The sequence below is a fragment of the Coregonus clupeaformis genome, chromosome 7, assembly GCF_020615455.1.
Source record: "Coregonus clupeaformis isolate EN_2021a chromosome 7, ASM2061545v1, whole genome shotgun sequence".
NCBI classification, from domain to species: domain Eukaryota; kingdom Metazoa; phylum Chordata; class Actinopteri; order Salmoniformes; family Salmonidae; genus Coregonus; species Coregonus clupeaformis.
In genome coordinates, this window is record NC_059198.1 from 26,974,804 (window position 1) to 27,118,982 (window position 144,179).

General features: G+C 43.0%; 6 protein-coding genes and 1 pseudogene across 8 annotated transcripts in view; all 7 read left to right on the plus strand.

The window, feature by feature from the left end:
- Window positions 1–10,499, plus strand: part of LOC121569120 (interleukin-21 receptor-like) — a 14,566-nt gene extending 4,067 nt beyond the window's left edge. The window contains exon 9 of the mRNA XM_041879773.1: window positions 9,317–10,499. Coding sequence (XP_041735707.1) covers window positions 9,317–10,018 — 702 coding nt within the window. The 3' untranslated portion in view covers window positions 10,019–10,499. The remainder of the gene's footprint in view (window positions 1–9,316) is intronic.
- Window positions 10,500–11,762: 1,263 nt separating this feature from the next.
- LOC121568664 lies at window positions 11,763–12,713 on the plus strand (annotated as a pseudogene).
- Window positions 12,714–17,090: 4,377 nt separating this feature from the next.
- LOC121570431 (interleukin-21 receptor-like) lies at window positions 17,091–19,841 on the plus strand. The gene is made up of 9 exons (XM_041881892.1): window positions 17,091–17,149; window positions 17,259–17,348; window positions 17,467–17,599; window positions 17,783–17,976; window positions 18,104–18,252; window positions 18,342–18,510; window positions 18,796–18,892; window positions 19,006–19,090; window positions 19,195–19,841. The coding sequence occupies exons 2-9, from the start codon at window positions 17,279–17,281 to the stop codon at window positions 19,723–19,725; spliced, it is 1,428 nt and encodes a 475-aa protein (XP_041737826.1). The 5' UTR covers window positions 17,091–17,149; window positions 17,259–17,278; the 3' UTR covers window positions 19,726–19,841.
- A 1,876-nt stretch (window positions 19,842–21,717) lies between these two features.
- LOC121569118 (3-phosphoinositide-dependent protein kinase 1-like) lies at window positions 21,718–39,949 on the plus strand. The gene is made up of 14 exons (XM_045221277.1): window positions 21,718–21,982; window positions 32,788–32,979; window positions 33,129–33,171; window positions 33,367–33,504; window positions 33,623–33,767; window positions 36,582–36,679; window positions 37,006–37,081; window positions 37,299–37,367; window positions 37,821–37,917; window positions 38,030–38,203; window positions 38,355–38,590; window positions 38,887–38,944; window positions 39,200–39,352; window positions 39,451–39,949. The coding sequence occupies exons 2-14, from the start codon at window positions 32,890–32,892 to the stop codon at window positions 39,562–39,564; spliced, it is 1,491 nt and encodes a 496-aa protein (XP_045077212.1). The 5' UTR covers window positions 21,718–21,982; window positions 32,788–32,889; the 3' UTR covers window positions 39,565–39,949.
- A 609-nt stretch (window positions 39,950–40,558) lies between these two features.
- On the plus strand, window positions 40,559–47,265 carry LOC121569119 (BTB/POZ domain-containing protein KCTD5-like). The gene is made up of 6 exons (XM_041879772.2): window positions 40,559–41,005; window positions 42,277–42,385; window positions 42,615–42,706; window positions 43,155–43,250; window positions 44,186–44,311; window positions 44,943–47,265. Exons 1-6 carry the CDS (start codon window positions 40,787–40,789, stop codon window positions 44,970–44,972), a joined length of 672 nt encoding a protein of 223 aa, XP_041735706.1. The 5' UTR covers window positions 40,559–40,786; the 3' UTR covers window positions 44,973–47,265.
- A 3,088-nt stretch (window positions 47,266–50,353) lies between these two features.
- LOC121569117 (SUMO-conjugating enzyme UBC9-B) lies at window positions 50,354–64,747 on the plus strand. The gene is made up of 7 exons (XM_041879771.2): window positions 50,354–50,487; window positions 53,346–53,427; window positions 53,926–54,009; window positions 54,382–54,454; window positions 55,738–55,847; window positions 63,615–63,694; window positions 63,928–64,747. The coding sequence occupies exons 2-7, from the start codon at window positions 53,362–53,364 to the stop codon at window positions 63,986–63,988; spliced, it is 474 nt and encodes a 157-aa protein (XP_041735705.1). The 5' UTR covers window positions 50,354–50,487; window positions 53,346–53,361; the 3' UTR covers window positions 63,989–64,747.
- An 8,152-nt stretch (window positions 64,748–72,899) lies between these two features.
- Window positions 72,900–109,863, plus strand: LOC121569116 (BAI1-associated protein 3). Of its 3 annotated transcripts, XM_041879769.2 has the most exons (36): window positions 72,900–73,137; window positions 75,332–75,370; window positions 79,143–79,218; window positions 80,684–80,836; window positions 90,355–90,442; window positions 94,158–94,241; window positions 94,554–94,661; window positions 96,856–96,915; window positions 98,474–98,540; window positions 99,003–99,216; window positions 99,354–99,398; window positions 99,523–99,600; window positions 99,755–99,863; window positions 100,735–100,842; window positions 100,922–101,014; window positions 101,122–101,225; window positions 101,483–101,600; window positions 101,879–102,003; window positions 102,821–102,911; window positions 102,997–103,053; window positions 103,158–103,255; window positions 103,377–103,428; window positions 103,608–103,759; window positions 103,967–104,090; window positions 104,395–104,535; window positions 104,742–104,837; window positions 105,152–105,367; window positions 105,753–105,821; window positions 105,972–106,051; window positions 106,334–106,442; window positions 106,989–107,063; window positions 107,161–107,244; window positions 107,509–107,629; window positions 108,166–108,289; window positions 108,455–108,660; window positions 109,043–109,863. In XM_041879769.2, the coding sequence occupies exons 4-36, from the start codon at window positions 80,691–80,693 to the stop codon at window positions 109,144–109,146; spliced, it is 3,546 nt and encodes a 1,181-aa protein (XP_041735703.1). In that variant the 5' UTR covers window positions 72,900–73,137; window positions 75,332–75,370; window positions 79,143–79,218; window positions 80,684–80,690; the 3' UTR covers window positions 109,147–109,863. The 3 variants fall into 3 exon arrangements, with proteins under 3 accessions (XP_041735703.1, XP_041735704.1, XP_041735702.1); XM_041879770.2 differs by lacking the exon at window positions 79,143–79,218; XM_041879768.2 differs by lacking the exons at window positions 75,332–75,370; window positions 79,143–79,218.
- Window positions 109,864–144,179: the final 34,316 nt, after the last annotated feature.

A 144,179-nucleotide genomic window follows, 5' to 3' on the forward strand; every position in this document is an offset into this window, starting at 1 on the left:
ATTCAGGTGACATGATAGTCGATGCTTGGCTGCCGTTTGAAAAATGTTAATAATCTCGCTCTTGTCCATATAATCGCACCATGTAGGGTATAAATGCGCTCTAGCCAACAGCGCGCAGATAGCGCTGTTGGCTAGAGCAGTGAGTGGTTCCCAAACTGTGGGGGAACGCAGTCGGGCTTTTAATGTACTCTTGAAAGCTGTAATTCCATCCTGTAGCTCAGTTGGTAGAGCATGGCGCTTGCAACGCCAGGGAAGTGGGTTCGATTCCCACGGGTGGCCAGTATGAAAAATGTATGCACTCACTAACTGTAAGTCGCTCTGGATAAGAGCGTCTGCTAAATAATGTAATAGTAGGTCTAATTCCGAAAATGGGTAGTGCATCATCAATTTTCCTCTTGTCATTGCATACCTTAGAGAGTTATTTATAACTTGTTATAAATGTCCATATCAACTAGCCCATGTCAGCTAATGTTTTTTTGCTAGATTTTTTAGCCCATAGATTTTGTAGTAATGTTCGAGTCACTCAAATATCACATGCATACACATTAGACATGGCAAAATGTATAGAATTACAAGAAAATTAGCTTTAAAACTGCTAAATGCTCTCTGCAACCCATGACAAAATGTGTAGAATAAAGAGGGGTTTGTGTGATGAACAGTGCTTGTGCACACATAAATAGACGTGGGATGTTCCCCAATGCTGGGGAACACCTGAGTGAAAAAGTTTAGGAACCCCTGGGCTAGAGCACACGTGTCAATACCAGAGAGGGCACACTATATTTACATTTAGCAGACACTTATCCAGAGTGATTTACAGGAGCAATTAGGGTTAAGCGCGTTGCTCACATGTACATTACCGATTTTTCACGTGGTCGATTTGGGGATTTGAATCAGCGACCTTTCGGTTATAGGCCCAACGCTCTTAACCGCTAGGCTACCTGCCACAAGTTATCATGGAAATTATTTTGTGAAAAAAACATGAGTTGAAAATGCGATGGAAACCCATTTAACTTGTATTTTTTATTGGGTACATGGGAATTTAAACGCAAAATGTTTTTTTATGTGCACTACATCATCATGCACAGCCTTTTATCTGCAACAAGTCAATTTGATGGAAACACATCTCTGGTGGGAAAATGCGCATATTTGTTTTATGCAGATTTCTTAATATTCGCATGAAGATCTGTAGCCAATTTCTTCAAAAAGTAGGCTACCTGCGCACGTTTGTCCACAAAATAATCCCAGCATCCAAACAGTGCACTGTGCCATTTGAAGAATGGAAAGAGACATCTGTTAGGCTACAAAACACCAAAAAGTGCAATGACATTTAGTGATTGTCATAATAGGTCTACTCTTGTAGCCTGATGCGTCTTGCTGCCCACTCGCGTCTCGGTCTCGGCCTCGGCCAGTCATCTCTGCCTTGGCAAAATGTCATTGTTCACATCTAACCTCACAGCGTTTTGGAGCGTAGGCCTATACCACACGTTTTTAAGTAAATTCGCTCATTTCTATTGCGACTGACAGGCGGTAATGATACATTATGGTGTAATAGCCTACAGTTTTCTTGCTATCTTTGTTTAAATTGTTGTGATGGGCTAATGTTTTACCGGTATGGCTTACTGCCACTATTTACCATACCGGCTTACGTTCACGCCTGACTATAATTATATCCTGATGAAGGAAACAAATGTGTTGATAAAAAAAATAGCAAGATCAACAGCCTCTGCCACCTAGATCTAAAGTGTAATCCCATTACCGTGTATCATCAGGGGCCTCATTTATCAACTCTACTTACATTTCTTACTAAATTATTGCATTCGTGGAGGTTCTAGGATTTGTGTATGCAACAAAATATATAAATCAGAGCCATACTATATTTGTGAACTCGGGAACGAGCGCTACAATCCCACCTGGAAAACGCCCTCCATTCACTTTTTATGGTAACAAAAATACCATAATTTGCTGTATGGTTTGGAAATGTTGGAACTAGGCCATGTCCGTTTCTAATTTACAAGAAAGTGCAATAGCAAATTTGATCACATTTCTGTAGAGGTGTGGGCAGAATGTTTTAACCGATCTGTTCCAAAAAATCCCAGACATGCAAATGCAAATCTAATGTCATTAGTAACCCTTAGTGTAATCCATATTGCTTTTTTATTATTATTGTATTGAGAAAAGTACAGTGCCTTCAGAAAGTATTCACACCCCTTGACTTTTTCCATATTATGTTGTGTAACAGCCAGATCTTTTAATGGATTAAATTGAGATTTTTATTTTGTCACTGGCCTACACATATCAATGTGGAATTATGTTTTTCGAAATGTATTAACAAATCAATTCAAAATGAAAAGCTGAAATGTCTTGAGTCAATAAGTATTCAACCTCTTTGTTATGGCAAGCCTAAATAATTTCAGGAGTAAAAATGTGCTTAACAAGTCACATAATAACTTGCATGGACTCAATGATTTTCGATTTACTACCTCATCTCTGTACCCCACACATATAAACAATGATCTGTAAGGTCCCTCAGTCAAGCAGTGAATTTCAAACACAGATATAACCACAAAGACCAGGGAGGTTTTCCAATGCCTCACAAAGGGCACCTATTGGTAGATGGGTAAAACAAAAAGCAGACATTGACTATCCCTTTGAGCATGGTGAAGTTATTAATTACACTTTGGATGGTGTATCAATACACCCAGTCACTACAAAGATACAGGCATCCTTCCTAACTCAGTTGCCAGAGAGGAAGGATACCTCTCAGGGATTTCATCATGAGGCCAATGGTGACTTTAAAACAGTTACAGCGTTTAATGGCTGTGATAGGACAAAACTGAGAATGGATCAACAACATTGTAGTTACTCCACAATACTAACCTAATTGACAGAGTGAAAAGAAGGACGCCTGTACAGAATATAAATATTCCAAAACATGCATCCTGTTTGCAACAAGGCACTAAATTAATACTGCAAAAATGTGGCAAAGCGATTAACTTTTTGTCCTTAATACAAAGTGTTATGTTTGGGGCAAATCCAATACAACACATTACCACTCAATTTTTGTGGCGGCTACATCATGTTATAGGTATGCTTGTAATCGTTAAGGACTGGGGAGTGTTTCATGATAAAAAATAAACGGAATGGAGCTAAGCAAAGGCAAAATCTTAGAGGAAAACCTGGTTCAGTCTGCTTTCCACCAGACACTGGGAGATTAATTCACTGTTCAGCAGGACAATAACCTAAAACACAAGGCCAAATCTACACTGGAGTTGCTTACCAATAAGACAGTGAATGTTCCCGAGTGGCCGAGTTACAGTTTTGACTTAAATCTACTTGAACATCTATGGCAAGACCTGAAAATGGTTGTCTAGCAATTATCAATAACCAATTTGACAGAGCTTGAAGAATATTGAAAATAATAATGGGCAAATGTTGCACAATCCAGGTGTGGAAAGCTCTTAGAGACTTACCCAGAAAGACTCACAGCTGTAATCGCACAGTTGATAATGTACGCACAGTTGATAAATGAGGCCCCTGATGATAGAATTGCCTTTGGCAGCGATTACAGTATTGACTCAGGAGTGTGAATACTTGTGTAAATTAGCTATTTATGTATTTCATTTTTAATTATTTCACTTTTTCATTATGAGGCATTGTGTGTAGATGGGTGAGTAAAACATACATGTAATCCATTTTGAATTCAGGCTGTAACAACAAAATATGGAATGTCAAGGGGTATGAATACTTTCTGAAGGCACTGTATGTGAAAAAGGTATGTGTTATTGGGAACATACAGTGCTATGCCTATAATAAAATTAACAGACATGAACCCCTATTCCTCAGCCCCAATATCTATGTACCTCAACCCAGTAACCCCACACACACCTAAACCCAATTACCCACACACCCCAACCCTGTTACCCCAATGCCCTTACCCTAAGACCCTCATGCCAATACCTTAATATTGATACAATCAAGTCCCGATACACCTGTATCCTAGCCCTATAAGTCCTATTTCTTACCCATAGACCCCAGTTCCTTTGCCAAAATACCTCATCCCTGTTACTTGCTTATCTCAGCCCTGTTCCCCACTTTGCCTAGGTCTGTATTCCCCCAAGTATTCCGCTAATCATGTCATAGATAAATGCATAATACAGTGGTATAACACATATGCCCCAGCCCCATTCACTTTTTTTCCTACCACAAACTTGCTGCCAGAAAGTATTTGAATAGGCAAATCGACATCCATCCAGACCCATTGCCTTTATGAGCCTTGTGTATCCCTACACCCCATTACCCATATAAACCAAGTAAATCCATGGGCACACTCATATAGAACAGGTCTACCCCAGTGCCCAAGCCTTAACATTCATACAAACCAGGTCTACACTTGTACTTTAGTACCGGAGTTAGTTTTTTGACCACTTTTCTTTATTTGTTGTATTTTTTATGTTCATATAATTTAATATTCTGTTCATATCATGTTTTCCATTCATTATTTCACACATATATTTGTGTTGTACCTGTGGGCTGCCACTCAGAAAAATATAATATTAGAGTTTAAGTAATAATACATTCAGAATGTAAAGAAAAAAAGAAACAAAAAGGAAGTGGGCCTCCAAAAACCACCCCCACCCTCCCATCCCATTCCCCCGACCCCACCCAGCTAACATGTCTCCATCACACCACCAAATATGATCACGATTCAGGCCCATATAATAAAAGTCAAAGAAACATAGTCTACATGTTGCTAAGCTATCTCCTTGCCAATGGCAAATGCATCTGTTTTATCACTAGGCTATGTTTTAAAGATTTTATTAGCCTACCATTATTTTAATTCCCTTGTGTCATACGCAATAGTCTTTTTTGTGCATATGCACCTTTGATAAATGAGGCCCCTGCTGGTTTCTCAACTGCAGTTACATTAACATCCAGTAGGGGGAAGTGATGTCCATGGGAAAGAATATGTGTAGAGAGAGACATAGATTTTGTGTCTGAAGTCAGTGAACAACCCATGGTGTCAAAACAAACACAATTGCCTATTCAGAATATCAGTCCAAAAGATCCCTTTTCATATCATCCAGAGTAGAACTATTGCACACACACACATGCACACGCACACACATTACACAAAACAAATAGATTTTCATGAATCATTTATGGATAGATGTAGATAATCTTTTCATAAAAAATTATGAAAATGCAAGTATTTCAAAAGAGCGCTGAAATATTTTACTTCCTCTGTGGCTGCAGAGAGTCTGGCATGAGGTTATAGGCAGAACTCTCTTTAGAAAAATCTCAGAAAAAGACTCCAAGAAGTGTCCATGACCAGGGCCGTAACTAGGTTTGAGTTATAGTGAGGTCCTGATAAAAAAAAAAAAGTTTGCATTACTGCATTTCTATACAATTAAAAAACTTTCAAATGCTATTCGGAGAACAGCAAAAATAAGCAAAAATGACCCCAGCCATTATCACCTTGGCTGCTGTAGGTTCATTCACCTCAATTGATCTACAAACACATAGCCTATTAGCAATACAACTGTAATGTTATACCCCTGAAAGGGGGGAAATATGAGAAATGATTCTCATTGACACGTAGCATCAGCTATTGTTCAGTCAGTTGTAATGATAAAATGATAAAATCATCAACTCTTTACATACTCAAATTTCCTCAAATTACATACACTAAGTTTACAAAACATTAGGAACACCTTCCTAATATTGAGTTGCACCCTCTTTTGCCCTCAGAACAGCCCCAATTCGTCGGGACATGGACTACAAGGTGTCGAAAGCATTCCTCAGGGATGCTGGCCCATGTTGACTCCAATGCTTCCCAGAGTTGTGTCAAATTGGCTGGATGTTCTTTGGGTGGTGGACCATTCTTGATACACATGGGAAACTGTTGACTGTAAAAAACCCAGCAACGTTGCAGTTCTTGACATACTCAAACCGGTGCGCCTGGCATCTACTACCATACCCCGCTCAAAGGCACTTAAATCTTTTGTCTTGCCCATTCACCCTCTGAATGGCACACATACACAATCCATGTCTCAATTGTCACGACGCTTAAAAATATTTATTTAACCTGTCTCCTCCCTTTGATCTACACTGGTTGAAGTGGATTTAACAGGTGACATCAATAAGGGATAATTTCACCTGGATTCACCTGGTCAGTCTATGTCATGGAAAGGGCAGGTGTTCATAATGCTTTGCCCACTCAGTGGATAGTGTTCACATTTGTATTCCTAGGCATTACTAATCAAGTTTCACACAAACATACATCCAAATGGAGCACACAGACAGTGGTGTAAAGTCCTTAAGTAAAAATACTTTGAAGTACTCCATAAGTCGTTTGGGGGGGTATCTGTAATTTACTATTTATATTTTTGACAACTTTTATTTTTACTCCACTACATTCCAAAATAAAATTATGTACTTTTTACCCCAGACATTTTCCCTGACAACCAAAAGTACTCGTTACATTTTGTAAGCTTAGCAGGACAGAAAATGTGTCAAATTCACGCACTTATCAAGAGAACATCCCTGGTTATCCCTACTGCCTCTGATCTGGTGGACTCACTAAACACACAATAATAATTATTATTTATTATTATTATTATTATGCTTCGTTTGTAAATTATGTCTGAGTGTTGGGAGTGTGCCCCTGGCTATCCATAAATACATTTTAAAAAAACAAGAAATGGTGCTGTCTTGTTTGTTTAATATAAGGAATTTGAAATTATTTAAACTTTTACTTTTGATACTTTTATTTGAGCAATTACTGTATTTTAGATACTTAAGTATATTTAAAACCAAATACTTTTAGACTTTTACTCAAGTAGTATTTTACTGGGTGACTTTCACTTTTACTTGAGTCATTTGCTATTAAGGTATCTTTACTTTTACTTGAGTATGACAATTGGGTACTTTTTCCAACACTGCACAAAGATGATCGTATTATCACATTCACATGAATTATTAGAATATTACTTATGATTCTGTATTAATATCAGTGATGTTCTAAAAAAAATGTGAGTAATGGATAAGATGAACATTCACCAATATAAACTAAAACGTATTACATTTTTATAACTGTATTGTTTGCATTTTGATTGCATTTTAATGTAGGCATATAGGGATGATAGGCCATGTGGAGATGTTCATATTGAAACATATCTTATTTTTTAAAGTTCCTAACTTGTTTGAAAAGATTAGTACAGATATGGGGCCCAGACCCCACGTTTGGGAACCACTGTACTAACCTCTCTCTCTTCTTGCTTCCCCACTCTCTCTCATCTGCTTCCTCCTGCATGCATTGGAGCCTGCCTCAGCCTCGATCACCACTGATCGCCACACCAATGTCTCAGTCGCATGCTCGCTGTAAAGCAAAGTTATTATGATAACTTAGTAGCCTATGTTTTGCTCCTGCTGAGGTAGGCTCCGTTTAACGTTAGCTTCTTACTTCATCCTTCTGGTTGGCTAAGTAAAACTAGCCAGAGCTCTTCAACGTTGGTTAGTGCTATCCGGGGTCCTTGGGACGTCCCTCCCCTAACCCTAACCATAACCATAACCCTTACCTAATCCTTACCTTAACTATTTTACACTTCAACTATAATGCTTTAGGGACGTCCCAAGGATGCCGAATAGCTTGATCCCTTCAACGTTACTGCGATATAAGTCTCTGCCCGCAGCTAGCCACCTGACTGACTGACATATCTAGAAGCGACTATTTACCAGTTGTGCGCTCATTCTCAGAGTCGGTTTTTGTTTGTTTGAGGGATGTCTGTAGACACGGCAGGAGTCGCGGGACGGTTTTAAAATCGGCTTTTGTCCGGCATCTCGCAAAGACTGTCAGCAGCCGAGCAGCATCTCTAGTTTTGCCTACTCAACTGAGCCGACTCCGAGCTTGGGTAGTTCGCTTCACGTCTCAGGCCCCGGCCTGTACCCCGAGAGGGCAGAGTTATCCGTTTGAGAGACTGGTGAATGTGCTACGAAAAAGGCAAATCTGGGGGACGAAGGTGAACATAACGAACACACCACTTTTCACAAAGAAGCAGGCGCGATTGGAACTCGGACAGATCAAGAATAATTGTCGGTGTCCTCATATGTAGTTAATGCCATGTCACATGACAGTCACATCATTTCAAAAGATTTAGCAGGCAATAGTTTCAAAAGATTTAGCAGGCAGGAAAAAGCTAATGAAAGATAAACCAGAGTTACTGGAACCTGTGAAACATCCTGTTGCAGCAGCCCACAGATATGAGACACTGATCTTGCAAGCACTACAAGAACTGTAGATTGGTATCTTCACTTCTCTGCCATACATGAGACACATTAGATCGTATTTCTGCTCAACCTAATGTAAACCTAAACAAATCTGTTTTTTTTTAAATAAAGGATGTACTTTAGGTTTCCCTTTCACTCAGCAGTATACATTTTTCTGAACTGCACAGATGTTCTGTGAGAAGTTCATAGTTATAAGGATGTCCACAGGGTTTGGTTATAGTTGAGGAGCATGACATTGCTGTACTAACTATGCTGTTTTATAGCATAAGCTCAATGTCAGTGATGAACACACATAAAGCAAGTCCCTGATCATATAGTATAAAAATGACCTCACAGCTAATTACATTATATAAAGAAAGCATTTTGTAAATATATGATAAGCACAGTCAGGTAGATGTTTTTAAATGCCCTCTCTCTTTAGCTCTCTGACAGCTGTTAGCGGTGCAGTATGGCCACTTACTGCTGTCTTTTCAGATGAAAAACAGTGATTGGATTCTGCTGAATTGCTCTTCACCCAGATAAGGTATTCTCATGCAAAAGCTTGCCCATGCATATCTGTGGACAACATCTTGCTCTAGAAGGGTTCAGAGTTGTGCAAAATAACTGCCATCAGTTTCATAACCATTTCTAAATGTTCACTAAATGTAAACAAAAAAAATATATATATAAATATAAGGTCATTCTTTCTGTGATCGATTTTCATATTGACAACTGAGGTTACCATGACCTGCTACCAATAATAGTGATAAGCTCTCATTCAACCTTTTACATTCAAGTGTAGCTCAGTTGGTGGAGTATGGCGCTTGCAACGTCAGAATAGTGGGTTCGATTCCCGGGACCACCAATACGTGAAAAATGTAAGCATGCATGACTAAGTCACTTTGGATAAAAGCGTCTGCTAAATGGCATACAGTATATACTGTATGAGCCTATAGGGGCAAGGGTTTGTTTCTGGACAGTGCGGGCCTACCTTTCACCTCAAGTGTACCTATTCCACCTTAATCATCCATTTTATCATTATATTTTGCAGAAATGGGTTGGACCTGTCTTCATCTTCAGTGAGCTGGATCCTTTGGGGGAAAAAACACCTACACAGATGATGACTGAGAAGCAGCTAGACATCCTCGGGCTGTCCAGGCTGAGTGTGGAGGAAGACAGCAGCAGCAGCAGTGGGGACCAGGGCGCCTGTCACTCCGCTGGACACATCTCCATCGAAACTGTGATGGTGTCTGGGGAGGAAGGAGCTTTGTCAGGGAGTTCTTGGGAGACCTACAAGTGCAGCCAAGGTGGGGGAAGCTTCTCCCAATATACTGGAGGCAGCAGAGGAGGTATGGACAGTGAGGTGGAGGGCCCTCTTGGTGCTGGGGCAGAAGAGGAAGGAGGGTTATGTGGGCAGAGTGGAAGACGGGCATCAACGGGCCTGCCTGCTATGGAGTGGCAGCTCCAGCTACAGGCCCGGAACAATCAACCAGAGCAGATTTCATTGGTCTCAGAGGACGGCTACCCTCCCATGATGCTGGATCTGGACAGTGTGGACACCATTGACAGTGGAGTCTTTGTTGAGTCTGACTGTAGCAGTCCTGTGAACACTAACTTTGATTCTGAGGAGCAGATAGACTCTGCTTTACTGAGTGGGGTAGGCAGTTCCCCTTCCGAATATGTCAAACAGTGGATGACAGGTAAAACTATGCAAGAGGACCCAACCAACTCAGGACAGAACAGAACAATGTGAATTCTCCCTCATATCCTCTGTCACTGACAGTGCTTCAGCATATTTGTAAAATGCCTTACTCTCCCTGGCATAGGTATATTGTTCATAATATTTTTTTAAAAAGTGGAGTATGAATGATTTCTTCCCAACATAAAGATTATTTATCATGGTAATACAATAATATTGTTTTACAATAGTTGTCAAAATGTGTTATGTAAATAGATGTAGATAAGTCATTTTGGCCTTCCCAGGCCTAGATTTTGGCCTTCATGTAATTAATTATTTTCTACGGCTTCATTTCTCATGCAATTTCCATGTAGATAGGATTTTGTTTTTATATCATGTTTGTTGTGCATTTAATGTTTCTTATGTATGTGACAATGGATCCAATTGAGGAGTTTGCATTCATTTTCAATCGCTTGTTAAATCTTTAAAGGGACAATCCGCAGATGCTACATCCATTTTTTGACTTATAAATTAATTATATTAACTCATTTATTCTTGAAGAATATCACTTGCAATGCCTCATGAGCTTAGTTCAACTGTCGTACCCCATCAGAACCCAAAATGTAAGCTTGTTTTATTCCAATGTTTGTAAACATAGAAACAAAAACTGTATAGCCTCAAAATATGCTTAAAACTATAATTTTTAGTTATTGGATTCCTTGCATCTATAGTGCTGTCTATGAATTTATGAGTGGTTACATTTCTCCAGGCCCATCCCTCAGCTTTTAACAAAACAGAGGCTGGGACCGCTTTGTTATTGTTTCAACTGAGAATTGCCCACTATTTATTCTCATATGCATGATGAAGTCCCATAGTGGTCAAATAATTCTTATTAGGTTATGGGAGCATTCCAACATTCAGATATTAGTCTCCTTTTTCTGTACGATACATAAATGCATCAGAATACAGATTTAGGTCTGCTTTAATGCAGTATTGTCATTGTATGCAAACTAAATAGATCATTTATCTTTGCCATTCTCATTTGCTGATAAGAAATTATAGCTACGCGTGACTGTAAACTAAAAGCTTGGCAGCGGTAGGCTACATCTGATAAATTGACTCGCCACTCTAGGTATCGGATTCTGTCATTTGGATATTGCAATTGCACTGTTATCACAATGAGTTAAACCACTGTTTAGTTTCCGTTAACAATCTCTGAGAAGGGTGAGACAGATTGATTTGACTGCACTGAAGAGTATGATAAATAATTTTTTATATGAATTTCAGGAATATTATAATAAACTATAGCTTAGTTCATTATATTCATGATGCTTGAATATGACTTATACACCAACACAAATCACCTTTTTTTATTGCAAGAGTGTAGTGTGAAATAGAAAATATTAGACATACAGTACCAGTCAAAAGTTTGGACACACCTACAGTTGAAGTTTACATGCACCTTAGCCAAATACATTTAAACTCAGTTTTTCACAATTCCTGACATTTAATCCTAGTAAAAATTCCCTGTTTTAGGTCAGTTAGGATCACCACTTTATTTTAAGAATGTGAAATGTCAGAATAATAGTAGAGAGAATGATTTATTTCAGCTTTTATTTCTTTCATCACATTCCCAGTGGGTCAGAAGTTTACATACACTCAATTAGTATTTGGTAGCATTGCCTTTAAATTGTTTAACTTGGGTCAAACGTTTCGGGTAGCCTTCCACAAGCTTCCCACAATAAATTGGGTGAATTTTGGCCCATTCCTCCAGACAGAGCTGGTGTAACTGAGTCAGGTTTGTTGGGTTGGACCTGTCTTCATCTTCAGTGAGCTGGATCCTTTGGGGGAAAAAACACCTACACAGATGATGACTGAGAAGCAGCTAGACATCCTCGGGCTGTCCAGGCTGAGTGTGGAGGAAGACAGCAGCAGCAGCAGTGGGGACCAGGGCGCCTGTCACTCCGCTGGACACATCTCCATCGAAACTGTGATGGTGTCTGGGGAGGAAGGAGCTTTGTCAGGGAGTTCTTGGGAGACCTACAAGTGCAGCCAAGGTGGGGGAAGCTTCTCCCAATATACTGGAGGCAGCAGAGGAGGTATGGACAGTGAGGTGGAGGGCCCTCTTGGTGCTGGGGCAGAAGAGGAAGGAGGGTTATGTGGGCAGAGTGGAAGACGGGCATCAACGGGCCTGCCTGCTATGGAGTGGCAGCTCCAGCTACAGGCCCGGAACAATCAACCAGAGCAGATTTCATTGGTCTCAGAGGACGGCTACCCTCCCATGATGCTGGATCTGGACAGTGTGGACACCATTGACAGTGGAGTCTTTGTTGAGTCTGACTGTAGCAGTCCTGTGAACACTAACTTTGATTCTGAGGAGCAGATAGACTCTGCTTTACTGAGTGGGGGTAGGCAGTTCCCCTTCCGAATATGTCAAACAGTGGATGACAGGTAAAACTATGCAAGAGGACCCAACCAACTCAGGACAGAACAGAACAATGTGAATTCTCCCTCATATCCTCTGTCACTGACAGTGCTTCAGCATATTTGTAAAATGCCTTACTCTCCCTGGCATAGGTATATTGTTCATAATATTTTTTTAAAAAGTGGAGTATGAATGATTTCTTCCCAACATAAAGATTATTTATCATGGTAATACAATAATATTGTTTTACAATAGTTGTCAAAATGTGTTATGTAAATAGATGTAGATAAGTCATTTTGGCCTTCCCAGGCCTAGATTTTGGCCTTCATGTAATTAATTATTTTCTACGGCTTCATTTCTCATGCAATTTCCATGTAGATAGGATTTTGTTTTTTATATCATGTTTGTTGTGCATTTAATGTTTCTTATGTATGTGACAATGGATCCAATTGAGGAGTTTGCATTCATTTTCAATCGCTTGTTAAATCTTTAAAGGGACAATCCGCAGATGCTACATCCATTTTTTGACTTATAAATTAATTATATTAACTCATTTATTCTTGAAGAATATCACTTGCAATGCCTCATGAGCTTAGTTCAACTGTCGTACCCCATCAGAACCCAAAATGTAAGCTTGTTTTATTCCAATGTTTGTAAACATAGAAACAAAAACTTTATAGCCTCAAACTATGCTTAAAACTATAATTTTTAGTTATTGGATTCCTTGCATCTATAGTGCTGTCTATGAATTTATGAGTGGTTACATTTCTCCAGGCCCATCCCTCAGCTTTTAACAAAACAGAGGCTGGGACCGCTTTGTTATTGTTTCAACTGAGAATTGCCCACTATTTATTCTCATATGCATGATGAAGTCCCATAGTGGTCAAATAATTCTTATTAGGTTATGGGAGCATTCCAACATTCAGATATTAGTCTCCTTTTTCTGTACGATACATAAATGCATCAGAATACAGATTTAGGTCTGCTTTAATGCAGTATTGTCATTGTATGCAAACTAAATAGATCATTTATCTTTGCCATTCTCATTTGCTGATAAGAAATTATAGCTACGCGTGACTGTAAACTAAAAGCTTGGCAGCGGTAGGCTACATCTGATAAATTGACTCGCCACTCTAGGTATCGGATTCTGTCATTTGGATATTGCAATTGCACTGTTATCACAATGAGTTAAACCACTGTTTAGTTTCCGTTAACAATCTCTGAGAAGGGTGAGACAGATTGATTTGACTGCACTGAAGAGTATGATAAATAATTTTTTATATGAATTTCAGGAATATTATAATAAACTATAGCTTAGTTCATTATATTCATGATGCTTGAATATGACTTATACACCAACACAAATCACCTTTTTTTTATTGCAAGAGTGTAGTGTGAAATAGAAAATATTAGACATACAGTACCAGTGAAAAGTTTGGACACACCTACAGTTGAAGTTTACATGCACCTTAGCCAAATACATTTAAACTCAGTTTTTCACAATTCCTGACATTTAATCCTAGTAAAAATTCCCTGTTTTAGGTCAGTTAGGATCATCACTTTATTTTAAGAATGTGAAATGTCAGAATAATAGTAGAGAGAATGATTTATTTCAGCTTTTATTTCTTTCATCACATTCCCAGTGGGTCAGAAGTTTACATACACTCAATTAGTATTTGGTAGCATTGCCTTTAAATTGTTTAACTTGGGTCAAACGTTTCGGGTAGCCTTCCACAAGCTTCCCACAATAAATTGGGTGAATTTTGGCCCATTCCTCCAGACAGAGCTGGTGTAACTGAGTCAGGTTTGTAGGCCTCCTTGCTCACACACACTTTTTCAGTTCTGCCCACAAATGTTCTATAGGATTGAGGTCAGGGCTTTGTGATGGCCACTTTGTTGTCCATTTTGCCACAACTTTGGAAGTATGCTTGTGGTCATTGTCCATTTGGAAGACCCATTTGCGACCAAGCTTTAACTTCCTGACTGATGTCTTGAGATGTTGCTTCAATATATCCACCTAATTTTCCTTCCTCATGATGCCATCTATTTTGTGAAGTGCACCAGTCCCTCCTGCAGCAAAGCACACCCACAGCATGATGCTGCCACCCCAGTGCTTCACGGTTGGGATGGTGTTCTTCGGTTTGCAAGCCTTCTCCTTTTTCCTCCAAACATAACGATGGCCAAACAGTTCTATTTTTGTTTCATCAGACCAGAGGACTGCTCCAAAAAGTACGATCTTTGTCCCCATGTGCAGTTGCAAACCGTAGTCTGGCTTTTTTATGGCGGTTTTGGAGCAGTGGCTTCTTCCTTGCTGAGCGGCCTTTCAGGTTATGTCGATATAGGACTTGTTTTACTGTAGATATAGATACTTTTGTACCTGTTTCCACCAGCATCTTCACAAGGTCCTTTGCTGTTGTTCTGGGATTTATTTGCACTTTTCGCACCAAAGTACGTTCATCTCTAGGAGACAGAACGCGTCTCCTTCCTGAGCGGTATGACGGCTGCGTGGTCCCATGGTGTTTATACTTGCATACTATTGTTTGTACAGATGAACGTGGTACGTTCAGGCGTTTGGAAATTGCTCCCAAGGATGAACCAGACTTGTGGAGGTGTACAAATTTTTTATGAGGTCTTGGCTGATTTCATTTGATTTTCCCATGATGTCAAGCAAAGAAGGTAGGCCTTGAAATACATCCACAGGTACACCTCCAATTGACTCAAATAATGTCAATTAGCTTTTCAGAAGCTTCTAAAGCCATGACATCATTTTCTGGAATTTTCCAAGCTGTTTAAAAGGCACAGTCAACTTAGTGTATGTAAACTTCTGACCCACTGGAATTGTGATACAGTGAATTATAAGTGAAATAATCTGTCTGTAAACAATTGTTGGAAAAATTACTTGTGTCATGCACAATTACTTGTGTCATTGCCAAAACTATAGTTTGTTAATAAGACATTTATGGAGTGGTTGAAAAACGAGTTTTAATGACTCCAACCTAAGTGTATGTAAACTTCCGACTTCAACAGTATTCATTCAAGGGTTTCTCTTTATTTTGACTATTTTCTACATTGTAGAATAATAGTGAAGACATCAAAACTATGAAATAACACATATGGAATCATGTAGTAACCAAAAAAGTGTTAAACAAATCAAAATATATTTTAGATTTTAAATTCTTCGTGGTAGCCACCCTTTCTTTGCCTTGATGACAGCTTTGCACACTCTTGGTATTCTCTCAACCAGCTTCACCTGGAATGCTTTTCCTACAGTCTTGAAGGAGTTCTCACATATAATGAGCACTTGTTGGCTGCTTTTCCTTAACTCTGCGGTCCAACTCATCCCAAACCATCTAAATTGGGTTGAGGTTGGGTGATTGTGGCCAGGTCATCTGATGCAGCACTCCATCACTCTCCTCCTTGGTCAAATAGCCCTTACACAGCCTGGAGGTGTGTTGGGTCATTGTCCTGTTGAAAAACAAATGATAGTCCCACTAAGCCCAAACCAGATGGGATGGCGTATCGCTGTAGAATGCTGTGGTAGCCATGCTGGTTAAGTATGCCTTGAATTCTAAATAAATCACTGACAGTGTCACCAGCAAAGCACCCCCACACCATCACACCTTCTCCTCCATGCTTCACGGTGGAAACCACACATGCATAGATAATCCATTCACCTACTCTCACAAAGACACAGCGGTTGGAACCAAAAATCTCAAATTTGGACTCATCAGACCAAAGGACAGATTTCCACCGGTCTAATATCCATTGCTCGTGTTTCTTGGCCCAAGCAAGTCTCTTCTTATTATTGGTGTCCTTTAGTAGTGGTTTCTTTGCAGAAATTCGACCATGAAGGCCTGATTCACACAGTCTGCTCTGAACAGTTGATGTTGAGATGTGTCTGTTACTTGAACTCTGTGAATCATTTATTTGGGCTGCAATTTCTGATGTTGGTAACTCTAATGAACTTATCCTCTGCAGCAGAGGTAACTCTGGGTCTTCCTTTCCTGTGGCGGTCCTCATGAGAGCCAGTTTCTTCATAGCGCTTCATAGTTTTTGCGATTGCACTTGACACTTTCCGGATTGACTGACCTTCATGTCTTAAAGTAATGATGGACTGTAATTTCTCTTTGCTTATTTGAGCTGTTCTTGCCATAATATGGACTTGGTCTTTTACCAAATAGGGCAATCTTCTGTATACCTCCCATACAATGTCACAACACAACTGATTGGCTCAAACGCATTAAGAAGGAAAGAAATTCCACAAATTAACTTTTAACAAGGCACATCTGTTAATTGAAATGCATTCCAGGTGACTACCTCATGAAGGTGGTTGAGAGAATGCCAAGAGTGTACAAAGCTGGTATCAAGGGAAAGGGTGGCTACTTTGAAGAATCTCAAATATAAAATATATTTTGATTTGTTTAACACTTTTTTGGTTACTACATGATTCCATATGTGTTATTCTTGATATCTTCACTATTATTCTACAATGTAGAATATAGTAAAAATAAAGAAAAACCCTTGAATGAGTAGGTTTATCCAAAATGTTTGACTGGTACTGTATGTTCATTAAAATGTTATGATGGGTTAATTTGATAAATTAGATAGTAATCAACTCTGTCACAGAGAGGCATGCAGAAGGCGTGGAGAAGCAAACATCTTTGATATGATAAGAGGATCTGACTTCCTCTCGTCACGTTATTATAGTGTCATGATGCTTGACTTCACTCACTCATTCATTCTCTCTGAGAGATGCCCTATCCACAAGACCCACGCACAAGGTAGTATGGACCTTTCTCAGAAATGTTTTCCATTGTGTACTTTCCACATGACGTTAAAATGCATAATTTTGCACATTATACATGACTTCTACATGTTTTCCTGGTTTAGCCCTACAGACTCATGCTAAAATGAAGCTTCTGCTGGCACTTTGTGCCGTTTGGAACATCATCCAACTATCAGAGGGCTGTTCTTCTGGAGGTACAGTACAATAGTCCATTCTACTATCCATTTTGTTCATGTTCAGATTCATGTCCAGGAGTAAAATATCATAACGTAGTGGACATAGGTTGTGATAAAAGGGTGTGTTTCTTTCCAGAAATGACAGACCGACTCACCTGTGTATCTGATTATTGGTTTACAATTACCTGTACTTTGAGCATCACTGACGAGCCTGCAGGTGTCAACTACACCCACTACTGGTTGTATTTCACCTGGTCTGATGAAGATGGGTGAGCCTTCTTGTGTGATGATGATGCATTCTTATGTTATGAATCTCCTGGTTCTGTCCATTACATGGAGTGGAGAGATGAAGACGCAACATTAAATAAAAAAATTGATAATGTGCACATGCTGAGGATAAATAATTTCCCATATAATTTGAATCACAAAAATCATATTTTTTCCCCCCACAGGATTACATTCAAATGTCCACTGGTGGAGATGGTGGACAGTTATGGTTGCACATTTGTGGCACATTTTGATAATAATTTAATGTATCACGGCTCTTCATTTAATACCATGGATTGTTTCCATGTACATCTTTGTTATAACATTGACTGCCAAATCAACTATGACAACTTGACAGACTTTGAACCATCAAAAAATAGTAAGTTCCCTGTGAAGATTATGTTGATTTGCAATGCATAGAAAATTGCATGAAATAAATATGATTGTGTAAAATATGATTTTCTATAGCTGACAAATATGGACAATGACTAACTCTATGTCATCAGTTCAACCAACAGCTCCAAGTCATCTCGCTGTCCAGTGGACTCCAGAGGGCTACAGATGCACTTGGCAGAGTGGATATGAACACCATGCATACATGACAGATTTCCATTACCAACTCTCCTTCTACAAATACCATGGTGATAAGGGCGAGGTAAAGTGCATTGTAATAAAAGTCATGCTTCAATGTCTTATTAAAGTCAATGGTTGTTTGCTAAATTATTTTCTGGATTTCTTTCTCAGGTTTTTCATGTGTCCTCTCGAAACAACTCTCTTTTAATTGATGGATCTGGACTTGAGCCAGATACCACATATGTTCTGAAAGTGAGATCCGATCCAAATTCCTCTGAATATAAAGGACAGTGGAGTCCGTGGAGTGCATTGGTGCAATTGAGGACTGATGCAAAGGAAGGTGAGAGAGATCTGCTTTGGAGACAGACTAGTTAAATCATATACCACTCTTACCTATCTCCTTTTTGTTATTGTTCCGAAATATGCTATAGAGAAAGGACAGGCAGCCCAGTTCTGATATTTTTTCCACTAATTGGTCTGTTGACCAATCACATCAGTTCTTTTCACATCAGATATTTTTCAGAGTTTATCTGATTGGTCAAAGAACAATTAGTGAAAAAAATATCAGAATTGGGCTACTTGTCTAAACACAGCCATTGATGCATATACTATTTTTCTCCTTCAGCAGAACCAACTATAGTCCTTGTCCTCAGCCAGTTTGTATTTCCAGTTTGTGTGATTGCTGGAGTTCTGTTGTTTGTATTTTACAACCCCACCACAAGGTAACTGGTCTTCTTCAGAAACCCATAAAAATACTTACAAATTGTGTCATGAGAGAGCGAGTCTGATTTGGAAGCCCACAAACACAAATCATTTATAATCATTTGTGCCATAGAATGAAGATAAAAGCTTTCTATGATGTGCCAAGCCCAGCCCCCTTTTTCCAGCCTCTGTACAAAGATTATAATGAAAGTTTCCAGGTAATGTCTACTCATTTATTTATTATTTTCCCAAAGTGGTCCTCATAACATCTTCAAATGGTCCCTGGGTTACAGTTCATATCTGAATAATTTTTTCTCTATAGGACTGGCTTGCGTCAGAGTGCAATCTGATACAAACCTGCAAGACACAAGAGTTCCTGACCATCGATACTTTGATTATTGAGGCCAAACCTATAGCAGAGGACCAGGACTGTTCAACTACAACACCATATCCCCTTGCACAAGGTCAAACTCCCTATGTTGGTCCCTCAGTGATGGACTGGGTCTGCAGTCACAGTCCAAATGGAAATGGTCCAGGGGACATCCCTTACACCCAGCTCCCCTGCTCTAGGGAGCTCCAGTTTGGAGATGTAGTCACCTCTTTCTCTCAGGACCCTTCGGTCACCTGCGAGGGTGACTCTGGATGTGAGGACTTAACACTCAGCCGTGATAGCAGCTTGCCTAATAGTCCTGTATCTAGTGAGCCAGAATGCATCTGTACTGATTACTGTATCCTACACGAAACCTCTAAAGGTTTTATCCCCACCGTTGTGCCCAAAGAGGTCTTTACTCATCCCTTGAAGAGTTATTGCATAGAGGGACCAGGTAAGGAGGAAACCTGTGCCACTGAGTGAAGTTACCAATTGTTACATCATATGCCAATAGGACACAGACTGCCTACCTCTTGGGTTGTGAAAATGTACTGAGCAAGGGGTGTCATAGTCTTTATAATTGACTAAATTACATAAGGTTTGTCTTATGATCATTTGCAGTTTCTAATTAGTAATTTTGATGTATAATTGTGTATATAATACTGTAATTAAATGTGTTTTGTCTGTTTGAAATAATGTACATTTTTAAATGACTGTATCAATTGTGTTATAGTTTAAATAGCTATTTTGGACCAGTTCATTTCATAATTGTGGTCCTCTGTAGCTCAGCTGGTAGAGCACGGCGCTTGTAACGCCAAGGTAGTGGGTTCGATCCCCGGGACCACCCATACACAAAAATGTATGCACGCATGACTGTAAGTCGCTTTGGATAAAAGCGTCTGCTAAATGGCTTATTATTATATAATTTGTCTGCACTGATGGCACCACTAGAGCCATTGATCCTTCAGTATGTGAGTTAAACACCAGAGGATGCTGCGACTCAACACTTGCTACTGTCTAGAAGGGGAAATTGGCGAAGTGCAGTTTCTTGGATGACAATTTCAGCTATATGTAATATTTTTGAAGTATCTCAATAATCCTGTAATTACTATGTCCTTTAATTTGTATTGTATTACATACTTGTTTGCTATTGCAAATAAAATGATACATTGGGTTTATATCTATTGTTTCCTATTTAGCAAAACAGTGGATGAGTAGCTATAGTTATCAGTAGAGGCAATTGCAACAATATCTATTTATAGCCCACCAATGGTCTTCAACTTGCTCAAAACAAACGCGCGTGCTACAAATGAACGAGAGTAAAATGTGCCGTTGTGATATGACGTCACGTTTCGGAAAAACGAACCAAGTACGTAGCTAGCTTGCTTGAGGACTTCCATCCATGGCAGCAAGCAACCACTGGCCAGATTGTGAGTATCTGCCGGTGTTGCATTACCTGTCAGTTGGTTGTGGGAATGGGGAAAGTCCGGAAATTGTGACCTTATACTACTGACGTTAGCTAGGCAGCTTAGCGTGTGCTGGTAAGATTCATTTTCGGGGTTGGGTCTCACAGCAGCTACTAGTACTACTAGCTAGTTAGATTGCTACCTTAGCACATCCGTGTGTGCAGTTGTCTTCTCAAATTTGGATTGCAAAGATGTCTAATTTAAATTGATTGACAGACCAACACGTTTCAATGAACAGCCTTTCAGTGTCTGCTACCAATTGATCAGTAAACTGTGGCAGCACTAGCCAAGTAAACTCAACGATGATAGAGTTCAGACGTCAAGTTTTGTTTGTTTTTTACTAGGGATTTCAGCACCCAAAGAATAGCCCGCACTTGGGTGCTGAAATCCGTCGTTTTTGATAAAAAACTTTATTTTATGTGACGTCGGAGCTATAGTCTGCCCACACTAGTCGTTGCTCAAATACATCGTAAATCGTTGAGTTTAGTCGGCTATATCTGGCTAGGCCTATGCTTCTGCAGCCATCTCTTTACATTACTTTAACATACACAAATGTGAATCTAGAAGGATGGTTCATTTAACATAGCTATGATGTTGGTTTTGGTTATCTGCTATGGTATTACCACCGACCTGTGCCATAAAGGTCAGACCTCTTGGCAAAGGATGTAGGCCAGGGTTCCCCAACTGGCGGCCAGCTGACCGAATTTGGCCTGCATTTGATTTTATTTGGCCCCCCAAGTTTTCTGAGCAACAAAAAAACGTATTTTTAAAATAACTTTTAAAATGTTTGACCACATAAGACATAAGCAAATCAGCTCCAAGTGATTTTAATTTTGTTCCAAAGTATTCCCACGCATAATAGCGAGATATACTGTACGTGATCTTATACAAATGTAAGCAAGGTTTGAAATGATTATGTTTTAGTCAAATATATCTGTTTGGGCTTGTTGCTGTACATTTTTAGTCAACAAATTATTTGTAATTATGTTCCAGCCCCCTGACCATCTGCTCAAGAAAAGAAAACGTCCCACGACTGAATCTAGTTGATGATCCCTGATGGAGGCCAATTACCCACACACATACAGAAGGCTACAGTCCTCCTGAGAGCTGTAATATTATAGGGTCATAGAGTACCACAGTCATAATACCCATAAAACCTAGCGGTCAATTGCTTTTCCAACATTCACCATATTTTCCCATTCACCAAATGTGGCAATCATAAAGAACTACAAATGCCATGACGATATGGACAAGACTGCCGAATCGAAGCAAAGGTAAGAATCTCTGGATTAACTATCTAATGTTAGTTAAATGTAGTAATTAATAAATTGGCTACATTTCTTTAAACGGACAATTCTGTGAACTGTCTTGTGCAAGTTTTAAATGGACACAATACCTGTTAGCAAAGGCGTCAGCTAGAGATGCTGTGCAGGAGCTTGCAGGGATTTGTAGTTTTGCATGATGTGTACTTTGCTGCTACTTAGCATTTTTGAATCTGAGAGTAAATAGAGCCGAATATATATTGATAAAAGTCACCTTTTACAGTAAGAGCTGTTTTATTCTAAATTGTAAATTTCTATGTGCAAAGGGACATACCCTTCTGGTTTCTGTGGTTTATAGTTTTGTCATGGTGTTGGAGCACTGCCTTCCGTGGCAGGTGTCTGGAGTGGAAAGTACCCTACACCAGGGATCATCAACTAGATTCAGTCGCAGGCTGTTTTTTTCTTTTTTTCTTGAGCGGATGGTCAGGGGGCCGGTACATAATTACAAATAATTTATGCACTAGATTCTACTCTGCTGAAATAGTATGTGCATTACAGTATTTGCATTCTAAAGGTAAAATTCACAGGTAAGTGTCACGATTCAGACAGACGACCAGAGGACCACAATTGCGTCACACCAGAAAGTTTATTAAACTTAAGGGAAAAGGGAAGTAGGGAGTGAATGAAGGCTCCAGGGGTAACAGGGATCCCGTCCCAATGCGCTGGGTCTGTGCCCCCCAGTGGCAGCGATCGTCCTATGAAGCCGGTGGTGGTGGTCCAGAAGTCCTGGGGGAGACACAGACACAACAGGGCGGAATGAAACCAGGCAGCAGTACAGTTCAAGGGAATCCAAAATACGTAGTAGCAAGGCAGAAGGCTGGTCAGAGTTACCGGGATTGAAGAGTAGTCAGGAGTCGTAATGGCAGAAGCAGGTCTGGATCTCCTAAGGCAGAAGAGTATCCAATAAACAGGCAGGTCCGGGGTCACAAAACCAGGGTGAGCCAGAAGCGCGAGCAAACAGGTTCCGGGTGTGAGCTTTGCAGACGATCTGACACCGGAGAGCTGAAAGACAGGGCCTTAAATACTGGGAGAGGTTAGTGGGTAATGCAGCGCAGCTGGCAGAGTAATTAGAGCCGAGCAGAGCAGGGACAGGTGGAGCTAGTTAGGCTGAGTAGAGAGAGGGAGGTGAGCAGAGTGGAAGATAGTGGAAACCAATTAAGGTGGTAACCCGGTGGAGTGAGAGGGCTCATGACAGAACCCCCCAAGGGACGGCCCCAGAAGTCCCAAGAGCAACACCACGCCGGGCGGGAGGAGGGGAGCCGGAGGAGGGCTAGAACTCCTCCGAACGGTCCGAGTGAACGTCCTCATCCTCGGAGGAAGCCGGAGGGCCGTGGTCGGGAGATGGGACAGGTCCCGAGACAGGATCAGGCACAGGACAGGAAGCCGAGCGGGCCGGACGGTTAGGGACCCTCTGGGGCGGCCCCTCACGGATTGCAGGTTGATCAGGATGCCGTTGGTGGAAGCGGTGATGAGAGTCCTATCCACAATCCGACTAGCTGGCACCCAGGTCCTTTCCTCAGGTCCATAGCCCTCCCAGTCAATGAGGTACTGGAGACCCCTACCCCCTCCGTCTGGACCGAAGCAGGCGGCGGACGGTGTAAACCAGACCACCATCGACGAGCCGTGGAGGAGGAGGACCAGGCGCAGCAGGGACCAGCGGACTCTCATGGATGGGCTTAATCTTAGACACATGGAAAGTGGGGTGCACCCTCAGGGAATTAGGCAGTTGGAGCCGGACAGCAGTTGGGCTAATCACTCTTATGATAGGGAATGGGCCAATGAACCGAGGTGCCAGCTTCTGCGACTCCACCCTGAGTGGCAGGTTCTTCGATGACAACCACACCCTTTGACCAACATGGTAGGTGGGAGCAGGAATTCTCCGACGGTTGGCCCCGGTAGTGTAGCTGGCAACGGACCTGAGGAGTGTGGCTCGGGCTTGTGACCAGGTGCGGCGACATCGACGGGCAAAAGCAAGTGCAGATGGGCAAGTAACCTCCTCCTCCTGGCTGGCAAAATAGAGGAGGCTGGTATCCATAAACACATTGGAAAGGGGACATACCGATGGCAGAGCAGGTCAGAGAATTGTGTGCGTACTCCACCCATGTCAATTGCTGCGACCAGGAGTGGGGGTTGCGTGAAGTCATGCATCGCAGTGCCTTCTCGAGCTCCTGATTAGCCCGCTCTGACTGCCCATTGGATTGGGGATGGAATCCGGAAGTCAGACTGACTGTGGCTCCCAGCAGGTGACAGAACTCCTTCCAAAAAGCGGAGGAGAATTGTGGACCACGGTCAGAAACAACATCCCTTGGCAGTCCGTGGATCCGGAAGACGTGTTCCAGGACCACCTGGGCGGTCTCCCTTGGCGGTTGGGAGCTTGGGGAGGGGAATGAAGTGTGCCATCTTGCTGAAACGGTCAACGATGGTGAGAATGACGGTCATGCCACTTGAAGGGGCAGCCCGTGACAAAGTCAAGGGCGATGTGAGACCAGGGACGTCTGGGCACAGGCAGGCTGCAGCAATCCGGCTGGGGGCTGGCAGGACGACTTGTGTTGGTTGCAGATGGGGCAGGCTTGGACGAATTCCCCGTACATCCTTCCTCAGAGAGGGCCACCAGAACCTCTGGGCGAGCAGGTTGTAAGTGCGGGTGGAGCCAGGGTGACAAGCTAGGCGGGAGTCATGTCCCCACTGAATGACCTGGGACCTCAGGTCTTCGGGGACAAAAAGGCGGTCAGCTGGGCAAGTGCTGGGACCTGGCTGGTTACGGAGAGCCTCCAGCACCTGTTCCTCAACAGCCCAGGTCAGAGCTGCAACGATGCAGGGACTTGGCAGAATCGACACAGGGTCCTTGGAGGGGGTGTCATCCTTCTGGAATTGGACGGGAGAGGGCGTCTGGCTTGGTGTTGCGTGATCCAGGCCGGTATGACAGAGTGAAATTAAACCTGGTGAAGAACAGGGCCCAGCGGGACTGCCTGGAGTTCAACCGTTTGGCCGTGCGGATGTACTCCAAGTTCTTATGATCGGTCCAAACGAGAAATGGAATGGTGGACCCCTCCAGCCAGTGACGCCACTCCTCCAAGGCAAGCTTCACAGCCAGCAGCTCCCGGTTCCCTATGTCGTAATTGCACTCAGAGGGGGACAACCGACGTGAGAAAAAGGCACAGGGATGGAGCTTCCTATCCTCCGCAGCCCACTGAGAAATCACAGCACCAACTCCCACATCCGAGGCGTCCACCTCCACAATGAATTGCCGGTCCACATCAGGCATCTGGAGGATGGGAGCGGAGGTGAACCTCACCTTGAGGGTACTGAAGGCCTTGTCGGCTGCTGGGGTCCAGGTGAAGGGGTTGCTTGGTGCTGGTTAGAGCAGTGAGAGGGGCAGCAACGGTACTGTAGTTCCGGATAAACTTCCTATAGAAGTTAGCAAACCCCAGAAACTGTTGCAGCTTCTTTCTGTTCTCCGGAACTGGCCACGAGTGACTGCTGATACTTTGGCAGGATCCATTTGGATACTTCCTTCTGCCACTATGTACCCCAGGAAGGCCACTGTCTTGACGTGAAACTCACATTTCTCTGCCTTGGCGTGAGGAATTCTCCAGAAGACGATGAAGGACTTGCTGGACATGGCGGGTGTGTTCAGACAGGTTTCTGGAGTAAATTAAGATGTCATCCAGGTAAACGAAGACAAACTTGTTTAACATGTCCCGCAGTACATCATTCACTAGAGCCTGGAACACAGCAGGAGCATTGGTGAGGCCAAAAGGCATAACCAGATACTCGTAGTGGCCTGTTGGTGTATTGAATGCGGTTTTCCATTCATCTCCTCCCGGATCCGCACTAGGTGGTAAGCGTTTCTGAGATCCAACTTGGCAAAAACAGTGGCTCCCTGGAGCAACTCAAAAGCAGAGGTGAGCAGAGGCAGAGGGTAACGGTTTTCACTGTGATGTCGTTGAGTCCCCTGTAGTCGATGCAGGGGCGAAGAGATCCGTCCTTCTTCCCCCACAAAGAAGAAGCCAGCACCAGCAGGAGATGAAGATGAACGGATTAATCCCTGCGGACAGAGAGCCATTGATGTAGTCCTCCATGGACTTTCTTTCAGGAGCAGACAACGAATAAAGACGACCCCTTGGAGGAGCTGTTCCAGGGAGGAGGTCGATGGCACAGGTCGTACGGTCGGTGAGGGGGCAGAGATGTGGCTCTTGCTTTGTTAAACACCTCTCTGAGACCATGGTAGCATTCTGGGACATTGGAGAGGTCCGGAGCGGAGTTAGTAGGTACTGGCCGAGGGGGTAGTGCGGCAGCAAGCAGGCAGGTTCGGTGGCAGTCCTCTCCCACTCCCTGATCACCCCGGTCACCCAGTCGAGCTGAGGGTTGTGCCGGCGGAGCCATGGGTAACCCAGGATGAGGGGTTGGCCTGGAGAGGGAGCAGGTGAAACTGGATAGTTTCTTGATGGTTTCCGGACAGACCCATCGAGACCGGGCCGTGACATGAGTGACCGATCCGAGTAAGTGTCCGTCCAGTGCCCGGGCAGGAATAGGAGGTGTCAAACGGAGGTTCTCCAGTCCCAGTTGGCGTGCCAGCTTGACGTCCATTATGTTGGCTTCGGCGCCAGAATCCACCAGAGCAGCCAGGGGTGTGAGTTGAGTCAGAGAGGCGGAGGTGAACTTGCAGCAGGGTTTGCGGTCGGAGGACTGGATGGTCATTGAACTCGACCGGACTCCCCCTACGCCCGGTGAGCTTCGGCCCTTTAAAGGGCAGGTTACCACACGATGTCCATCACCTCCACAATAGAGGCAGAGGTTTGAGGTGAAGCGGCGCTGGCGCTCTGCAGGAGTGAGGGAGGCTCGCCCAATCTCCATAGGCTCAGACTGATCAAGCTGACCTGGGTGAGTGGCAGTAGATGACAGGAGCCCAGTCGGATCTCTCCGAATGCCGGTAGTAGGTGGACCTTGGCGCCCCCTCTCACGACGACGGGTCTGTATCCTTCTGTCGATCCTGACAGTCAGTGCGATGGCTTCATCAGGCGCGGAAGGCAGTTCATGGGAGACCAACTGCGTCCTTGATATAGTCAGCCAAACTATGGAAGAACGCGTCCACCAACGGTGGTGTGTTCCAAGAACTTCGTCTAGCCAGGGTTCGGAAGTCGATGGAATGGTCTGCGACTGTACGTCTGCCTTGTCGAATACTGGAACAGTTCACGCAGACGCCTCTGCGGTGGGTGAATCCAGGTCAAACACCTTCAGCATCTCCTCAGCAAACAGGTCGAAGGTTGCACATGCGGGGGTTTGACGTTCGAACTCTGCTGTTCCCAGAGTCGAGCTCGGCCCGTCAGGTGAGTGATGGCATACCCAACTTTAGCCCCCTCCGTGGCGAAGGTCCTTGGCTGCAAGGAGAACTGAAGTCGGCAGCTAGTCAGGAATGGCCGGACCTGGGTTGAATCGCCGTTGAACCGCTCGGGGTTCCCAATCTTGGGTTCCGGAGCAGCGGCTGCAATGACCGGGCAGGTAACTCGGGGCTGGGCTGGTGGGCCGACTGGCTGGGGTAAGGTTGGTGAGGAGTTGAATGAGCATGGCGAGTTGTTGTTGCTGCTGCTGGAACTGCTGCTCATGCTCATCGGTTTCCATGTCGGGGAAAGTGTGCGCTGAGTCCATAATGGTCGGATCGTACTGTCACCGATTCAGACAGACGACCAGAGGACCACAATTGCGTCACACCAGAAAGTTTATTAAACTTAAGGGAAAAGGGAAGTAGGGAGTGAATGAAGGCTCCAGGGTAACAGGGATCCCGTCCAATGCGCTGGGTCTGTGCCCCCCAGTGGCAGCGATGCGTCCTATGAAGCCGGTGGTGGGTGGTCCAGAAGTCCTGGGGGGAGACACAGACACAACAGGGCGGAATGAAACCAGGCAGCAGTACAGTTCAAGGGAATCCAAAATACGTAGTAGCAAGGCAGAAGGCTGGTCAGAGTTACCGGGATTGAAGAGTAGATCAGGAGTCGTAATGGCAGAAGCAGGTCTGGATCTCCTAAGGCAGAAGAGTATCCAATAAACAGGCAGGTCCGGGGTCACAAAACCAGGGTGAGCCAGAAGCGCGAGCAAACAGGTTCCGGGTGTGAGCTTTGCAGACGATCTGACACCGGAGAGCTGAAAGACAGGGCCTTAAATACTGGGAGAGGTTAGTGGGTAATGCAGCGCAGCTGGCAGAGTAATTAGAGCCGAGCAGAGCAGGGACAGGTGGAGCTAGTTAGGCTGAGTAGAGAGAGGGAGGTGAGCAGAGTGGAAGATAGTGGAAACCAATTAAGGTGGTAACCCGGTGGAGTGAGAGGGCTCATGACAGGTAAGACCAATTTCACAATGTATTATTAAGTTTTACATTAATTTATTTGATATTTTTGTATCTTTGAATAACTTTTAATGGAAGTTTTATAATGTTCCTTGTTTAGAAATTGTGGGCTCTATTTTCGGCTGGCGCTAAGGATGCGCAGTAACTGTCAAACGCACCTTAGTTTGCAAAGTCGTCATGTAAAACTGTTGCACAATTTATTTATTTATCCAGTAAGTCAATAAATAATATAATAACACTCGTAGGAAAGGTTTTCATATTTGGCTCACAATCTGTGGATACTATACGATTAGTAAGGTTCAAAATGTATGTAAAACATCACAGCACAATTGAAAAATATATGGCACATGGAAACCAAACGAGGGTGGTCTATGGTGATAGGTGGGATGGGCTGAGAGTGGCTGAGGCGTGGGATTAAAGAGCTTATGTTCAAAAATATTTACCGCAATAAGCCCTAACATATACAGTGAGGGAAAAAAGTATTTGATCCCCTGCTGATTTTGTAAGTTTGCCCACTGACAAAGAAATGATCAGTCTATAATTTTAATGGTAGGTTTATTTGAACAATGAGAGACAGAATAACAACAAAAAAATGCATGTCAAAAATGTTATAAATTGATTAGCATTTTTTATATTTGACCCCCTCTCAATCAGAAAGATTTCAGGCTCCCAGGTGTCTTTTATACAGGTAACGAGCTGAGATTAGGAGCACACTCTTAAAGGGAGTGCTCCTAATCTCAGCTTGTTACCTGTATAAAAGACACCTATCCACAGAAGCAATCAATCAATCAGATTCCAAACTCTCCACCATGGCCAAGACCAAAGAGCTCTCCAAGGATGTCAGGGACAAGATTGTAGACCTACACAAGGCTGGAATGGGCTACAAGACCATTGCCAAGCAGCTTGGTGAGAAGGTGACAACAGTTGGTACGATTATTCGCAAATGGAAGAAACACAAAATAACTGTCAATCTCGCTTGGCCTGGGGCTCCATGCAAGATCTCACCTCGTGGAGTTGCAATGATCATGAGAACGGTGAGGAATCAGCCCAGAACTACACGGGAGGATCTTGTCAATGATCTCAAGGCAGCTGGGACCATAGTCACCAAGAAAACAATTGGTAACACACTACGCCGTGAAGGACTGAAATCCTGCAGCGCCCGCAAGGTCCCCCTGCTCAAGAAAGCACATATACAAGGCCGTCTGAAGTTTGCCAATGAACATCTGAATGATTCAGAGGAGAACTGGGTGAAAGTGTTGTGGTCAGATGAGACCAAAATCAAGCTCTTTGGCATCAACTCAACTCGCCGTGTTTGGAGGAGGAGGAATGCTGCCTATGACCCCAAGAACACCATCCCCACCGTCAAACATGGAGGTGGAAACATTATGCTTTGGGGGTGTTTTTCTGCTAAGGGGACAGGACAACTTCACCACATCAAAGGGACGATGGACGGGGCCATGTACCGTCAACTCTTGGGTGAGAACCTCCTTCCCTCAGCCAGGGCATTGAAAATGGGTCGTGGATGGGTATTCCAGCATGACAATGACCCAAAACACACGGCCAAGTCAACAAAGGAGTGGCTCAAGAAGAAGCACATTAAGGTCCTGGAGTGGCCTAGCCAGTCTCCAGACCTTAATCCCATAGAAAATCTGTGGAGGGAGCTGAAGGTTCGAGTTGCCAAACGTCAGCCTCGAAACCTTAATGACTTGGAGAAGATCTGCAAAGAGGAGTGGAACAAAATCCCTCCTGAGATGTGTGCAAACCTGGTGGCCAACTACAAGAAACGTCTGACCTCTGTGATTGCCAACAAAGGTTTTGCCACCAAGTACTAAGTCATGTTTTGCAGAGGGGTCAAATACTTATTTCCCTAATTTAAAATGCAAATCAATTTTAACATTTTTTACATGCGTTTTTCTGGATTTTGATGTTGTTATTCTGTCTCTCACTGTTCAAATAAACCTACCATTAAACTTATAGACTGATCATGTCTTTGTCAGTGGGCAAACGTGCAAAATCAGCAGGGGATCAAATACTTATTTCCCTCACTGTATATTTGAATAAAACATAATCATTTCAAACCTTGCTTACATTTTGTATACGATCACAAGTACAGTATCTCTCTATTATGCATGTGAATACTTTGTAACATATTTCCAAAATTAAAGTCACTTGGTGCTGATGTGCTGTTGTTATTACACTGTCCAACAATTACATATATACAGTACCTGTCAAAAGTTTGGACACACCTACTCATTCCAGGGTTTTTCTTAATTTTTTACTATTTTCTACATTGTAGAATAATAGTGAAGACATCAAAACTATGAAATAACACATATGGAATCATGTAGTAACCAAAAAAGTGTTAAACAAATCAAAATATATTTTATATTTTAAATAGCCACCCTTTGCCTTGATGACAGCTTTGCACACTCTTGGCATTCTCTCAACCAGCTTCACCTGGAATGCTTTTCCAACAGTCTTGAAGGAGTTCCAACATATGCTGAGCACTTGTTGGCTTCTTTTCCTTCACTCTGCGGTCCAACTCATCCCAATCCATCTCAATTGGGTTGAGGCCGGGGGATTGTGGAGGCCAGGTCATCTGATTTAGCACTCCATCACTCTCCTTCTTGGTAAAATATCCCTTACACAGCCTGGAGGTGTGTTGGGTCATTGTCCTGTTGAAAAACAAATGATAGTCCCACTAAGCCCAAAGCAGATGGGATGGCGTATCACTGCAGAATGCTGTGGTAGCCATGCTGGTTAAGTGTGCCTTGATTTCTAAATAAATCACAGACAGTGTCACCAGCAAAGCACCATAACACCTCCTCCTCCATGCTTTACGGTGGGAACCACACATGCAGAGATCATCCGATCACCCACACCGCGTCTCACAAAGCCACGGCGGTTGGAACCAATAATCTCCAATTTGGACTCATCAGACCAAAGGACAGATTTCCACCGGTCTAATGTCCATTGCTCATGTTTCTTGGCCCAAGCAAGTCTCTTCTTTTTATTGGTGTCCTTTAGTTGTGGTTTCTTTGCAGCAATTTGACCATGAAGGCCTGATTCACACAGTCTGCTCTGAACAGTTGATGTTGAGATGTGTCTGTTACTTGAACTCTGTGAATCATTTATTTGGGCTGCAATTTCTGATGTTGGTAACTCTAATGAACTTATCCTCTGCAGCAGAGGTAACTCTGGGTCTTCTATTGCTGTGGCGATCCTCATGAGAGCCAGTTTCATCATAGCGCTTGATGGTTTTTGCGACTGCACTTGAAGAAACTTTAAAAGTTCTTAATGTTCCGTATTGACAGACCTTCATGTCTTAAAGTAATGATGGACTGTTGTTTCTTTTTGCTTATTTGAGCTGTTCTTGCCATAATATGGACTTGGTCTTTTACCAAATAGGGCTATCTTCTCTATATCCCCCCTACCTTGTCACAACACAACTGATTGGCTCAAATGCATTAAGAAGGATGGCATTTCCACAAATTAACTTTTAAAAAGGCACACCTGTTAATTTTAATGCATTCCAGGTGACTATCTCATGAAGCTGGTTGAGAGAATGCCAAGAGTGTGCAAAGCTGTCATCAAGGCAAAGGGTGGCTACTTTGAAGAATATCAAATATATTTTGATTTGTTTAACACTTTTGTTGGTTACTACATGATTCCATATGTGTTATTTCATAGTTTTGATGTCTTCACTATTATTCTAAAAATTGTAAAAAATAAAGAAAAACCCTGGAATTAGTAGGTGTGTCCAAACTTTTGACTGGTAGTTTGTGAATATGTTTTTGGTTTTTTTGCTCAGAGAACTTGGGAGGCCAAATAAAATCAAATGCGGGCCAAATTCGGCCCGTGGGACACCAGTTGGGGAGCCCTGCCCTACACAAAAAAAACTGCAAGGGCTGGGCGCCATGCTGCTTGTTTCTATTGTTTTGATGATTGCTTCTCTCAATGGACTCATTCACCAGTGTCTCTAAACCTTGTGTTTTCTGTTGTAGCCTAAGTCGAGGTCTATCCCTATGCTCTGACAATCACTTAGCCTAATAAAATTAATTAATGAAAGTAACTTGGTACCGTAATTTCATGATTGTCCCAGGACAATATTCTATAAGATAAACAACAGCTATTAAAGACCCTTTCTCTCTTTGAGTCTTACTTGAATAATGAAATGGTAATTATAAGGAATTGGAACAGCATCTGTAGTCATGCATAAAAAATATTTTAAAAGACCCCTCCCTGTGCGGAAGCAGCATGCTAGTTTATCAGCTGTGGTTAACTCGCTGTATGGTGGTTTTCTTGTGTGTGTGTGTGCTTGTGTGTGAGAGAGAGAGTGAGAGAGGGGAGGGAAAGTGGGGTGTAGCTTAGTATTTTTGTGTTGTGACTGTTGTTTTTCTGTCTCCGTTCTTTCTTTAAGGTATGATGCCATTCCTATTCTGCACAGCGTCATCCTGTGTTCCTCCCCTCCTCCTTCTATGGTAAGAATCACCTGAACTCCAGTTTGTCCCTCCACCTAAGAATGGAGGGCCCTCAAGCCTCCCCAAAGCCTGGAAAGCAGCCAGAGGACTTCAAATTTGGTCGAATTCTAGGAGAAGGCTCCTATTCAACAGTAAATCCTCATTCGTTTTCTATGGTGTTGTATTTTGTGTGTGGGGATTACAGTTGCAGTCATATTAATTACTTTTTATTTTCTATTGTTGGTAATGGGTTGATGGATTGTTAAAAAATATATATTTGCTGATTGCGAACTTGTTTCAGGTTGTGCTGGCAAGAGAACAGGCCACAGGGAAGGAATATGCTAGTAAGACACTACAAATGTTTTCTCTTGTTGCATGATGTTGATGATCCTCAAGTGGCGTTCAAGTGACTGTCCTAGATTCTGCTTATAACTTAAATGCATTTGTCCTAAACAATAATACTCTTTGAAGTGAGGAAACTGGAATTTGATTCAGTCATAAATCCTGAGTGAAGTGTATCGATTTGAATTGTGTTTCAGTGAAGATTTTGGAGAAGATGCACATCCGGAAGGAGAACAAGGCACATTGCGTGACGCGAGAGAGGGATATCATGTCAAGCTTAGACCATCCATTTATTGTCAAGCTCTACTTCACATTTCAAGATGTGAAAAGGTTGTGTATCCTTTGAAATAATCAGAACATGGGCTACTTCAAGACTCCTACATAATAATATCTGGTCTCATTTATTTTATGATCTTACTTACAGTACCATTATCCTTAACTGCCTCCTGTTAGATTTTTGCATAAGCTATGCAAGAAATGGGGAATTACTGAAATACATTAGCAAAATAGGCTCATTCGATGAGACGTGCACTAGATTCTACTCTGCTGAAATAGTATGTGCATTACAGTATTTGCATTCTAAAGGCATAATTCACAGGTAAGACCAATTTCACAATGTATTATTAAGTTTGACATGAATTTATTTGATATTTTTATATCTTTGAATAACTTTTAATGGAAGTTTTATAATGTTCCTTGTTTAGAAATTGTAGGCTCTATTTTCAGCTGACGCTAAGGAGGCGCAAGTGTCAAACGCACGTTAGTTTGCAATTTCATCATGTAAAAACTAGCGCACTGGCATTTTCCAGCCCTAATGCCAGGTTCGGCAATTTACCTGTCTAACATCAGCTCGCTTGCGCTGATTAATTATTTTGGAGGTTTTTGCCCTTTTTGCCCTGCTTTTTCATTATTCACAATTCACATACTTGCATACCATATAAACATTTTTGAGAATCTGCCTAGCATATAGGCAACAATACAATCAACAGGAACCTAGTATTTTGTATAGACGTGCAAATGTTATGGGTAAAGACACTTTAATTGTAAATATACTGCACATCCTAAAACATACACACATATGCCTACCTGCATACTTCATTTCACTTGTTCAAGTATCCATCTCCAAAGAGTGCCTCTCATCTGGTTGCCAAAGACGCACCCCTACAAAAGTATTTAAATTATTCAGTCCTATAATGCAGTATCAACGGTAGGCCTAAGCTATATTTCGCTTATTGAGAATGTGCCTCACACATACAGTGAGGGGAAAAAGGTATTTGATCCCCTGCTGATTTTGTACGTTTGCCCACTGACAAAGAAATGATCAGTCTATAATTTTAATGGTAGGTTTATTTGAACAGTGAGAGACAAAATAACAACAAAAAAATCCAGAAAAACGCATGTAAAAAATGTTATAAATTGATTTGCATTTTAATGAGGGAAATAAGTATTTGACCCCCTCTCAATCAGAAAGATTTCTGGCTCCCAGGTGTCTTTTATACAGGTAACGAGCTGAGATTAGGAGCACACTCTTAAAGGGAGTGCTCCTAATCTCAGTTTGTTACCTGTATAAAAGACACCTGTCCACAGAAGCAATCAATCAATCAGATTCCAGACTCTCCACCATGGCCAAGACCAAAGAGCTCTCCAAGGATGTCAGGGACAAGATTGTAGACCTACACAAGGCTGGAATGGGCTACAAGACCATCGCCAAGCAGCTTGGTGAGAAGGTAACAACAGTTGGTGCGATTATTCGCAAATGGAAGAAACACAAAAGAACTGTCAATCTCCCTCGGCCTGGGGCTCCATGCAAGATCTCACCTCGTGGAGTTGCAATGATCATGAGAACGGTGAGCAATCAGCCCAGAACTACACGGGAGGATCTTGTCAATGATCTCAAGGCAGCTGGGACCATAGTCACCAAGAAAACAATTGGTAACACACTATGCCGTGAAGGACTGAAATCCTGCAGCGCCCGCAAGGTCCCTCTGCTCAAGAAAGCACATATACAGGCCCTGAAGTTTGCCAATGAACATCTGAATGATTCAGAGGAGAACTGGGTCAGATGAGACCAAAATGGAGCTCTTTGGCATCAACTCAACTCGCCGTGTTTGGAGGAGGAGGAATTCTGCCTATGACCCCAAGAACACCATCCCCACCGTCAAACATGGAGGTGGAAACATTATGCTTTGGGGGTGTTTTTCTGCTAAGGGGACAGGACAACTTCACCGCAAAAAAAGGGACGATGGACGGGGCCATGTACCGTGAGAACCTCCGTCCCTCAGGCAGGGCATTGAAAATGGGTCGTGGATGGGTATTCCAGCATGACAATGACCCAAAACACATTGCCAACGCAACAAAGGAGTGGCTCAAGAAGAAGCACATGAAGGTCCTGGAGTGGCCTAGCCGGTCTCCAGACCTTAATCCCATAGAAAATCTGTGGAGGGAGCTGAAGGTTCGAGTTGCCAAACGTCACCCTTGAAACCTTAATGACTTGGAGAAGATCTGCAAAGAGGAGTGGGACAAAATCCCTCCTGAGATGTGTGCAAACCTGGTGGCCAACTACAAGAAACATCTGACCTCTGTGATTGCCAACAAGGGTTTTGCCACCAAGTACTAAGTCATGTTTTGCAGAGGGGTCAAATACTTATATCCCTCATTAACATGCAAATTAATTTATAACATTTTAGACATGCGTTTTTCTGGATTTTTGTTGTTGTTATTCTGTCTCTCACTGTTCAAATAAACCTACCATTAAAAGTATAGACTGATCATGTCTTTGTCAGTGGGCAAACGTACAAAATCAGCAGGGGATCAAATACTTTTTTCCCTCACTGTACAATACAATTTACAGGAGCCTAGTATTTTTTTTATTTAGGCAAAGTTTGACGCATAAAGACATCTAGGCTAGGCTAGGCTCATTGAAGCCAATTACAACAATGTTGACTTCCAACACTCCAAACATAGGCTATTGAGCAAACTCGTTACTGTAGCCTATGCTATTTCATCAACTTTAGTATCAATCCAAAATGGACAAGGATGAGAATATACTGTGTCTCTAGCCAAATTGGAAGTGATGACAACGCAAAGACCGTCAATAACCGACAGAACTTGAGACAAACACATGCAGTATTAAGCCATGGAACGCGTTGATTGGCCAGTGAGTGGCCAAGCCCTCGTCACACCTACAACTTGTTCATTCATCAAAACCCAGCCCTTTCGCGCCACCGCCAGCTATTGTAGTAATAATTCCGGCTGTGAAAATGGCAAATATATTTCTGACACACCCCTGAACCTATAGTGCTATCACCAGCGCTTAGATTTACCACTGCATTAGGTTTGTTAAAATAGGCCCTGTATGTCATGATATTAATTTTATTTGAAGGTTTTAAATGGTGTGGCTTTTTCTTTACAGGGACCTCAAACCAGAGAATATTTTACTGAATGAGGCCATGCACATTCAAATAACAGACTTTGGAACTGCAAAACAACTCTCATCAGATAGTACACAAAGTAATGTAACACATATTGCTTTGTCTGTGTAATTTTCCTCCAGTTTGTTGATAGACAGAATACAGTACATTGGTTTGTTTACCCCTTATCGTATTGTGGTTAACTTATCTATCTATACCTCTCTAAAGGCTAACAGAAAAGGGTTTTTGTTATTTATAGGCACATGCACAATGGTCTCTATGTGGACTTCATAGATATGGAAGCAAATTATAGCAAATGGCTGGTTACACAGTACTCAGAATATAATTTTAATAGGTATGAGTCAATTGTGCCATTTTAAGCACAAGTGACTCAAGACATCTTCATATGATTGTTTTGTTTTGCAGACAGAGCGAACTCCTTTGTTGGAACAGCTGAGTATGTTTCACCAGAGCTACTGACTCAGAAATCTGCCTGCAAAAGGTAGTTTGACTTGAATTCATTCAGAACCCTGATTTGAATCCAATATTCAAGTTCTCTGTGTAGTTATATGTTAGTGTATCACTTCTAGCCTCACTTGCAATGCTTTATGCAGCTGGGAACAAGACTAGTGTATTTCTGGCCATGTTTACATCATTATGATAAAACCCAACACTGAAAAAAGTTAACTGAATCTTTCATGTTTTCTGGTGTGTTTTAGCTCTGACCTTTGGGGATTAGGCTGTATCATCTACCAGTTAGTAGCAGGATTACCTCCATTTAGAGCTGGGTAAGTCACGTATTATACATTATTTTTCTTTTTTCTTTTTTAATATTCGGGTAAAGTATTTGAGAAGTGACATCGTCAGGGGCTTTGCAGAAGTGCACTTTGTTATTTGGGAATCGATTGAGTCTATTTGTTATCACAGTCTAAAAACACTGTGTGAAATAACAGGAAGTTATGGCTGTGGTGTTTATGACTTGTTTGTGTATTGAGTGCCTGGAGGCAGTCACTCTGTCACATGGCAGCAGCTTCATGGTTCAACTATAAACCAACACATTTACCTCAAAGCCCTTTCAAAGCCAAGTACAGTGACCGTTGTGTATACTGTATGCATCTGCCACTTTCAGGCAATCAAGCCCCACAGAAGACATCAATATGACACAAGCTCTAAAATGTGCCTTGTGCTCTCATATGATCTTCTGTCTGTCCATGTGGTTGATGATGTTATTTGCTCACCAGGAATGACTACCTGAAATTCCAGAAGATTATTAAACTGGAGTATGAATTTCCTGATAAATTCTTTCCTAAGGCGAAGGATCTAGTGGAACAGCTTCTAGTGAGTCTAATCATATGAATGATTAAAATACATTCTGTTGTTGTTCCTCAGTTACATACTATGACCCAATGAGTGTCATTATTAACTAATGATTGCTTTATTTTTGTGGTAGTGCTTGGATCCCTCCAACCGATTAGGTTGTGAGGAGATGGGTGGGTACAGCCCTCTCAGAGCCCATTCTTTCTTTGAGGCTGTCACATGGGAGAACCTTCACCTACAGACACCCCCCAAACTCACCCCCTACCTGCCAGCCATGGCTGAGGATGATGAGGACTATTATGGAAACGTAGGTTTTTCCCTCTTGACATATTATGATTAAATCAAGGTTGACACAAATCCTTGTTGACATATTGATTCCCCAATATGTCAAATTAGCGTGTCCTTGTTTTGTAATCTGTACTGAAAACACCCCGATTATGATGTGGTTCCATCCACAGTATGATGACCTCCTCAGCCAGTTCAGCAACATGCAGGTCGTCCAGTCCAGCTCTTTCCAACCACTGTTTGTGGCCAACCCCAGTCCCATCCCCAACTCCAACCCCGCACAAAGGCCCAACAGCAACATCGAGCAGTACATTCATGACCTGGACAACAACTCCTTTGAGCTGGACCTGCAGTTTTCCACTGAGGTGAAGCGGCTACTGCTTGAGAAGCAGACAAGTAGAAACCCCTGGTAGGCCTGCAGCGATGTCCTTGCGAGCAAAACATGTTTTTGTGGACAAAGTGTCAGAAGACTGATTTACTGTCAATATTATCTCACCATAATATTGACACATACTGTAGTTGATCTCATTCTCGTCCATTGGGATTCCTATGTTTACTTACAATATTTACACAATTATATGTATGATATCTATTAAACATGAAGCACTTTACCTAAAGGCAATACAATGCCAACAATAACATATTATATACTGTGTGACCTGTATCAAGAAAGATTTGGAGAATTTACTTTTTTTCTGTATTAAGGCATCAGTTTGTGGAGAATAATTTGATTCTCAAGATGGGACCAGTGGACAAAAGGAAGGTAAGGATTTATGTAGTCCCACATTACAGTAATGTTCTACTTTTCAGTTTAGTACGTTTTTCAGTTTGAAGGGGAGGAGTGAATGTCTTGATACTGTACTCTTCCAACAGTAAAGTAACATACTGCCCTCCTCTGGCAGTTGTTTGCAATTGCTGCCCGGAATCAATTTGGGGCATCTTGAACCATACTTACTGACTTTACCTACAGGCAAGGGATTTATTTTTTATGTCTGAGAATCGCTCTCTGCTTTTACAGGGGCTGTTTGCACGTCGGCGCCAGCTATTGTTGACTGAGGGACCACACCTTTACTATGTGGACCCAGTTAACAAGGTTTTGAAAGGAGAGATCCCCTGGTCCCCTGCACTGCGCCCAGAGGCCAAGAACTTCAAGACCTTCTTTGTCCATACAGTAATGAATTAGTCTATTGCAATTAATAGCTCACCCTTAGCTAACGAAACTCACTTTATAAAACAATCAGTAACAGTGACCTATCCTCCTCTTTGCAGCCAAACAGAACATACTATCTGATGGACCCATGCGGGAATGCTGACAAATGGTGCAACACAATTCAAGAAGTGTGGCAAAATATCTATAACAAGCATTTTAACTCATGCATGTAGGTTGTGTACACTATCTTTTGAAGACTGTTCTTACTCCATAATGTCAGGAGACAGAAAATGTAGGCGTCAATTAATAAATGATGGAAAACACCTAGCTGTAATGTAGCTTACAATTCGGTTTCCCTATTACTACACACATTTCATTTCTTGTAGGGCAGCAGGTTCAGGACATGGACCATTGTAATGCAGAATTTGATACAATCAGCTGGATCAAACGGCATTCTGGTATAGAAAGGACCTATTATTCAAGGAAGTAGAATGGGTATTGCAACTATTCTAACAGATGATTTCTTAGGCTTGGATGGTCTCATGTCTGACATGGTGGCCTTGGTACTCTTAAGCAATTTGTCTTCTATAGCAGAAAATAAACTTAGGTCAAACCACATGGGCTGGTGCTGCTTTTGAAATAAACAGTTGACATGGATGTTGGTAGAACAGTTCATCTAAATTGCAAAGGAGGATGTTGTAGCCTGTTTTTGACTGTTCTCATTTCTGGGAGCAGTTGATTGTAAATGTTAGAAGGATATTTTGTTATGCGAGTCTATTCTACCGACCATTGCTGTGATGTACAAAATGGGATGCAAGTAAAGTGTAAGATGTATATTTTGTATTTGTTTTAGGCTTTTATACTTTGCTGATTTATCCTCATGTTATCCAAACAGTTCAAATATGGTAATCATTTGGATAATGTCCAGGCGCCATGTTTACATAATTTAAATTTAAATCTATTGAATGTAAATAGTTGATAACGGTAAATTATGATATTTTGCTACCTTTCATTGTAGTCTATATTTTATTTATGGTGGGTGTTATGTTTTACATAAATATATGTAGGCCTGCCCTATTTTGTTGTGTGCAAGTTTAAAATTGTTAAATGGGAGAATGCAGTATATATAAAGGTGGCTTGGTAATAAAAGCACGTGGGATTTTGGCAAACGTCCTGTGTTTATTTATACTTGGGTGAAGGCTCAGTATGATCATTTTGGGACCAAACCTTCAGCTACAGCAGCTGAAACCTTTTTTGAAGTCATGGAGTCACATCTGCAAAAACGATTCTTATGAGAAGGATGTGGGGGGAGGGGTCGTCACTAGCTTCAGTAGCCACAAAGTTATAAATCGGGAGTGGGTACCAAACTTGGATTACAGTACTTCCTGCCTGTGCCTTGCCAGGCCCAATTCCTGTAACTTTAGCTAGCGAGGGAGCCAGAGGAGAGGAGCTGGGATGGCGGAAAAGAGCCCTGACTTCAGCGGCTCAGTTGGCCAGTGTCCCGCCCTGTCTCCAGAAGAGAGAATGCAGTCACCTGGGATCGGAGCATCCAAATGGGTCCGTCTGAATGTCGGTGGGACATACTTTCTCACAACGAGGCAAACGTTGTGCCGAGACGCAAAATCTTTCCTGTACCGTCTGTGCCAGGCCGACCCCGACCTCGACTCTGACAAGGTACGGGTATCAAGCTAGCTAACGTTAGTTACTAGCTAGTTGGCTAATGTTAATAACTAGCTAACCTTAGTCTGTTTTACACATCATGTGAATGTTCTAATGCGTTACCTAGCTAGCCTATCCATAACGATTTACTAACTAGTTAGCGTTAAGTTGTTTAGCCAGGAAGCCAAACGGTTAGCTACTACTAGGCTAGCTAGCTCAGCTGGCCAGCAGTGCGTTAACTCCAAAGAAGTTGTCTAGCTAGCTAACGTTACCGTTAGTTTGTTTTCCTATTTTTTTCTGGTTAACCCTCCTGACCACAGATCTAGCTAACTAACAAATATTAATTTGCACAGTAGCACGTTTTCTACGCGTACTAGTACTAAGATAACATTCGTATATAGTACTAGTATCTGTCAGTTAGCTGGCCAACCACAATAAAAAGTAACGTTAACTGTTACTGTAGTTATCTAACTTGCGAGCTAACAGTTGGGCCGGTGAACGTCAGAATAACGCCTACAAGTAAATGGACGATAAAATACATTGTTGACAAGACCACCAAGCAGTAGATTGTTTTGTTGTTGTAAATAATTGGGCTTATAGTATACAATTGTGCAAATGAGAACCCCCCGAAAAAGGAGCGTTGCCTTTGTAACAGAAAGTATGATAATCAACATGTTGAGAACTTGTTTACCATCCTGATGTTCAACCCTCAAAGGTCACCATGCATCATTTAACAGGAGTTTTGACATTTAAAAGCTGGCAAAAGACCTTACAAGACAAGTTGGCTCAGTCATACAGATGCAGTTGCAATTAGTCTTGGGCTCTGAAAGAACCACAGTATCCCAGCAGAATAGTTTCATCCCATAGTTATCTAGGATATTTACGAAACTATGCTGATTAGCATTCCTCATTTGAAGTTGAGGTGAAAGTCTCCAATGTCTGTAATGTTCATGTGCCCAGTGTAATGTGGTAAGGAGATGTATCTGCCCTCTGTATTGATTCTTGCTAATGATGGTGTGTGTGTGAAGGCTGGAGCAAGGCCGCTGTGGTGATTTTTCAGGGATAATGAGACCTGCTAAATGTCAGTTACCCCATGTTGACGCCTCTGGCTGCTCCAAGCTCTGGACACTGAGCTGTTGTATCCATGGATCGGCTATGGGCTTATTATACGATTGCACAGTTCTGTTTCGATGTTTGTCACTGTACAAAAATCGTCAATGGTATCTCACCTGATTTGTTATTGACTGACTGCTTTTTCTCATTGTTATCGACTTCTCTTTCTTCAGGATGAAACAGGTGCCTATTTGATAGACCGAGACCCAACGTACTTTGGTCCAGTGCTCAACTACCTGAGGCATGGGAAACTGGTACTCAATAGAGGCCTTGCAGAGGAAGGTATGATGATAATGTCTAAGGGATATTCTGGGATATGGTAAGACATGTCTGAAGAGTTGTGCCAATGTCATCTTTGTTACTGTTTCTTTAACACTTCACACGCTAACAATCACAATTATTTGTTTTGACTACAATTACATTCAACACCACAGCAGCTCTCATTAGCATATATTTGTTTTCAATGATTGTGGTTTTAATAACAGGTGAAATACATTCTGTTCCCCTCAAGGTGTACTGGAAGAGGCTGAATTCTACAATATCACTTCTTTGATCAAGCTAATTAAAGACAAAATCAGGGAGAGGGACTGCAAAACAGTTCAGGTGTGTGGGCTTGACTAAAATTGCCATCGCTATCTGGGTGATTTCTTTCTTCCCTGAGACTGTCCTGTTGTAATCACAGTGGGGTGGCATATCAGGTGGGGTGGCATATCAGGCTCGGGGCCTCTAAGGCCCTCTAACTACTGGCGAGAGGCACATCCTTGACAAGCTCCCTCCCAAGGATCACCTCTGTTTACAGGGCCTAATACTGCGATGACTCTGGGCACAAGCTCCGCTTAAGCTACTGGGATGTCCAGGTCTTGTTGATGTATTGCCATTAGTCCAGAGTCGCCTTACCCTTGCCATGTAGATGAGGTCAGGAATTGGCACATACTGGCTATGCTATACCCTGGGGGGGATGGATGATTTTTATGTAGCCTATTGAGAGCACTTACTGCTCTGTTGCATTTCCATCTGTGAATTAACATTGTCTCTTTCTCTCTCTCCATAGCTCCCTGTAAAACATGTCTACAGAGTCTTGCAGTGCCAAGAAGAGGAGCTAACACAAATGGTTTCCACCATGTCAGATGGTTGGAAGTTTGAGCAGGTAATTCTCCTGAAAGGAAGGCATTGGGGAGTGTTCTTCCTCCTTTCTTTAGAAATGTTCCTTTCGGCTGCGCTTTGACTTGTGTTGGTTGATTTACTGTCCACGGAGGATGCTGAGTTCAGTGTATACCATAAATACTAGAATTTTCTTAATTTGTAGGCCATGTGAAAATACAACCTTGCAGCATAATTTGGTTACATGGCTGTTATTGTGGTACTGTATTTATTTTTGTGAAAGTCTGAATTGTCTGACCATGTGCGAAAGGAGGCCTATAATGAGCAATGGCTGTGCCTGGTGCAAATGGACACTTCAAGTCTGGTTTCTTTCAGAGGCCAGGTTGCTAGAGTTAGATTTTGTCTGATGTTTATGGAACAGCAGAGAAAGGGGATGTTTCTGTTCATTCAGGAGGACACCCTGTACTGGGTGCATTTCCGTTACTAGCCCCCTCTCTCTAGACCTTGCAGGGTGTTAGGGTCTTCCCCTCAGAGAGAACTCATGAGTGGGCTCAGGCTCCTACTCACGTTTCTTTTTTTGGGTGCCAGCAAGGTGACAGAATGTTCGGCATTCTGCTCGTGGCAGCTTTGTGAAAATGGGAACCTACTGTACTGTATAGTGTAGTCTGTTTATTTGAATTAGCTACCACCTTAACGACAGATTTCACCCCCAATCTAATCCAAGGAATACTAAACATTCATGAGCAATGTAACAGCCTAAAGTGCTCAGGTGTCCTAGATAAGTAGTCCGTGTTTGTTACTTTGACATTTTTTTCAATGATCCTTAAATAGAATAGAAAATGTCTACTGTAATCTGTTAAATTGTTTTGACTGTGCCTGGCAAGCTGTTGGAAAGATTATATTTCCCATGTGTGTGTGCTTTCTCTAGTCCCTTAGAAACATTTCCCTTCTCATTGGTTCCCCCTTTTTTTTCTCCCTTAGTTGGTCAGTATTGGCTCCTCATATAACTATGGAAACGAAGACCAGGCAGAGTTCCTGTGTGTTGTCTCTAAGGAGCTACATAACCAGTCATATGGCACAAGCAGTGAACCAAGTGAAAAGGCCAAGGTGAGTATCCCAGCACTGCAACAAAAACGTCTTTCATCAACTTCCTGACCATTATTACAACCATGTATTGTGATTTACACCAAGTTTGGTATACATTTTGTCCATCACATGGCTTTGTCTTACATAAAGGCATGCATTATATTTTTTTTACTGGTCATGCATGCTGCATTTCCTGCAGAGGACAAGTACAAGGAGTGTTAGAAACAATTTGCCACTGAAAGTATCTACCTTTGAATGTAAGGGGACATGGGTGAGATTTTGCTTAGACCCCTGCCATTGTGGCCTTAAACCCTTCTCCAAGAGCCCCTTCTCCCCTTGTGCCATATCATCCCTATGAGCCCATTTTCTAGAGAGCATGCCTCGATAATGATTTAAACTACTTTAATATTTAATGACCTCCTGTCACTAGCTTCTGCAGTTCATGGAATTCTTCATAGCCTTAGTCTCCCCGCTTTCCAGTCTCCTGGTTAAATTTTCCGTTCCTCCCCCAAAAAACATTTTAGGTGTCTTCCTGCCTGTTAAACGCTGACAAAAAGTATTAAGAGTTCTTAAAGGTTTTTTGGAACATCTGTCTAGTATGAAATATGCAGGCCTAAACATCTTATTTTGCTCTTACCGTTTTCTTTTGCAGATTCTTCAAGAACAAGGCTCTCGAATGTGACGAGACTGTGCAGTCCTTAGGATTGCGTCCTGCCATGATGTCCAGATTTAAAGACACGAACCACATCACATTCTGAGGAACGTTATGGCACGCTGAAGAAGCTGGCTAATGTGGTCTACACATTGTACACACCATTTTTCTTTCAGACATCAAATCAAAATGCGCAATCGATAGCGTTACACTTTTTTTTGTGCCTACATAGTAAAACTGGACTGTAGATTTTCACACAGAGAGAAGGGCCTTATCACTCAAATACGCAGGAAATATTGTCCACAGCATTTATACTTGGTCCATCATTTACTCAGGGTCTCTAATAGTGTTTTGGAAGATGCATTAGGCGTGCACTGTCTGGTGGGACATTATTTCAAACATCCATGCATACTACATTATGCGAGTCCTTCACATACAAAAATCTAACCTCTTCGAGAAGTTAATTGGAAAGCATGTTTTAAAAGTTAGATATTTAAGACTGTATTTATAAGGAGTTGTATAGATTCATACTGTCTTGTTAGAGGCAAAGACTGTGTTGACAGTTTATTTATATTTTACATATCTTTAAACAGATTATTTATGTCCCTTCCCAAATATCCCTTCAACCTGCACATTATCAGTTGTTTGGAAGGAGGACATTCTTATAACTACTTCTACCAGGGTTAATGAGGTTGGGGTGATGTTAGGGAATGCCAGACGTTAAAGGACTAAAAGTTGTCTTCCATCCCTGGACTCTGGCGTGTTTTAGTTGGGTTGCCTGTTAGGCAGCCACTGTGGAACTGGAACACATTGTTATATTTTAGAGGACATGATATACCTAGAGCCATTTGATAGGCACATTTTTTCACATTGACATATGACAGTGACCGGGCCTGTTTTCCATTTTATGTGGGAAAGAAAAGCCTTTTTCTCTTGCATGAATTTGTGCACATCTGTTTGTTTGTGTGTATACACAACCCTTACGCTTCTGCGGATTTACTATATTGAGCCTTGACAGGGCTGTATACCATGCAAAAATACATCAAACTGTGGCTGGAGACTATGCAATCATGCAAGTTCTGAGCTAAAGTGCTTTGGTCGTGTATTTATGAAAAGATTGGCAATTATAATCTGTGGTCATTACCATAGTTCAATTTGTAGCTGGTTGAGCTACTTATTGAATACATTAACAATGTCAGTTTATGAAAACATTTCTTTTGGAAAATGTTGCCTTTCTTCTATGTCCAAATCAATGTCTGAATTACAACTTTAATCTGATTTTCTTTTGTCAGGAATAAGGACATTTCTTTGGTAGTCTACATGCGTATCTATGAGGAGTTGTACATAGAGGAAGTCTAATAATATTAAGATGTGTTATCAGTGTATACTATTTCTTCCTAACACACACTAAGGGCTTTAACTAGTGGAATACAAGCTATAATCTCTGTAGAGGTCAATTGGACCCCTCCTATTGCCTGATCAAGGTGAAGTTTACATGTCTAGTGTTTTATAATCCAGATTTTACCCTACCTTGCCATTGTGACACAACCCTCTAATTCGGCTGGTTTAAACATCTGTATAGTACTATGTTTACATATCCCAGAAACCCAGGTAGTTGCTGTCAGCCATGTATCTAGTACGCAGACGGATAGTTTTCCAAAATTTTCCATGGACAGTTTTTCTTGGTCACTGAGTTGTCTTGTGGTGATAAGTGCCTCTTTTGCCCCTGAGGCTTCACAGTGCATGTGGAATCTGTGTAGCACTGATGCCCATAACCACACGGGCTCACTGTTTGTGTCCACCCTGCAGTGACAGTGAAGACATTCTGAACAGTGTGGGCCATGTGTGTCTAGTGTGGTGTCCTTTGACTGCTGATTCTTAAACACAGGAGGTGTCAGCCATTGCATGCATGGCCTGATGCACCTTCCACCATGCCCTCAGCTCTGCAGGACACCACTTCATTCCACTGTGACACTTCAGCTCCTGTTTGACCGTTATTTTCTAGAATGCTTATCAAGACACAAATGTGATCCCTCTTTGAGGCTGCTGTGGGTTTCTAATGGGACATTGTTCCAGTTTTCCATTAATCTGTTAAATGTATATATATATATTTTTTAGGAACAGAGGCAGACAATTGTTATTTGCTCCATTTCATCACTGCTGTTCCTATATATTAGTATCCTCAAATGTTTTGTATTTTTTATGCTTACTGTATATACATACTATATTATATGTATGTAATAGCAAGTTTTGACTGGGGGTAATGGAAATGATGGTGATGCTAGACCTGGTGAATTTAATCAATAAATGGTCATGAATTCAACTTTTGTATTGTATTTGAACAAACTGTTGCAGAGCCATAGAGAAATACTAGAAAAAATTAAAATAAGGGCTGTGTTTTGTGTAGGCTTACCCCGAAAATGCTAATTAGCATCAAAGTAGACATCATGCAAGACTACAAATCCCTACAAGCTCCTGCACGTCATCTCTAGCTGACACCTTTGCTAACAGGTATTGTGTCCATTTAAAACTTGCACAAGACCGTTCACAGAATTATCTTCTTTTTTTTTTTTATGTAGCCAATTTAATCATTACTACATTTAGCTAACATAGTTAATCCAGAGATTCTTACCTTTGCTTCGATTTGGCAGTCTCGTCCAGATCATCATCACATTAGCAGTTCTTTATGATTGCCACATTAGCAGTTAATTAGCATTTCATTTTTGGTAGGTAAATACAGGTGAATATATTGATAAAAGTAACCTTGTCCTAGAGAGATTTACACGGTTATCAAAATGTCACGCCAGGTTAAGCCTACATGTTTCTAAAATCCCCTATGGGAAAAATGAATGGTGGGAAAACAATTGGAACCATTTCCCTGTTTGACCACTAGGCTTTATGGGTATTATGACTCATACTGTGGTACTCTATTGAAATCCCTTATCACATTTGTAGGCAATGTCATCAGGTCTAATGGTCCAGACTGCACATACAGGCTGTCAAAGGCACTCCTTCAATATAAAGTAGTTTTTTACGAAAATGAAAACATATCAGTTTGTCACTTCCATGAGGTTGGAGTAAAAACACTACTTAAGACATTGGCTCGAATCTAGGTTGTGCGTTCAGATTTCGAGAAAATTAACAACTAAGGAAGAATGTTTCACTTTTCTCATTGACTTCTCAAATCCCAAACTCCGTTCTGGTCTACTTAGTCTGTTTCGCAAGCGTTCCCGGAAGTCTTGCGATGTTGCGGCTCTGGGTTCAGAAACTCCGTGGCACGTTCAGATAGAAACACATCGAGGAACTCTGGTCAATCAATCTAACCTAAAGTTTCAGTAGCCTACGATGCACCAAAGATGTTCTAGTTCCTCTCTGGTTGCTGGTTTCCCCTCCTAAACACGATCCAGGTTTTGTGAACAAACCTAGTTTGTGAAGGGATCATCTGTATGTGTTAGAAACGAAGTAGTGTGATTATTGTCATTATACTGTTTAGCAGCTACTATCAGGCTTATTAATGCATCACTATCCATATCAAATCAAATTGTATTAGTCACATGCGCCGAATACAACAGACCTTACCGTGAAATGATTACTTACAAGCCTTTAACCAACAATGCAGTTCAATAAAATGTTTACTAAATAAACTAAAGTAGAAAATTAAATAAAAAGTAACACAATAAAATAACAATAACGAGGCTATATACAGGGGGTACCGGTACCGAGTCAATGTGTGGGGGTACCGGTTAGTCGAGATAATGTGTACATGTAGGTAGACTGTAATATTTAAGTAGGAAAATACTCTCTAGTAATTATCAAAAATATTGTTGTAAACTAATATTTTGCACACGGTCCTAGCCAGAAGACTCCGACCCTATCATTACTCTTGTTTACACTGAGCTGTACTGGGGTTGGAATGCCATCGTGTTTAAATTAAGACACAGCTGAGCCAGCGTAAGATATGGGTCGGAAAACGTACCTCAATGCAGGTATGGGGTACAGACAGAAATAGTAATGGCGTCTTTTTGTAGGCATTAACTCTGCCATGGTCCTTGGACAAAGCCTATTAGGAAAATAAATTGAGTTTTTGTCGGGGGTTTGTATGAACGCCAAAAATAAGGTCTGTGGTAAACACAAGCTTAGGAGATCTAGCGTCACTTTTTGTAAATGTTTAAGAATTTATGTTATAAAAAAAGCACAAAGGCTTCATAATTCATAAAGGTCATGTTAACAGACTATTATCATATAGAACAAAATGTATAAGATCTCCTAAGCCTGTGTTCACCTCAGACCTTATTTTCTGCATTTATTCCAAGACCCTAATCTTTCCCCACTCATTTTTCCCATAGGGATGGCTGAACAAACCAGAGGTAACTCATTTCCAGGTTTTAGGACTACAAGCTGGCGAGCTCTACTAGCACTGAACTCCAAATTGTACCTTTATCCAAACAGATACATAGAGAAGATTGAAATACTGTTTGTTTTTTCGTCCTCATGCTAGCTAGCAGTAGCAACTGCAGCCATTTTTTATTTTTATTTTACCTTTATTTAACTAGGCAAGTCAGTTAAGAACAAATTATTATTTACAATGACGGCCTACACCGGCCAAACCCGGACGACGCTGGGCCAATTGTGCGCCACCCTATGGGACTCCCAATCACGGCCGGTTGTGATACAGCCTGGAATCGAACCAGGGGGTCTGTAGTGACGCCTCAAGCACTGAGGCTGTGTCAGCCAATTAGTTCCCTTGTTGTTCAACGTGACATAACACGACATAATGGCTGCTGTGACTACTGCTAGTTATCATGATGTCGAAAAAGGCTTTTTTTCTGAAAGAAAAAAACAGTATTTCAATTTTCTCACTGTATCAGTTTGGCTGAAGGTCAAATTTGGAGTACAGTGGCATATCCCATCCCTGTATTAAGGTACGTTTTCTGACCCATATCTCCCGCCGGCTCTGCAGTGTCTTAAATTAACTATGATTGCGTTATGACCCCAGTGCAGCTCAGTGTAAACAGGTATAATGGTAGGGTCGAAATCTTTTGGCTACACTCAGTCCCTAACTTTGGATGTACTGTCTCTTTAAATGCATAGCTGTCAAATGCTTTGCCTGAAAAGTCATGGTTAAAATTTTAAACGATCATATAATTTGTACCAACAAACGCCGTACCTTGTATTTTCTGCAAAATATAATACATTCATCGTATTAGTTGTGACACCACATAGTTCACAGAATATTCAATGTTTCATGTTTTTGTTAAATACCTATCTCATAATAAATTTTTGATGGTAGCAATTTGATTACATCCACTCTTAATAAGCAACACCTTGTAGATAAATAATTGTCCTATCAAGTAATTAGCGCACATTGTTTTCAGGCAATAGCAAGTAATCAGGTCCTATGTAGCCTGGGCAAAATTTCTGTTTTTTTTTCAGGAGGGAAACTTCACTAGCCTAGCTAGATTTGTCTCGAGTTAGACTCCATTTTTTGGGGGGCTACCCGAGTGTTCTTTAAAAAATATAGCTAGTGATTTTTATCACACTGAAGGTAAGTGTTTGTTGCCTATTGAGAATGTTTTTGTTTTTTTAAAGTCCGTAGTCGGTGTAAGTTTTCGTGTTTTTGGTTTGGGGTTTATGATGCTAACGCTAGCTAGCTAGAAAGCTTCCTAACTTGCTACTGTTAGCTAGGCTACAGTAGTTGGCTGACTAGCTAACTACGCTATCCAGACGGAAGACTGAAACGCTTACATTTACGTTAATGTTAAACGTCACGTACTGGTGCCTGTTATTTTATCTCGGCTTTGATATATGTATTTAAATGGGTAAAGGCTTCATAAACTGGACTTCTATTAAGCGAACATAGCCACGAAATGTGACGGCTGAGAGTGCGCAGTTGCACACTAGTTTAGCGGTTTTTCTTGGCAGAATTGCGCGGAGTTGCATATTCGCTTTGGACAACAGAAAGGCTGTGCAATTGTGTAGCTACCGCTATACAAGTTATCCAATCAATATATAATTTATTGGGCATGTGTTTGTCAACTAAAGCTGCTCTAGCTAACATGTTAGTTGGCTACATTGTTGCATTTAAAATACAACCAACGTTACCTGTTAATTCGAACGTTACTCTATCCCATTCTGCTGAGTGATAACCTAAACATCCAACATATCTCGGTTGTGAGATAATGTTATTCCTGTAACTCAAGGCCAACGTTTCCCCTGTCATTATATTCTAGGTCTCTCAATCTTGTCAGCATATTGATAGCGGCACATTCAAAAGATGAGTTGAGCTAGTCTGGTATGAAGCTTCAATACTATAGGTTTTCTACACTAGGGGCCATAGCTACCTACAATTATCAGGCTTCCCAGATAATGTAAAGTAAAATATTTTCACCACCGTATGAATCCACCAGATTATTCAGCTTTTATTTGGGTTTTAGGTTGTTCTATGCAAACAATGCTTACAGTACACTCATAGAAAAAAGGGTTATTCTGCTGTCCCCATAGGATAACCCTTTTGGATTCCTGGTAGAACCCTCGGTGTAAAGGGTTCTACCTGGAACCAGAAGGGTTTCTTCAAAGGGTTCTCCTATGGGGACAGCTGAAGAACCATTTTAGGTTCTAGATGGCACTTTTTTGTGTCGTCCCCCCCTCTAAGAGTGTAGGAGAAGTTAGCGCCTACCTGTTTGAATGGAAGTAAGTTTTACTTTTTACCACACACATGCCTAACGGCTGTGATATACACTATTGGTCAAAAGTTTTAGAACACCTACTCATTAAAGGGTTTTTCTTAATTTTATTCTACATTGTAGAAAACTATGTAGAATAACTATGAAATAACTCATATGAAATCTATGAAATAACTCATATGAAATCATGTTGTAACCAAAAGTGTTAAACAAATCAAAATTCTTCAAATAGCCACCCTTTGCTTTGATGACAGCTTTGCACACTCTTGGCATTCTCTCAACCAGCTTCATGAGGTAGTCACCTGGAATGCATTTCAATTAACAGGTGTGCCTTTTAAAAGTTAATTGGAAAGTTTCTTAAAGTGCAGTCGCAAAAACCATCAAGCGCTATGATGAAACTGGCTCTCATGAGGACCGCCACAGGAATGAAACAACCAGAGATGCCTCTGCTGCAGAGGATAAGTTCATTAGTTACCAGCCTCAGAAATTGCAGCCCAAATAAATGCTTCACAGAGTTCAAGTAATAGACACATCTCAACATCAACTGTTCAGAGGGGACTGTGTGAATCAGGCCTTCATGGTCGAATTGCTGCAAAGAAACCGCTACTAAAGGACACAACTAAGAAGAGCCTTGCTTGGGCCAAGAAACACGAGCAATGAACATTAGACCGGTGGAAATGTGTCCTTTGGTCTGGAGTCCAAGTTGGAGATTTTTGGTTCCAACCGCCATGTCTTTGTGAGACGCGGTGTGGGTGAACGGATGATCTCTGCATGTGTATTTCCCACTGTAAAGCATGGAGGAGGTGTGGGGGTGCTTTGCTGGTGACTGTCTGTGATTTATTTAGAATTCAAGGCACACTTAACCAGCATGGCTACACAGCATTCTGCAGCGACACGCCATCCCATCTGGTTTGGGCTTAGTGGGACTATCATTTGTTTTTCAACAGGACAATGACCCAACACACCTCCAGGCTGTGTACGGGCAATTTGACCAAGAAGGAGAGTGATGGAGTGCTGCATCAGATGACCTGGCCTTCACAATCCCCCGACCTCAACCAAATTGAGAATGTTTGGGATGAGTCTGACCGCAGAGTGAAGGAAAAGCAGCCAACAAGTGCTCAGCATATGTGGGAACTCCTTCAAGACTGTTGGAAAAGCATTCCAGGTGAAGCTGGTTGAGATAATGCCAAGTGTGCAAAGGGTGGCTATTTTAAAGAATCTCAAAAATAACATATTTTGATGTAACACTTTTTTGATTACTGCATGATTCCATATGTGTTTTGATGTCTTCACTATTATTCTACAATGTAGAAAATAGTAACAAATAAAGAAAAACCCTTGAATGAGTAGGTGTTCTAAAACTTTTGACCAGTAGTGTGTATATGAGTAACAATCTGCATTATGATAATGAAAACAGTATGAAGGACTGAGTTCATATTGAACACATTTAGGCTAGGTCTCAGGTTTGTCCCTTTGGAACCTGTGGATGTGACCTAGATGAAGTGGCTGCAGCATCGTGAGCTGTCTGAGCACCACATTTGGCTGTGCTCTGTTATCCAGAGTCCAGTAACATTAATTGAGCAAGTGTCAGAGAAATGAAAACCAGCTGAACTTATCTGTGGGCTGAACTTGTGCATCACATCTGCATTGTTATTTCAATAGAACTGTACACTATTGTTGATCCCTTTTTTTACAGTTTATCTTAATGTTTTTGATTTAGGGAGTCATCACAAGTCATGTCTGGTATAGCCTTAAGTCGTCTTGCACAAGAAAGAAAGGCCTGGCGAAAAGACCATCCTTTTGTGAGTATCAAGGGACTTGGGTGGAAGTCATTTTCATATCAACAGTCCCTTTTGCCTATAAGCCTATCTGGTTCTTTTAAGGGCATGTGTCATGTTGGAAGACCTGTTTGTAGAAATGTGTGTTTTCTGGATAGTGGTCTATTCCAGAACGTGTTACACTATGCCAAGCAGCACTGTACTGCCCTGGTTGAATAAAGTGTATTGAGCCCAGATGGGGAAATTGGATTTGTCACCAGCATAAGACTCTTACAGGGGGACAACACAGACACATGCCTACATATGAACTCATACTGCATAACTGATGGCTGTTGGAACTGACACATTAGCCTACATGACAGGTGACTGAGCTGTTAACAGGGTAGCGCTGCCAACTAAACACATTGAGTTACGCATCCATAGAGGGTAGGGGGCTAAGGATTGATTCTGGGCGGGGCCATAGTTGGCAAGTTCATCGAGTTGGATATTTAACGTGTTGAACAATCTCTTCCCTCTCCCTAGGGGTTTGTTGCTGTGCCAACAAAAAATCCAGATGGAACAATGAACTTGATGAATTGGGAGTGTGCCATCCCTGGAAAGAAGGGGGTAAGAGTCTCTCTGCAGTGAGCGCAGATAACTTTCTCTGTATATGTATTGTAGGTACCAATATGTTCAGACTGGAGGATGCAATCACTCATATGCAGCTTAATAAGTTGGCACTGTATGGTGTCTTTCAACTGGACAGCAGATTGTTTTAATACAACTAAGCAGGGTATTAACTGGTTGTAGGTGACTGTACAAGCACTTCAGTGCATTTAATAACGTCTGTATACTGTTAGAAACTGTAAAGCTGCTGGATGACCAATGAACCAATGTTAATTGATTACCACAGATGTGCGACGTTCTCATTGCTTCACTATGAGCAACTCTACAGTTACTGAAGGAGTGTTGACCAAGTTGCTGTATTTCTCTCCACAGACACCATGGGAGGGGGGCTTGTTTAAACTGCGAATGCTCTTCAAGGATGACTATCCTTCTTCACCTCCAAAGTGTATGTTTTTTCTCTTTTTAAAAGTCCAATGCAGCTGTTATCTATATCATTTCTGGGTAACAATTAAGTACCTTACTGTGACTGTTGTCCCCCACGATGAAATCTGGGAGGGGACTGTGGATTTGTCTCCGTGTATTAGTCACACGTGAAATCTGACAGTACTGGCCTGATTTCGACGAAACTTGGGTGAATGCTGCGTCTTGCCATAGAGATCCGGCATTTACAAAATTACACTGATTAGGCAGATGGTGGCGCTATAAGAGATTGACAATTTAAACTTTCAAAGGTCATATCCCTCACTCCGTTTGACATAGTCAAGAAATTCAGTAGATGGGTCCCTCTTCACAAGGAACAAATTTGCCTCGGTGATCCATAAGGTCCGCCATAATGTATTTTCTGCCATTTTAGAAATTTGTGAACACTTAGTGCTACTCTTCTGGCACTGAATGACTGATCTACATGAAACTTGATATGGCATCTATGGACAAAGGTCTCTCAACGCAATATTTTCCAGACTAGTACCTAAAACATGGCCGCTATTGACCAGTAAATGTTCACGTGGATGTGGTCTGGCACACAAATGTATATCAATCAGTCAAGGATGTTCATATTGTAACAACATTTGGTACACACGTTGCAAACACTGTTAAGACTCCAACATAAGCAAGAGTATTTATATCGACCACATGGTGGAGCTATAACAGGCAATGTTTTTATCTATCTGTTTGACTCTGTGATGAAATTTGGCACACGTGCTCAAGGATATGAGTCTAGCTAACCCACGTGATATTTCCGACACCACGGGTCCGATTTGACAACTTGGGTGAATGATCAGTCATTTACAAAATTACACTGATTGCCCCAAGGGGCGCTGCATCATTCGTGGGGGACGACATGTTTACTGTTGCATTGTTTTTAAATTAAAATGGCCAACAAACAAAAATAGCTTCTTAGCGAAAAGCAATTGCTCGAGCAAGAATTTTGCTAGGACTGGTGGTGTGAGTGGGTAGGGGAACTCTGTTTTGAACTCTCCTTATTGGTCTTGCAACTAATTTTACCAGGCAGGCTGAAACTCCATCCCACCAAAACAGGCTGAAATTTCAGGCTCTTACACTAAAAGGGCATTATCATTTTCAGCATTATTCCAACCTCATAGTGTGGATAGAGAGAGGGGGAGATATCTATTGAATCACTGTTTTAATGAACTGTAAATAAGTGCGAACTGGAATTTTCTCCAGATTGTGCTAACAATCTAATAATTATATTTTCTCCACTCTTGGTAGGCAAATTTGAGCCCCCTTTGTTCCATCCAAATGTATATCCCTCTGGTACAGTCTGTCTATCGATTTTAGAGGAGGACAAAGACTGGAGGCCGGCCATCACTATCAAACAAGTAAGAGCTTTCATCCAAGACCCTTCTCTGGTTTTAGCGTTTTCTTTGCATATAACCCTAAGAATAGTAATATACATTCCCCTCTGTATGTATTTGGACAGTGAAGCTAATATTAAAAATGTGCCTGTATACTCCAGCATTTTGGATTTGAGATCAAATGTTTCATATGAGGCAACGGTACAGAATGTCACATTTTATTTGAGGGTATTTTCATACATATCTGTTATAAATATGTAGAATTTAAAGCACTTTATGTATCTATTCCCCCCTCCCGAATGTGGAGGAGTTAAGTATTTGCGGTAGATACAGTGCAGTCACCTTGACTTTGACCACATTTCGTTACGTTACAGCCTTATTCTAAAATGGATTAAATAAAAATTCCTCATCAATCTACATACAATACCCCATAATGACAAAGCATAAACAGGTTTGTATTCATTTTTGCAAACTTATAAAAAAAGAAAAACGGATCCCTTATTTACGTAAGGATTCAGACCCTTCGCTATGGGTCTCGAAATTGAGCTCCGGTGCATCCTGTTTCCATTGATCATCCTTGAGCTGTTTCTACAACTTGGAGTCAATTGATTGGACATGATTTGTAAAGGCACAACTGTCTATATAAGGTCCCATAGTTGACGGTGCATGTCAGAGCAAAAACCAAGCCATGAGGTCGAAGGAATTGTCTGTAGAGCTCCGAGACATGATTGTGTCAAGGCACAGATGTAGGGAAGGGTACCAAAATATTTCTGCGGCATTGAAGGTCCCCAAGAACACAGTGGCCTCCATCATTCTTAAATAGAATACATTTTTGGAACCGCCAAGACTCTTCCAAGAGCTGGCTAAACTGAGCAATCTGGGGAGAAGGTTCTTGGTCAGGGAGGTGACCAAGAACCCAATGGTCACTCTGACAGAGCTCCAGAGTTCCTCTGTGGAGATGGGAGAACCTTCCAGAAGGACAACCATCTCTGCAGCACTCCACCAATCAGGCCTTTATGGAAGTGGCCAGACAGAAGCCACTCCTCAGTAAAAGGCACATGACAGCCTACTTGGAGTTTGCCAAAAGGCACCTAAAGGATTCTCAGACCATGAGAAACAAGATTGAACTCCTTTGCCTGAATGCGCAGCGTCACTAGTCCGGATCAAGGGAACGATTAATTGAGTGAAGTACAGAGATCCTTGATGAAAACCTGCTCAGGACCTCCGACTGGGGCGAAGGGTCACCTTCCAACAGGACAACGATCCTAAGCACTCAGCCAAGACAACGCAGGAGACTCGAGGCTGTAATCGCAGCCAAAGGTGCTTCAACAAAGTACTGATTTAAAGGGTCTGAATATTATGTAAATGTATTATTTTTTATATACATTTGCAAACATTTCTAAACCCGTTTTTGCTTTGTCATTATAGGGTACTATGTGTAGATTGAGGGGAGAAAAAAAAATATATCCATTCTAGAATAAGGCTGTAACATAACAAAATGTGGACAAATTAAATGTTCTGAATACTTTCCGAATGCACTGTATGTACATATAACTAGGAATAAAGTGACTAGGGAACAGAATGGATAATAAACAGTAGCAGCGGTGAATGTGAGTTTGTGCATAAATGGTCAATGCAGATAGTCCGGGTAGCTATTTAACTACAGTTGAAGTCGTCCGTTAGGATCACCACTTTATTTTAAGAATGTGAAATGTCAGAATAATAGTAGAGAATAATTTATTTACGCTTTTATTTCTTTCATCACATACCCAGTGGGTCAGAAGTTTACATGCACTCAATTAGCATTTGGTAGCATTGCCTTTAAATTGTTTAACTTGGGGCAAACGTTTCGGGTAGCCTTCCACAAGCTTCCCATAATAAGTTGGGTGAATTTTGGCCCATTCCTCCGGACAGAGCTGGTTTAACTGAGTCAGGATTGTAGGCCTCCTTGCTCGCACACGCTTTTTCAGTTCTGCCCACAAATGTTCTATAGGATTGAGGTCAGGGCTTTGTGACCAAGCTTTAACTTCCTGACTGATGTCTTGATGTTGCTTCAATATATCCACATAATTTTCCATCCTCATGATGCCATCTATTTTGTGAAGTGCACCAGTCCCTCCTGCAGCAAAGCACCCCCACAGCATGATGCTGCCACCCCCGTGCTTCACGGTTGGGATGGTGTTCTCTGGCTTGCAAGCCACCCCCTTTTTCCTCAACATAACAATGGTCATTATGGCCAAACAGTTCTATTTTTGTTTCATCAGAGGACATTTCTCCAAAAAAGTAAGATCTTTGTCCCCATGTGCAGTTGCAAACCGTAGTCTGGCTTTTTTATGGCGGTTTTGGAGCAGTGGCTTCCTTGCTGAGTGGCCTTTCAGGTAATGTTGATTATAGGACTTGTTTTACTGTGGATATAGATACTTTTGTACCCGTTTCCTCCAGCATCTTCACAAGGTCCTTTGCTGTTGTACTGGGATTGATTTGCACCTTTCGCACCAAAGTACGTTCATCTCTAGGAGACAGAACGCGTCTCCTTCCTGAGCGGTATGACGGCTGCGTGGTCCCATGGTGTTTATACTTGCGTACTATTGTTTGTACAGATGAACGTGGTACCTTTAGGCGTTTAGAAATTGCTCCCAAGGATGAACCAGACTTGTGGAGGTCTACAATATTTTTTCTGAGGCCATGGCTGATTTTTTTCTTTTGATTTTCCTATGATGTCAAGCAAAGAGGCACTGAATTTGAAGGTAGGCCTTGAAATACATCCACAGGTACACCTCCAATTGACTCAAATAATGTCAATTAGCCGATCACATGCTTCTAAAGCCATGACATCATTTTCTGGAATTTTCCAAGCTGTTTAAAGGCACAGTCAACTTCTGACCCACTGGAATTGCAATACAGTGAAATAATCTGTAAACAATTGTTGGAAAAATTACTTGTGTCATGCACAAAGTAGATGTCCTAATCGACTTGCCAAAACTATAGTTTGTTAACAAGAAATGTGTTGAGTGGTTGAAAAACGAGTTTTAATGACTCCAACCTAAGTGTATATAAACTTCCGACTTCAACTGTATATAGCATTCTTATGGCTTGGGGGTAGAAGCTGTTCATGGTCCTGTTGGTTCCAGACTTGGTGCATCGATACCGCTTGCCGTGCGGTAGCAGAGAAGTCTATGACTTGGGTGGCTGGAGTCTTTAAAAAAATGTTGGGCCTTCTTCTGACACTGCCTGGTATAGAGGTCTTGGATGGCAGGGAGCTCGGCCCCATTGATGTATTGGGCTGTACGTACTACCCTCTGTAGCGCCTTGTGGTCTGACGCCAAGCAGTTGCCATACCAAGCGATGATGCAGCCTGTAAAGATTATTTTAATGGTGCGGCTGTAGAACTTTGATCTGAGGGCCCATGCCAAATTTTTTCAGCCTCCTGAGGGGCAAGAGGCATTGTCATGTCCTCTTCACGACTGTTGCTCTATGTGTAACATGCTAGATCCTTAGTGATGTTGACACTGAGGAACTTGAAGCTCTCGACCCGCTCGGACTACAGCCCTGTCGACGTGAATGACTGTGCTAGGCCCTCATTTCCTGTTGTCCATAATCAGCTCCTTTGTCCTGCTGACGTTATGGGAGAGGTTGTTGTCCTGGCACCACACTGCCAGTTCTCTGACATCCCTGTAGGCTGTGTCATTGTCGGTGATCAGGCCTATCACCATTGTTATCAGCAAACTTTAATGATGGAGTTGAGCGCTGAGGGACCCCAGTGTTGCGGGTCAGCGTGATGGATGTGTTGTTGCCTACCCTCATCACCTGGCGGAAGCCTGTCAGGAAGTCCAGGATCCAGTTGCAGAGGGAGGTATTCAGTCCCAGGGACCTTAGTTTAGTGATGTGCTTGGAGGGCACTATGGTGTTGAATGGTGAGCTGTAGTCAATGAACAGCATTCTCACATAGGTGTTCCTCTTGTCCAGGTGGGAGAAGGCTGTGTGGAGCGCAATAGATTGCCTCATCTGTGGATCTTTTGGGGAGGTGTGAGTTGGTCTGGGACGATGGTGTTGTGAGCCATGACCAGCCTTTCAAAGCATTTCAGGGCTACAGTTGAGTGCTACGGGGTGATTGTCATTTAGACTGGTTACCTTGGCGTTCTTGGGCACTGGGATATGGTGGTCTGCTTGAAACATGTAGGTATTACAGACTGGGTCAGGGAGAAGTTGAAAATGTCAGTGATGACACTTGCCAGCTGGTCAGCGCCTGCGCGTAGTACGCGTCCTGGTAATCCGTAAATGTTAACCTGTTTTAAAGGTCTTCATCACATCGGCTACAGAGAGCATGATCAGTCGTCCGGAACAGCTGGTGCTCTCATCCATGGTTCAGTGTTGCTTGCCTCAACGCGAGCATGGGATGCGTTTAGCTTGTCTGGGAGGCTTGCGTCACTGGGCAGCTTGCGGCTGGGTTTTCCTTTTGTATTCCGTGATAGTTTACAAGCCCTGCCTCATCCGAAGAGCGTCAGAGCCGGTGTAGTAGGATTCGGTCTTAGTCCTGTATTGACGCTTTGCCTGTTTGATGGCTCGTCTTAGGTGTTCATAAGCATCTCACCTTTCCACAGAAGGGTCATATTAGTGTAGCCCAAACTGTTCGGATGCTACAGACCGAAGTTGGCAGGTCGGCTGTACCGACTTCAGACGAGTCCCAAGACGCTTGTGGGGGCCGTAGTGTTCGTGAAAGAGGGGGTCATAATAGTTTTTAGGCCAAACCGTTTGGTAGTCGAGTGAGTGGTGTAGTAGTTTTCAGTCGTTTGTAGCTAGTGCAGTAATGCCCACAAGGATGGGGTTACGACTCATTTGTGGCCCAAAAACAAGAAGCAAGCTTTGAAGTCGGAACAGTTTGTCTGGTTGAAGCAAGTGGATTGAAGTATGGTAAGTCTACTGTATGCGGTCCTCATTTCACCCTGGAGGACTTTGATGGCTTAGTATAACCAGTGGAAGTCAGGATTCAGAATGCGACTGACTGAAACCAGGTGCCTAGCGTGAATGTGAAGCCTGCAACTTCTATTACCTACCGGTGTGTCGGCAGTAATGGAGATACACCAGGTAAATTCAATGTGGACTTACCTCCCTATATCGCTATTGGATTAGCTAGCTGACTCTCCCTCTGAAGGCCTCTTCTTTGACTTTGCTAGCTAACTCTGCCGTCAATTGGTAAGTCTCCGTTCTCTTTACTTTAGATATTCTGGTTTTTGTCTTCTGTGGGTTCCTGTCTGCTAGGTTAGTTGTTCTCTGCCTTACTACTTAGTTATGTAGACCGTGGTGGTTAGCTGGCTAGGCTAGCTAGCAGGCTAAAATAACTAACCGTGGCTTGCTGGCTAAGAACTTCATATAATGGTAACATTATTTGATAACTGGGTAGATGGCATTATGCATTTCCAAAACTTTGGTTTACTTTAATGTAGCAGTAAGCTAGGTGTTGATAGCAGTGGAGGCTGGTGGGAGGAGCTATAGGAGGATTGTGTCATTGTAATGGCTGGAATGGGGGAAAAATGGAATGTAATCAAATGTGTGGCTTCCATATGTTTAACATTCCATTAATGTCATTCCAGCCATTACAATGAGCCTGTCCTCCTATAGCTCCTCCCACCAGCCTCCTCTGGTTGATAGCATCCGGCTGACTCACGCAGTGCTAATGTAGCGTTAGCAGGCTAGTAGTGCTAACAATAGCAGGCTAGTTGACTTGCAAGCTAATTTGTAACAATAGATTCATAAAGTATTTGCTTGTAAGTTGGCTGAATTTTTATTGAAACCAGTGGTCATGATTCAATTGATTGTGTCATTACTTTTGCATTCTTCGGAATTCTGATCAGTTTTATGTAATAACTCAATAGAAAACTCAATTGGTTACGTTTATGCTACCTACCCTTTAACCTGCTTTTTTCTGTTGCAATAATCACTGATCTGACTTTCAACAAAAATAAATGGCAATTTTGTTACAAATTTAACCAGAACCATGCACATCCATTAATAATGACGAACTTCTGGTAGCAGGCAATATAGAAAATGAACACAGGCCTCGAGCCCACCTGCTAGTGAGTAGCCAGCTAATCGTTATATTTGAAGGCAACTTGGAACTATTTGGTTACTAACAAGGTAGAACAGTTGAATTATTATGAATACACCCTCCTGTCTCCAACTGTTTGAACAGCCTGTTCATTTGTTTAGATGTTGTAATCAAGTGGCCTACCTGGATAAGATGCTTATTTCTCAGAATGATAACGAGATGCCAATTCTTTATGTAGATGCTCATTGCACATATAAAACTGACTAGACAGCTAGCACATAAGTCTGGCTAAAATGCTGCTAGCGTACGTGATGCCGTACGCGACAGACTTAATTTTCCACAATCATGTTAATTGATACTCCCAGCTTAGTAGGGTCTGCTCTGTTCTACATTTTGGGAGTTGAGACAAGGGTATCGTTACAAAGGAGAAGTTCTCTATTACAGAAAAATAGGCTGAATGTGTTTCGGTGACCATGTGACCGATTTGGTACTTTTCTTTATGTTGGACCAAATGCAAATAACGAGTTGAAACTGCTTGTCAGAGGAGGACCTTACTACTTTGTTGTGATTGGTGGGGAGGTGTTTGGTGTCTGCAAGTGGGAAGGAGCGAAGGAGATGAGCCCAAAAAGACAAACGCTCATAAAAACATTAACCTTTTTTATTCTTGCGATACAGGCATTTGGAACATCATGTCACTGGTACGTCCTCTGAGTATTTGCTTGTAAGCAGGAATCGGGAGGATGGAGTTATGGTCAGATTTGCCAAATGGAGGGAGAGCTTTGTATCCGTGTAGAGAGTGAAGGTGATCAAGAGTTGCTCAGGTGACATGCTAGTAGAAATTGTCAAATGGATTTGTTTCCCTGCATTAAAATCACCAGCCACTAGGAGCGCTGCTTCTGGATGAGCATTTTGTTTGCTTAAGACCCTATACAGCTCGTTGAGTGCGGTCTTAGTGACAGCATCGGTTTGTGGTGGTAAATGGACAGCTACGAAAAATATAGATGACCACTCGCTTGGTAAATAGTATGTAGTGGCAAAGATTTAGTATTTGGTCCTATATTCCTTGCACACAATGACTACATCAAGCTTGTGACTACAAACTCGTCGGATACATTTGCAGTTTGATTTGGGTTTTGTTTTGCCAAATAGGAACTGAATGGTGATTTGATGACAGGCGTAATTTTCTTTCTATGAGGGAAGAGGTCCTGACAATGCCATGATTTAAGAAATCATGAATGATGCCATTCAGAGGCTACAACAAAATATGTTAACTTCTCACCATTACCAATAACAGGGGAGACTAGCGTTTTGGGTGGGGGTATGATCTTTGTATTATCGTGAATCATGGTAAGTGAGAAGGTTACAGGCACAAAGTGTTTTCATTTCAAAACAGTAAAACGGATATGTATAAAAAATACCCTTGAATAAAAGGTGACTTTCTGCACTGTTGCCTCACATGAAACATTTGATCTCAAATCCAAAATGCTGGAGTATAGAGACTAACATTTTTAGCTTCACTGTCTGAATGCATTTGGAGGGGAGTGGATACAGTTACTTGAGCTCTTTGCATCAGTGTGGATGCGAACTGTACTTGTGTATACAGGTGACTCTTGGCTGCAATGTAAACTGCTTTGCTGCAGAGGGCAGCATAGCTTCATGGTGGTTACTTATTAGGTGAAATTGAATAAACGCCATGGGAGGTTGCTAACACAAGATTTCCATTTAAACTTTGTTTTCATCCACAGATATTGTTAGGAATCCAAGAGCTCCTAAATGAACCAAATATCCAGGATCCTGCTCAAGCTGAGGCGTATACAATTTACTGGTGAGTCTGCGGTCTGAGCCAGTAGATATTTTAATTCAGTAAAAGGTTTGTCATATCAGTCGGAATAGGGTACACAGCTGCTTGCAAAATCTTCTCATTAGCTTGTGGCCATCCTGGCCAATATTTTGATGTCTAGCTGTTAGCAAACATTGTTGCAAGGCTGTTAGTCGATACTTGATATTTCCAGGAAATATCCCATTCCTCATAACATGCCTCCATCTCTTTCATTTCAGCCAAAACAGAGTGGAATATGAAAAAAGGGTTCGAGCACAAGCCAAAAAGTTTTCTCCATAAAGCTTCAAGACTACACAAGATTTAAGAAATTGGTTTGCTGAGAATTTTTTTGTCTCTGCCCCCTTTTTGTCTGTCTCCAAAACGATGTCCATTGCACACTTCTTTCCTGCTGGACTGTTTTAAAACTGAATATTTTGTGCCATTTCTCTGTCCATCACCCACCATTCTGATGCACCCCTTTGCTTTTTGATTTGGGTTCCTGGATTTGAAGGTGGACTATGCTGCCACCACAAAGGATTTTCCGTACTCCAACTGTGGTATTTTATCTTTTTTTCAAGAGCTCACGCTAGTCAGGAAAGACTGTACGAAATGGGAGAGTCACTTCTATTCATTTTTATTAATGTATTCAATGTTAGGCAAAGTAATTCTATGTTCTGATAAAGGTATAGAAGAGAAAATGGCCTCAATGAATCCCATCAAAGGTAGTTTAATGTATCTGCATCAGACTTAAGTTGTTTTGGTCCAAATATTTAGATTGAATAAAAATGTTTGTACAAAGCTAGTGTTAATACATATAGATGGACTCAGTTCCATCTTCCCCAATGCATTGTGTTGCCAGTTGAATGTTTGTTACTCTTAAAGGTAGACTTTGAGCAAAAATAACGGCTTTAGACTGTATAACTGATAAAATCAGAATCATACCAGGTCATTTTAATGCTTAGAAACAAAAATGGATGAAATAAGATATTTGGCTACAGAAGTGCCATTTCGTACTGATCTCTACAGCTTCTGTACAAAAATAAATCCTGTGAAATGACATCACATACTGGAGGAGGTATTGGCTAGCAACAAGTGGCTAGCTTAGCTAATGAACTAGCTATTTCGGTTGCTACATGCATGACCGAATGACACACTGATGAACCACCAAATGCACACCCCGTTTCAGTTTGAAAACTGAGAAAGCAGAGGAGTTGGGGCTGTTTTTCGTGCCCAAAGTCTACCTTTTTTTTAAAGCTGTTTGTGCACAGTAAGGATACTGGATTATATTAGTAATAGGTTTTGAGTGAATGTCAGCACCGCTCAAACGAGACCGTACCTATGGGAAGAAATCTGGTAGCCCTACATAAGGGACCCTTTTTAAGGGGGGATGTAAAGGGTTTATAGATCCTGGCGGACCGTGATTTATTTGGTTTTCAGATTTATATATTTTTAATTGTTGGACTAAAACACCAACATCCGCTCCAAGTGATTTTAATTTTAAATATGTTCCAAAGTATTCCCACGCATAATAGAGAAGTGATTGTAAGCAAGTTTTGAGATTATTGTTTTGTCATATCTGTTTGGGCTTCTTGCGGTCAATTTGCAGTCTACAAATATTTGGTCAGGGTGCCGGAACATAATTACATTTTTAAAAACATTTTAGTCATTTAGTAGACGCTCTTATCCAGAGTGACTTACAGTTAGTGAGTGCATACATTTTTTCATACTTGCCCCCCCGTGGGAAACGAACCCACAACCCTGGCGTTGCAAGCGCCATGCTCTACCAACTGAGCTACACGGGGCCTTGACCATCCGCTCAAGGAAAAATCGTTCCCGCGCTGAATCTAGTTGATGATCCCTGCTCTAAAGGGATAGTATGAGATTTTGGCTATTAAGACATAGAAATGTTATCCATGTTTTCATCTGACTGGGCAGGTAGGAAAAGGCAAAATAGCCAAAATCTCGCTCTTATCCCTTTAAGCAATGTAACAAGGGCATGTCACACCTTTCAAAGAGGGAATCCTCTTCACTCTACTCTAACCCCATGGGCCCTTATGATTGCGTTTCACCTTCTGGTTACAGCTAGTAATTAACACATCATGCAAATTTCAGGTTTTGTGATGCAAATTTCATCATTAGCGCATTCACCATCATGCACACTCCAGCTATACATCCTGTTTTATGGCAGGTTTGCTCAGGAACACATCAGTTGATATTACATTACCAACGTGTTTATCAGGCTGTGTGATTTGAAGTGACTCATTTTTGTCATTGATAGATGACGTGAGGTTTTTTTGTCCCATATATTACTTAGTTTCCTCTGATGCGCCTAGAATTGCTACTCTTATTTTATACATTAAAAAATAGATAACCAAAATGAGTGTCGCTGTGTTGATGAACCAAGCCGATTCCATAAGGTGTTCCTTGTTTTGAAGTGGCATAATTCTGTAAATCAGATTTCTAATCAGCTTACTTCATCCACTACGGCAATCACTTTCAGAAAATCTCCTTTGTGTCATACTCACTAATAAGCATGATACAAACCTTGATTACACCTCAGTGACAAGGTGGTTTGTTGTGGATAGCTATTGATTTAGTCAGTGTTAAGTCAATGTTCGCTGTATGACAACTCTACATAAAAAAAAAAACGGGATGTGGATCAGCTTAAATAGCACAACTGAAAATAATTTCAGGGTGAGAACAAAAAACTGGGTGAAATGCAAGAGCATTAATGACTATCTGCAGGGTGGCTTTATGGGGTGTCATCATTTTTTGCCCAAAGTGCTTTTCCCCTCCTTACTCCCTAAACTAGGGGGCTTGTTATTTTAAATATGCTGTGCCACTGCCACTTCAAACAGTTCCAGCCAGCTGGGGCGGTGCACTAATGATGTGGCCATGGAAACGGCGCGGCCAGAGGGTCACCCTGTGTCATATCACTAAGCACAAAACAAGGAAAATCATTTGTTCCCTTCTGCAGATTTAGAGTTAGGATAGCTGACACAATGGAAGACAAACCAGATAAAACATGGAATAAACCAGAGGGAGGGAATAGTAACTCTATAATATTTAATCACACCTAGGAGCCTTCTGGGTAGGTACAGTATATACATAGAATGTCTGCCCAATCCACGATTTTGAACAACATTCACAGTACAACAAACTTAATTGCGGATTCATTCAACCATGCTTATTACTTTTCGAAACCTGGTAACTGGGATGTGGGACTAGGCAGGCGAGGGAATCCTATACTAGGTTAATCAGTAAATGGAAGAGAGTCGTAACCTCTCCTTGACGAGTAGGTGGAGGAGGGAGTACAGGTGCTCCATCTAGCTGCAACTTTAAAGGCCTATGAGGACCCATTGACTGGACTGTTGCATCCTCTTTCAAAGCTGTGCTTTCATTTCTAATTTCCTACTCTCTGGGAGCCCAGGAGACCAAGTGCTGCAACAAGTATTCCGGTACAGGTACACTCTTAGAAAAAAGTGTTCCAAAAGGGTTATTTGGCTGTCCCTATAGGAGAAACCCTTTATGGTTCCAGGTAGAACCCCTTTTTGGGTTCCATGTAGTACCCTCTGTGGAAAGAGTTTTATATGGAACCCAAAAGGGTTTTACCTGGAACCAAAAAGGGTTCTTCAAAGAGTTATCCTATGGGGACAGCTGAAAAACCCCTTTAGGTTCTAGATAGTGCCTTTTTTTCTAAGAGAATACAATTGAGAGGTCCTTAGAAAGAAAGGCACCTAGCAGCAGACAAACGATTAAGTTTAGAGGGGCTCTTTACATGGGCAACAGTCCAATCACAGTCTAATACTTGCTGAACCCTGAGTCTCTAATTGTCAATGACTGGGGCAGGCCATTCATTTTCATTATTAAAGAGGAAACATTAAAATAACCAACTCAGTGTATCTGTTAATGCCATTGCCCGCCCACAGTCTGCCTAACTTGGGAGCCAGGTCCACCCACTGGGGAGCCAGGCCCAGCCAATCAGAATGTGTTTTTCCCCACGAAAGGGCTTTATTACAGACAGAAATACTCCTCAGTTTCATCAGCTCTCCGGGTGGCTGGTCTCAGACGATCCTGCAGGTGAAGAAGCCGGATGTGGAGGTCCTGGGCTGGCATTATTACACGTGGTTTGCAGTTGAACATTGAATTATCTGGCGGCAGCTCTGCTGGACATTCCTGCAGTTAGCATGCCAATTGCACGCTCCCTCAAAACTTGAGATATCTGTGGCATTGTGTTGTGTGACCAAACTGCACATTTTAGAGTGGCCTTTTTTATTGTCCCCAGCACAAGGTGCACCTGTGTAATGATCATGCTGTTTAATCAGCTTCTTGATATGCCACACCTGTCAGGTGGATGGATTATCTTGGCAAATGAGAAATGCTCACTAACAGGGATGTAAACTAATTTGTGAACCAAATTTAAGAGAAATAAGCTTTTTGTGCTTATGGAAAATGTCTGGGATATTTTATTTCAGCTCATGAAACATGGGACCAATACTTATCATGTTGCATTTATATTTTTGTGCAGTATAATTCCATCCACATAATTGAAGTCAATTAAAACTCGAAAGAGCATGACAAGTGCCCTTGAATCGCCTTCAGCAGATCAATGGATGTGAACAGCCAATAAGGAACGCGTCCTAATCACAAGATCCTGTTGCGCCTTGGCTTTTCCGCTGGGGCTAAGTGGTTCTATTTGGTTAGTGTCAGTCCCTGTGCCATGAAATGGTGCCTGACTGGAGCTTTTGTTTCACTGGCTGTGTGTGGAATCATTTCTGCACATAGAGAGGCACCTCACCCCAGCAGCCGCGTAATTAATGTGTCTATGCCTATTTATAGCTTTTGTGTGCGCAAGAGAGAAAGGAGAGAGAGGAAGAGAGTGATGTGTAGTAGCTGACATTTTCAACAGTTCTTTTCTTTTTTACTTCAGTTTATTTAGTAAATAATTTCTTTACTTATTTTTCTTAAAACTGCATTGTTGGTTAAGGGCTTGTAAGTAAGCATTTCACTGTAAGGTCTACTACACCTGTTGTATTCGGCGCATGTGACAAATACAATTTGATTTGATTTTGACAGGGAAGCTAAGAGTTCTTGTTGGTGATGGTGCCTTTCACTTCCTCCATGCTGGTTCATTGGAACTGGGAAGGAAACCCTCTCAAGTTGCCATCATGTGTTGTTGTGTGTGAAAGAAAAACAAGTTTTCCTTGCTGACAATATTCTCCTGTAGTTTATTACTTCTAAAAGAGTAATTGTGGGCCTATTGCAAAAAGTCTGATTACAATATGAAATCTAGGTTACCTGGCTGAGGGGAATAACATGTAATACATTTAACTCAGGCTGAAGATGATCTACAATCACACTGAATAATGAGGCATACTCACTCTCTAGGCACAGGAGAGACCTTACAGATGCTTGGGGCCCCGTACACTAGTTAAAAGTCTGTAATAATCCAATTACAAAACCCCACAATGTGTGCATGGATGCCCAGATGGTTGCAGCACAGATGTCCTCAACAGATCACCTCTGAGCAGTGCCCAGGAGGTGGTAACACCCATGCTGTGACTCAGAACCCCTGCGGGGACTCTTGGACAGCATTTGAATAAGCAGGCGAAATAGCCTCCACAATCCAAAGGGAAAAAGCTTCTGATCTGAAAACCTGTCAAAAGCTAGGAAAGAGATCCTTGGATGGGTGTAGCATTTACCAGCCTAGTATGGGATTTGATATCCTGCAGGCTGTTCACAACAGTATGACATACAGCCCACCATCAAATAACGCAGAACCCTAAAAGTCATGTTGGCAGTATTGGTGGCCATCCTTCAAGTGCATTATAGGTTCACAAGGAGGAAGCCAGCTATGGTCTTCTCTGAGCCAAAGCTTGGTTTCGTAGCAGCCCTTCCCATATGAGGGTAGAGCCAAAATACCACTCAACTATATTTTGGTATTTGTTTCATTAGTCCACTGTTTGTTTTTGTAATAGTATTTTTATTGGAATTTCAGTTTTCTTCCAATTTTAAGAGATAAAACAAAAAGATAAAATAAGAATACAAATAAAACAATGAACAAACAGATGGGAATTAAACACTAAAGCTCGGTTTAAATAAAGGAATTAGCCCCAATACATGGAACGTACAGTATAATCATGAGACAAGTAAACAACCATTCTAAAAGAATCCTTGCAGCATAATAGCTGATAAATCAGGTTCTTGGTAATTCAAATAAGGTTCCCACACTTTGTACAACTGATCTGTTTTAGAATGTAATGTACATGTCAAATATTCCAATGGAACCCATTGAAATAGTATCTTATGCCAACCTTTAAAAGATGGGACCATGTCAGTAATCCACTGTAAGAGGATGTTTTTCCTCGCTGCGAAGGTAAGGATGTTTTACAGCCTCCTCTTACCCACAGAAGTAACATGCCTACTAGGGAGACCTAACAGCAAAGAAACTGGGTCCTATTCTAGGTCGACCCCTAAAATTTGTTCAATTTCTTGAAGGACATTAGAACAGTACCTTTGTAATTTGGAACATGACCATAAGCCATGTGTAAGGGTGCCTGTATCCGTTTTACATTTAAGACACTGAGGAGAGGAGGAATGGTTAAAACATGTCTGCGATTCGGAGATATATGCAATCTGTATATTATTCTTAATTGGATTGCTCTAGTGCGATATAGTTTTTGCATATCTCCAAATGTCCTCCCACATCTCCTCGTCAATAGTAACAGACAGTTCATTCTCCCACACTCGCTTGACCCCTTGTGTGTCTACAATAGAAAAGGGCCTTAAAGCATCATAAAATAAACGTTCAGACATTTTACAGACGCATCAGGGTTGCCAACCAAGGTGGTGCTCTTCAAAATATGTCTGACGTTTAGAAAGCGGAAAAAGTCCTGCTTAGGGAGACGATATTTCTCAACCATCTGCTCAAATGACATTAGAATATTGTCAGCTAATAAATCATTTAGTCTGCCTATGCCCTTATTAAGCCAAAGGTTAAAGCCAACAACCAGCAATCCTGGTACAAAATCAGGGTTGTTAAGAATCGGGGTAAGAGCAGAGGTTAGTTTGGACCTTCCCTCAAAATGTTGAACTGATCTCCATGCTTTGAGTGTATTAAGTGAAATGGGATTATTGCAGCTATCTTTTACAGATTTGAAACTTCTGAAAAATAAAAGATCCTGCAAGGGGTATTTTGAAAAAGAAGTCTCAATATCTAACCCAATAGAGGAGTCATCATTTGTGATCCAGTCAGTAATATATCTTAAGTGGGCACACCACTGATAAAACCTAATATTGGGCAGATCTAAGACCCCTACAGAACCTGGCAGCTGCAATATTGCCATACAGTGCCTTGCAACACTGAGACCAAAGATAACAAAGAGACCAAAGATAACCCTGAAGGAGCTGCAAAGCTCCACAGCGGAGATTGGAGTATCTGTCCATAGGACCACTTTAGGCAGTACACTCCACAGAGCTGGGCTTTACGAAAGAGTGGCCAGAAAAAAGCCATTGCTTAAAGACAAAAATAAGCAAACACGTTTGGTGTTCGCCAAAAGCCATGTGGGAGACTCCCCAAACATATGGAAGAAGGTACTCTGGTCAGATGAGACTAAAATTGAGCTTTTTGGCCATCAAGGAAAACGCTATGTCGGGCGCAAACCCAACACCTCTCATCACCCTGAGTACACCATCCCCACAGTGAAGCATGGTGGTGGCAGCATCATGCTGCAGGGACTGGGAAACTGGTCAGAATTGAAGGAATGATGGATGGCGCTAAATACAGGGAAGTTCTTGAGGGAAACCTGTTTCAGTCTTCCAGAGATTTGAGACTTGGGCGGAGGTTCACCATCCAGCAGGACAATGACCCTAAGCGTACTGCTAAAGCAACACTTGAGTGGTTTAAGGGTAAACGTTTAAATGTCTTGGAATGGCCTAGTCAAAGCCCAGACCTCAATCCAATTGAGAATCTGTGGTATGACTTAGATTGCTGTACACCAGCGGAACCCATCCAACTTGAAGGAGCTGGAGCAGTTTTGCCTTGAAGAATGGACAAAAATCCCAGTGGCTAGATGTGCCAAGCTTATAGAGACATACCCCAAGAGACTTGCAGCTGTAATTGCTGCAAAATGTGGCTCTACAAAGTATTGACTTGGGGGGGGGGGATTTTTTGTCTTATTTCTTGTTTGTTTCACAATAACAAATATTTTGCATCTTCAAAGTGGTAGGCATGTTGTGTAAATCAAATGACACAAACCCCCCAAAAATCAATTTTCATTCCAGGTTGTAAGGCAACAAAATAGGAAAAATGCCAAGGGGGTGAATACTTTCGCAAACCACTGTATGAAGTCTTGGCTTGCATTTACTCTCGTCTTCCGAAACACAAACCAACCGAGCCGCACTGTTTCTTAACATAATGCCCACTTAACCCGGAAGCCAGCCGCACCAACGTATCGGAGGAAACACTGTACACCTGGTGACCGTGTCATCGTGCACTGCGCCCGGCCTGCCACAGGAGTCGCTAGTGCGCGATGGAACAAGAACAGGAGTCGCTAGTGCGCGATGGGACAAGAACATGACCGGGTTAATTCACAGGGGTCTATGCTATGATCTGTAAATTGAAGTAGTGAACCAACCGATAGACAGTTTGGGCCGGAACATAATTACAAATAATTTGTAGACTGCAAATTGACCGCAAGAAGCCCAAACATATATCATATTTGACTAAAACAATCATTTCAAACCTTGCTTACATTTGTATACAATGACGTGTCTCTCTATTATGGTGAATACTTGGGAACAGATCTCCAAAATTAAAATCTCTTGGAGCTGATTTCCTGGTGTTTTTACAGTCTTTTACGTCTAATAATAAAACCACCTGCAGGCCAAATTCGGTCCCTGGGCTGGCAGTTGGGGAACCCTGATTTACAGGTTGACTTGATAATGTTTGACTTCAGGTAGGCTACATATTCCATCAACTGTTCCCTGTACCAAATTTACAACAATATCTTGTGTTAGTGCTGGTGTAGTTGCTTGAACACAAATAGCCTTAATTATTGTATAATTTTGAAGCTATAACAGATGATTATGACAGAACACACAGGTAGAGCTAACTAAATGTGACAGGTGGATCTACCCTCTTCTTCGCAGAGTGGATTTCTTACATCCCTCTGCAACAGCCCGAGGCGGGGAAAGTGTGCCTGCACTTCCTGTGACTATATATGGAGACCACCGGTATAGCATGAGTGAAGAAGAAAACATCTCCGGGGAAAATGAGAGCGTTTGTCTGTGATCAAATAAAAAATTAATCGTTTATTGCGACCGATGACTATCTCCTATCTTAAAGAGACAAACACGTATTTTCCGTCTATTTTGTTGTGCTAAAACAGGAACTCAGAGACGCGAGCAAAAACATACGCACATCGCAACTGTGAATGAGAAAGCTACAGGTGAGCATTATTTTTCTTTATCTACAGCATTTCAACTTTATTTAGTTGCACATATACCATCTCTATTCCATGTCTGTTTTAAAGGTGAAAAGAGCACTTTGCATTATTGATTGTCTGCTGTTTCAATATGTGAACATTTTGGAGGGGACATTTCATTGCTTTCATACCTGTTGATTTGAATTGTAACCAACTTGCGTGCATAATCAACGAATATTTTAATAAGTTGACAGATACATATTTTATGCCATGGTAAAACGTATGTCTATGACTGTCGTTGTTGTCACTTATCTGCTAGTCCCCCTTTAAGTTTCTTATTCTAAGAAAAAGTTGTTTATCCATCCCCTTAGAATACAGAAATATTAATTTCGGTTTTAGAATGAATAAATATTTCAAATATGCCGAAACCCTAGTTATTCATGAGGGTTTTGGTTGATCTGTTGGTTGATTATTGACCAGAAAAAAGTAGGAACAGGTGATTTAATTTCCTCAACAAGATGTTGGCTAATGGTACGCACGAATATATTATTCAGTCATTTAGTTGTAGGCTATAATTGGTCGCCTATCTTTCAGAGGATCTTGTGTTCTCTAACATGCACTCTGCATGTGATCTTCCAAAGATTTCATCCTATTATTCCATCTTAGTTGTTCATGTCAATGATACGTTTTGAAAAACTGCAACCAGTTCCCTGCATTGTTCAAGGCAACCCAAACTTGCTGAACTTAAACTCTTATTTGGCATATAGAAATAATTAAAGAAACAGACACACCTTTTTTTTAAAACTACTCAAGTATGTCTATCACTTATTATTTTCACATAAAGGCTAGATGTATGAATTGATAATAACTGCATAGTTACACTTATGGTGTTCTCAACAAATCTCCATTACTGTACAATCAAAATGCTTTGTAGAGCCTACTTTTCCCCCAATCAACCAGTCCTGCTAAATTGTCATGAAGCATAGTTTTCTGCATAAGAGATGTATTCACCAAGGGAACCTTTCTTATGTATATAGCATGCAGTTGTCTTGGAAACTGACTAACCTGATGTAGGGATGGTTGTTGTGTTCATTATATCAATCACTCCTGGTAACCTCCCTTTTAACTTTTAACAATACTTCTGAAAGTACTGATGTTCTCTCTCCAATAATTGTGCGATATTGACCCTCATTTGTGAATTTCAATGAAGAGGGTTGATACATAATCAGTCTGGTCTTTGTGCCAATACACTCTGCACTCAGAGGACAGGGTTATTTGCATGTACCAGAGAGGTGAATGACTGTTATGCAGATTGCAGGAATATGATTTCCATTTTTAATGAAGCACTTTAGAGGTAAACAAAAACAAGAGTGTCCACTTAGAAGGAGCTCGTTAAGTATCTTAAGGAGACCAATAACTCAGACAGGTGTTGTTATATTTCCACTGCACCTACAGAGTAATCACATAGAGTTTTAATAATGGATTACATTTCATTATCATTTCCCCAGTGGATGCGTTCAGTGAAGAAAATATTATTTCCTCCACTGATTTTTGCCTCTCCTACATGCGTAGTCTCATAGCCTGTAACTTTCCTGCATCATATTACACTAATCAACATCAATTAACAAAATGTGCCTCCGAACACATGCTGAATTCGTTGATCTTTTACCCTTTTGTTTCACATAATTCTTAAAGTCCCCTTGAGTTCTCTTGAGAAAATAAGTCTCTCAATCTTATACAAAGAGAACAATTGCAGTATAGTCATGTTATGTCTGCACACTGCGTTTACAGTGCTGCATTGAGAGTAACATTAGCACACAGTTCGATAGTGCTGTTATTGTTGGGTTATGCCTAATGTATTGTGATATGTGATTGATTGATTGTTTGGTTCTGTAACTGTCACTTCAGTTTGAGATATGAAAAACACGGTTGATTAGAAATCGCTGTCGCAGAGATATCTTTCTAAGCACGACAGTCACTTGAGTGATTGTTTCCACATCTATGGCTATATAAATTCCATTCTCTTGTTGATTGACAGTTTAAATCTATCTGTGTGGTACAGTTTTTTCCCTCAGAGCTTTGAGAAAGGTTCCTGTGGCAGGTTAGAGACTACTTGATTCTAGAGTCTAGCCCTTTGGGTTGCTCTCTGAACACTACTGGTGCTATAAAAACTCTGGCTAACCCTGTCTATTCCCCACACTCCTCTCTCTCTCCTTAGACATCCAAAGAGCAACTTGTGAAAAGGTTGAGTGAGACGGTAACTTCATTTTGATGTGTCTGTATGTCAATTTGGCCCTTATAATAGGTCTAATTATGACTATGATTCTAAGGCTCCAGGGCATATTATGTTGGTTGAAGGGTTCCCTGGTCCTTTTATATAAAGAAAGATGAACACACTGTGAATCATTCATTTTTCACTTCACAAAGGATCATGGTCTTGTAAAGGATCGAGCTCATAAGCATTTACCTTCACCATCATGCAACCTTTCATATAATAATGAATATCCTGTCAAAGTCACCATTGTTGATATTGTGTTGTGTTTGAGGTTGTATCTGTATTGAGAATTGAGTTGAGTAGCATAACATAACCAGTCTGTATTGTTTTGCATATCATGTAATGCACTGCATGTACCTAGTGAATTCAGAGAATAGTTATAGTAGTGAATTCTCATTGAATAGAGCATTGTTGCTCCCTGCATTATGCCCTTGATCATGTGGCTCTCTAAGTAATTTCTGCTGTGTTGCCAGGTTGTGGCTTTGTATAGCCTAACTAGCACAGAAAGACTTTACCCAAGCTGTATAACAGCTCCCACCAACACCGCCGAATGTTCACTGCCTATCGATCTCAGATGCAAACTGTCAGTCTCATGTCAATCCTGAATTGAGCGCCCGCGGATCACCCTAACAGATTGTCTCAATGGCTGTGCAGGGGCTGCTGAGAATAAGCTGCTACTGTGGAACCTCTGATTGTCCTCCGGTGGTTCTGTCAAAGCCTGGAGGGGATCAGAGCCCTTATCTACAGCGGGGAGAACAAGTATTTGATACACTGCCGATTTTGCAGGTTTTCCTACTTACAACGCATGTAGAGGTCTGTCATAGGTACACTTCAACTGTGAGAGACGGAATCTAAAACAAAAATCCAGAAAATCACATTGTATGATTTTTAAGTAATTCATTTGCATTTTATTGCATGACATAAGTATTTGATACATCAGAAAAGCAGAACTTAATATTTGGTACAGAAACCTTTGTTTGCATTTACAGAGATCATATGTTTCCTGTAGGTCTTGACCAGGTTTGCACACACTGCAGCAGGGATTTTGGCCCACTCCTCCATACAGACCTTCTCCAGATCCTTCAGGTTTCGGGGCTGTCGCTGGGCAATACGGACTTTCAGCTCCCTCCAAAGATTTTCTATTGGGTTCAGGTCTGGAGACTGGCTAGGCCACTCCAGGACCTTAAGATGCTTCTTACGGAGCCACTCCTTAGTTGCCCTGGCTGTGTGTTTCGGGTCGTTGTCATGCTGGAAGACCCAGCCATGACCCATCTTCAATGCTCTTACTGAGGGAAGGAGGTTGTTGGCCAAGATCTCGCAATACATGGCCCCATCCATCCTCCCCTCAATACGGTGCAGTCGTCCTGTCCCCTTTGCAGAAAAGCATCCCCAAAGAATGATGTTTCCACCTCCATGCTTCACGGTTGGGATGGTGTTCTTGGGGTTGTACTCATCCTTCTTCTTCCTCCAAACACGGCGAGTGGAGTTTAGACCAAAAAGCTCTATTTTTGTCTCATCAGACCACATTACCTTCTCCCATTCCTCCTCTGGATCATCCAGATGGTCATTGGCAAACTTCAGACGGGCCTGGACATGCGCTGGCTTGAGCAGGGGGACCTTGCGTGCGCTGCAGGATTTTAATCCATGACGGCGTAGTGTGTTACTAATGGTTTTCATTGAGACTGTGGTCCCAGCTCTCTTCATGTCATTGACCAGGTCCTGCCGTGTAGTTCTGGGCTGATCCCTCACCTTCCTCATGATCATTGATGCCCCACGAGGTGAGATCTTGCATGGAGCCCCAGACCGAGGTTGATTGACCGTCATCTTGAACTTCTTCCATTTTCTAATAATTGCGCCAACAGTTGTTGCCTTCTCACCAAGCTGCTTGCCTATTGTCCTGTAGCCCATCCCAGCCTTGTGCAGGTCTACAATTGTATCCCTGATGTCCTTACACAGCTCTCTGGTCTTGGCCATTGTGGAGAGGTTGGAGTCTGTTTGATTGAGTGTGTGGACAGGTGTCTTTTATACAGGTAACGAGTTCAAACAGGTGCAGTGTTGAGTGGAGAACAGGAGGGCTTCTGAAAGAAAAACTAACAGGTCTGTGAGAGCCGGAATTCTTACTGGTTGGTAGGTGATCAAATACTTGTGTCATGCAATAAAATGCAAATGAATTACTTAAAAATCATACAATGTGATTTTCTGGATTTTTGTTTTAGATTCCGTCTCTCACAGTTGAAGTGTACCTATGATAAAAATTACAGACCTCTACATGCTTTGTAAGTAGGAAAACCTGCTAAATCGGCAGTGTATCAAATACTTGTTCTCCCAACTGTATCTAGACATGCACACAGATCCCAATGATACTGTAGCTATGTCTCCCCATTCCATGTGAGGAACTTTCTCTCCATGTTCAACAAGAGCCTTAAAGGCTTGTTGTGGAGCTCCCAGCGCAGCACGTTCTGTCTGCCATGTCACAATGCCCAGGCCTTTAGTATGGCTGTTATGTGTGTGGTGGATATAAGTGAGTCCTTGTCAAATCAATAAGGTCCTTTCCTCCCTGATTATCTGTAGATGAGCCATTCACAGATGTTTCAGTCTGTGGGCCTGAGTGACCACCTCATTTGGCCCACACACAAAGGATTCATCAAGCAAATAGATAGTTGTTAATCGGGTTTGTTCCATAATTATGTTGTTTTTGTTTGTCTTTGAATAGTATTACGTTTCCCTCAAGGAACGATGTAATTACATTTTGACAAAGCTGAAGGTCAACATGTGGATATCTTTGTCCATTTGATTGCCAGTCATTAATGAAAAGGATTCTTGACATTTCAGTGGTTTTTAGAGCATCCTGAACATACATAATATAATGAATAATATAATGAATCACTTCCAGTGTATGTCCCAAAGCCACAATAATATTGAAAAACGACAACTGCGGAAAATACAATTGGATTAGAGAAATGAAGAGATTGTAAGTCACACGCAAACGCAGGCACACACACACACACACACACACACACAGTAGGCCATATACAGTACAGTCCACATAATCAAGTAGACCTCCCATAGGACCAAAGAAGATCATTTAAACCATCTGTATTCTGAGGGATTGGCAGGACCGTCACCGAACATGGCTAAATAGATAACACTTGTGGACTAATTGATAACAATGGCATTCAAATTACATTTGTTCTTCTTTCTAAAAATGCCTGCCCTCTATTTTGGATATGATATCATGTCAGAATCTGTTCACTCAATCCTGAAGAAATGAGATCAAGGAAAGCTGTGCTGCGGGACTCCAGGGTCACACTGATATATACATTTTACAGCAGCAGTCTAGGCTGGCTGATGTCATTTGATAGATACCAGTAGGTTAACCAATCTATAAGGATGAAAATGATATCAGCGGCAGGATGAGTCCCCACCGACTGAATTGGAGATTTTAAATGAGTCATAAATCAATCTCCATCCCAATTGACTTTGAAAAGAAGTGTGTAATTCTGTCCCCCTGGGAGTCTGATGATGGGGCATTTGCAGTCCTCCCTGAATACGGAGCGTATGGAGCTGAGGAGATGAGAATCCAGGTGGGATCAGGACCCACATTTGCCTCATTCGTGCTGTGGTGTGTTAAGCTAGCCTGGCCAGGGGAAGACTGATATAATAACATCAAGTGGTTATTTATGCAGCCTGCCTTGATATAATTCTGTCTACCTGGATTTACCAACCCCTTTCTCTCCCTCTGCCGTTACCATAGAGACCCCTCCATCCCCTAACAGCAAGGATCCTTTCGCTGCCGGGGCTCGCTGGCTTCTCACAGTAGAAATACACTGGTGAGCAACACCATCAGTCCCTGGCAAGGTTTGGGCACCTGTGGTGAGGAAAGAGAGAGGAAGAGAGAGAGGAAGAGAGAGAGGAAGAGAGAGAGAAAGAGAGAGGAAGAGAGAGAGAGAGACTTGCATTCACTTGGCTGTGAGTGTTTCCTTGGCAGCTGGCGCCCTGTGTATGGTGACAACTTTGACTCGTTTTTGTCACTGGGACTTGATGACTGAGACAGAGTGACATCCAGTTGGGAGGCCAGCCACGTCTAATTGAAATTAGCTGCTCATCTGGGAGAAGGCTTCTCCCTGACTGTGACACTTTGCTATCTGTCACCAGTCAGAGCTGCAAGTGCCTACCTAGCAGACAGGTATTGGATCTGAGACACAAGCAGGTATCTTCATTCATAGGCAGTAACTCTTTCGACCAATATCCAAGGGGCATTGCAATCCAAAACCTTCCTCACTGGTGGCATCATAGACATATGAATACCTACATGAATGATACTATTGACATTCTAACTAAAAGTACTAGGCAAGCTCACTATCTGTCTCGACCAGTTACATTGAGTTAATTCCTATTACAAATATATTGTCTAGCTAGCTGTGTTATTTAATGTGTCACTTTCACTGTTTGAGAGAAAGCAGAACACAGAGCTGCCAGTGTACTCTGTCTCTTCCTCTTCCCTTGGAGATGTGACAAAAGAAAGACATTTGCTGTCAGCTGATGAAAATAATGCCTATCTGTCCCCTGAAACAACTTCTCCATCAGTCAAACCCTCTCTCTTGTATCCATGTAATTTCTTCTCTTTTAGTGCCTTTCTGTTTGTTTCTCTGCCTCTGCATTGTGCTGTTGCTGCCTCTACTGGTGTCAGCCACCATACAAGCTGGCGGAGGCTGGAGAGTGACTCATTCTCACTGAGGTGGAACCTAACGATGGCCTTGTTCTTTAGAAATCTCTCATCTGATCACAGTTTAACTAGAACCCTTAAGAACAAGGTCAGAAATGAATTAAACGTCTGTGATGATGATACTTCTATCTTAGCAGCACTTCTCTCTGCTACAGTAGATGGGGGTCGGTGGAATAGGATTTGAGAGAGTGTTGCTTTAATGAGAGTTATTGCAGGTAGGCTTGTCACAACAGTGGCCAACCAGCAAATCTATGATGAATCGACCAGCATACGATATCAGTCAGCCTTGGACAGAAATAGCACGTACCTTCTGCCATGGCTGAGTATAATTGAGTTAAGAGGGGGTGATTACTGTGATTAGCCCTGTGTATATGTAGCCAAAGGGAAGCTCCTCAAGTGGATATATCACATCTGTGGTAGATACTGTATATCCAACTATAGTTCAAATAAACACTGGGATAAGTATTTCCCGACATTTACTGAACATTGTTGTACTACCTGACACTTGTTTTAGTTCCATAATGTTGTTAGGCTCATGTTCATGTGAATTATTCTCCTTGTGACCCCAGGTAGTGAATGAGCATGACGGCGTTGCTGGACCTGAAGAGCAGTGTGCTGAGGCAGGTGCAGAGGAGCCAGTCTCTGAGGGGGAGGAAGGAGCCAGCAGCCTCAGCAGCCAGCTGCATCCCCGTCACACACTGCCCTGACCAGCTACCTCACGGGTGAGTCTCACACACTGCCCTGACCAGCTACCTCACGGGTGAGTCTCACACACTGCCCTGACCAGCTACCTCACGGGTGAGTGTCACACACTGCCCTGACCAGCTACCTCACGGGTGAGTGTCACACACTGCCCTGACCAGCTACCTCACGGGTGAGTCTCACACACTGCCCTGACCAGCTACCTCATGGGTGAGTGTCACACACTGCCCTGACCAGCTACCTCACGGGTGAGTGTCACACACTGCCCTGACCAGCTACCTCACGGGTGAGTCTCACACACTGCCCTGACCAGCTACCTCACGGGTGAGTCTCAGTGGCACACAGAATCAACAGCAGTTATAATCACACACATTCCGGTGCACACATGCATGTAAACACGCATATTCACTCACTCACTCACTCACTCACTCACTCACTCACTCACTCACTCACTACCACTCACTCCGGTAATAATAATAATAATATAGTGTGTTTCATTACAACATAGAATCTCAAAGCGCTTGCAAAGCAACTAATTATAAAAAATGGAAAGCAAAAGGTGTCTCTAGTCAGCTTCAAAGGCAGTTTGAAAAGGCAGTCAGTCTCTGGTATGGCTTGAGCGGAGAGAGGGGCATCGATGGTTAGCTAGGGAGAAAGTCAGTCTGACAGATACAGCTACACACAGGCACATTCAGACTGGATGAAGGAAAGGTTCCTCTGGCAGTCTCTGAGAAGAAGGCCTAGTCTGGTGCTGTGGACCATAAATATTCTGGACAAGCCCAATATGTTTAATGTGTCCCTCGCCTCTACTCCAGAGATGGGACCTGTTTCTAAAATGCCTCGATCAGTCTGGTCTTCCCCAAGGAGACATGAACCATCCCAAAGTACCAATAGCTACATGCACAGTCAGACACTCAGTGAACGGGGAACATTGCTTTTGGGCGAACAACACTTCGAAATACTTAAATGGTCTATCATTTATCTTTAATATGTAAATCTAGAACTTTTCATAACTTTTATCGAAAATAAACTAACCAAATGAATCCAATATGTGTCAACAGAATGTTCTTATGTTATTGATTAACACATTTATTTGATTGATTAACCCCAAACTGAGAAGGTTGTGATGAGCTGTCATCCTAAGAATATTGGCAGATGAATAGGCCACAGCAGAATCGACAGGCACAGGTGAATAAATCAATAGTTTTTCCATTCATCCTTTGGAGCGAGTCTTCTGTTTTGATTGCTCTTCAGCTGAATGTCAAAGCCAATAGCAATGGGCATGTAAACCTTGAGGTTTCTATAGCAACCCAACAATGTCTGTTTGTTACAGCCTGCTCCTAAAATATGACCAGCTAGATTGTTAATGACGGCGCCTATTTTATTTGCGAGGGAGAAAAACACCTGCGATGCTCTGAGCAGAACCTTTTGTAATTATTATTATTTAACACTGGCTCTGTAAAAGACTTGAGGAACTACAGCGAACCAACACTATTGATAGGGTAGGGGAGATTGGGGTGGGTTGTCTCAGGGGTGGGTTGTCTCAGGGGTGGGTTGTCTCAGGGGTGGGTTGTTTCAGGGGTGGGTTGTCTCAGGGGTGGGTTGTCTCAGGGGTGGGTTGTCTCAGGAGTTGTTTGTATAATTTTTTCCCCCAATTGACATTTTAGTCATTTAGCAGACGCTCTTATTCAGAGCGACTTACAATTAGTGAGTGCATACATTTTTTCATACTGGCCCCCCGTGGGATGGTTGTCACAGTGCTAATTACTCCCAATCTAATGTTTTTAAGGGTAATGTGTGAATTTAAAAAAATAACTCATCCACCTGGTCAATTTATGTCAGCATAATGAAACATTGAGGTGAGGGGAATTCATGTGTTTTTCATAGGTAAAATCAAAACGTGTATATTTTGGTACTTTATTTGTAAAGGTTTCTAGGTCAAGCCATGTGGTAACTAGAATCTTAACCTGTTTTTACATGTAAGAGTCTATCTGGTAAGAACACCTTTTTATATACCGGCGCTGCTGAGTGGAACAAACTACCACAGCAACTCAAAGCCATGCCGACCATAACGTAATTTAAAAAGAATGTCAAAAGCTGGCTAAAAATGATGTCTGTATGTAATGCTCTAGGCTATGACAATGTCGTCCTGTCTTTTGTTTTGTTATGTGTTATATGTCTAGCCTAGGTCTACTATGTCTGTTTGTTAATTTTTGAACAATTTATTTAAGAGGACCACAATGGAAATACGTTTTCAAACTTTTTTGTGTCATCCTTGATGATAGTGCATTTACAAAACCAAGCCATGAGGTCGAAGGAATTGTCCGTAGTGCTCCGAGACAGGATTGTGTCGAGACACAGATCTGGGGAAGGGTACCAAAACATTTCTGCAGGATTGAAGGTCCCCAAGAACACAGTGGCCTTCATCAATTCTTAAATGGAAGAAGTTTGGAACCACCAAGACTCTTCCTAGAGCTGGCCGCCCGGCCAAACTGAGCAATCGGGGGAGAAGGGCCTTGGTCAGGGAGGTGACCAAGAACCCGATGGTCACTCTGATAAAGCTCCAGAGTTCCTCTGTGGAGATGGGAGAACCTTCCAGAAGGACAACCATCTCTGCAGCATTCCACCAATTAGGCCTTTGTTTTTTTGCTTTGTCATTATGGGGTATTGTGTTTAGATTGAGGGAAAAAAACAATTTAATCAATTTTAGAATAAGGCTGTAACGTAACAAAATGTGGAAAAAGTGAAAGGGTCTGAATACTTTCCGAATGCACTGTATCGGTCTGTCTGTCTGTCTGTCTGATTAACACCCACACATGCATGTGCAAACACACGCAAATTTACTCAAAATGTCATATGGTATTCTCACGGCATAAAATGCTTAATTTTGTTAGGAATATTGTTAATGCAAAGAAAGGCTTTGCTATTTCTAAGACACTGTATCCTATATAGCTTCATTTCGTGTTACAAAAGGAATTAGCTAGTAGCGAACAACCAACCTCATACTGTGGCATCCAACCCCGCTATGGGGCTGAGTGTGTTTGATGGCTTATAACTCCATGTTGGAATAAGATAAAAAATGCTCCCCATTTCAACCCAAGCCATTGTTCTTTCTCCTAATATTGAAACAAGTCTTGTAAAGCCGTCAGCATGCTTCCTATCTGAAACAGTTCGGAACAGTTTGTTTATATATTATGACAACATTCTGTGACGTTTTGTGCGTTTTGGTCTTCGGCTAGTTTTTTGGGGGGCTGTTCGTGCACACAGCAATGTTTCTTGAGGCAAGCCGAAGTCGGTAGCCGAAGTCTACGCCCCTTTGTCGGCGATTGGTCAACAGTAGGGATTCTTCAATTAAGTGTTTTCATTCAACGAGAGACGACTCGTTTTCATGTAAATTGTTCGACCGATGCATGCTGACACCTTAAGAGTACTGGTGCTGAGAAATACACACAATAGTAGAAAATAAGTGTGACAATCAACCCCGGTCTCCCCTATATCAACCCAGCTATGGGAGATAAATTGGATCAGTATAACATCAATCTGACCCTTTGTTTTGCACTGAAAATGTGACATTCTCCATCCATGGATCTCATCCATGGATGGAGGGAGGTCATTATATGTTAGTCATAAAGAGACATCACATATAGGTGTTATTACCAAATTATTCCAAGCTCATTGATTTGTAACACCATTAGAGGGATTTTAATTGTCAAAACATTTTATTTCCTAATTCATTATCATGAATATTAAAGAATGCAGAAAAGACCAGAACACTCACACCTAGCAAACATTCTCTCTATGTGGTGTTTTGGGAAATACTTCCTGAATCTTTGAAACTGCATCCTCATAACCCTCATGATGTCTATTCATATGGGGACACAGGCTATGTAAGATTAAATGTAAGAGAGAACATTTATTTTGTATGTATTTTAAGTATTTTAATTATTGTTTCAGCATATACCCAAACACATGAGGTATTCCTCTGTATTCGTCTGTATATGTTCCTCTGAGTCTGCATGTCTATTTGCTTGTTTCATCTCATAATTCACCTTTTAGACAGCAAAACATGAGAAAAGCTTTTGAATAAATATTCAAAATAATATTTAATAATAAACTGTATTGGAAGAAGCTGTTTCCTAGCAACATACAATTGTTGTGTGTGTGTGTGTGTGTGTGTGTGTGTGTGTGTGTGCGTGCGTGTGTGTGAGAGAGAGAGATAGAGAAAGGGAGGAGGGAGACAGAGAGAAGTAGAGAGAGGGAGAGAGAAAGAGATTGACTGACTCACACAGACCCCTATCATTTGTAATTGTGGGTTTTTCTTAATCATACAAACCTTTAAAGAGAATCCAGACGTCAGAAAATACACTTACAAAGGTTAAAAGCGAAAAGGTGCTGGTGGCACACTGAATATTGAACCAAAGTCTTGTTTTGGATACATAGTCTTAAATGTTGATAGACTCAAATAACCTCTTTAATCACCATATGACTCATGCTGTAACCAACCTGGTACTAAGCAGACAAGCTTGGCATGCCTTCATGCTGCTTCACAAAAATGTCAGGCTAGCTGTCAGATATGAATGTACCTATTTAATGGGGGTGACACGTTACAAGACTACCATTTTCCAGCCAAAATAAAATATCTGTTCCTTGGATTATGTCACTGTATTGAAGGAATGTTTTTCATGCTCCTTAATTAGATGTCTACAGAAATTAGGTATTTTAGCTCTTTGGGGATCCTGTCAAGCTTCCATTGTAAAGACAGACAGACATCATCATTCCTCTGTCATCCCCGTCCCGCACTAAACGTACCCTGACCACAAGTAATCAGGGGTGTTACCACCCACTACCTCCTGCTCCCTGGAGACACTGTCTCAGACAGAGGCGTGGAATGCAATGCATGGGGAGATCAGTGGGCACTGTGTCGGCTGCCACCAGACTGCCACGCACCCGCTGTGATGTGACAGGCAGCGTTAATAAAGGCGTGTGACTGAGAGGGGGCCATGTGGACAGCGCCTCTGTCCTCTCTCTGCATAATGAGACAGGGGGTCTGGGCTAGGAGACAGGTGGGGGGCATGGGGGTGGGGTGGAGGTGTCAGACCTGTATTCTTGCTCCTGGTGCTCTGCCACATGACTCATTCCAGAACACTCCTCTAGTCTGGGGAAGGAGAAAGGAGGGTAGGGGAAGAAAGGGGGGGGAGAGGGGGGTATTCCCAAGGTGTTCAGCTGTGCCAGTGAATGTGCCTCCATCACCATGGCGACTGGGGCTTTGAAATTAGCAAGTGGCAGGAGTCCAGGAGTTCACCCACTCAGAGAAAAAAATACAATGTAGAATAACGTTATATGGCAGACATGGTAGGGTGGCTTTGAGTCTTTGTTGAGCTTCATATTACGCTATTACTCAAGGGAATACAGCAACTCCCATGGACCTTAAGGGTAGTGCGGTGAGATGGTTCTTATTCACCACTAAGATGGGATGCATTCACACCTATCCACTGTCTGTTTACACGGGTCTTAGGCTACCATAAGTTCCCCAGACACACAGACGTTATTGACAGACTATTCCCCTCAGGTTTGTTGCTGCAGGAAGGAATGTTTAAATTTTTTTAAATATTTCACCTTTATTTAACCAGGTAAGCCAGTTGAGAACAAGTTCTCATTTACAACTGCGACCTGGCCAAGATAAAGCAAAGCAGTGCGATAAAAACAACAACAACACAGAGTTACATATGGAATAAACAAAACGTACAGTCAATAACACAATAGAAAATCTATATACAGTGTGTGCAAATGTAGTAAGTTATGGAGGTAAGGCAATAAATAGGCCATAGTGCAAAATAATTACTATTTAGTATTAACACTGGAGTGATAGATGTGCAGAAGATGATGTGCAAATAGAGATACTGGGGTGCAAATGAGCAAAATAAATAACAATGTAAATAACAATATGGGGATGAGGTAGTTTGGTGGGCTAATTACAGATGGGCTGTGTACAGGTGCAGTGATCGGTAAGCTGCTCTGACAACTGATGCTTAAAGTTAGTGAGGGAGATAAGTATCTCCAGCTTCAGAGATTTTTGCAGTTCGTTCCAGTCATTTGCAGCAGAGAACTGGAAGGAATGGCGACCAAAGGAGGTGTTGGCTTTGGGGATGAACAGTGAGATATACCTGCTGGAATGCATACTACGGGTGGGTGTTGCTATGGTGACCAATGAGCTAAGATAAGGCAGGGATTTGCCTAGAAGTGATTTATAGATGACCTGGATCCAGTGGGTTTGGCAACGAATATGTAGTGAGGGCCAGCCAACGAGAGTGTACAGGTCACAATGGTGGGTAGTATATGGGGCTTTGGTGACAAAACGGATGGCACTGTGATAGACTACATCCAATTTGCTGAGTAGAGTGTTGGAGGCTATTTTGTAAATGACATCGCCGAAGTCAAGGAATGGTAGGATAGTCAATTTTACGAGGGCATGTTTAGCAGCATGAGTGAAGGAGGCTTTGTTGCGAAATAGGAAGCCAATTCTAGGTTTAACTTTGGATTGGAGATGCTTAATGTGAGTCTGGAAGGAGAGTTTACGGTCTAACCAGACCCCTAGGTATTTGTAGTTGTCCACGTATTCTAAGTCAGACCCGCCGAGAGTAGTGATTCTAGTCGGGTGGGCTGGTGCAAGCAGCGTTCGATTGAAGAGCATGCATTTAGTTTTACTAGCGTTAATAGCAGTTGGAGGCCACGGAAGGAGTGTTGTATGGCATTGAAGCTCGTTTGGAGGTTTGTTAACACAGTGTCCAATGAAGGGCCAGATGTATACAAAATGGTGTCGTCTGCGTAGAGGTGGATCTGAGAGTCACCAGCAGCAAGAGCGACATCATTGATATACACAGAGAATAGAGTCGGCCCGAGAATTGAACCCTGTGGCACCCCCATAGAGACTGCCAGTGGTCCAGACAACAGGCCCTCCGATTTGACACATTGAACTCTATCTGAGAAGTAGTTGGTGAACCAGGCGAGGCAGTCATTTGAGAAACCAAGGCTATTTAGTCTGCCAATAAGAATGCAGTGGTTGACAGAGTCAAAAGCCTTGGCCAGGTCGATGAAGACGGCTGCACAGTACTGTCTTTTATCGATCGCGGTTATTATATTGTTTAGGACCTTGAGCGTGGCTGAGGTGCACCCATGACCAGCTCGAAAACCAGATTGCACAGCGGAGAAGGTACGGTGGGATTCGAAATCGTCGGTGATCTGTTTGTTAACTTGGCTTTCAAATACTTTCGAAGGGCAGGATGGATATACAGTGGGGGAAAAAAGTATTTAGTCAGCCACCAATTGTGCATGTTCTCCCACTTAAAAAGATGAGAGAGGCCTGTAATTTTCATCATAGGTACACGTCAACTATGACAGACAAAATGAGGAAAAAAAATCCAGAGAATCACATTGTAGGATTTTTTATGAATTTATTTGCAAATTATGGTGGAAAATAAGTTTTTGGTCAATAACAAAAGTTTCTCAATACTTTGTTATATACCCTTTGTTGGCAATGACACAGGTAAAACGTTTTATGTAAGTCTTCACAAGGTTTTCACACACTGTTGCTGGTATTTTGGCCCATTCCTCCATGCAGATCTCCTCTAGAGTAGTGATGTTTTGGGGCTGTCGCTGGGCAACACGGACTTTCAACTCCCTCCAAAGATTTTCTATGGGGTTGAGATCTGGAGACTAGCTAGGCCACTCCAGGACCTTGAAATGCTTCTTACGAAGCCACTCCTTCGTTGCCCGGGCGGTGTGTTTGGGATCATTGTCATGCTGAAAGACCCAGCCACGTTTCATCTTCAATGCCCTTGCTGATGGAAGGAGGTTTTCACTCAAAATCTCACGATACATGGCCCCATTCATTCTTTCCTTTACACGGATCAGTCGTCCTGGTCCCTTTGCAGAAAAACAGCCCCAAAGCATGATGTTTCCACCCCCATGCTCCACAGTAGGTATGGTGTTCTTTGGATGCAACTCAGCATTATTTGTCCTCCAAACACGATGAGTTGAGTTTTTACAAAAAATTTATATTTTGGTTTCATCTGACCATATGACATTCTCCCAATGATCTTCTGGATCATCCAAATGCACTCTAGCAAACTTCAGACGGGCCTGGACATGTACTGCCTTAAGCAGGGGGAAACGTCTTGCACTGCAGGATTTGAGTCCCTAGCGGCGTAGTGTGTTACTGATGGTAGGCTTTGTTACTTTGGTCCCAGCTCTCTGCAGGTCATTCACTAGGTCCCCCCGTGTGGCTCTGGGATATTTGCTCACCGTTCTTGTGATCATTTTGACCCCACGGGGTGAGATCTTGCGTGGAGCCCCAGATCGAGGGAGATTATCAGTGTTCTTGTATGTCTTCCATTTCCTAATAATTGCTCCCACAGTTGATTTCTTCAAACCAAGCTGCTTACCTATTGCAGATTCAGTCTTCCCAGCCTGGTGCAGGTCTACAATTTTGTTTCTGGTGTCCTTTGACAGCTCTTTGGTCTTGGCCATAGTGGAGTTTGGAGTGTGACTGTTTGATGTTGTGGACAGGTGTCTTTTATACTGATAACAAGTTCAAACAGGTGCCATTCATACAGGTAACGAGTAGAGGACAGAGGAGCCTCTTAAAGAAGAAGTTACAGGTCTGTGAGAGCCAGAAATCTTGCTTGTTTGTAGGTGACCAAATACTTATTTTCCACCATAATTTGCAAATAAATTCATTAAAAATCCTACAATGTGATTTTCTGGAAAAAAAATTCTCAATTTGTCTGTCATAGTTGACGTGTACCTATGATGAAAATTACAGGCCTCTCTCATCTTTTTAAGTGGGAGAACTTGCACAATTGGTGGCTGACTAAATACTTTTTTTCCCCACTGTAGGTCTGTAACAGTTTGGATCTAGAGTGTCACCCCCTTTGAGATCTCTGGGGATCTCAGACGATCCGAAAGAGAGGTTGAACAGGCTAGTAATAGGGGTTGCGACAATTTCGGCGGCTAATTTTAGAAAGAAAGGGTCCAGATTGTCTAGCCCAGCTGATTTGTAGGGTCCAGATTTTGCAGCTCTTTCAGGACATCAGCTATCTGAATTTGGGTGAAGGAGAAGCGGGGGGTGCAGAGCTGGTGGCCAGGGTAGGGGTAGCCAGGTGGAAAGCATGGCCAGCCGTGTCTGTCTAGTCTAGTGAAAGATCAGGGATACTGAATCACATATAATGTAACAGTTTGTTCATGATACTCTACTGTATGTGTTGCTGGTTGTGATTGACAGCTCAGCATTAGGTCTCCTTTAGTCTTTTGCAAAATGGAAACCAAGCATAATAATGCTCATCCACATTTACTAAGGACGACAGAAGCATCTGTGAGTAACAGTGTTTACTGAGGGGTTAAGAAAGCGTTTCTCTATATTGACCCTTTAGGACAGTTTTGTTTCTATAATCTTTTTAACAGAAAGTTCATAAGTCATATTTAACAGAATGTGTCAAATGAGAATTGAATTGACAGTGTTATTCATGTGTATGTTTTGCAGGCTGTCTGAGGGGAATGGAGAGTTCTTTGAGCGTATGAATGGCATCCTCCAGAAACAAGAGAATCTGCTGCGGGCTGCCCAGGCTGAGGTAAACCCTAACCCTCCTTATGTTTATTTAAAGGGGCAGTGCAGTCAAAAACCACACTATGAGGTCGAATTAACAGTCTGAAATTGTTAAAATTATGATAATGCCCTTTTAGTGTTGGAGTTCATCTGATCTGATTATTCTGACCAATGACCATGTCACGCCCTGACCTTAGAGATCACCTGTATTCTCTGTTTGGTTAGGTCAGGGTGTGATTTGGATAGAATCTAGTTTATTCTACTTCTATGTTGGCCGGGTGTGGTTCCCAATCAGAGGCAGCTGTCGATCATTGTCTCTGATTGGGGATCATACTTAGGCAGTCATTTTGCCTACCTTTAGTTGTGGGATCTTGTTTCTGTTTGGCTTGTTGGATGTTTAGCCTCTTGAACTTCACGTTCTGTTGGATTTTGTTATTTTGTCGGTGTTTATAATAATAAACGACTATGTACGCATACCAAGCTGCACCTTGGTCCGATCCTTTATACAACGAACGTGACAGAAGATCCCACCATCATGGACATGGGAGGAGATATTAGACGGAAAAGGATCATGGACGTGGGAGGAGATCCAGGCAGGTATGGATCGCCTTCCTTGGGAGCAGACGGAGACAGCGAGGGAGGATCAACGGCGACGCCGACGGTGCCGACCGCGAAGGAAGCACGAGAGGCAGCCCCAATAATTTTTTTGGGGTGGGGCACACAGAGCAGAAGGAGGCCCTGAAAGGGCTGACTGTGGAGGAAGAGGAGGCCGCTATTATAGAGGCCCTCCAAGACATGCAGCTCAGCACTGTGAGAGGAGATAACTATCTTAAGGGGGCTGTTAGCTAAGAGAGAGCAGGAGAGCTCCCTTCAGAGAGAGGCGCTGCAGGAGGCCCACAGGGAGAAGGAGTCAGTGGATGCACGGAGAGAGGAGCTGGCTAGGCAACAGGAGGAGCTGAGAGAGGAGTTAACACTACAGCAAAAGAGAATGCAGTCCTTAGAGCAGAGGCTGGCGGAGCCAGGTTTCAGAGTAGAGCCAACTCCCCACACTCGCGTTAAGGAGCGTGGGACCATACAGGCACCCTGTTATGCTGTGATACGCACTGAATCTCCAGTGCGCATTCACAGCTCAGTGCGCTTGGTGCCCACGCCCCGCTCTTGCCGGGCTAAAATGAGCATTCAGCCAGGACGGGTTGTGCCTGCTCCTCGCACAAAACCTGTGGTGCGTGTCTCCAGTCCGGTACGGCCCGTACCTGCTCCTCGCACCAAACCAGACAATCCTATCTGCCAATCAGGGCTGTGCATGTAAATATATTTATAGAGGAAAGGTCTTGGGTAGTACACTGCTAAAAAAAATAAAGGGAACACTTAAACAACACATCCTAGATCTGAATGAATGAAATAATCTTATTAAATACTTTTTTCTTTACATAGTTGAATGTGCTGACAACAAAATCACACAAAAATTATCAATGGAAATCAATTTTATCAACCCATGGAGGTCTGGATTTGGAGTCACCCTCAAAATTAAAGTGGAAAACCACACTACAGGCAGATCCAACTTTCATGTAATGTCCTTAAAACAAGTCAAAATGAGGCTCAGTAGTGTGTGTGGCCTCCACGTGCCTGTATGACCTCCCTACAATGCCTGGGCATGCTCCTGATGAGGTGGCGGATGGTCTCCTGAGGGATCTCCTCCCAGACCTGGACTAAAGCATCCGCCAACTCCTGTACAGTCTGTGGTGCAACGTGGCGTTGGTGGATGGAGCGAGACATGATGTCCCAGATGTGCTCAATTGGATTCAGGTCTGGGGAACGGCATCCATAGCATCAATGCCTTCCTCTTGCAGGAACTGCTGACACACTCCAGCCACATGAGGTCTAGCATTGTCTTGCATTAGGAGGAACCCAGGGCCAACCGCACCAGCATATGGTCTCACAAGAGGTCTGAGGATCTCATCTCGGTACCTAATGGCAGTCAGGCTACCTCTGGCGAGCACATGGAGGGCTGTGCGGTCCCCCAAAGAAATGCCACCCCACACCATGACTGACCCACCGCCAAACCGGTCATGCTGGAGGATGTTGCAGGCAGCAGAACGTTCTCCACGGCGTCTCCAGACTCTGTCACGTCTGTCACATGTGCTCAGTGTGAACCTGCTTTCATCTGTGAAGAGCACAGGGCGCCAGTGGCGAATTTGCCAATCTTGGTGTTCTCTGGCAAATGCCAAACGTCCTGCACGGTGTTGGGCTGTAAGCACAACCCCCCTGTGGACGTCGGGCCCTCATACCACCCTCATGGAGTCTGTTTCTGACCGTTTGAGCAGACACATGCACATTTGTGGCCTGCTGGAGGTCATTTTGCAGGGCTCTGGCAGTGCTCCTCCTGCTCCTCCTTGCACAAAGGCAGAGGTAGCGGTCCTGCTGCTGGGTTGTTGCCCTCCTACGGCCTCCTCCACGTCTCCTGATGTACTGGCCTGTCTCCTGGTAGCACCTCCATGCTCTGGACACTACGCTGACAGACACAGCAAACCTTCTTGCCACAGCTCGCATTGATGTGCCATCCTGGATGAGCTGCACTACCTGAGCCACTTGTGTGGGTTGTAGACTCCGTCTCATGCTACCACTAGAGTGAAAGCACCACCAGCATTCAAAAGTGACCAAAACATCAGCCAGGAAGCATAGGAACTGAGAAGTGGTCTGTGGTCACCACCTGCAGAACCACTTCTTTATTGGGAGTGTCTTGCTAATTGCCTATAATTTCCACCTGTTGTCTATTCCATTTGCACAAAAGCATGTGACATTTATTGTCAATCAGTGTTGCTTCCTAAGTGGACAGTTTGATTTCACAGAAGTGTGATTGACTTGGAGTTACATTGTGTTGTTTAAGTGTTCCCTTTATTTTTTTGAGCAGTGTAGATACATACTATATAGAAAGGTCGCCGGTTCTAATCCCTGAGCCGACTAGGTGAAAAATCTGTCGATGTGCCCTTGAGCAAGGCACTTAACCGTAATTGCTCCTGTAATTCGCTCTGGATAAGAGCGTCTGCTAAATGACTAAAATGTAAATATAGCTCTCTCTGCTATGCATATGTAACGGGGGTCAATGTGCTGCTAACAGCTTCCTCCGCTGTCCCATATTGGGCTCGAACCAGCGATCCTCTGCTTCGTAACACATGTGACCGCTCTCCTTAACAACGTTCCAATGGGTTGAGCCACCTAAAAGGTACCGACTAGATCCCTCAATCTGGTACATTTCAAGCTAGCTGTGGAGCGAGCTTACAGTACGTTCTTAACTCTGTGTTACACCAAGTAGAAGGCTATGGCGTGAGGGGACAGACTGACAAGGTTGAGAAGGCCTCTCAAAAGGCTGGAGGCTCAGCTGTCACAAGAAGCTGCTCTCCGTGGCTCTCTACCCCCTCACTTCCCACGCAAGAGAAAAGAGACTGGGACTGAATGGGGCCCTATTAAGATGTTTATCTGAGAGCACTTGTTTTCCACCCTCTTCATATATTAAAGTGGTGAAAGGGGAACAAAAAGAAAATCAATGATGCAGTCATTGCCTCTGTTTGATTGTGTGCCACGATTGAAAGCGAAAGTGTTTGGTCAGCGATAACAGCTCATTGTGACTTAACCTCACAACCCTTTCCAAGCCTTATGGAAGCAGTCATGGTGATGGAGCCTGCTTAAGGGAGAGTGTGTGGCTCTGAGGTTTGAGGTTATCTCTCTGTGTGTATCCGCAGTGCGAAGGGGAAGGTAACACGGCCGCACCACCAGCAGAGCACGTAGACCAGGCCTTCGTTCCAGAGAGGTCCAACAGGAGAGAGGTGAGTAGTCTGGGCCCCCTAGGGTAGAACATTGAGCTCTAGCGATAGAGGGGTATTTTACTTGTTATTGGCCTTTTCTCATATCTAGCTCCCCAACTAGAATTCAGTGTCCTGAACCCAGTTTGCCTCTATCCTCACACGGCTTTAGCTAGCTACACTGTTGCTTAAACCTCCCACATTCTTAGCTACAGTAAGATCACATCATTCTATTGACAGAGATATGTTTCCTAGCTCTTATTTTGCAGTGATGCTGCTTTAAGAAAGATGCATGAGACTGTGGTTAAGGCATTCACTGAGGTTGTTTTCTTCCAGCTGGACCTCCTGTATGAAGAGACGGTTTACACGGTAGTCAACAGGGTGGGAGTGCCCTCGCCAGAGTACGTCACCAATGAAGGAGACATCTTCAGCTATCTGCTGAAGGTACACACACTCCTTTGATCGGCTAAATCAGTTTACTGAACAGCCCACCTGGCCAAACTCTCACACACAAACCAAACAAACACTTACTCTAACACACATAACCACACACGCACGTACACTACCAGTCAAGGGTTTGGACACACCTACTCATTCAAGGGGTTTTCTTTATTCTTAAAATTTTTTACATTGTAGAATAATCGTGAAGACATCAAAACTATGAAATAACACACATGGAATAATGTAGTAACCAAAAAAGTGTTATTCAAATCAAAATATATTTTATATTTGAGATTCTTCAAATAGCCACCATTTGCCTTGATGACAGCTTTGCACACTCTTGGCATTATGTCAACCAGTTTCATGAGGTAGTCACCTGGAATGCATTTCAATTAACAGGTGTGTCTTTTTTCCTTCTTTATGCGTTTGAGCTAATCAGTTGTGTTGTGACAAGGTGGGGGGGTGGGTGCAGTCGCAAAAACCATCAAACGCTATGATGAAAGTTGCTCTCATGAGGATCGCCACAGGAATGGAAGACCCAGAGTTACCTCTGCTGCAGAGGATATGTTCATCAGAGTTACCAGCCTCAGAAATTGCAGCCCAAATAATTGCTTCACAGAGTTCAAGTAACAGACACATCTCAACATCAACTGTTCAGAGGGGACTGTGTACTCACTAACTGTAAGTCGCTCTGGATAAGAGCGTCTGCTAAATGACTAAAATGCCAATGTAATATAATGAATCAGGCCTTCATGGTCGAATTGCTGCAAAGAAACCACTACTAAAGGACACCAATAAGAAGAAGAGACCTGCTTGGGCCAAGAAACACAAGCAATGGACATTAGACCGGTGGAAATTTGTATTTTGGTCTGGATGATCGCCGCATGTGTATTTCCCACCGTAAAGCATGGAGGAGGAGGTGTTATGGTGTGGGGGTGCTTTGCTGGTGACACTGTCTGTGATTTATTTACAATTCAAGGCACACTTAACCAGCACGGCTACCACAGCATTCTGCAGTGACACGCCATCCCATCTGGTTTGGGCTTAGTGGGACTATCATTTGTTTTTCAACAGGACAATGACCCAACACACCTCCAGGTTGTGTAAGGGCTATTTTACCAAGAATGAGAGTAATGGAGTGCTGCATCAGATGACCTGGCCTCCACAATCTCCCGACCTCAACTCAATTGAGATGGTTTGGGATGAGTCGGACGGCAGAGTGAAGGAAAAGCAGCCAACAAGTGCTCAGCATATGTGGAAACTCCTTCAAGACTGTTGGAAAAGCATTCCAGGTGAAGCTGGTGAGAGAATGCCAAGAGTGTGCAAAGCTGTCATCAAGGCAAAGGGAGGCTATTTAACACTTTTTTGGTTACCACATGATTCCATATGTGTTATTTCATAGTTTTGATGTCTTCACTATTATTCTACAATGTAAAACATAGTAAAAATAAAGAAAAACCCTTGAATGAGTTGGTGTGTCCAAACCTTTGACTGGTACTGTATGACCGTACACTAGTGTGCTGTCTTTTCCACTTAAAATACTGACTAATAAAATAGACAAGACCAGAAAGAGCCAATTAAGCTGTAATAATTGCTGTTCTAGAAAATTACAGCAGAAATCAGATTGTCTTGTCATGTGAATCCTGTTGTAAACCCCTTCTCTAATCCCCCTCCTCACCAACTGATCCTAGAGGTTCAGTCTGGCGGTAGAGAGCCATTCTTGCTTTGAGACGTCTGTAGAGGATTGAGCAGATGTGCTTTGGCTCAGACCTGATTAAACATCAAAGCCCACTGAGTATTGATGTTCAGCTGTGATATTACATCCATTCAGACGCTGTCACTCCAAAGCTGCATCCTTGCTTCCTCTGTCGGTCTCTGCTTGAGGTGGTGGACCGGGGCACATGTCCCCATGCTTTGAAGTGACCCCTGGTTCTCTTTGTCCTTTGAAGATAGTGAGATTGAACCTGTACAGCCATCTTGGATCGGGCTTATGAGAACGCAAATCATTGGAAAGGGATGTAAGGCTTATCATCATTGTATTATTGTTTTGAAGTTATGCTGTGATTTCTAAAGCGTACAGGTCAAAATGCAGGTAGGAGTATAGTTGAATGTGTATTGCAAATATGCTCACAGACCTATGAGGCTCTCTTGCAAAGAGTGACCTTTTCCACTGTCACCCCTCTATCCTCTCTCCTAGGTATTTGATATGGGTCAGGAGGAACATGACATCATTCTGCAGAGAGTCCAAGAATCCAAGGTGAGATGCTTTGTTCCACTTCCATCTTGTCAATTTCCGTCTCCTGTCTCCTCTCCTGTCTCTTACTGTATCTCCCACCCGCAGACACACGCCATGTAAACTGTATGAACAAGATAGCACCACTGACTTGTCACTGTGAGGATCTTCAAGTCTGCACCATATAATGTGCCTTTCTTTTGTATATAGATATACACTGAGGGTACAAAACTGCTCTTTCCATGACATAGACTGACCAGGTGAATCCAGGTGAAAGCTATGATCCCTTATTGATGCCACTTGTTAAATCCACTTCAATCAGTTTAGATGAAGGGGAAGAGACAGGTTAAAGAAGGATTTCGAAGCCTTGAGACAATTGAGACATGAATTGTGTGTGTGTGCCATTCAGAGGGTGAATGGGCAAGACAAAATATTTCAGTGCCTTTGAACGGGGTATGGTAGTAGGTGCCAGTCAGGCACACTGGTTTGTGTCAAGAACTGAAACGCTGCTGGGTTTTTCATGCTCAACAGTTTGCCATGTGTATCAAGACATCCAGCCAACTTGACACAACTGTGGGAAGCATTGGCGTCAACATGGGCCAGCATCCCTGTGGAACTCTTTGACACCTTGTAGAGTCCATGCCCCGACAAATTGAGGCTGTTCTGGGGGGGATGCAACTCAATATTAGGAAGTGTATAGCACGTTGCATTCACAAGGTTAAAGTAAAATGCATGGAAAACACTAACAGCCCTATGTACCCGGAGAGACTCAGCTGATGGAGTGTATTGATAGCCATAGTGAGGCTCACTGTGCACCAGGAGACGTAATGATCTCTGAAAGCCCACTTTGTATGATGCCCTTGACTACCAGCAACCTTTCAAATGTCAGATTGAAAGAGATGCTGGGCTCTTCTGCTAGACTCCTTGAAAGGTTGTGGGCGGAGAGGAACATATTGTGCCATTTAAATGTTCCTTCCTACAATGATCTCTGCTTCTCGCCGGCAATACACCAGACAAAGAAAACACACATTGATTATTCTCTCTTGACAGACTCAGGTCTCACTGCAGTGATTGCTGGTATTTTGTTTACCACTGTGAAAGTGCATTTGTCGAGTTAAATAGTGCATTTGTCGGGTTAAGTACAACGACTAGCTTTTGTTTTCAAAGTGCACTCTGTGTACTCTGTTCAAGTCCCAATTTTGGAATGCAGCGTGCTTATGGATTGTTTCAGCGAGATGTCTCACTTAAGCTATAAGGCCAGAGGGGGTGTGGTATATGGGCAATATACCACGGTTAAGGGCTGTTCTTATGCACGAAGCACCGTGGAGTGCCTGGATACAGCCCTTAGCCGTGGTATATTAGCCATATATCACAAACCCCCGAGGTGCCTTATTGCTATTATAAACTGGTTACCAACGTAATTAGAGCAGTACAAATAAATGTTTTGTCATACCTGTGGTATACGGTCTAATATACCACAGCTTTCAGCCAATCAGCATTCAGGGATCGAACCACCCAGTTTATAATAATTCATGACTCTTAGCTTGTGTACTACTGTTATTTTGTGCACTTTGTTTTGCAGAGAGCAAGTTTCACCCTGAGAGTGTCTGTCATGAAAGGGAAAAATCTAATGGCAAAGGATGCAAATGGTAAGGGGTGTTTGTGTTAATTTACTGCTATCGATGGGAAGCAGCATTTGTTTTCTGTGCATGGATATGAAATGTAATCGTTTCCATATGCCAACTCCAACTCCCCATTGACAATGAATGCAATTGTTTGCTATTGAAATAAGATTAGAACATTTTCATATCAACTATATTGAGTGAGCCACGTTGTTATTTCTGTCTGGAAGAAATAGAAAAACCCCTCATGATCCACTGGACTGTTCCAGGTATTATGTGTTTCTACCAATACACTATAACCATCATCACATCACTGTCCACTTTAGACTACACTGGACGTCACTTTGTCTAAAAGGACACAGTCTGCTATTACCAGCAGACAAATTGCTTTTGATTCCTGTACATCACCGTCATTCTAAGAGTACAATCTCAGTGTGTCGCTATATTAGTTTAACCCTTACTGTGCCATCTACCCCCGGGTCTGGGTAGGGTACAGCGACCCCTATTGCATGCTGGGAATCCTCCTGGGCCAGAGCCCCCGGGAAACAGATGAGAAGAAGGAGAGGAAGTTCAGCTTCAGGAAGAGGAAGGAGAAGCTGGAGAAGAGGTCCAGTATCAAGGATGTTCTAGCAGCCACGTGCATCCAGGTGACTGAGGTCAAGCCAGAGACTCTCAACCCAGTCTGGAACGAGCACTTTGTTTTGTAAGTACAGTACTGACAGTACACCGATTCTGGAAGTTGTTGGCAGATTGCTTGACATTTGTATGTGTCTCAGTGCCTAACGGTAACAATGTTTGTTTACACAATGCCAAGTGATGATATTTTCTTTCTTCAAATAGTGACATTGATGATGTCCACAGTGATCTACTGCATATGGACATATGGTAAGGTTAAACACAGTTTGGGCCTTTCCACTTCCTGTCCAAATTCCAGATTCCTGAAATCGTTTCAGGATTCTGCATGCCAAAGTGATCCAACTGTCCTACTAACCTTTGCTCTTCTTCTCAGGGACCATGACGATGATGTCTCTGTTGCAGAGGCTTGCAAAAAACTGAATGAAGTCAGTGGACTTAGAGGAATGGGCAGGTAGAACAGGCTTTTATTTGCTGAGTATAAAGTCGGTGAAATAGGCCCTTTAATACGGTATAGTGAATGGAGGTCTTGACTGTCAGGTCATTGAGATGCTGGTCGATTGCTCTGTGTTATATTTCATGTATTCATCAGTACCTTATCCCACCAGGTATTTTAAGCAGATTGCCAAATCGGTGCGGTCCAATGGGACGTCGTCATCAGGATCATCTGAGGACAATGCTGATGACTTCCTGGGCTGCATCAACATTCCACTGAATGTAAGTCTTTAAAGTTACAGTGCTTGAACTTCCCAACTGGTATTGTTTCTTATTCGATACAGTAGTAATACATTTTACTTGATGCAGTTTATTCTAACATACGTATCTATTAGCTATTATAAGTATTAACTAACAGTTATTAATTATACTCCACCAAACTTGGTTCCTGGCTCACTGTCTATTAGAGAGGCGCAACACCCGTTATAAAAATTGAATTAATTGTAAATCCATCAAAAACAGTGTGACGTTTTGGTCTACACCTTCATCAGACCGGAACTTCACTTGGTTTTAATGGATTTAGAATAAATTATAGTTTTATAATGGAGAGAGTGTCGCGCCTCTACCTCTAAAGAAATCCACTATTATTTAAGGCAGCACCTCCTTTTTTCCTGGCTTAGTGTCTAGGCCATGGGCTAGACAGGCCCTTGGATCAATATAGAAAATCTATATTTATATTAGGAACTCAGTTGGGGTCTCAACTTACTGTTGAGAGTTAGAATAGTAGAATAACAAGGTTAAATTTTGAAATGTGGCTGTGCATCAGCAGTTTTTCTCTTGCAATGTCAGTCACTGATAGTCAGTCAATTAGCCCAGGTCAGCAAATTTTTTTGGGGATTGCTAAGCTAGTTTAGCAGCCAGCTATTTAAACGTTTTATCAGTCTCACTCAGATATCATATTAAAAACGTCTAACGTTTCTCTCCACTCCATGGCAGAATGTGTAGAATTGCAGGAAATTAGCTGTAAAACTGGATGTGGGCACGCAGACCAGCGAGCAACTGCTGCCCCTCATGATAAGTTCAGACTTTTTGTGGTCCCCACCATCATCAAATTGCCCATCCCTGGTCTAGCCTGTCTGTTGTTCACCTGTAGGAGATTCCTGTGATGGGATATGACAAGTGGTTTAAGCTGGAGCCCCGGTCCAGTGCCTCCAAGGTCCAGGGAGAATGTCACCTGATTCTGAGGCTCTTCACAACCCAGGTAGCTACTACAGTCTCTCTTTTCCACAGTACCTGTCTAGTCCACCCAAGTCACTTGATCATTTCATTTTGTTCCCCAGAGAGACACAACCCTGAGTAAGAGGGAATCAAAAGAAGTCATTCACAAGAAGATGCTGAGTCAGATTCTGGAGTATGAGCATGCTCATATTCAGGTGAAACTCTACTATACAGTGCATTCTATTATCAAGTAAAATGACAGAAATGGCTATGGATGGCTTCCTTATGATATTCATGTAAATAATCTTGTTTTTCTCTCCAGAAAGAGCCTTATAACTGGAATGGGCAGGTGACTCCTCCAGCATGGACTGTGCTGTCCCATCATGCTGTGCAAACTGACCTCTCACCCCTGCAACAGGCTATCATGTAAGTAGCTACAATAGTAACACTTCAATGTAGATCATATGCCAAAGGTATTGCTGTGGTCAAAATTTAAAAAATCGAAGTTATGCCAAGCCAAGCTGGAGAAGCCTGTGCCAATAAAGTACCAAGTTTTTTAATTATGAGTGAGAGTTGCACCTTTTCCTTCCTAGTCCTTTTAGGTCTGAAACCATTCATCTCCAATTAGAGCTCATGGTCATGTACGGTAGATGTATAGTAGTATATAATGCTCTCGTCTGCAGTCGCTGGCAGTGCTACAGCAGCCACCACCGGTCCCAGAGGATGTGCTATACCCTGCTGCTGCAGCTCCTGAGGACCATCGATGCAGAATGGGATCCCCAAGCTGTGCAGGGAGACCTGGTAAGCCTACTGTCTCCTCACAGCTCCCCTCTGGCTCACAATCACCTTTCATCTGACATTAGGACACCTCATTAACTCACCACTCAACATCCATTATCCTATAACCTAGGGGTCTGTTATTCAATCAAAACCTGGTTGTTTCGGTGCGGTAGTTTTTCTAGAAACTGTTTTTGATTGACTAGACTGAAGCCTAGAAGTCTGTCTGAATGTGCTGTTATTGGCTAGATCGATCATTGTGAGGTTGAATGATGTGATGATGATGTACTTCCTGTGTTCAGGAGCGGCAGCTGTCGGACAGCTTCAGGCTGTACACGGACCACTGTCTGTGTCTGATGAAGAACATGCGCCAGGTGTTCCCCTGCGCCAGTCCAGCCGCCGTCACACGCTGCGAGCTCATGCTGAGGTAAACACATACCACAGGAGGCTGGTGAGGGGAGGAAGGCTCATAGTAATGGCTGGAATGGAGTGAATGGAATGACATTAAACCATATGGAAAATGTGTACCATTCCATTCATTCCGTTCCAGCCATTACTAGGAGCCCGTGCTCCCCAATTAAGGTGCCGCCAGCCGCCTGTGACTCCCCCCTCTCACCACAACACTGCATCAAACACTCGCCAGCGCTGTCATACCAGCCCAAACACTCAACTAAGTCACTAGAATAGAAGCACAGACCATAGAACCATAGTACTTAGAACAGTCAATCCAATAGGAGGGCAGGGTGACTAAGTCATAAGCCTATCGGGCGGGGTTTCTACTTGAATGGTGGTGATTATGCCAATAAAAGCAGCTGTGTTTCTTGAGGCTCATGTTGCTATGCTCTTTCTCTGTGAGCAGCCCCACGGGGCACAGTACTGTGTCGCACAGACCAGATGAATGGAGATCCTGTAGGGCCTTTTCCAATAAGATTTCAGTCTGCCCAATGATTGACACTCCTACAGAGATCTCATAGGACACTGACAACACACATAAAAACATATACTCAAACACATACAAATCATTCTTGCTGTCAGTCACCTTAGCGTAAAAAGGCTGACAGAAATGACAGGTTAGGCCAGTCAGGATGGTCTGTTCCAGCAATCATTTGGAACATTTGTGTCCAACAATCATTTTGATTATCCACAAAGCACCTTGCATTGTGCCTTTTGTCTTTTACTCAGTAATGAGTGGTTGGGCTACAATAACATGCCCATGTTTCTCTCCCTTTGTGTTTGTGACTCAGGGGTGTAGGACACATGCAGACCATGCCGGCCTTCAAGACTGCGTGTCCCCTTCGAAATGAACTGCATTTGGAAATTGCCACTATTGTCAAGGTACAACATAAATATAAGGAAGACCTGTTCGTGTTAGCGCTGTTGCCTGACTAATTTGAATGACTGCAATCTTTGATTTCAACAGAAAGGTACAGCGGAGTGGTACGAGAGCACAATTTCACAATTCAAACCAGAGGAGGGGGTAAGTTGACATCATAAGACTTGCTGACACACAAAGTCATAACACATTATGGGCCTGTCGGGGTTGTGTGTTGGTGTGTGAGCTGTTGTGTGATGGTGCTATAGGCTCTGGAGGAGCAGCTGAGGAGACTGGTCCAGGTGGTGGATGCAGTGTGTGCAGATGTACAGAGGGGACAGAACGTCTACAACAAGCTCTTCTACAGGTACACAAACAGTCCCTGCAGTTTATTGTGTCAATCAACTTGACTTTTAAGTAGAATCATGTTGATTATGCCAAATAGCAAGTGAATCATTTTCTTTGTATTGTCTTTTTTAATCCCCCAGTGCGGTGAAAGTGGATTTCTTTAGCATCACGTATAGACAGTTGGAGAAACTGGTGAGAATTCCTTTGAAACCAAAAGGGATAGGACCTGCCAACATCTTTATCCATACATGACATTTGATGATACACAGTATACTGATGCATATAGTGTTCCTGTATGTTCAGCATGCATGTATCCTCACCGTTGACCCTTGACCTCTGAGATGGGGTGACTGACCCCTGTGCTCCCCCAGGTCGCGGACGACGTGAGCGTTGCCATGGAGAGGGTGTGTGGCACTCTAGAGCAGGAGAGCTCCAGGCTAACTCAGACCATGGGGGAGGCTCTGTTAGAGCTCTACATGTCTCTGAAAATACTCAAACGCTTCAGAGAGTTTCTCCCTCTTAAGTGAGTTTGTCAACACCCTGTTACCCGGTCAGACTGTAGGATGGTGGATGTTCAGCTTGGTTGCATTGAACTTTTAGAAAACAGAGAGATTGATTAGACATCATTATTGCTTGGTGATTTGATCTTGCATTGAACTTCCTCTCCATATGCTTGAACATTCAGTAGATTAGCTAAATGTCAGGTGGTTAATGAGTATTCTTCTCTCAGGGACGCTAAGATGCTGGCCTTGACTGGCTATCACAACTTGTTCAAGACGTCTATCCACAAGTGGCTGCAGATAGTCCATGACAAGTCTTGTGACAGGATCCGCAGAGCAGTAGACATGGACCAGGTGAGAAAGGCATTTTATGGAAGTGTCTGTAGAGATTGCTTTTCTATGAAAAGCAATCTGGGAAAACATGGAACATACGGCAATCAGGATATCCATTACACTTCTACAGCAGAACCAATTGATAATCTGTAACCCACCATGATGTTTCTATTTAATGTACTCTGAATATGAGATAGTTTCGGTGTACTGTACGTGTGTGTCAGTGTATTTCTAATACAGTACATGTGTATGACTTTCTGTAAGTTGTTTCTCACAGAATGTGTGTGTGTGTGTGTGTGTGTGTGTGTGTGTGTGTACTGAACAGCTGGAGCCAGTACAGCAGGCCAAACACAGCTCCTCGGCGGTGGATGTGACAGCATGTTTCAGCCAGGTGCGGGTGTTCTGGAACCAGCTGGCCTGGCCAGACTCTGCAGGGGCCTTCATCTTTGTCACCCGCCTGACAGACGTGAGTGCCACCGCCACACACACATAAACACACGCCCAACGCACGCACACACACACACAAGTGCACCCTTTCACACACACTACACATTCAGAGACAGAGTGAAAAGCTCTACAGGTGGCAAGCCACAATCACAAACAACCAGAGAATGCTAATTGAGGGTTTTACTCTCAATGATGATGGGGAGTGAGATGTTGTCTGTGTTGCAGAATTTCTGCAGTGAGGCTGTGTGTTACTCAGAGATGATAAAGCGCAAGATTGAGAGGAGCCAGCCGGGTCGAGACATCAAGAGCCTTACAGTGCAGGTAACGCCTGTGGGAAGGCAGGAAGGAAGGGGGGCTTCAGGATGACGTGGGAAGTAAATGTCAGCGAGTGTTCTTTCCCTGGCAACGCAAAGACCTCAGCGGGTTGTCCGCAGTGTAATATGTTTGGTTTACTTACCGTCCTGCCTCTTTTCATTGTCAATCATTTACTCCCTCCCCCAATTCCATACCTGCCTCTTTTTTTTAGCCCTGCCTCTTTTTCGTCCTCTTTGTCTTCTTCAACCCTTCTCGACCTTTCCTCTGGCTTTCTCTTCTTCCCTCTGCTAATGTACTTCCTGGGTCTTGGTGTGGGCTAGCTGTGCATCGCCCTGAACAACACAGAGCATGTGCGTGTGTTCCTGGGCCACCTGCCTCGGGACCTTGACTGGCAGGGCGTGGAGCAGGCCATGGAGGAGTCTTGCGGGGCGGAGGGAAAGGAGCAGGTCAACAAGGCCCTGAATGGACAGCTCTACAACGTGGATGTGGACCTACAGAGGGAGGCCAAGCGCCTCATCACCCACCTCACAGACAAGGTCCCGCCATCTCACTGAACCGTCCTCTCTGTCGGTCATACTTAGTAACCAGTCATGCACGTCAATATCAGTTTTCATGAGAATGGGTTACATAAATGATACAGACCTTGGTTCAAATAGTATTTGTTTTCTTTCAAATGCCTTTGGGCGTTTGATGGAGCTTGCTTGGAGTGCAAGACGGTCGGGGTTTTCACATTTGGGACTATTCCATTGGTTCCATTGCGTCAGGCAACCTTAATCTAGCACAGCTAAAGTATTTCTAAGAAAACAAATACTATGTGAACCCAAGCCTGGTTACATAATACTCAAATTGGGTCTTGCCTGGTCACATTGCCTTGAACAGAGAGGCAAACCGGTGCATTGTGATATTGTGTGTTTTGTCTAGATGCTTTCAGAGCTGAAGAGGTACCTTCAGCACATCAGCCTGTCCCCTGACTCCATCAACAACGATGATGTAAGACTGAACAGTACACTGTGCTCTGCTTCTGTTACGTAGCAGCGACCTCTCTGCTTTCTTTCTTTGTCCTTACTGGGTTTTAAGACATTTTTCCAATAGGCTTCCCCCTAAGATGGGACACTGTTCTGTGACATTGTTCTGTTTCAGGCCGTGTCCCCCCTCATGAAGTACTTACACGACACTTTAGTCATCCTCAGCGAGTCTCTGGTGAAAGAGAATCTGGCTAGGTAATTACATGCTGTGTCACATCTTTATCTAGATGAGCATCTTAGACATGCACACAATAATGATACCCCTCTGACACGTTATGCTGTAGTGCTGGTCATTATCTAGCCATTATGATCACATGACATACAGCGGGATAGTCCATTGACTAGGTAATTGCTGTTTGTAGGGTATTGTTTAGACTGTCATGATAAACATTGGTGTGTGGGTGTTGCATGTCTTTAGTATGTGGTGCTGGATAAGCCGGGTTGTTGTCTAACTGTGTTCTCCTGTGTTCTGCACAGAGTTCTCCTCGGCATGTGGGAGCTGCTCCTCAGAATGATCCTAGACACGGTGGCGGAAAACATGGGAGTCCAGGTGGAGTTCTACAACCGCTTCCAGTACACCGTGGAGGTCAGTGGTCTCCCTCTCTCCCTCCCTTCCTCCCTCCCTCCCTCTCGTAGTTGACCCCAGAGACAGGGAGAATACAGTAGGGACCATATTTCCCCCTCTTGCTCATCTTCAGCTACTGTATCCTTGCTAATTACTTGTGTGGTATAATTTCCATACCACTGATATTCATCAGGTCTCTTGGCTGCTCAGTCCCTGCTGAGGAGAGTCCCCACTAGAATGGCAATGTGTGACAGTTCCTGTATTCTAATGGAGCATAGAGCTGGCAAGGGACACATGACAGATTTGGATAAAAAGTCAGGAAAATGCAAAGTTGCGTGGGTAGAACATGTGGTGTGTTCCATGGTGATCTCCTTCTCCTACCGGGGGCTTCACGCTGTTAGCGAGGATACATACCGGTCTGCTAATATCCTCTGACATATGCTCCAACCAAAGGCGTTAATTATAGTTACCACCGCTAATTAGCTAGTCATGCCAGTCGAACAGAGCAGAGTATCAGACCATGTACCCTGAAAACTGAAACCTTCCCCACCACAATGCTCCTTTCAGGCCCTGGTGCAGTTCTTCTATGCTGAGGGAGAGGGACTTGCCATAGAAGATCTGAAGAACCATGCAGACTACAAGGTCAGAGCACCAACGGTTTATGTACCATTTAGCTACTTAAAGCCTGACCATGGTAGCTGGTTCCTGATGACCCTCCTCCCCACTGCTGTTCCTATAGGCTCTTGACGAGGAGCTGAGGCTGAACAAGTGTTCGTCCTTTGAGCTGATCGAGCAGTACTTCCTGGAGAAGATCTCTCAGCAGGTAGTCTGCAGCCTGCTGGGCTGCCCCAGGCTAGTGTAGTGGGGGAGTGTTGATTAGGAGCTGAAAGATCACACATGTTATTTTTCTTGATCTCTTTAATGTTAATGTGGTCGCTAACTGTATTCTATAAGAACGGTTTATTTTAGAACACTAGAACAACTTTACAGGCATGTCCAGGATTCATCATACTGAATGGATGTATACAAATCCAATCCAATCAATCATCTGTTTATATATGCTTTATAATATGGATCTGCCTTTCAGAGAACACTGAAGCACACAAGCTTTGGCCGCATCAGTGTGAAGTGTTACTATGATGCTTCTGAGCAGAGGCTCACTGTGGAGATCCTGCATGCTGCTGATCTCATTGCCCTGGACGCCAATGGTAAATATCAGAGTTCCATTGGCATGCAGCTCCATATGCAGAAAGACTGCCAATCCAATCTTCTGTATGAGTCTCTCTCTCTCTCTCTCTCTCTCTCTCTCTCTCCCTCTCTCTCTCTCTCTCTCTCTCTCTCTCTCTCTCTCTCTCTCTCTCTCTCTCTCTCTCTCTCTCTCTCTCTCTCTCTCTCTCTCTCTTTTTTTTTTTTTTTTTTTTCTTTTTTTTTTTTTTTTTTTTTTTTTTTTTTCTTTTTTTTTTTTTTTTTTTTTTTTCTTTTTTTTTTTTTTCTCTCTCTCTCTCTCTCTCTCTCTCCCCTCTCTCTCTCTCTCTCTCTCTCTCTCTCTCTCTCTCTCTCTCTCCCCTCTCTCTCTCTCTCTCTCTCTCTCTCTCTCTCTCTCTCTCTCTCCTCTCTCTCTCTCTCTCTCTCTCTCTCTCTCTCTCTCTCTCTCTCTCTCCTCTCTCTCTCTCTCTCTCTCTCTCTCTCTCTCTCTCTCTCTCTCTCTCTCTCTCTCTCTCTCTCTCTCTTTGGTGCCACACAGGCCTGAGTGACCCCTTTGTCATCGTGGAGCTCTGTCCCCACCACCTCTTCCCCATGGCCAAGAGCCAGCGCACCCAAGTGAAGCTCAAGACCCTGCACCCAGTATTTGATGAGCTCTTCTATTTGTGAGTGTCTAACCCGCCTTCTGTATGCACTAACAGAGAAGGAAATGTTGTATTGTGATTGGCGGATGATATGATAGTTCCCTCTTGACAGCATCTAGATTGAAAAGCTAACATGGAGATGTAGACTTCTGTTTGACTCATTTTCTTCTATCTGCTGTCCCACAGCCATGTCAGCCCAGAGCAGTACAGGCACAGGTTTGCCTGTCTGACTTTTACTGTGATGGATTATGATTGGCTGTCCACCAACGATTTTGCCGGGGAGGCCTTGGCCCCGCTCAGTGACTTCTGTTGGCCAGGGAGACCCAACGCCTCAGCGGCCGGAAAGACCATCCAGCCGACCATTCTGCACCTGGCCCGGAGCAAACCCAGCGGTAGGGAGCAGGGTTAGGGTCAATTCGATTTAAATTCATTCAATTCATTAAGTAAACCGGAATTCTAATTCCAAATGTTCCTCATTGAAAATAATTGAGGAAAATTTGAATTGTAATTTCACTTTACTTCCTGAATTTACTGAATTGAAAGGAATTGACCCCAACCCTGGTAGGACGGTCCGCCGGATAGACTACAGTACATAACACCACCCCTCTACTCCTCACTGAGAGGGAACAGGCCCCCAGGGAGCAGAGTGTGTTAAGTCTGGGAAGGGTTTCCTATTACTTCTGTAATCCAACCTAGCGACCCGTTCAATCTAAAGGTAATTGTGGCAGGCGTTGGATGGATGCACTTATGTCTCTGTGTGCTCTCTCCATACAGAGAAGCCAATCATGAGGATTCTGGACGCACGGACAGGAGACGGAGAGGCTCAGGAGTTTGTGAGGAAGCTAAAGGAGATTGAGAAATCCATGGAAGAGGAGTGAAGCTGTCAGCACTGGTCTGGTGTATTGGTGTATTCTGACCATGTCTTTGCCACATGTGCTTTTGTACTTGTTGTACTACCGTATGTTTACAATGTTTACAGTTTTCAAATCCTCTTGTACGTGCACTGAAAATGTAATGCTGAAAAAAACACAGTAAGGCTTGACTTTTTAAATTGGAATACGAATGTTCTGTCTCTGCTGTATTTTTATGCCTCTGTTTACCAAATCAAATCAAATGTTATTTGTCACATGCGCCAAATACAACAGGTGTAGACTTTACCGTGAAATGCATACTTACGTACCCTTTCCCAATGGAGTTAAAAAGTATGAAAAATCCAAGGGTCCTATCTGAGAAATGTGAGAAATAGCTTACCCTATAATTATTGTTTTGTTTTCTAAAGAGCTCTATGAATGTTATCTTTGTTATATTATCTTTGTTATAGTAGATCTCTAACTCTGAATCAAAAACTAATTTCAAATTGATATGTATTCAGTTGAATCATGTGGGTGGATCAATTGTTAAAAAAATGAATACTCACTACCGTTTCTGAGTTTATGGCGAAGTAGCACAAGGATGAAACATTGCAAGGAAAAGCCATCTGCAGCCAGGCTTTGTAAGTCAACACAAGGAGTAGTGTCACATATGGCTGCGTTTACACAGGCAGCCCAATTCTGATATTTTATTCCACTAATTGGTCTTTTGACCAATCACATCAGATCTTTTCACATCAGCTCTTTTTCAGAGCTGATTTGATTAGTCAAAAGACCAATAAAAACAGTAAAAAAAATAGAAAAAAATATCAGAATTAGGCTGCCTGTGTAAACGCAGCCTATGTGACCACATCTGTGCTCATTGATGATTGCTAATTGGATGTGTATATCTCTTCAGATTATGAAACATATCCCTGAAGAAAAGAGTATTAGTCCTCTATTTGTTATATTGTAAATGTGAACTACTTGTCCTTCAATTGTAATGGATTGTGCTGCTGTTTATTGTACCGTTCAGATTAAGCTGTCTATAAATAAAGATTGTATTTGAATATGATTCACTAGCTCTTATAACATTCTGTGCTCCTTAGAAAATATGTTTCCTTCTTTGTAGTGGACTTGCCCTTATGACATCAACATGTTGCTCTTCATGTTGCATGAGTCTTTTTCTAAATGGAAACCTAAATGGACTCACAAACATATAGCAGCACTAGACACCAAGAAAAACATTGATTAGAAATCTTCTGGGGGAAAAAACTGTCCTTTGTGTTTAGCTCTAAATGCCAGGGTTAATTTAGATTTCTTCCAGACTGAAAGATTCCGTCTCTGTCAGTCTTGTCTACATGTTCTCTCGCTTCTCTGTCTCTTTATTTTGCTTTTCTCACTCTAGCTCTACCCCCCTGCTCTTGTCACTCAGTTTCAAGGCTTACAAAAGGAAACAGCAGACGTCTGTTTGCAGGCACTCACTCTCTCTCTCGCTCCTCACTTCCCTTCAAATGTCATTCTCAGATGCAGGCCTGTCCGCCCCCACCACCACCACCACCACCTCCATCTCCATTATCCTTCCACTCCCCCTCTTCCTCCACAGTGTCCCCTCTATCACAGTCCTCCTCCCGTTCCCCCTTGACCTTTCAGACCTTCACTCACCTCAAGAGAGCCACCTTGGAGGGAAAACACGCTGCTGTACGACAACAGTGACCCCAAAGAGAAACACAATGAAACACTCAGAGTCCAGTAATAAGGACAGCAAGGTTATGTTGATTATGTCTAATCTATCAAATCATAAAAGTCTGAACCACAATGACCTGGTTACATCCCCATCCACCCACACACAGTCCGACGTGTTTGTGACTGACGGACTGCTGCAATAATATGGGCTAAGATAGATACAGTGAGGGAAAAAAGTATTTGATCCCCTGCTGATTTTGTACGTTTGCCCACTGACAAATAAATGATCAGTCTATAATTTTAATGGTAGGTTTATTTGAACAGTGAGAGACAGAATAACAACAACAAAATCCAGAAAAACACTATGTCAAAAATGTTATAAATTGATTTGCATTTTAATGAGGGAAATAAGTATTTGACCCCCTCTCAATCATAAAGACTTCTGGCTCCCAGGTGTCTTTTATACAGGTAAAGAGCTGAGATTAGGAGCACACTCTTAAAGGGAGTGCTCCTAATCTCAGCTTGTTACCTGTATAAAAGACACCTGTCCACAGAAGCAATCAATCAATCAGATTCCAAACTCTCCACCATGGCCAAGACCAAAGAGCACTCCAAGGATGTCAGGGACAAGATTGTGGACCTACACAAGGCTGGAATGGGCCATCGCCAAGCAGCTTGGTGAGAAGGTAACAACAGTTGGTGCGATTATTCGCAAATGGAAGAAACACAAAAGAACTGTCAATCTCGCTTGGCCTGGGGCTCCATGCAAGATCTCACCTCGTGGAGTTGCAATGATCATGTGACCGGTGAGGAATCAGCCCAGAACTACACGGGAGGATCTTGTCAATGATCTCAAGGCAGCTGGGACCATAGTCACCAAGAAAACAATTGGTAACACACTACGCCGTGAAGGACTGAAATCCTGCAGCGCCCTCAAGGTCCCCCTGCTCAAGAAAGCACATATACAGGGCCGTCTGAAGTTTGCCAATGAACATCTGAATGATTCAGAGGAGAACTGGGTGAAAGTGTTCAGATGAGACCAAAATCGAGCTCTTTGGCATCAACTCAACTCGCCGTGTTTGGAGGAGGAGGAATGCTGCCTATGACCCCAAGAACACCATCCCCACCGTCAAACATGGAGGTGGAAACATTATGCTTTGGGGGTGTTTTTCTGCTAAGGGGACAGGACAACTTCACCGCATCAACGGGACGATGGACGGGGCCATGTACCGTCAAATCTTGGGTGAGAATCTCCTTCCCTCAACCAGGGCATTGAAAATGGGTCGTGGATGGGTATTCCAGCATGACAATGACCCAAAACACACAGCCAAGGCAACAAAGGAGTGGCACATTAAGGTCCTGGAGTGGCCTAGCCAGTCTCCAGACCTTAATCCCATAGAAAATCTGTGGAGGGAGCTGAAGGTTCAAGTTGCCAAACGTCAGGCTCGAAACCTTAATGACTTGGAGAAGATCTGCAAAGAGGAGTGGGACAGAATCCCTCCTGAGATGTGTGCAAACCTGGTGGCCAACTACAAGAAACGTCTGACCTCTGTGGTTGCCAACAAGGGTTTTGCCACCAAGTACTAAGTAATGTTTTGCAGAGGGGTCAAATACTTATTTCCCTCATTAAAATGCAAATCAATTTATAACATTTTTGACATGCGTTTTTCTGGATTTTGTTGTTGTTATTCTGTCTCTCACTGTTCAAATAAACCTACCATTAAAATTATAGACTGATCATGTCTTTGTCAGTGGGCAAACGTACAAAATCAGCAGGGGATCAAATGCTTTTTTCCCTCACTGTAGATAGACAAATAGATAGATAGAGATCGGTAGTGTTTTGATGGATATGTTGTGATGTGTTACAGAGAGAGGGAGTGTTTATGCGGTAATATCAATCACTCAAACTACACCCCCCCCAGAAAAAAAAATCACCAAGTGTGGTATCTCAGCTGTGATGGGGAGCAGACATTTCATGGTTCTGTAATCCAGACGTCATGCCCTGTGGTCAGAACCTGTTTAATGTAGCTATCATGCCACCTAGCAGCTCTCTGTTTCTATCCAGCTGTGACCTGTCTCAGCTTCATTACCATTCCATTCCACAGCCTCACTCTCCCACCCTCTGATTGGTTCACTGTACTGCAACAGGAATCTACACTACAGCTCCAAACCAACAGGTATGCTTTTATTTTGCCGTTTGTTGAAGCAGCAACACAGAGAAGCAAAGGGAGGGAATTGATGTATAGTATGACCAAAAACATTTCTGCAGATTACACACTAAGAAAGAAGAACATCAATCAACATGTAACATTCACACAATGAGCTTTGGCTATTGACACTCATGAAAATGCTGCATGTGGTAGCTGTATCACTAAAAAGTAAATTAAGCTCTTCTATTTTTCAATTGAGATAACAATTATTGGGTTGGGTGAGAGGATGCTCAAAACAGCATTTGCGTCGATACCCAGACAGTAAGAGCTTTAACCACTAGGTGTCCCCATAGTTTCACAAACCACTTTTTATCAGTTCTCTATTCTGACATTAGGTGGCACATGGCACTAGACTTGGTGATCCATGCTGGATCTCTGTTGGTTGAACTCATTACTAAGTCACAATAACAGCATGTCTCTGGCCATCCTTGTGTCACTCTACATCTGTGCTGAGCAACAGGATCGTTGAATCACCCTGCTGGGAGCTCCCAGGTCATCAGGCACCATGGTAACACAGCCTCATCATCCCACGGTAATTGAAGCAAAACAAAACATTTAGCAGTCAAATGTTGATACATTAAATACATCTTGATTTACCAAGTATGTATGTTTTGGTCCAATCAAATCAAATCAAATTATATTCATCAAAAATGCTTCGTAAACAACAGGTGTGGACTAACAGTGAAATGCTTACTTACAGGCCCTTCCCAACAATGCAGAGAGAAAGAAAGTAGAGCAATAATAGAAAAGTAAAACACGTAATAATAAAATTTATAATAGATACAGAATGAGTAAAGATAACTTGGCTATATACAAGTGGTACCAGTATCGAGTCGATGTGCAGGGGTACGATGTAATTGAGGTAGATACAGTATGTACATATAACTAGGAATAAAGTGATAGATAGTAAACAGTAGCAGCAGCGTATGTATGTGATGAGTCAAAAACGTTAGTCAATGCAGATAGTCCGGGTAGCTATTTGGTTAACTATTTAACTAACTATTTAGCAGTCTTATGGCTTGGGGGTAGAAGCTGTTCAAGGTCCTGTTGGATCCAGGCTTGGTGCATCAGTACCGCTTGCCGTGCGGTAGCAGAGAGAACAGTCTATGACTTGGATGGCTGAAGTCTTTAACAATTTTTAGGGCCTTCCTCTGACACCGCCATGTATAGAGGTCCTGGATGGCAGAGAACTCGGCCCCAGTGATGTACTGGGCCGTACGCACTACCCTCTGTATCGCTTTGCGGTCGGATGCCAAAAAGTTGCCATACCAAGCGGTGATGCAGCCAGCTAAGATGCTCTCAATGGTTCCACTGTATAACCTTTTGAGGATCTGATGGCCCATGCCAAATATTTTCAGCCTCCTGGGGGAAGAGCTGTCTCTCTGCTGGTGTCTGATGCTGGTGACAAACCCACTTTCCCATCTGGGGAGGGATTGTATTCCTCTGTACTTGTAGGACGTATGTTGGACTCTATCCACTTCCATTGTGCCCTTCTTGGCATGGTCTATATGGGCCTCTTCAGGAGCTCAGACTCAGTGGAGGTTGAGGTCTTTGAGAGCGAACCAGGAGGACTGTGCCCTATCCTTGATGCTGCTGGCCCGGCCCCCACAGGGCTCTGACCCTCCTCAGAGCACACGTGTGAGGGGAGAGAGAGGGCCCACAGTGGGCCTGCTGTGGGTCATGGCTCCCTCTCTACGTTGTCAGGGACAGACAACTCCATGGAGAGGACTCCTCCTGAGGCCACGGTAATACAGAACAGATGGAACCAGAGGAGAAGGAGAGATGTGGATACAGAGGCGTACACATGTCTTACTGTACATTGTGCTATCCTATCATTGCTATCATTTTGTAACCTGTCATACATACACATACAGTGCATTCGGAAAATATTCAGACCCCTTGACTTTTTCCACATTTTGTTACGTTACAGCCTTATTCTAAAATTGATAAAATAATGTTTCCCCCCATCAATCTACACATAATACCCCATAATGACAAAGCAAAAACAGGTTTTAAGAAATGTTAGCAAATGTATTAAAAATAAACAATAGAAATACCTTTTCTATGAGACTCGAAATGGAAGAAGTTTGGAACCACCAAGACTCTTCATAGAGCTGGCCGCACAGCCAAACTGAGCAATTGGGGAGAAGGGCCTTGGTCAGGGAGGTGACCAAGATCCCGATGGTCACTCTGACAGAGCTCCAAAGTTCCTCTGTGGAGATGGGAGAACCTTCCAGAAGGACAACCATCTCTGCAGCACTCCACCAATCAGGCCTTCATGGTACAGTGGCCAGACAGAAGCCACTCCTCCGTAAAAGGCACATGGCAGCCCGCTTGGAGTTTGCCAAAAGGCACCTAAAGGACTCTCAGACCATGAAAACAAGATTCTCTGGTCTGTTGAAACCAAGATTGAACTCTTTGGCCTGAATGCCAAGTGTCACGTCTGGAGGAAACCTGGCACCATCCCTGGTGGGGATGTTTTTCAGTGGTAGGGACTGGGAGACTAGTCAGGATCGAGGGAAAGATGAACGGAGCAAAGTACAGCGAGATCCTTGATGAAAACCTGCTCCAGAGCACTCAGGACCTCAGACTGGGGTGAAGGTTCACCTGCCAACAGGACAACTACTCTAAGTACACAGCCAAAACAACGCAGGAGTGGCTTCGGGACAATTCTCTGAAAATCCTTGAGTGGCACAGCCAGAGCCCGGACTTGAACCTGATCGAACATCTCTTGAGAGACCTGAAAATAGTTGTGCAGCGACTTTCCCCATCCAACCTGACAGAGCTTGAGAGGATCTGCAGAGAAGAATGGGAGAAACTCCCCAAATACAGGTGTTCCAAGCTTGTAGCGTCATACCCAAGAAGACTCAAGGCTGTAATCGCTGCCAAAGGTGCCTCAGCAAAGTACTGAGTAAAGGGTCTGAATACTTTCTTTACTTAATTTCAGTTTTTGCTAAAATGTCTAAAAACCTGCTTTTGCTTTGTCATTATAGGGGATTGATGAGGAAAAAATATGATTTAATCCATTTTAGAATAAGGCTGTAATGTAACAAAATGTGGATAAAGTCAAGGTGTCTCAATACTTTCCGAATGCACTTTAGCTACCAGTGGCAGTCAGTGATGTTTAAGATGAGGGAGGATGATTTTTAAAAAATGAGCATGGCCTTATTTCTATTACAGCATATTGGATGACTGTCATTCATATTCCATTCACCCAGCTCAATCTAATATCGATAGGTTTAGGCTACTACATGATCCTCTAATTTTCCCTATACCCATCATGAGGTTGTTACAACCTAGCCTATGAATTAAAGTTTACAACATAGGTGCATAGGTCGAGAGAAAAATTTGAGTAATTGAGGTGACAGACAGTGACACATTCAATACCGCCTTTCACACTCTTGCCTGCATCTAGCTGATCTAGGGTGTAATCATTAGTCCAACAGTTGCAAACGAGAGTTTCTATTAGACAAATTGAGGTATGTTTATCCCATTTTCGTTCCGTTTGCTTCGGTTTAAGAAACGTTTTTCAACAGAATCAGCAGAATGAATAAACCCCTGATCACATGCAAACACAGTTCACTTTCATAGCAGCCACATACAAACAGCATGATCATTTTGCTAATTGTAGAATTCCTTCTTGCATCTACGCGCTCTCCTCCTCTCACCTTTTCCCTTCGCTTGTGGACTTCAGTTCACAACACATCAGCTGTCTATGACCAGTTTAAAAAACCTTTCCAAGCCAAACCTTCCTATCATAACCACTAACCGCTACACACAGTCTACCTACATCGTCGTAGCTACTAGGACTAACGTGTTAGTAAACCCGCTACAATCATGCAGTACAGTATACAGTCAGCAAGCAGTTTAGCAGTTACACCGGCGGGCCCCGGTGGCAGTAAATTAATAAAACCAAAATATTACATTGACTTGGAAAAGTTCCAGTGTTGGATAGCCATAGCCAGCTAGCTAACATAGCATCCCTCTCTGTTTGAGCCAGGTGTTTGAATAGGCTAAACTATCTAGCTACATTCGCTAGCTAAGTGAAAGTGAACAAAAAATACAAATAAATATAGCTAGCACTCTCTCTCTCTCTCTCTCTCTCTCTCTCTTGCTTCTCCTTCACTTTGGAAGAATTGTTGTTCAACTATTGTCTTTCTCTCTCTTTGAGTCAAATACTCACCACATGTTTTGCACTGCAGTGCTAGCTAGCTGTAGCTTATGCTTTCAGTACTACATTTAGATTCATTCTCTGATCCTTTGATTGGATGGACAACATGTCAGTTCATGCTGCAAGAGCTCTGATAGGTTGGAGGACATCCTCCGGAAGTTGTCATAATTACTGTGTAAGTCTATGGAAGGGGGTAAGAACTATGAGCCTCCTAGGTTTTGTATTGAAGTCAATGTACCCAGAGGAGGACGGAAACTAGCTGTCCTCTGGCTACACAGTGGTGCTACCCCACAGGGTGCTGTATTTGTATTTGCCAAGGCAGCAGCTACTCTTCCTTGGGTCCAACAAAATTAAGGCAGTTATACATTTAAAAAAACATTACAATACATTCATAACAGATTTCACAACATATTAAGTTGAGTGTACTATAGACCTTAATTGTAAAACGTTGTGTTTTAATCAATTATTTAGTGACATGTGAATGTATTTTGTATAGTTTTATCTAAAAATGATAACTTTTTTAATGTTTCACTATGTTTATTTTTATGAAATTCACTGAGGATGATGGTCCTCCCCTTCCTCCTCTGAGGAGCCTCCACTGATAGCTACACAAACTGAGCAATTGAAACACAGGAACAAACAAATCACAGTGGAGGGATTGATTTGAATGTTCTACATGTTGGCTATGTTTCCCCCACCGGGAAAGACGGGTTACCATGACATCATTAAAACCAGCTTTGCCCACTGGGTAGCTAGGCTACTAGAGTACATACCGTTATGTAAATATGGAAGCATATTGGAAGCCAAGTGAGTCAGAGATCCATATACAGTAAGTTAGGGTATCAGATAAACTTTCTCTGGTCTTTGAGCACACTGAGCTGCCTTCATCAGGGACTGTATCACAGGAGGCTGGTGAGGGGAGGATGGCTCATAATGACTGATGGAGTGGAGTAAATGGAATGCTATCAAACACACTGAAACCATTTGTTTGATGTGTTTAATACCATTCCATTTATTCCGTTCCAGCCATTACTATGGGCCCGTCCTCCCTATTTAAGGTGCTACCAGCCGCCTGTGTAATGTATAGCTCAAATGAAAGCACACACACACACCTGCAGCGTCCCAGGCAGTCTGGGCTACCTGGGAAACCTGTACCTCTGCAGGCTTAGTCATGATATCATAGAAGATATATTTATATAAATCTGCGATTTATAGGCAAAGGGCTTTCATTAATGCCAGGGCACACTTTACTCTGTTCGTGTTCAGACTTGTGTGTGTTTGTCTTTGATACAGTGCAGCTGTATCAAAAACTGAAACTTACAGTAGAAATAACCCCCTCCTCCCTTAACATGTATCTTCTTAACAAGAAGTTACTGGAGCAATGAATAATGTAATGCCACTGGGGGGGAAATCCACCCAGCCAAGAAACCTTCTTATCAGTGATTGAAAATGTGATCAAGACCAATGTGTCAGAAACACTGTGCTTTGAACTGACAGGGCCTAATGAGATTCCCACAAATAGCGTCCTCTCTGGCCCGGCACACACAACGTGGGCACAGACACCTGTTGAAAGACTCTTTGGATGTGGTCTGCAGGTGGGAGCCGGTTTGGCCGTGGCGTCGGGATAATTACGTACTTCAGAGCCCCAGCCTCTCCTCTCCAGTGGAGATGGTGGCCTGGAGGGGCCAGGGTGAGGAGAGGCAAACACAGCAGGTCCTTTGTGGTTTCGGGGGCCCCTGGCAGAGAGAGCAGAAATGATATTGGACAGCTTGCCCCGGAGGAATGCAGCTGGGACGGGACTGGACAGGGGCCGAGCCCAGCGCCTCGCCTCTACTGAGCCGCTTAGAAAGGGCCCGTTGCTCCCAACCAATTGGCATGGGGCCAGAAAACTGCAGAGTCACACCTACGGCTCTTCCTCAGAGAGAAGGAGTGGGGGAGTGAGTGAGAGAGTGAATGAGTGAGTGAGGGTGGAAGGAAGGAAGGAAGGAAGGAAGGTAGGCAGGCAGGCAGGCAGGCAGGCAGGCAGGCAGGCAGGCAGGCAGGAGGGAGGGAGGGAGGGAGGGAGGGAGGGAGGGAGGGAGGGAGGGAGGGAGGGAGGGAGGGAGGGAGGGAGGGAGGGAGGGAGGGAGGGAGGGAAGGAAGGAAGGAAGGCATGAGGGAATCAAAGAGGAAGAGGGAAATAGTGGAGGAATGAGGTGTCTCATTATCTAGGTGTGTATCATAAAGCTGGTGTTCATGTACAACCCTATGATTACACTAGCTATACACGTGGTAAACAATAATCAGAAGACACTATTGTCCTAACAGCACACTGTAAATGGTGAATGAGTTCTAGGTAATAAAACATGACATTTTCTAGAACGTAGAAAGCACCCCAAGACAAAAAATCATGAGTGAAGACATAGGCACTAAGTTGTTTCCAATGATCACATAACAATTTTTCATTGCGGCCTTTCTGAATAGAGCTCTATATGAGTGCTCCCTCCAGTTCAGCCATAGGATCTATTTCTGCATAATCCCAGCCAGAAAAACACAAGGAAGGCATCACATGAGCTGCAGCTGATTCTCCCCTGGTCCTTGTGTTTCTGTGGCTGACACTTTCTCAGAAATAGAATGGACTGAAGCCAGCAGTGGAAAACAAGTTTTGCCTGACAATTCCTATTGACTCTAGGGCCTTCAGCTGGCCTGATCAATGTTGGCTCACATCCTTATATAGGCAATCTAATCACAACATATTGACAACCTTTGTTTGTTTGTTCCCTCTGCCTGCAGCCAATTGATGGTTGGCTCACCATGATGAGATTGGCAATACTGCAAAAACAAAGTCTCCAAAATAATCAGAACATTTTGAAAGTGAATCTGCTCAACCAATTCCAGAAAACCTTTTGAAGTGATGGGAGACGTTCATTTCTAGTACCGGAATGAAAGCAGCCTGAGTTTTCCTCTCTTTGGACTAGTCTGTGGGCTATCTGTAGGCCTCTGTAGAGTAGTACACACTATTGTGGTGTGGCCTGTCCACATGAATCCTCTGCTTACCTATTCAGCTCTGCTTTTCACAGACACTGTGGTTCCCTCCACTGGCCCCTTACACACACATCAGCGCCCAGGCTTTCTGCTACAGCATACACGCCTCAAACAGTTAGACTCAGTGTCCGCGCTGAAGAATCTGTAACTTTACGTCTAGCTCAAACCTCACAAACCTCACAAACATAATCAGAGGTTAGAAATCGAAGGGACTTCCAGAGTACTTGTCTATATACTGTATATTGCAGTTTGTTATAACTTCAGATTTGGTTTGAGCTTGATGCATCCGTCTAAATTACATCCCATGAGTTTGTTATTAAATCATTTATTGGCCTTGAGCAGAATTTCACAGAGTGAGGATTAGTCTGGGGTGGTTGCATGGTGATCAGCTCACGTGTAATGGGGCTGAATGAGTTGAAGCTAATGCAAATCTAAACCACACCATTACATCAGGGACCGAGGTGACTTCAGAGATGACACTTTGACCAGAGCAGTTTATTAGTCTTCCTGCTTTCTATCTTTCTTCCTTTTATCTATATTTTCTATCTTTCTTTCTATCTCACAGTCTATCATGGCTTTCCATGTCTGTCCAATGAAAGAGTATAGAAAGAGAAGGATGTTTTGTATTGCAAAAAATAAAGAATATATCTTACAAACAAAAGAAAGAGAAGGATGAATGAGCAGTCCAGTCACCACCGAAGTCAGCATTAATTGAATTTGAAGGACCACCACCCTCGTATTTGTCTCTGGATGCCCCCCACCCTCGTATTTGTCTCTGGATGCCCCCCTCCCATTCTCTTTTCTGCTCTCTGAATCGACATTATCCCTATGATGTAAATCCCACACTCATCCATTGACATTGTGGTGGTAGTAATCTTCAGTTCATTTCCTACTACAGTTCTCCACGAAGAGGGCATCCGAGGGTCAAGTGGTCAGTCCCCAAGCCAAAGTGTTCACAACTGTCGCTTTGATGTCTTTGATGACCAGCGAGTAACAAAGACCACTGTATCCATGACCACCAGCAGTGAATGAGAAAGAATGCAAACAGTTGCCATAGATGTCATCTCCTGGTTCATCTCAAGGTCAGCAGACTTCCCTAACATGGAAAAACAGTCTTGCTAGCTTGGCTAAGATACACGAATTGGAACATAGACTTAAAACAATGAAAATGTGAAACACTAAACAGACAGTAATAGTTTCCAAACCTTCTTGATAAAATGACACTGCATACTGTTTATCAGATTACGTCCTTCCTTGTTGAACAGTGTAGCCTAATCAGTATTGGATGAATGGAAAGATTGCAGTGCAGGGTAAAAACAGGTGTATTATATTATATCAGTATAATGCCAACCATTCAGTCCTGTTGGACCTCAAGTCCCTCCATCGCACCATTAACACTGACGCACAACACTGAGAGGGCGAGATACACATTTGAGGACAAGCAGAGACAAAAGTAATACAAAAGCAACAGTCTCCAAATGTCTCAGAGTTTTGAGTTGAATTTTGTGAAAGTTACCAGAATTGTGCAACCCTAAGTAAGTCAGTCTGTCAGTCTGTCTGTCTGAGGCCTGGCTGTGCGGTTCATAAAGGTGAAGTCTGAACCTGAAGGAATACTCCTCCAGTACCATAAAATGTCCCCCAGTAAAACGTCCTGTGTTGTGAGGGAAATGTAGTCCTAGAAAGAGCTCTTTCTTCTCCTCCTGTGACCTCGCTGACTCCTGGTGGGACCAGGACATGGAGGCTGTGGGAATGTACTCAGGGAGCCTTCCCACTAGGGACCTCAGTCTGAGTGAGAAACACAGATTCCAACACACACAGCCTCTCTCTCTCTAGCTCCATGGTCACGAGGAGGCTGTAGTGGGTACAGTATGTGTGTCCGAGGAACAGTTTACTATGTCAACTTCACTCTCTCTCATGCCCCGGCCCAGACCTCCTTCAGACCACATAGAAACCAGACCCAGGGACTCAAGACCCAGACCTCTCCAGGCCTGCATGGTACCTATCCACCATCCAGCTCAACCTCCAACCCACCCAGGGTAGGAGGATTGAATGGGCGGTTCAACAGCAGAGGGACGGGGGTGCGGTAGAGGGGAGGTGGGGTGTAAGGTTTTGATTAAGGCAGGAACAGCTGTTAAAATGTTATCCTAACATTCTCTCAAAGCACGTAGAGAAACCATGTGTCTCAACTCGCTCAGCTGTCCACTTTATTTCCAACTCCAACTGGGAACACTTTTTTCCTGTTGCAAATGAACATCCCACATGAGCGCTACAGGTGAGAACTAACTGTAAGCCCTCGATATATAGTTAATGCCTGAATGACTGAGTCCATATCGACATTAGGGGTGATATGTGCTGTGAGAGAAGAACATTCTGACATGACATGCTGTAGATATAGTCTTTGGGGTTGGTTTCCTGTCAGGGAAAAGGGCCCTGGCTTCAATCCAACATTTTACTCTAAAGCACATAGCAACATGTCCCCAACATGCCAAGAGTTTGTATGTGTATCCATCCATCCAGCCATGGATTTAGCCTAAATACCACATCGTAGGCTCTCCTCAGCCTGTTGGATGTCATCGTTGACTCATAAGGGACCACCGAAGCTGCTGCCAACACTCACAATCTGCTCTCACCAGCCCCCACAACCACAGCAGCAGGCTGTGTGGAATTGTGGCTTCGGCGTTCAGCTCTGCACTCTGTTTCTGTGTCATGTGGATGTCATGGGGTGAGCTCGGCTTTCCTGCAGGACCTGCCATCTAATGCTAAACCTCTATCCCCAGTGTGGCTCGGTGCTGTACCCTCCCCTCCTCCCGCTCCCTGGCACGGGCTCCCCTACTCTAATGCTGGTCAAATGATGAAAAGGAGGGAAAATTGTGTGTGTCATTGAGCCGAGGCTTTGAGACCTACATCATTTACTTTATGTTGCTTAATAGGGTCCTGTTATATTCCCATCATTTGTTCCTGTTGACAACATACTTTATAGGAGAGAGGATCTGTTTTAATGGATCTGTTTACTACAGTCATCTCGCTCCAACCCATGAATAATAGCTCATAGTCCATATTGGATGGTTGCTGTATTTTTCCAAATGTAAATACAACATTTTATGATAATTGGCGATTAGCAGGAACTACTGTGTTTTGACTTCCTTCTCAGAGTGAATCTGAAAGCCCACAGAATAATGATTCAGCCTGAATCACAAGGCCCAAACCCAGGCCCAAACACGCACTGTTTTTATTCCTCATTCACGAAAATGTTCAAACCAACTCAAGGTTGGACTGCCAGATCCCTCTCTCTTTTACAGAGCCCTCCCTCCCTACTCTGACCACAGAGCTGCCTGGGCAGAAAAGGAACTTCCCTCTGAGAGAAGTGTTATTAAAACTGGCCCTTTGACAAGCACACGAGTGTATCTAAGGGAGAGGGGCTGGACCTCTGGTTTGAATCATGGCAGATCTGGCTGTTTGTTTAGTGAGCAGAGCAGAGGCCTGCCTGACCATGCTGGGGATCCAGCCCCGCTGGTCTGGGGGAGCAACTATATCCAGATGCCTGTTAATTGGCAACACAAGCCAGTGCTGTCCCGTCCCATCCCATGCTCCTCTCTGGTGCTTTTAGCAGCCAATCTGTGTCCCTACACAACCCCATAGAAGTCCGATACTTTCCTGTTCGGCATCTTCATGTAGACTGTGTTCTGTGGTTGTTCAGTGAGAGAGCCCAGGTGTGTGTTGTTAGGGTGGGGCGACTCCTCACAGTTCTAAATAGTTGTAACATTACTAGAAATTATCTGGTAAAAAGCAGAGGAAGAACGTCTGCTTTAATACCCTACACTTTAGGACTTTTCATGAGACAGACCATGAACCATGAATGCAAAAGGTGAGATATTTCAAAAGAGTGGAATTTACTGGAATTTGTAATTATTATGAGTCAGGGTAGGGGAAGGTTATCCAATTTTCTGGAATCGTTCCATGAAAAGGCAGGCCTCCGGTGAGCAGTCTTAGAAAACCATGATGTGTTATTACACAATGCCAAGGTCTGCAGTCTGCAGTGCTCCTCACTTCATGGTGTGTTTTCTCTCTTTGAAGAAGCAGGAAAGCGTGGAGAGGAAGGTGCCACGGCGTCTCTCTGAGAACCCCTGCTGTACATAATAACACCCCCCCCCACACACACGCACACACAAGCCTTCTCAGCATTTAATTTATCTGTGTTTTCTTGGCATGGGAGATTCAGCTGGCTGCACTTGTCTGCCAACTACATAGAAAGAAAGCACGGGGCTGTGAAATTGCTTTGTCTCTGATGAGACTTTAAAACCTGTCTGCTCCCTGTTAATTGTGGCAGAACACTGTAGTTACAGAACACTGTAGTTACATCAAAATGACAGGCAAAGAATGCCAATTCCATATTAAAATAATAAACATGCAGTCATTCTACACTTTGGCACTTACATCATCTGAAAGCTTGGGGAGGATACCATAAGGATTATGAGAGATGTGATATAGACAAACATGGTGACGCCATTTTTGATTATCATTGTCACGTCCAGAGGCTTGAGGTTAAATCAATACTAATGAAACAGTTTCTGTCCTCAGTCTGTCTGCCTGTGTTGTACTATGGGAGGTTGGCACAAAAGGCTCATATGATATGAACCCCCACAAGGAAACATAACAGTAACACAATCATTACATATAATGACGCCATATTATTTACGCTAAATCTGGAAATACAATGATGCCATGACATCTTGCGTCGATGGACAAGAACTAATTTGCACAATGATTTAATGTTTTGGCTGACTTCAATAGTCAAGCTACATAATCACGAACATTAGGGTTATGCAAACTGCAACAAAGATGGGGGAAAGTGCTTATGAGTTTTCTCTTGAACAATGGAGCGAGAACATTTAAACTGACATTTATTTTCTGTAAGTAATTACAGTAAATGCATCTCCTGACAGGAAACAGATCATTATGTAAGGCTGGTTCTGTTCCAGTCACATATGCATACCGATTTTATAGTGAATTTGAGCATTGCATTCTGTTCTGGAGAAAGTTGATAAGAATATGTTTACTCAGAAAGAGGGAGAGAGAGAGAGAGGGAGCGAGAGAGAGGAGTTGGTTTGGAGATTATTTTTAATGCACACATGCAGCAGGGAATTACATTTTATCATTGTTTAGAGTTCAATGTAATGCAATTGTCCTCAGTCAAGGCCTTAAATCCCATAGAATAAAACTTAATCTAAACAAAATCACGCTTTAGTCTGTAGCTAGAACTGAAAATTACTCCATCACACTCTCAAAAAACGTCCTTAATAACGGAATCATGACTAAGAGAATTTACGGCCTATAACAGCCCTTTCCAAACCACACTCTAGTATAAATGCACTTAAATGTCATCAGAGGTTTGTGGAAATGGTGAGTGGTGAAACAGTGTATGCCTCCAGTCCCCACTATCTCCCTGCCAAACCTCTCTCTGCTCCTGGATGCCACAACTGGGTGGTCCCCATGCCTAGGTGAAGATGTGGGCTTTAATCGAATCCCCTTCCTGTGTGATCAAATTACAGGACAGAAGAGCCAAAACCTTGTCTATCTAATAAACAGCATGCATCCACCATTCATCCTCCAACACACTACATACAACCTCCAGCACAACACAGCCCAAAGGAAGAGAATCCACCATGCGGAGATAGAGTGGGCATACAAAGGCAGCCTTGTGTGTGGCAGGCAGCAGTGGTGGAATGCTAACCTCACACCAGGCCTGTTTTTTGGGCTTATCCTTATCTGATAGAGTGGAGTGGAAAGGCCCAGGTCTCTAATCTGGCTCTTTATAACAAGCCTACATATCTAGCAGGGCCGTACTGTGAAAGTGCACTATGCATTATGTGGGTTGAATGCTGTAACAACATAGAATAAAACAATTAATAAAAGTCCCATGATGGTAGTGACTGCCCATTACTGCTGATCACTTATTAACCATCATTTGTTCACATTACTTTACTTTAATACAATATTTCAGTTCTTGTGTACGTTGCATTTTTTTTATTTGATGACTTTATTATTTAATTCCAAATAATCATCTCATCTCTATAGAGCTGCTGCCTATGCTGTCTGACAAAATCACTAGATCTTCAAAGTAAATAAGGCATACTTTTATGACTGCTGAATACCAACTATCAATCATTTACATCATGTATTTTCAGGTAGCGATACCTCGTGAAGCAACTGCTCTCTATCCCTCTTGATCGCACGTTCTTCTCTCTGTCTGCCAAACACAGACCAGACAAGTAGGCATGCAATGGATTATGGTCATTGTAGTTAATTACCACGTATTCTGTGCTAAACTATGTAGAATATTGGCCTGTTGGAAACAACAACTCCCTACTACATCTCACAGTTTGGGCTTGATCTGATTTATCTCTAGAGAAACTGCGCATCGAGCTCACTGAAAAAAAACTAAATGGAATTCAAATAATTGAACTGATGTCAGTCAATTAGTTGTTTAAAAACCAAAAAATAACCAACATTTCGGTTAATCGCTTAGTACTAGTTAGGGCCACTACAGAATCCGAGCTACCATGTCAAAGGGAATATCACCAAGTTTTGCAAGTTTGAGGAACTGATTTATAGCAGTATATGGATAGATATCGTTTGTGTACATTTACAGTTACATTGACAGTCTGTATATCTTTCTCTAATGATTCTAACTGAAGCATGTCCAGTGTATTTAGTTTAGGCACGTGTTTTGGCTGTCAAGGGAATGTTGTGGCTGATGTGTAAAAACAACCCCTCTCTCAGTAATGATTCTCCAGGAGGCCATAGATCTAGATAACATCCAATCCCTTCCATGTGTTCACTATAAACATGTGTGTGCTGTGCCCCACCCACCTCAACATGACATCACTAGACTTACTCACATAGCTCATCCCTCTCCCATAGAAACCAGTGGCGCTGAACAGTACACACACACATGCAAAACACACCGGCACATACATACACAAAGACACACCCACGCAGGCACACATACGCACACACAGACAGTACAGAGCTCTACAGAACAAGACAAGCAAAATAACCTTCAGTAACCAATGGTCTAAACCAGGGGTGTCAAACTCATTTTAGCTCAGGGGCCACATGGAGGAAAATCTATTCCCAAGTGGGCCGGACCGGAAAAATCATGGTATATATAACTTAAAAACAACAACTTCAGATTGTTTTCTTTGTTTTAATACGATCAACATACAACATAAAGCTGGAGCCTGAGGACAGTGTGTCCAAAATAGTACAAGCACAACATCACTATTAATCATATAACACGTCAAGTTTATTTGAAAATTCTAAAGAAAAAGAACACACAAACACACAATGCCTCAGTGATTAACAGAACTGTTTCACAGATCACAGAACTATATCAGGGTGTCATTTCTCAGGCAGAAATGTAGATAAAAATAATGAAATCCTGTTCCCCAAACAAGTGCAAGAACCACAGAGTCAAGAATAGGTTAAATATACAAATAAAATAAAATCAATTAAAAACAATAGCACATCAACATAAAAACATATAAACATAAATCTGAAAGCGTTGCTCAAACTCCCGTAACAGTCCCGTTATTTTATCTTTGAACCGCTTCATGTCTGCCACATGTTGGGTCGCGCACAAATTTTTCAGACAGGGGAAGTGAGCTGCATCACCACCGGCAAGTTGCGTCTCCCACAATGACAGCTTCAACTTGAAAGAACGTATGCTGTCAAAATACTGCGTGACAACTTTGTTGCGCCCTTGCAGCTGTTTGTTCAAGTTATTCAGGTGCTCTGTAACATCCACCATAAATGCAAGGTCCGGCATCCATTCTGCGGAATGAAATTCTAACACTGGTTTGCCCTTTTCTTCCATGAACTGTTCAATTTCTTCTCGTAAATCAAAGAAACGCCTCAGCACAGCACCTCGGCTTAACCATCTTACCTCAGTGTGGTATGGCAGGCCATAGATGTGGTCTTTCTCTCTGAGAAGGCTGTCAAACTGACGGTGATTCAGGCTTCTGGATCGGATGAAATTAACAGTTTGGATGACCACCTTCATGACGTTATCCATCTTTAATGACTTGCAACACAAAGCCTCCTGGTGCAAAATACAGTGAAAAGTCAAAAAAATCACGTCCTCCATTTGCAGATTGCACTTTCTCTCTGAACTTTGTCACAACGCCTGCTTTTTTCCCGATCATTGAGGGCGCACCATCTGTAGCCAGGCTGACAGCGCGGGACCAGTCCACTCCGACCCTGTCCAGCGCCGACGAGTGCGGTAAAAATATCAGCTGCTGTCGTTGTATCTGTCACCGGCACCAACTCCACGAACTCCTCGGTGACGGTCAATGTGTCATCAACTCCAGCGGATGAAAAAATGGCCAGTTGTGCAACATCTGTAATGTCCGTGCTTTCATCAATTGCAACCGAAAACGCAATAAATGACTTTACTTTTGCTTCAACTGGCTGTCCAAATCCACTGAAAGATCGGAAATCCTGTCTGCAACTGTGTTTCTTGTCAGGCTGATATTTGCAAAAGCCTGCCGCTTTTCAGGGCAACACAATCTCCACTGCCTTCATCATGCATGTTTTTACAAATTCACCCTCACTAAATGGTTTTGAAGCCACTGCGATTTCATTAGCAATGAGGTAGCTAGCTTTCACTGCAGCGTCACTGATGTCTCGGCTGTGAGTAAACACAGACTGCTGTTTCTTCAGACCCGCCAACAGTTCATTCACCTTCTCTCATCTCCGCTGTCCTTGAAAGTTGTCATATTTGTCGGCATGAAGACTCACATAGTGGCGACGAAGGTTATATTCTTTCAGCACTGCAACATGCTCTGAACACACCAAACATACAGCTTTCCCATTCAATTCCGTGATTAAATAGGATGACCATTTTTCTTGGAACACTCTGCACTCTGCGTCCACTTTTCTCTTTTTTGACAGAGACATATTGGGGCAATGAGGGTGCCAAAGCACATAATGTTAAAAGTAGAAGCCGTAATAAATATCGCGGGCAAAACAAAGTAGCTCATTGGCTGCACGTGCTTGACCTACTTGCTCTGCCCCGGTATAAACAGTTTGCTTGCTTAACACAATTGCTATTGCGCCATCCAGTGGACGCAATTGGAACAGCAGTTTATTTTATTTAAAAATTGCAGCGCATTTTTATACTTTACCACTTTTTATTTTTTTTTATTTTTTTTTTTTAATCATCTCGCGGGCCGGATTAAACCCGTTTGCGGGCCTGATCCGGCCCGCGGGCCGTACGTTTGACACCCCTGGTCTAAACACTAAGATGTAGTTACAGGGAAAGTTTACACTGGAGGCAAAGTTTGTAGCAAAGAGGAAACCAAACAGAATCTAGTAGTGCCAGTAAAACCCAGTGTCTGGGGAGGGCTGGGAGCAGGGTGAGATCTGATGTAACCAGACAGACAGAGCTAGGTTGGATTGCACTGGCAGTGCTACGGGAGGATTGAAGGGAGGCCGACCCTGTTCAACCCTGTTTGGTGTCATAGTTTGTTTTAGGGAGGGGATCTAGGAAAGCAGGGAGGAGAGAAGTAGGGGGAACTAAAGGGAGGGAGCAGGCTGTGCTGTTGATAGGGACTCGCCTCACAGGGAGGCAGCCACCACAAGAACAATGGAGATTAGGAGGGCTTCAGTGGGGGACGGGGGCACATAGAGAGTCTGCAGTACGGTCCACAGCCCAGCGGGATGGGGAGAGGGAGGAGAGGGGGAGGAGGGGGCCGGCACACCCACCACAACCACTCTGCTAACAGTACACCACCACTCCCACACAGACGAACCAATGTGATTTCCCACCTTTACCCACCACATAGACATCATAAACATGCCCTGTTCTGTATTTATTTAGATGCAACAGATGAAAAACAACAGGCCAACTGTCCTCTCTTTTGCCATAGGAAGGTCATGGGGCTAAAATCTGTCAAGTCATAAGTTGGTCTCTTCATCTTTTTTTGTTTTCAGCCACATGCAGCGTGCAGCGTATAACACTTTGGTTGAACTCGAGTTGAAGACCATGTGGCTGAAACAAAATGGCCATTGTTTCAGAGCCTCAGCCAGGCTTTTTCTTTAATAGTGTGCCCAGTGATAAATGCATCACCTTGAGGTTGAACAGAGACCTGTGGTGATGTTGTTTTTTTTTTTTTACTTCCCAAGGCTTCTCTTTCGGTCTCATCTGTTTTGCTTGGCCGCGTGAGAGAGGAGAGGCAGGAGGCAGAGAGATCAGGGCTGTTCCTGTGCATGGTGTGTGTGTGGTGTGTGTGTGGTGTGTGTGTGTTCATGCGTGTGTGTGATAGTCTAATGATTAAGCTGGCCAGGAACCATTAGAGGAGAGCTGCCCACACCACCAACTGGTGACAGGATGTTGAATGTGTACTCAGTGGTCATCTCCCTCATACCTCAACCTCCTTCTCTCCCTCCTCTACTCCCTCTCACATCCACTTGATCTTATCTGCAGGCCTTATTTGAAGGGGGATATGATCTTCCATTACTTAAGCACATTTGAGTCACCTTGCAGTAAGGTTCAGAGTCAGATCAGCAGGCATGTGCTCATGTAGGGCTCTACCTGTAGCAGAGCACATGCCCCTTTGCCCTTCCAGTCTCTAAAGTGGCCTTTTGGGTAGTATTATTGTTCTGAACTCACTGTCTGCAAGTTGTCGTTAAAGTCGTTGAAAATGGCAGATTTGGTCACTGATAAGCGCCTAAATTGGAACACAATGGCTGTGCAGTAACATGCTAAAGATGATGTCAGAGCTCAGGGTCTCCACTTCACAGATCACTCGCGATAGTATGTATGGCACCGTTTCCCAAACTCGGTCCTGGGGGTGAACGTTTTGTTTTTTGCCCTAGTGCTACACAGCTGATTCAAATAATCAACTAATCATCAAGCTTTGATTATTTGAATCAGCTGTGTAGTGCTAGGGCAAAAAAAAGTGTGATCGCTTCAGTTCCTCAACAGCAAAGGTAGGATAGATCAAAAAAGCAACTTTTCCTTGATTCATAAAAGTGCATTGAAATTACTTAGGAACTGTGCACACTTTGGAGAGGTGTGTGGCCACTTGGAAACACAAGTTAGACCTCTCACTCAAACCCTTGTAATCATTCTTTCTTATGTTGCACCTACCCCAAAATGTCAATGAATATTCTTATTATGTTACTGAATGTATCCAGAGTATTTTGAGATTTCGTTATTGACAAATGCTGTGAAAAGTAGGCTACTTCAAACGAAAATGCACATAAAATCAACAGTGTAATGTTTGGATTCAGTCTTATGTCAGGTGAACTTTTGTCATTGCCTTTGGTCTGATAATTTCCACATAATCTCCAAAGTGTTCTCTTTCAATCGCTACCATGGTCATGCACATGCTTTTTAGATTTATTCTGTTATAAACATTTAAATGTGGCCCTATCCATATAGGCCAATTTCCACGATTGTAAAGGGTTAAGCAAAGCAAGGAATGTAATAGCCCACTGGGCACACACTGGTTGAATCAACGTTGTTTCCACCTCATTTGGAACCAACGTGGAATAGACATCTGTGCCCAGTGGGAGCTATGTGCTACATGACTATAGAGGGGGTGGCAAGTAGCCTCGAGGTTAGAGCATTAGGCCCCTAACCAAAAGGTTGCTGGTTTGAATACCGGAGCCGGAAAGTTGAATAAATTAATGTGCCCTTGAGCAAGGCTCTTAATTGCTCCAGGGGCACTGTACAATGGTGACCCTGGCTGTGACCCCACTCCCTGTGGGTGTCTCAGGGGAAGTTGGGATATGCAAAAAACACATTTCCATTACACACTTGTGTGAACAGGACAAATATAAGAACCCCCCCAAATTATTAGAGTTATGAAATTACTTTGAGACTAAGGGTTATTTATTTATGTCATTTAATTTGCCATTAAGATGTGGCCATCTGTTTATTTTATGTAACTAAATAATCAAAGTAGCCTAATATTTGCATGGCCCTGGTCAGCAGGCTTTAACAAACTGCTCTTTGACCATCCTTTCTTGTTGTCTCCAGCTAACTTGGAGGTCATACCTGCTCTAAAAACAAGTTACTTACAATTCAGCTTCTCTCCTCTCTACTGCATCTGTACTTAGAGCCAGAAGAGTTTCCACAGGGCTGGTGAACTGCATGATGTACTAAGCTGAGCTGACGCACTTTCAACTTTTTTGAAAAATATTGGCCCAGGAACGCCGATTAGCCTCTGGTTGAAGCTGGTTATATAAAAGAATAGTCCTTTGCCTGTTCATGAAGCAGAAACATAGCTTTGTGATGAAAAGCCTTGATGGGATGCCAGGGGTAAATACATGCCAGTGAATTCATAATGGAAGGGGAATAAACACAAGGTACTTCATCTCAGGACAGGTCGTTCATGACTGCTCTGTTTTAGTATACCATCTATGCTAAATACTGATACTGTCACGAGGCAGCAGGGATTTGTCACAAACACTGTTTTGTATTTTTGTCTGTCTATTTGTCCATCCGTCCTTCTTTTTATGGGAGGGTATTATATGGCCAGGTTTTATGTTTAACTATGCTATTGAGGGGCACATAAAGAGCCAATGTCTGGCAGTATGGTGATTGGTTTACATTAAGCTATATTTCACTCTTTTTAGCCTAATATTTGCATGGCCCTGGTCAGCAGGCTTTGACAAACTGCTCTTTGACCATCCTTTCTTGTTGTCTACAGCTCTTTTCCTGTAATACATATTCTATTGTATGTGTGACCCACTTCAGATTCCATGAATGTGGGTATTGCTGTGTAATCATAGCCAGCCCACAATGATATCTGATAGGACTGTGAAACACATTATGGTTATCTCCCTTTACAATAGTAGTTCTGTACTACTAACCGTTGCTAAATGGGAGGTATTTCACTAGTTAGACCTACTATTTGGTGCACCACAATCTGCATGCAGAGTGTAAGTACATTAATATTTTTCTTTTTGGGTCCATAGTGTGGGCAATAATGATGATTATGACCACAACATGGAAGTATTGCGTACTTTGATCATAATAACAGCTACATGCATATCAACCCCATTATTACGGGAAAAGGAGGAAGTTACAGTACATGGTCTCTTTTGCACTTATCACATATCGACAGCAACAGGTGTCAGAGAGGATGGTGTCAGAACATGATATTTTTCCAGGAAGAGATACCTTTGAATTTTAAGCCAGGATCACCTAACATTATTGTACTTTGTTCTTAGTCATAAATTGAAAACATATGTTCAGGAATACCATTTGTGCCAGAACAAAATCTTATCTGAAGGATGTAGAGGGTTTGAAAAAAAATTCTAAGAAGATAATCTCCGTTCAGATTTGATTAGTTCAACAAGCATGAAGACAGCAAGTGTTGATTTACAGCTAAAGACTTTGTGCTGCAGGATTTTGAAGGTGGACGGGCTCGACTGTGTACAATACATCATTACTTGTATTAGTCCCTAAGCCTGTCCAGTACAATTGTGTGTGTGTGCTCATGCATGCGTGTGTGTGTGTGCGTTCATGCATGTTTGTGTGTTTGCTGTGCAGGGCTGAGGAGGAGGAATGCCCCCCTCAGTGTGGGACAGGCAGTAGACAGAGCAGAGCTTGTCAGTGCTGGCGTTATCTGATGAAGGGGCCCCATGGCATCTCAGGGTTGGTAGTGGCAGGGAAGGGAGTTAGGGGAGGGAGGGAGGGAGGGAGGCCTTTCTGCTCCATTGAGGCTGCTGCAGGAGGCCCCTCAATATTACTCCACTGTGAAGGGCGCCCCCCACCCCCCCCCCACCCCCCTCCATCTTAAAGCCTTTCATCTCTGATCATAGAGTGCAACACAAACAGAAAATAAAGATTTAAACATTTTAAGTACACAAGAGCATGCCCGGTCAGCCGCAGACTAGGTCAGGTCAATGGCAAAGTGAAACCACAGAGATCAATAATATAATCTAAACTAGAGCAGACAGACAGAAGGATGTGCGGGGGAAGGGAGATACAGGTCGGCATCAATGGTAACTTTGTGAGGAAATAATGACACAGCAGGCATGTTCTACTCTGTAGGTATTACACTGTAAAAAGAAAAAATAACTGTTGTTTTTACAGTAACTTACTGGCAGCTAGTAAGTTAGGATGGAATAGTATGTTACTGTAGCGTATTTTACAGTATCCAATAATGTCACTGTAATTAAGTTACAGTACTGTGATGAAGTTGGCCGTGACCGTGCACATAAAAAGGTCAGGAACAGTTTTCCTCCAAAAATGTATTGTCAATAAATAGATAAATACAACAACACGTTATTAAAATCAGGTTAAGAGCTAAAAGGCTAAAACAAAGATTAAAAGATCATACAGGTAAGAGCATCAAATCTAGCACACATGCTTTCCTCTATCCTTGCTTCCAATTGTAACGGAAGCCTCCCTAGCAGTGGAGGTTTTATGGCTCAGACACACCAATAGCCTTTACTGGCCGAGAGTACTTAGCACCTCTGAACATAATTTGCAAACCTGCTGCGCACTGATTTTACATGTAGAATCGGGTGAAAAATGTCGCCAGTTAGGCGTCTAGTGCCATGTATGCAAGCCTTTGGTGAGGAGGCAACAAGAAGTGGCAGTGCAATCTCCAGGTTGGACGTTTATTTACAGTGCAGGAGTGGCTAACTGTACATTATGTACATTTGTACAAACAAAATAACAAACCGAACGTAGATGGGTACATAAACTGGTAATAACTTAAAATAAATCAAATAAAGGTTGAGCTCAATAAATCAAACAAACCGGCAAATAATGGCGCCATGAAATGACAGGGTTTAAATATAATCCCATCAGGCCTCACCTTGTCACGAGGGTCTATGTCGTCCAAGTATGACCAAGGCGCAGCGTGTCCAAGAAACATGACTTTATTAAATAAACGTTATCGGACTACAAACAAAAGACGACTCAATGAAGTCCACGGTACACTGACCAAAAGGAACAAAAACCCACAAAACCAAAGAGAAACCACACAGTTTAAATATGGCTCCCAATCAGAGATAACGAGCCGACAGCTGACACTCGTTACCTCCGATTGGGAGTCATATGACTAATCACCAAACATAGAAATGAACAACTAGAATACCCAACATAGAAATACACCCAAACAATGAAAATGAACAACCCTGGCTCAATAATCAAAGTCCATGGAGCCAGAGTGTCACAGTACCCCCCCCTAAAGGTGCGAACTCCGGGCGCACCAGCATACAGTCTAGGGGAGGGTCTGGGTGGGCGTCTGTCCATGGTGGCGGCTCTGGCCCAGGTCGTGGTCCCCACCCCACCTTAGTCACTATCCGCTTCCGTAGCCCCCTCCACATGACCACCCCCAACTAAACCCCACTGGATTAAGGGGCGGCACCGGACTAAGGGGCAGCACCGGACTAAGGGGCAGCACCGGACTAAGGGACAGTACCTGACTAAGGGGCAGCACCGGCCTGAGGGGCAGCACCGGACTGAATGGCGGATCCTGGCTGGCTGGCTCTGGCGGATCCTGGCTGGACGGCTCTGGCGGATCCTGGCTGGATGGCTCTGGCGGATCCTGGCTGGCGGAAGGCTCTGGCTGATCCTGTCTGGCAGAAGGCTCTGGCTGATCCTGTCTGGCGGAAGGCTCTGGCTGATCCTGTCTGGCGGAAGGCTCTGGCTGATCCTGTCTGGCGGAAGGCTCTGGCTGATCCTGTCTGGCGGAAGGCTCTGGCTGATCCTGTCTGGCGGAAGGCTCTGGCTGATCCTGTCTGGCGGAAGGCTCTGGCTGATCCTGTCTGGCGGAAGGCTCTGGCTGATCCTGTCTGGCGGAAGGCTCTGGCTGATCCTGTCTGGCGGAAGGCTCTGGCTGATCCTGTCTGGCGGAAGGCTCTGGCTGCTCCTGTCTGGCGGAGAGCTCTAGCGGCTCCGGTCTGGCGGACGGCTCTGAAGGCTCATGGCAGACGGGCGGCTTTGCAGGCTCAGTACAGACGGGCAGTTCCTGCGGCGCTTGGCAGACGGACAGTTCAGACGGCGTTGGGCAGACGGGCAGTTCAGACGGCGTTGGGCAGACGGACAGTTCAGGCCCCGTTGGGCAGACGGCAGACTCTGGCCGTCTGAGGCGCATCGTAGGCCTGGTGCGTGGTGCCGGAACAGGAGGTACCGGGCTGAGGACACGCATCTCAGGGCTAGTGCGGGGAGAAGCAACAGGGCATGCTGGACCCTGGGGACGCACCGTAGGCCTGATGCGTGGTGCCGGAACTGGAGGTACCGGGCTGAGGACACGCATCTCAGGGCTAGTGCGGAGAGCAACAACAGGACGCACAGGACTCTGGGGACACACAGGAGGCTTGGTGCGTGGTGTATGCACTGGTGGTAAAGGGCTGGAGACACGCACCATAGAGCCAGTGCGTGGAGGAGACACAGGGCTCTGAAGACGCACTGGAAACCTGGTGCGTGGTGTAGGTACTGGTGGTACTGGGCTGGAGCGAGGAGGTGGTACCGGAAATACCGGGCCGTGCAGGCGTACTGGCTCCCTTGAGCACTGAGCCTGCCCAACCTTCCCTGGGTTGATGCTCCCCGTCGCCCGACCAGTACGGGAGGTGTAATAACCCGCACCGGCCTATGTGGGCGAACCGGGAACACCATGCGCAAGGCTGGTGCCATGTACGCCGGCCCGAGGAGACGCACTGGTGACCAGCTGCGTGGGACCGGCTTCATGACATCCGGCTCAACACTCAATCTAGCCCGGCCGATACGTGGAGCTGGACTGTACCCGAACCGGGCTATGCCTGCGTACAGGAGACACCATGCGCTCAACTGCGTAACACGGTGTCTGCCCGTACTCTCGCTCTCCACGGTCAGTCCAGGGAGTAGGCGCAGGTCTCCTACCTGACTTCGCCACACTCCCTCTTAGCCCCCCCCCAAGAAATTCTTGGGTAGTATCCACAGGCTTCCAGTCTTGCCTCCGTGCTGCCTCCTCATATCGCCGCCTCTCGGCTTTAGCTGCCTCCAGCTCTTCACGAGGACGGCGATATTCTCCCGGTTGTGCCCAAGGCCCCTTACCATCCAGAATCTCCTCCCATGTCCATGAATCCTTTATGGGTGGATATAAATCCTGTGTAGGTGGATCCTGTTGCCGCTTGACACGCCGCTTGGTCCTTTTAGGGGTGGGTTTTTCTGTCACGAGGGTCTATGTCGTCCAAGTATGACCAAGGCGCAGCGTGTCCAAGAAACATGACTTTATTAAATAAACGTTATCGGACTACAAACAAAAGACGACTCAATGAAGTCCACGGTACACTGACCAAAAGGAACAAAAACCCACAAAACCAAAGAGAAACCACACAGTTTAAATATGGCTCCCAATCAGAGATAACGAGCCGACAGCTGACACTCGTTACCTCCGATTGGGAGTCATATGACTAATCACCAAACATAGAAATGAACAACTAGAATACCCAACATAGAAATACACCCAAACAATGAAAATGAACAACCCTGGCTCAATAATCAAAGTCCATGGAGCCAGAGTGTCACACACCTTGGACTGCACCATTTTCAACCAATCACAAATCAGTGTTATAATTATCTTCATTAAAGACATGAAATGCACAATAACATATTCAGGCAATAATCTATACAGTGGGGATAACAAGTATTTGATACACTCGATTTTGCAGGTTTTCCTACTTACAAAGCATGTAGAGGTCTGTAATTTTTTATCATAGGTACACTTCAACTGTGAGAGACGGAATCTAAAACAAAAATGTATCACATTGTATGATTTTTAAGTAATTAATTTGCATTTTATTGCATGACATAAGTATTTGATCACCTACCAACCAGTAAGAATTCCGGCTCTCACAGACCTGTTAGTTTTTCTTTAAGAAGCCCTCCTGTTCTCCACTCATTACCTGTATTAACTGCACCTGTTTGAACTTGTTACCTGTATAAAAGGCACCTGTCCACACACTCAATCAAACAGACTCCAACCTCTCCACAATGGCCAAGACCAGAGAGCTGTGTAAGGACATCAGGGATAAAATTGTAGACCTGCACAAGGCTGGGATGGGCTACATGACAATAGGCAAGCAGCTTGGTGAGAAGGCAACAACTGTTGGCGAAATTATTAGAAAATGGAATACGTTTTTCAAGATGACGGTCAATCACCCTCGGTCTGGGGCTCCATGCAAGATCTCACCTCGTGGGGCATCAATGATCATGAGGAAGGTGAGGGATCAGCCCAGAACTACACGGCAGGACCTGGTCAATGACCTGAAGAGAGCTGGGACCACAGTCTCAAAGAAAACCATTAGTAACACACTACGCCGTCATGGATTAAAATCCTGCAGCGCACGCAAGGTTCCCCTGCTCAAGCCAGTGCATGTCCAGGCCCGTCTGAAGTTTGCCAATGACCATCTGGATGATCCAGAGGAAGAATGGGAGAAGGTCATGTGGTCTGATGAGACAAAAATAGAGCTTTCTGGTCTAAACTCCACTTGCCGTGTTTGGAGGAAGAAGAAGGATGAGTACAACCCCAAGAACACCATCCCAACCGTGAAGCATGGAGGTGGAAACATCATTCTTTGGGGATGCTTTTCTGCAAAGGAGACAGGACGACTGCACCGTATTGAGGGGAGGATGGATGGGGCCATGTAATCCGAGATCTTGGCCAACAACCTCCTTCCCTCAGTAAGAGCATTGAAGATGGGTCGTGGCTGGGTCTTCCAGCATGACAACGACCCGAAACACACAGCCAGGGCAACTAAGGAGTGGCTCTGTAAGAAGCATCTCAAGGTCCTGGAGTGGCCTAGCCAGTCTCCAGACCTGAACCCAATAGAAAATCTTTGGCGGGAGCTGAAAGTCCATATTGCCCAGCGACAGCCCCAAAACCTGAAGGATCTGGAGAAGGTCTGTATGGAGGAGTGGGCCAAAATCCCTGCTGCAGTGTGTGCAAACCTGGTCAAGACCTACAGGAAACGTATGATCTCTGTAATTGGAAACAAAGGTTTCTGTACCAAATATTAAGTTCTGCTTTTCTGATGTATCAAATACTTATGTCATGCAATAAAATGCTAATGAATTACTTAAAAATCATACAATGTGATTTTCTGGATTTTTTACAGACCTGCAAAATCGGCAGTGTATCAAATACTTGTTCTCCCCACTGTATATTCCTAAATACCTAGACACTTCCAATAACTGTATAAATTATGCCAAAAGCATATAATATACCAGGGTAACATTTCTCCCCGGTATTACTTGTTAAACAAAATCTATTTCGCTGAGCAATTGCATTAGTATAAAATAATATAATTTCCCCATTTTTGGGGGCATACAATAAAGCTCAGTATTCGATTATGATAATGATTACTGTTGTTTTACAGTAACTTACAGGTAACTGGCTGCCAATAAGTTACCGTAAATTATATATTTACTGTAATCCATTGACGGTACCAATACTGGTACTGTAATTTATTGTATGGGGTGGAGGAGGGAAGGAGGAGAGTTGTTTGAAGTGATGTTGCAATTAGCCTAATTTACACAAGGGGCCTGCATGTAGCTCCTATTATGTGTGTTTTTGGTTTACTTTTAACAATGGAAAATTATTTATTTGTATGATGTACCTTTCTGATATTATATTTTTACTATTGTATATAACAGCACGGCCACAAACACAGCAATGCATATAAAATAACAAGACAGGTCCCAATTAACTAAGAATAAAATATGACATTTATAATAATAATTAGCAAAAACGTTTTCTCTCTTGCTTCAGAGGATGTGCTTTGATTTTGTTGTCTGTGTGCTTTTTGTGTGGCATTCTATTTTGAATATTCACAAATACAGTAAGTGAACTGCTACTGTGTTTTACGTAGCATTTTTTACGATAATGTCCAAAACATCAATATTTCTCAGCTGTTTTTTCCCACAATGCAATGTAATTTACGGTAATCTACTGTATTCAGCTCATACATTATGTTACTGTTGATTATACAGTTATTTACCATGACAATTACAGGATAAAAAAATAGAGTAGGGTACTACTCTGTATGAGTCTCTGTGGGTCCAGAGAAATAGACAGAACTCTGGAAAAGTCTTACTCTGAAATCCTACGTCCTACTCTGAGTCATCGAGAGCTAAGCACACCCAGGAAGGGATAGGCAGGTATTTGAGGTAAGTGGAGCATTTAGAGAAAGAAACGACAAACGGTAATAGCCTCAGAATGCCTAGCTTTACAACGTTGGTATTGTTCTTCTGCTCTGCTTCACTAGAGCTTCAAAAGCCTTTTGACATCAATCTTCCTCCTTAACTCAGACTGACTCTGGAGTGTCACAAAATCACTGCAGAGGTCATGTGCATCTATCAGCCTAAGGATGTATTGCCCTGTTTAATGCTGACAAACATCATTAGCATTTCCTCCCCCTGCTGTCATTCATTCCCTTCCACAATCATCCTGGACCTATCACATTCTCCACACTTCAGATGCAGCGTAGCAGTCACAACTCTGCTGCCCTGCTAGATACTGAGACGGATCGTGCATAAGAACACAATTTCACGCAGAGGTCCAAAAAGTCGTAAATGGTCAGAATGCAAAGAGTCAGTGCCATTCTCACACTTCCTGTGTTGCAGCTCTCTCTCTGCTCCTCTCCCTTTCTGTCCTGGTTCCGGTCATACTGTATAGACACAACAGTAGAGTAGAGTAGATACCACCTTTTGAGGCCTTTATCCATTATGTAAAAGACTGATAATATTCTTCACAAATAATACAGCTTCTATCAAAACCACGACTATTATGTTCAGCACAACATGACAAATCAGTGCCTTTGTTTCAGCCCAACTTGCATTCTCAATGATCACACCACCACTGCTGAACAAAAAGCTTTTCTGTTTATCTACAGAGGCTTTCGCATGGTTCAGCTATATTTCAGCTGCCTATTGGCAAAATGTTAGTAATGTTGATGAAGTCTGAAATATTCAGAAGCCAAGCTCTCTGTTGGGCTAATGAGAAGCTTGTGGGGAAGTACTGCAGAACAGAACACTAAGTGAAAAATCTCTCTGTTCCATATGGATGAGATGAGGAGGAAAGCTAAATTATGCAATTGTCAGGTTTCGGAATGAATTCGCAGCATTACAGCAGTAGCTTGCTAATCTCCATTAACGCTACAGCTTGATTTTCATTAAATAGCTTTGTTTGTTTTCCACATCAACATCAGAGGGGTGTTAAAAGCTCTGGCAGGAGACTGTTTATGACTCCTGTGTAAATTCATGCTAAAAGCTCTCAGGGCTGAGGAGTAGAAAGCGGACATTTTCTGGGATCTTAGATTTGATTCTTCAGTACTGAACCCATTACACTTATATATATGTTTTATCTGTATGTAACCAGGATAGTCCAATCAGCAACAATTATTACTGTTCTGTTGTCCAGGGGTTTGACAAACATGAGAGTTTGAGTATCTTAGTGACAAAAACCAAAACGTAGTATCTAATCACTCGTGGACAGATCTACATAAACATAACTGGTACCGTAGAATCTGTCGGGACTGAACAGGATAACGAGCAGCAGGTGTTTGGGTTTTTCGTCAGTGGTTATTTTGGACAAATCAAATTTCAGAAGGGGAGGGGACATTCGGCCCATAACTTGCAAAAAGAGTAGGTGGAGCTCCTCGTTCTAGCATTTCTTGATCCCTTCCCGTAACATGTATGGACCCAGAACTTAATCGAGCAGCTAGCCAATTACGCAAGACTTTAGTTCTGGGTTAACCGAGATTACTTAGTATCAAACATTCACTTTCCATTTCTCAAGGTTGGTCTATTACTAATGAGGGGTTGGTGAGCTGCAGAGCTGCAGTACAGAAGAGAAGTGCTGCTCTTCTCCAAGTGCCCCAGGTGAACGAAGGACAAGCTCAGCAGTTCCCTTCCCAGACCACTCACTCTGCTCTGTCTAGGCTGCATTGCCTCTGCCTCTCTTCTCTCCTGGCCTGGCTACCATCACCGACTGGATAACTGTGATTAAAGTGGAAGGCCACAGGGTTTTATTAAAGTCTAATGAAAATGTTCTATAACTGGGCCTCTTGAGGTGATGCTACCTCCTCTCCTCCATCACAGGACATGCTTGTTAGGCATCTCCTGAGCTAGCTGCTACAGTACTATATGTTACTGAACACAAATATAAACGCAACATGTAAAGTGTTGGTCCCATGTTTCATGAGATGAAATAAAAGTTTGTGTACACATTTGCTTACATCCATGTTAGTGAGCATTTCTCCTTTGCCAAGATAATCAATCCACCTGACAGGTGTGGGATATCAAGAAGCTGATTTAACAGCATGATCGTTACACAGGTGCACCTTGTACTGGGGACAATAAAAGGCCACTCAAAAATGTGCAGTTTTGTCACACAACACAATGCCAAAGATGTCTTAAGTTTTGAGGGAGCGTGTAAATGGGAATGCTGACTGCAGGAATGTCCACCAGAGCTGTTGCCAGATAATTTAGTGTTAATTTCTCTACCATAAGCCGCCTCCAACATCGTTTTAGAAAATTTGGCAGTACGTCCAACCGGCCTCACAACCGCAGACCACATGTAACCTCGCCAACCCAGGACCTACACTTCCGGCTTCTTCAATCTGAGACCAACCACCCGGACAGCTGATGAAACTGTGGGTTTGCCCAACTGAAGAATTTCTGCACAGACTGTCAGAAAAGCTCATCTGTCTCAGGGAAACTCATCTGCATGCTTGTCATCCTCACCAGGGTATTGACCTGACTACAGTTCGGCGTTGTAACCGACTTCAGTGGGCAAATGCTCACCTTCGATGGCCACTGGCACGCTGGAGAAGTGTGCTCTTCAGAATGAATGCCGGTTTCAACTGTACCGGCAGATGGCAGTATGGCGTCATGTGGGTGAGCGGTTTGCTGATGTCAACATTGTGAACAGAGTCCCCTATGGTGGCGGTGGGGTTATGTTATGGGCAAGCATAAACTACGGATAATGAACACAACTGCAAATTTGTCGATGGCAATTTGAATGCACAGAAATACTGTGACGATATCCTGAGGCACATTGTCGTGCCATTCATCCGCCGCCATCACCTCATGTTTCAGCATGATAATGCACGGCCCCATGTCGCAAGCATCTGTACACAATTCCTGGAAGCTGAAAATGTCCCAGTTCTTCCATGGCCTGCATATTCACCAGACATGTCACCCATTGAGCATGTTTGGGATGCTCTGTACAAGAGAGTGTTCCAGTTCCCACCAATATCCAGCAACTTCGCACAGCCATTGAAGGGGGACAACATTCCACAGGCCACTATCAACAGCCTGATCAACTCTATGCGAAGGAGATGTGTCGCGCTTCATGAAGCAAATGGTGGTCACACCAGATACTGACTGTTTTTTTTATCCACGCTCCTACCTTTTTTTTAAGGTATCTGTGACCAACAGATGCATATCTGTATTTCCAGTCATGTGAAATCCAGAGATTAGGGCCTAATTTATTTATTTCAATTGACTGATTTCCTTATATGAATCGTAACTCAGTAAAATCTTTTAAATTGTTGCATGTTGTGTTAATATTTTTGTTCAGTATGATCATGCTCCTAGAATTTTTTTTTATTGATAGACACGGGAAACTGTTGAGTGTGAAAAGCCAAGCAGCATTGCAGTTTTTGACACAAACCGGTGTGCCACCTACTGACATACCCTGTTCAAAGGCACTTAAATATTTTATCTTGCCCATTCACCCTCTGAATGGCACACATACACAATCCATGTCTCAATTTTCCAATTTTCCATGTCTCAATTTTTAACCTGTCTCCTCCCCTTCATCTAAACTGATTTAAGTGGATTTAACAAGTGACATCAATAAGGGATCACAGCTTTCACCTGGATTCACCTGGTCAGTCTGTCATGGAAAGAGTAGTTTTGTTTTGTACACTCAGTGTACGTGTTTATTTGTACTGTGACC

Coding starts and splice junctions, on each gene's coding strand:
- LOC121569116 (XM_041879769.2), top strand. CDS start 80,691: ATGAGCATGACGGCGTTGCTGGACCTGAAGAGCAGTGTGCTGAGGCAG. Junction 101,015..101,121: donor ATGAGCATGCTCATATTCAG/GTGAAACTCTAC, acceptor TTTTCTCTCCAG/AAAGAGCCTTATAACTGGAA. Junction 104,838..105,151: donor TCAAGAGCCTTACAGTGCAG/GTAACGCCTGTG, acceptor GGTGTGGGCTAG/CTGTGCATCGCCCTGAACAA.
- LOC121569119 (XM_041879772.2), top strand. CDS start 40,787: ATGGCGGAAAAGAGCCCTGACTTCAGCGGCTCAGTTGGCCAGTGTCCC. Junction 42,386..42,614: donor TAGAGGCCTTGCAGAGGAAG/GTATGATGATAA, acceptor GTTCCCCTCAAG/GTGTACTGGAAGAGGCTGAA. Junction 44,312..44,942: donor AACCAAGTGAAAAGGCCAAG/GTGAGTATCCCA, acceptor TTTCTTTTGCAG/ATTCTTCAAGAACAAGGCTC.
- LOC121569117 (XM_041879771.2), top strand. CDS start 53,362: ATGTCTGGTATAGCCTTAAGTCGTCTTGCACAAGAAAGAAAGGCCTGG. Junction 54,010..54,381: donor CCATCCCTGGAAAGAAGGGG/GTAAGAGTCTCT, acceptor TTCTCTCCACAG/ACACCATGGGAGGGGGGCTT. Junction 54,455..55,737: donor TCCTTCTTCACCTCCAAAGT/GTATGTTTTTTC, acceptor CACTCTTGGTAG/GCAAATTTGAGCCCCCTTTG.
- LOC121569118 (XM_045221277.1), top strand. CDS start 32,890: ATGGAGGGCCCTCAAGCCTCCCCAAAGCCTGGAAAGCAGCCAGAGGAC. Junction 32,980..33,128: donor GAGAAGGCTCCTATTCAACA/GTAAATCCTCAT, acceptor AACTTGTTTCAG/GTTGTGCTGGCAAGAGAACA. Junction 38,945..39,199: donor GACCAGTGGACAAAAGGAAG/GTAAGGATTTAT, acceptor CTGCTTTTACAG/GGGCTGTTTGCACGTCGGCG.
- LOC121570431 (XM_041881892.1), top strand. CDS start 17,279: ATGAAGCTTCTGCTGGCACTTTGTGCCGTTTGGAACATCATCCAACTA. Junction 18,253..18,341: donor ACCATGGTGATAAGGGCGAG/GTAAAGTGCATT, acceptor TTTCTTTCTCAG/GTTTTTCATGTGTCCTCTCG. Junction 18,511..18,795: donor GAGGACTGATGCAAAGGAAG/GTGAGAGAGATC, acceptor TTTCTCCTTCAG/CAGAACCAACTATAGTCCTT.